Source organism: Anopheles merus, chromosome X, assembly GCF_017562075.2.
Source record: "Anopheles merus strain MAF chromosome X, AmerM5.1, whole genome shotgun sequence".
NCBI lineage: Eukaryota > Metazoa > Arthropoda > Insecta > Diptera > Culicidae > Anopheles > Anopheles merus.
In genome coordinates this window covers 8,532,306-8,648,116 of record NC_054081.1, presented here as the reverse complement: position 1 = coordinate 8,648,116, position 115,811 = coordinate 8,532,306, and the positions used below count along the sequence as shown (strand labels likewise).

Genomic DNA, 115,811 nt, shown 5'->3' with positions numbered 1-115,811 from the left:
CCTACCCCCCCCCCCTCCCCCCCTCGAGCCCTGGGGTGTTTATTTTAGTGCCGTGCGAGCTGAGAGCTCTGCACCCTGCATCGCCACCCCCCCCCCTTTCCCCGTCATCTGCAGTGTGCTCACTAGAAACTAGCGACAAACCAATTATCGAGCGACCAGTTCGAAGGTTGATATTCAATAAAAGGTTGCCTGGGCCGAGCGCGCCACAGCACCACATGAAATCATTTGTTTCCTGCCGCAACCTTGGACACTGCTAGGCGGGGCAATCGAAATCAGAAGCGCGTCCTTGTGCTGGAGCGCTACTAATTTAATTATCTTTCGCCATTCGCTCCAGCTCCAGCAGCTGCGGCGCGCAGTGCTGTCAAACGCCGGTTCGTTCTGGCCGATGCGCAGCAGTGTCCCTTTTGGTTCTTGCACAGCAAACGTAGTTTTGCGAATAAGCACAAAGAATGGTTAGATCATACTGGGAAACAATAAATAATTAGCTTCATTTTCTGATAAGAAAGTCAGGTAACAATAAATAATTTATTTATTTATTACCGCTAAGAAAGACTTGGAAGACTTGGATGCGCTTGGAAGAATTTCTCATCCTATTTTGGTTTGTGTTTCTTTCAAAGCTTGATGTTTCTTTCCAGAAATAAAAAACGAAATGTATATGGTCTACATAAACTTAAATCGTTTCACACTACATTCTAGCAGACAGATTTTTGTTCCAGCCAGCAGAATACTATCATTGGCCTGATGCATTTGTGGGAGCTTTTGCCACTGTTAATGGTAGACTGAATCATTTGAGTAAAATTTGTTCCCATCCTCTTGAGATCTGAGAACAGGAAACAGACGCTGGGAGCTAGGTCTGGAGCAAACACTGGGTGCCAAAGCAAGTCGTAGCCCAAATTCATGTATTTTGAACATTATTTTCACTAATTTGCGACTCAATAACTCGTCGTTTTTTGGTCAAATGTGTGCTCGCGCTGCAGCCTTCTTGGACAGAGCTTTCTCATACCCTAACATTCGTGAATGATAAGTGAACGGTTGTTTTAATTATTTTGTAAATATTTTTTTTATCTTTTCGTCGGTAACCACCGCTTTTGGGCATCCTCTGTGGCAGTGTCTGAAAAATCTTCATCAAACCATTTTTTTTATTTCTGCTATGACTGTATTTTTTCCCTTAAAAAAGCAATGTTTTGGGAGTGGTTGGGAGGCTCGTTTCCGTATGTGCCGGTAAAACTGGCACACACGCATCTGAGAATATGAATGCAGTCTTCATAATAGTAATAATTGGGAAGATATTGTTAGTGCTCGGTTTCTTTGTCATTTGTCTTGATCTATTTCCTGAAAAAAGTGGTCGATTTTTGCATTGGATTGCGTCGGTGCCTGTTATACTTTTTTTCTAAAACAAGCCAGTTTCATAGCATTTGAAAAGCGTAGTAAATATTCTTCAGCACAAATATGGTTAAAAAAGATTTCCATAAAAAAAATCCGCCTGAAAAAACAAGTCAACTTTTATAATTCCATTAAAACTTCCTAAATTGGCGATACAATTGAAATATTTCAAACTATTTGAATTGAATTATTAAATACTGAAATTCACTAGCTTTGGAACACACAGTTTCTTCAAACATAAAGTTAAGCTTTTCAAAAAAAGCGGTTGACTTTCAGGCAAGAAAAATGTTTTAGAGACAAGCATAGATGCGCTAGAGCTAAAATTTAGCGGCAACGATTGTAAAGTGAAGCTTGAGCCAGTGGAAATGTTGTTTGGTACAGATTAATTCTATTTTTTAGCTTGCTTTTAGCTTCCAGTTAAGTCTTGCGCCAGTTGAAACTATAATTTCACGGACTTTTTGTTTCTTACTTGGCCGTAGATGAATTCTGATAAATTTATGTTAGATGTTAGTTACACAGTTTAAACAACACTTAGAGCCGATTTGGTGCAAACAAAATTTGAAAAGTACTGTTTTTGTTTGCATTTGTACGTATTACCATTAAAAAAAAATACCTGTCAACTTGCAAAAGTTCTAGAAACCAGTGCTGCAAAATGTCACTGTTAATGTCATAAAAAAATCTGATTGAAACAAAATCCATATCAGCGTCACGTACTCAATTGTGATACTCAAAACGATTCATGACATTTTTACGACCATCGTTTGGTCAGTCACTATGTCATGACTGTTCTGTGTCATGACTGTGATTAGTTTACATTCTCTGATAGTCATAGTCATGACAATTTCCGGCTGATATAAAACAACGTCAGCATCACTCTGATCATCTGTGATGATCAGATGTGATACTCAAACAGTTGTTGCGACCATCACATGCTCGGTGACATTTTGTGCAACCAACTCTTGGTCAGTCACTTGGTCGTGACATTTTCAGTCGGTGATCAACGCGATAGTTATGGGAGATATGCGGTGCGTGCGAGTGGTTCCAAGAAACAAAATGAGCATGTTTTCTCGCTCTGTTTGACCCGACAAGACAATCAAACCAGACAGAGCGAGAAAACATTATCATTTTGTTGGCTGAGAGCACACGCTAAGTATATTCCAAGAATATCGTGATTATCATAAGGATAAATGTCATGCCCAAGTGAGTGATCAAGAGTTGGGTGCTAAAAACAATGTCACCAAGCATGTGATTGGTCCACCAACTGTTTGAGTATAGTCACTGATCATCTCAGTTGTGTACGTGATCTGATTTTAGCTTCGTTTCAGTCATGAGACTGTTGGTGACTGAAACCAGTGGCATTTGGCAGCACTGTTCACAACCCGAAAAAAGTCATTATTATGCTTGTGACGGCATTAGGCTGAGCTTGTCAGTCAGACTACCGCCTCGATTGAACTCATGACATTTTTTATTCAGGAGGAACGGTCCACGAAGGCGGCATTGCTTAAATCTCATGACATTAATTGATTTAAATTTCATCATAAATTTCATTCAAGAGCTACAAGGCTTCAAAAGTCGCTGAGTACCCTATAGCCCGGTTCTCTTAGAATAGGGGTATTTGCAATAATTGGTTCTAAAAACAGGATTCTTTAATTCAAAAAATTAAAAAAAATAGAGCCAGAACGCTGTCCTTTACCCACATGGTTCTAATTTCAAATCAATCCAGTTCTTAGAATCGGAATCGGACTCGAATCAGAATCGGAAATAGGCAATCAAAATCGAGTTGGCTCCCCCGATGTAGCCCGACCGCCTGGAATGGGGCTAAACAACCTGTGTTTGACACCGCTGCCGCTACGGTGTGCATTTGGCCGTGTGCGCGAATCACCAGCCTCCTCCGCCATCTGACATGTGCTGGTTATAGGAAGGTTTTGGTCGCCTTGTGCTGGCCCGAAACGCCGACAAATCCCCAAATTGCCGCTGATCGAACAGTTTTTTTTTCTGTTATCGCTTCCTGCTTGGTACGCGGGGTCGCTCGCTTTAATCGAGGACGAGGAATGTGACCGCCAACCGGCTCCCCTGCTCTCGGATGATAAGATATCATGAGCCACAAAGCCCTGCCATCTGACCGTGAGGCACGATTTGTGTTTCATGTTTATTTTTTTTGGTTTTGTGGTTAATTGGGTGACAGCTTTTAAGGACGCGTTTTCTCTCCCATTTTGGTTTCTTCTCCTCTTTCTTTTTTTTTTGCACCCTCAATTACCCTAGATGTTGTTCTCGCCTCCTCCCTTTTTTGTTGTTGTTGCTCGAGGCCTGCGATAAGTCACGTCCTTTTGCTGCCGGCTGTGCCCGCGTTGCTAATGAGCTGTGGGCGACCGTTTCGCCGAATATTCATGGCGAAACAATTTGCTTTTGCAATTAACTTTGCTGCCAAAACCACAAACACAGACACACACACACAGCGGCTGGTCTATTATTTAGCAATCAGCAAACCGGGCCCAGGGCAAACGAATCGAGGACAGCGCTGCCCGGCCCTTGGCAGCCATGTGCGGGCAAATATTAGTATTTAAGGGGGACGCCGCCACAGATTAGGCAACATCTTGCAATTTTTCGAGCGTTGTGCAAAATAGTTCCCTCCCTGCCCTCCTATTCCCTCGCTGGATGCCCCAGGGCTATGGTGGGGATAGAGTTCACAGGTTCTGGTGCCGGCTGGGTACCGCCATTTTGGTCGTCGTTTCAGGGCGTCTCTTTCCCCCCCCCCCTTTTTTTGCTGCTTTCTTTAAGGAGGTGCGTGCGGCCTTCCGAAAAAGCTCGTTGCTAAGGGAAGGTTAATTATGGGTCGTAGAATATTATACGGTGACATTTACACGTACGGCATGAGTGGGTGAGTGCGTGAGAGAAGAGAGACAGAGAGAGAGAGAGAAAGGACGACGACGACCTCGCGCGGTCGTGTGATTGATGAATATAAATAATCGAAAATTGACAAACGAGCCCAAGGGTAGCTTTTGCCGCTTGCCGGGATTTACCACCTTGGCCCAGGGACCGTTTCTTGGACGGTCCGGGCTGGGTGGGCGCACTCTATTTGTGGCAAACACTCTATTTTGGAGCACGGCGATATATTTACGTAAGGAATTGTGAAACCATTCATTAGCTGGCAGGCGTGCCACCGTTTTAGTTTTGGTGGAATTGCAAAGCAAATCTTTCAAAATGGCTCCCATCGTTTCGCCAAAAAAACCCGTACACAGAGCATCTCCTTCTTCGATTGCTCTCGATCCTTTTACAGCTCCACCTAACCACTCAGAACTTCCAGCGAATGACAAGGTTAACATACGTGCAAACCTATTTCCCCCGCTTTCCACTGTTGACGAAGGTCCAGAACGCGGTTTGCATGTCACAGCAGAGCCGCATGCACCTGAATGCACCCGCGTGTGTACCGTTTCGGGACAAAGGCTTGCCCGGGGTCCCCACCCAAGCATACTAATCACGTGGAAAAATGGCAACCATTTCCTCGTGCTACCTGCTCCCCGCCGATCTCCATCGTTCAGTTTGTTAATTGGTTTTAATGGGGTTTTGTTCCGAGAGAGAGATGGAATTTACCCGATACGAGCGAGCGAACGTGCTGCAATTGCCATCCATTACTGGATTGCATTAGTGCGGTCCGGTGCTGGAAGTGTGTTTGTACCTCCATTTTGCTAATAATTATAACAAGCAGTCAACCATAATTGGGTGAGGCAGGATTTACGATTTCAATTTGGCTTTCTTCGGGTGACATTATCAAAGCGAAAGTTGTGGCAGCAAAACTGCTTGGTGTCGCTGCAGCGTGTGTTTCAATTTATTTCTACCTCAAGAGCGATGGTTTTCCCAAGTAATGATAAAAAAACTAATAGAGTGTATTTACAATATGTAACAAAAGTATTGTGACTCTTTTGAAGCCTTCAAGATGTCCAGATTCACTATGATTTTGACAGTTTTTGACTTAGTGGCCAATGGATTGCAAACTGTATCAAAACTCAAAATATTCGCAAAATTGAATGCGTGTTGTCGTTGCATGTTGCTTTGCTTTCTATTTGGTTTTCTAGCTTGTTATCTTACAGACAAAAATGACGTTACAGACGAAAATGGATGCCTTAGAGCCAACTTAGAGCATTTAGCAGCAACTACTAGTAATCATTCGCTAATACCCACTGTTGGAAACTGTTATAAGGTTCCAACGGACTGTCAGCCAAGGCGATGTTTTTTGCGCGCGAAAAGAGATAAAAGGCAAGGAAACCACGTAAACAGTGCAATAACAAGAAAATATCCAAAAGTGAATAAGCAATAGAAAGAATAAAAGTACACTAATTTTTTGGTGCACCTGTAGTGCCAACCTAAGAAATTCATTTTGTTCAATTTTTCCGAGTTAGAGCGGCAGTTTCTAACACCCACAGTTGGTGACACTCACAGCACATGAGGAAGGCGTGTTTGCAATTCCTTAATGCTTACAGCTGTAACTCCTCGATGTATTTTGAGCTTTTTGGACCGATCCGACTCCGAAAATTTGTCGGAACCGACTCCGTAAGGCAGTTCCGACCAGCATTATCGGAGATGGAGTCATCCAGAGTCGTCCGAAGATATTCGGAGTAGTTCGGAGTCGTCCGAATTCGGAATCGGAGTTTGTCAAGAGTCGTCTAGAGTCATCCAAAGTCGTCTGGAGACGTCTGGAGTCATCCGGAGACGTCTGGAGTCATTCGAAGCCGGAATCGTCTGGAGTCATCAGGACACTTCCGAAGTCAAGATATTGAAGGATATTGAAGGATACCATCTGAATCTAGAAATACCTGACCACAAACACTTTGCACTGACCGTTTTTGTCTGACACCGGACGACTCCAGAAGACGCCAACTCCGGTACGGACGACTCCAGATAACTCTGGACGACACCGATTTGGGATGACACCGGATAACTCCGGAAATAGTGGTTCCGATTTTGCCGAAGTCAGAATTGGACTAAAAATGGCCGAAGTTGCATTGAAGGCGTGGATGCGCTCCAGAGAGCATTAATCTCCAATATCAATGGACGTCGTCTACATAACCCGAGTTAAGTTCTTGGATATTCATTTCGATGCATTTGTGAATTGTTTGGACCGTTATTGTAATTGATTTTTTACTTATTTAATAATCATTGATTGATTATTCAAGTTATCAATAGAAATTGATGACAAATAGATTCAAATTATTAAATACGGGGTTTTCCACGATTTATTGGTCAGTTCCCATGATTTTTTGGGCGCTTCTCACGATTTATTCATCGTTTTCCACAGATTTTTGGTTCATTCTCATTATTTATTGGTATCGTCCGATTGGATATCAATACAATTGAACCAAAAAAATCTGGAAATCTGCCAAAAAATCGTGAGAACGCACCAAAAAAATATGGGAGCCAACCAACAAATCATGGGAAACTCTGTAAGTGAAGGAAAAAGGACATAAACTCCACGAAGCAAACGGATCCACTTAGGGACTTCGATGGTTTAGTTACGATTGAAAAAAAGTTCAGATTAGGTGTTTATCAGTATTTCAGTTGGCTCTGTGTGGTTCACTTAAATGTTTATACTTCTACAACAGTGGAACAACAATATTTCTAAAGCACCTTTAACATTGTTGTGCTCGAGAAAAAGGTGTTCATAAGAGACATATATTTTCGGTATTTATTCTTGTGTTGGAGAAGAATTCTTTGTGTTGGAGTAGAATAATCTCTTTTTCGTCTAATTGTTCTTCTTAATGTCCCACTTCTTAATGTCTCCGCCAGAAGCAGAATCGAACTACGGTCCTGGCCTCCCCCCGCTTGATTCCCAAAAGCGACAGCGCGCTTCCCATTAGACCGATCAGCTCCCCTTCCTAATGGAGCGTTAAGCGACCTATGCATTATAGCGAGCGAACTCGAAAAAAGTGGGCGGTTCAAAGCAGACAGATAGCTCGGTTCTTCCCCTTGCGCTTTTTTTTTGTTTTGTTTGTTTGTTCGGATATTAGGGAAAACCCCCCCGGAACCGAACCGGAAGACGAACCAACAGGAAGTGCGCGCATCCGTGCGCCTGTCCGTCGTCGTGTCTTTCGCTATCTCGCTCCCGCTCAGGCCGTTTTTGCACCCAATCGGGTGCCGCTTGTTCCCAAACTGTTTCCCCACCCCCCCCTTCCCTCCCCCCCCCAAGTTCGTTTACTTACCGCTACCTCCACCTGGCGATCGGCGGCCGTCAGCAGCTGCACCTTCAGATGGACCGGATCGCCCGGCGGCTTCCGCATCTCGATCACGGACCGGCCGCCGCTCTGCTCCCGCACCCGCACGCCAGCGTCCGGTGTGCGGTGGCGGGACCGCACCACCTGGCGCCGCGCCACCCGCGCCTCGTCCCCGCTCGAAGAGCTGCTGTCGTGGTAGTAGATCATAGCGGGATCATCCGTCGCTCCCCCGCCACCCACTTACGCCACACTGTGGGCACCACAGACACACACACACACACAGAGATACACTGGCAACGGCAGAACCACAGGCGCAACAGTTCGGAGGAAAGAACACAACCGTCCGCCGGCTCGGCCCGCGGCCCATTAAAGGTTTGTGCGCGGCTTGTTTTTGGCGGTGGAGGTCAAGAACGAGCACACACACATACACACAGACAGGACGCAATGCGCTGCGCGACTATCTTACGGCGGGAGGGGGGTGGGGGGTTAGGAGCGATACGCGCCCGAGGTCAGCCCCGGGTGAGTGCGAGACCCCGAATGCTTAAGCAGGTCGCACTAGTTTAGGATGACCACGTACCACCTGCCCCCCCTCCCCCCATCCACCCTCCCCTCATCAGTGGGTGTTTGACCTAGATGCGGCCATGCTTGGATGGGGTGTGGGGCCCGCAAGGAAGAGAACGCACGCGCTGCTCCTTACATTTTTGGCTTTTTTTTTGGGTTTTTTTCTGTGCGTGTGTGTGTGTGCATGCAAAAGGTATGTCGTCCCGCAGTAGAGAGCAATAGTAGGAGCGAAGGGGAGGGTGTTTGGCAGAAATGGCAAACTAGTCGATTGCGTGCGATGCGGCAATCAGCGACAATTCCTCTCTCCTTCTCTCTCTCTCCCTCCCACCGACCACTCGCACAGTGGAAAACACACAAATAGACCCTCCTCGCCTCACCGTCCGTATATTAATTAGATGAATTCATTAAGATTATTAGCACTGCAAGCGGGCTGTGGGAAGGGACCGTAGTTGGGCAATAATCCAGAAGTGGGCCAATCTGTTCGGTGGGGCAGGAAAGAGGGGAGCAGACTACCGGCAGCTCGACACGCCGGTACGCTCGCAGATGAAGTACAGCTCCCTCCAGCAGTTGGCCACCGTCCAGATCCACGAGAAGGGTGGCGGTGGTGCTGCTGCTGCTCCACCCTCGCCCTCCTGCTGCTGCTGCTGCAGCTCCTCGACGACGTCGGCCGAGCGGGCCAGCGACACGCACCGCACCTTGTACGCGTCCTCCGCGTCGGCCGGTTCGCGCCGGTGCCGCTCGTCCGCCCAGTTGCTCCAGCCGAGGGCGACCGGGCGGCCGGTCAGATGCCAGTGGAAGCTGCCGGCGTCGGCCAGATCGTTCGCCCCGCACCAGAAGGACTGATCGCGCGGCTGGTGCGCCCCATCGTCCAGCAGCTGGTCGAGGGTCTGCTGGCGTTGCTCCGTCGCGACCGTTACCAGCGACCGGCCGAGATAGTGGCAGTACTCGACCGCCTTGAACCAGTTTGCCTGGCGAAGAGTGTGAGAGGCATAAGAAGGGTGAGAAATGCACTAGAACCGAACGGAAGGTACCTTAAAGTTGGGCACAATAAACGGTGCATCGGCGGCACATTCCGGCACGGGATGGTACGGGGTGACGATGCTGGCGCCGGGGAGTGGTGCTGTTAGCAGCAGCAGCGCTGACAGCAAACCGACCGATGGGTACTCCATTGGCGAACGTGTCGAATGTGACTGCCCGCGTTTGCGGGTACTCGCATGATGGTGGGTGAGCGCCGAGAGTTGCCGGAAGTACCGCGGATAGCATCAGCCCCGGGCCCACGGTCCGGTGGCTAGATTGTATCGACCGTCCGACATGGTGCTGATTGGCAGGGCGGTAGAATTATACACACACACACCTCCACTTCCAGGTGGAATGGTCTAGACTTGTTTGATCATCTGCCGTTGCAGCTCGGCTGGGTTACGTCATGCGTCTGGATGTGTTCCAATTTGCAGTCACATGGATGTCCACTCAACCCGGTCGATCGAATGGAAGCATGAGCACTTGTTGTATAGAGTATACTGTCTAATCTGGATAATATCTCATGGGAGGACTCAAAACGAGTTTGAAGTCCAAGTGCTGGTTTAGTACGCTTACAAGATATCGTGGATCGTGGATGGCAACATCTTCCAAGGGATGCTCATCGGTAGTGTTGAAAGAGATAGACAACCCTTTGGTGGTGGCAACAAGCATCGTATTAGGATATTCCCAATTCCTCTGCAGCTTGGTAGGAATTCTAAAAAAATCAGAATTCGTCCAGAGACTGGAGTTGCCGGAAGTCTGGCAGTGTCAGGCCGGAGCCAGCATTTCATTTGGTTCAGTTTTTTTTTTTGTTTTTCGCTTAGCACGTGTGTCTCGTAAACAGGCCGACGTTTCTTGAAATGGCGTTTACCGCCGACTCCCGCCTACTTCAGTCGACTCCGATTCCAGACATCTACGACTCCAGCTGACTCCGACTCCGAATGAATCCGCCTCCAGACAGCTCCGACTCTAGACAACACCGACTCTGAATGACTCCGGACGACTCCAGATGATTCCCACTTTGGCTGACTGCGACTCCAGTCGATTCCGACTCTGGACTACTCCCACTCTAGATGACCCCATGATGTCTCCAACTCTGGACTACTCCTACTCCGGATATCGCTGAATGACCCATGATGACTCCGACTTCGGACGACTCCTACTCCGGATATCTCCGAATGGCTCCAGACAATCCCTACTCAGGATGACTCCGAATGACTCCAATTCCAGATGGCCCCGACTCTGGATGACTCCGACTCTGGACGACTAAGGGTCGTCTCCAGATGACTCCGAATGACTCCAATTCCAGATGAACCCGACTCTGGATGACTCCGACCCCGGACGACTCCAGCCAACTCCGATTTCGGGCGACTTTGACGCCAGACCACTCCAACTCCGAAGACGGCTTCAAATAATGCTGAAGTCGGATCGGAGTCTACTCCGGAGTTTTACCAAATTTCGCTAGCCTATTGGATTCAGAAATATATGTACACGTGATACTAGTGTGCCATCTTTATCAAAATTGGCTACGATAACATAACATCGTAGTATCCCTGAATATGTTTCAATCCGCTGTTGCTAGAAGTCGCTGTTAGTGTGATGCCTTATGAGAGAATGATAGTCTTTTATTCTACCGGATCCGTTCTCGATGCTCCAGTTAACCTTGGAGTCTTCGGAGTAGAAAAAAAAAACAAAAAGTTTAACCATATTCTACCACTAGAAAGCCCTTAGCAGACTTAGAAGAGTCGAAACGTGTTGGCAAACGTGTTTTATTTGTATAGAAAAACCAAAAGCCGATTGGTTTCGCAAAAGTTCCTTCACTGTGAACATAAGATAGAAATGAAGATAGAGTGAGAGAGTCCTGTACGAAACAATTGTCAACTCATTGGATGAATTGACTTCACTCACTGCTCTACCTTCTTCCGCTTCTTGGATTTAACCTTTTCCGTCGTCTCCGTACCTTCCTGCGGCACCGTTGGCTCCTCTCCTTCGGTAGTATTCCTTTTCTTGCTCTTTTTGTGCTTTTTTGCTGTTGCTGCTTCTGTGAGTTCTTCTTTCGCCTCCTGCTCTACTAGTTCCTCTACCTCATGCTGCCCATCCTGTTCCTGAAGCTTCTCTTTCTTCTTTCGCTTTTTCTCTGATTTAATTTCAACGTCCAGTTCAACATTTCGCTGCACATGGTATTCTGCTATCTCCCCGTCAGGCTGGCCATTGTCCTCCTTTACCTTCTCTTTCTTTATCCGTTTTTTCTCCACTTTGCCTTCAACTTCCACCGCTACTTCAACATCTTCCTGCTCGTTAGTTTTCTCTTCCTTCTCTTTCTTTGTCCGTTTTTTCTTCGTCTTGGTTCCACAATTCACCTCTGCTTCTACATTTTCCAGCCCATTTTCCTCCTCTACCTTCTCTTTCTTTATCCGTTTTTTCTCCACTTTGCCTTCAACTTCCACCACTACTTCAACATCTTCCTGCTCGTTCGCCTTCTCTTCCTTCTCTTTCTTTATCATTTTCTTCTTCGTCTTCGTTTCACCATACACCTCTACTTCTACATTTTCCAGCCCATTTTCCTCCTCTACCTTCTCTTTCTTTATCCGTTTCTTCTTCGTCTTGCTTTCATCATTCACCTCCGCTTCTACATTTTCCTGCCCATTTTCCTCCTCTTCCTTCTCTTTCTTTGTCCGTTTTTTCTTTGTCTTGCTTTCACCATTCATCTCTGCTTGTACATTTTCCAGCCCATTCGCCTCCTGTACTCCTTCCTCCTGCACGCTCCGCTCTGGAACCTTCAATTTCGTTGTGGATGTTTTGGCAGCGTTATGCTGCACCGCCACCACCCCTGCATTCGCCTCTGCACGCCAGTTAGGTTCTCCATCCCCCCGCTCACTTGCCCAGTACGTGCGCTGGTGTTTGGCCTTTGCCTCGGCGAGCGCCTTTTTCGCCTTGTCGCTGTACCAGTGCATCCGCTCGTAGCTTTCCTTCTGCTTCTCGTGCGCGAGATACACCTCGTTCTGCACCCCCTCCGGGCACCGTTCGAACACGGCGACGAACATGCCGATCGTCAGATCGTCGACCGTCTTCGCGTACAGGCAGCGCTCGCCGACGTCCGGGTAGTCGGGCGAGCCGACGTTCGGCCACGGCTTGCCGAGCTCCTTGCGCGCGTCCAGCAGCCGGAAGTGGCCGTTGTGCCGCAGCACGCCCTGCACCACCCGCTCGTTCTCCTCCTCGTGCAGCGAGCAGGTGGAGTAGACGATGCGGCGCACGCCCGGGAACGCGTTCATCGCGTGCGACACCAGCTTGTACTGCAGGCCGGCGAGCTTGAACAGCCGCTCCTGGTCGACCGGTTCCGGCACGATCTGGCGCTGCAGCATGCCCGACCCGGAGCAGCTCGGATCGACCAGGACGAACTCGACGCCCGGCACCTGGTCGTCGGTCAGGTCGAGACAGTCGCTGTGGATCGTCTTGATCACGCCGAACGCCTTGGCGTACTGGCACAGCGTCTGGTATCGATTCTCGTTGCGCTCCACCGCGTAGATGCGGCCCCGGTTCTTCATCAGGCAGGCGAGATGCGTCGTCTTCAGCCCGGGCGCCGCGCACATGTCCAGCACGACGGACTTTTTGCTCGGCTTGAGCAGGTAGGTCGGCAGCAGACAGGCCTGTTTTGATGTGCAGGAAGCGTGGGAATGAGAACCGGTTACACACTCTCTCTCTCTCTCTCTCTCCGTACGTACCTTGTTCTGCAGCAGGAACTGGTCGTGCAGGTGCGTGGCCCGCGACCAGAACGATTTGGCGCTGTTCGGGAACACCAGCAGATCGGGAAAGTGAAAGTCCTCCATGTACTCCGCGTCGGCGAGCGTTTTGACGCGCTCGATAAACGCAGCGTAGTCGGCGAAGCGCTCCTCCACCAGCATCCACTGCTCCTCGGCCAGCAGGCGCTTCGCGCCCTCCAGGTCCAGCACGTTCGTGTTGATGCGCACGAACCGTGGCTCTGTGTTGCCGCGGGGGAGAAGAAAAAGAAAAAAAGCGGAAAACACATTCTCAGTATTGACGGGTCCGGAGGAGGAAACCAAAAAAAAAAAAGAAAAAAAAACCAACACAACATTTGTTGCAACAAATTTCCCGTACATTGTTGATGTTTGGGTGTGTGTGGGACAGGAATGTGAATCCGGCGAGAGCGGTCGCAAAGCGCCATTAACGGGGTGGTGGGTAGGCGATGGCGGCGGCGACGACGGAAGGGAAGCAGTTGTTCATTTTCCCCTATAATACTGGTCGTCGGTGCACGTGGTAAAAGCGGACGGACGGACGGCTGGAATGGGTGAGCTTATTTCGCCTTCTGCTTCGACCGCTCCCGGTCCTCCTCCTCTACCTCGCGGAAGCCGCGGAACGCGTACAGCATGATGATGACGTTGACCGTCACGACCGCGGCCAGCACCGAGCCGCACGTGTTCGGGAAGCCCTCGATCTGAAACCGGTCCGCCAGCACGTGCCGGGTGCCGTAGAACGCACCGAACGGGAGCGTGAACATGGCGAAGCTGTAGACGAGCAGCCACAGGATGGCGAACGCGGCCTGGCGCGAATGCAGCGGTATCGTGTACGGGTCCACCTCCGCCTCCTCCCGCCCGCTGCTGCCGGTGGCGGCCGGGGCCACTGTCGCCGCCGCCTTCGCTACCGTGTTAGCCGTTTCACCGTCGGACGCATTGGCGCTTTTCTTTCGCCGGCCCATCCTAACGCTGCGCGAGAGACGGGAAGAAAGAGAGAGAGAGAAAAGCGAAACGAAAACCTTAACCCACGGGGGAAGCTGGCAAACCGGTGCGTACCTTTGACGTGGCCCGCGGCAGGCATCTTCTCCAGCAGCTCCTGCAGGGCGCCGTGCAGCTGCTGCTCGTACTGCTGCACGCACTCGACCGGCAGCGAGTTGCCGACCAGCCGGCCGCTCCCGAACAGCAGCTCGCTGATCAGCACCTTCGCCAGCCACGGGTTCAGCTTCGGCTCCTTCGCCGCCAGGTCGAGGCTCGCATAGACGGCCTCGATTTTGGGCCAGTTGCTCAGCGCCCGGCCGACCATTGTGCGGCCCACCCGGAAGTGCCGGTCCTGGTCGAGCAGCTCCTGCACGTTGCGCTGCTCCTCGATCGCCAGCCGGACGTACTTGCTCGCGTTCCGGTAGTTGGTCGGGAGCGGTATCTTCTTCGGCCGGGCAAAGTACCGCGCGCTCGCGTCCTGCTGCTCCACCGCTGCCATCGTCTGGCTGTTTCGGGGGATGGAACTACTAACCTATTTCCGATCCGGGCCGGTGTGGTGAGCAGCGAGCTTGTTTGACTTGGTTAGACAGTTGTTGCCAGTGGGTGGACGGCACGAAGCACTCGACGGGCGTTTCGTACCACGCGGGTTTGCTTTTGAGTTTGTTTTACTCTTTTTCTCTTCCTCTGTGTTGGTTCAACAACAACACGTGAGCTGTCAGCGGGCTGGCTTGACATGCGAGTGTTCACATTGCAGCGGGCGCACACATTTGTTTTGACGTTTTGTACCCATTCTGGTATAGGACTGGTATACAAATTTGAAAATGTCGTTTTTACCGTTTCTACGTTGTTTGCAAACGGCTCGAACGAGTTAGCACACGATCAAAACAAATGGCTGTCAGTTTGTTGTAGTGGTGGGAGCTTGGAATCGGATCTACCCGATTCCGATTCTGTATTCGGAATCAATTCTAGAACCGATTCTGATGCTGAAATCGATTCCGATTCCGATTCCAAAGTCCGGAGTTGACTCCAGAATCGGCTGCGGATTCGATCAGGCGATCGCAATTTGCTCGAAATTCAAAATTCAATTCGAAAAACATTTGCTCCAGTAACCGAACCAGGATTGTCTCCAGAAATTAAATAAGCTCCGGAATGAGAAGCAGATCTTGAATCGAAAGAAGAAGTTTCAGAAGTGAAATCAGATCGAGAACAATGAGATGCTCATGCTCTATGAATCTTGAAGATGTATGAATCGCTAGAGATTCGTGAATCTGTCGATGAAAATGAATCATTTGAAATTCATAAATCCCTCAAATCTGAATCAGATTTACCCAACACCATACAAAACGCGCAGAGCTGTCGGCTTTGCTCTAGCTACAATTGTAATACAGGACACGTTTTTGATGTCTTCTTGGAAGGATTAGAATGGTTTTATGTACTTTAGACTGTCGAAGCAAATGATGAAACGATTAAATGAAATGAACTAAAGCAGAAAATTAAGTACAGTGACCGCACACAATAAAGTGCAGATTGCAAGATGTTGCATTTGTTCCTTTTTATGCAAAAAACTAAGTTAATGTTCATGTTATAGCTAATGCTGAAGTTATTTTTTACATTATTTGCTACTTTATGAATGTACAGTACCGAACGATGGCAAAAAAGAGAAGATTGCTTTCAGAAAAAAATAATTAATCCATATTTGGGCAAAATCACTGTGACGAAGTAATCTCTGGATAAAATCAGTGAAGAACTGGATGCAGAATTGAATAAACCTTTTAAAACAACTAAAAGAAAAATGTGCCAAAAAGCCTGCAACTAGTCCGAAAAGCCAGAAGGATGCTTCTAAATTATAAAATTTATATTATTTTGGTTTTGAAAAAAATATTTCCTTATAGTGATTAATTTATTTATTTTGTGACCAATAATTTTGTCTAATTTAGTTTTTTTTGTTTTGGAGCAAACTTTTCATTCTTATCATGCTTTGGTACTGCTCATGCATAAGCATGTAACAAATAATGTTAAAAAAAAGATAAAGCAGTACGATAACTTCTTTTCAACACGAAAAACTGGATCAAATGTAAAATTGTACGCAGTGGACAGTTTCTTATGCCCGCCACTGTAAAAAGGCGAAATAGCCAAGCTTTATTTTGACTGTGCAAAAGTCTTAAAACCAGCCAGAAAGGCAGAAAGGCAGTGAAGGGCACATTTTTCATATTAATCTTTTTTTATTGTTTTTTTTTTTATTTATTATATTGCATTTTCGCTATAAGAACAACGGTTGGCCCTTTTTCCCCCGTCCATCTATGATTGCCTCGGGGAAAATCCCGAATCAGTTTTGTTCCGTTTCATATCCGACCCGTCCCGATCCGCGTTCTGCGCGTTCGGATGCGCGAGTACGGATGCAGTTTGTAGTGTGTGTGTCCTGTGTGTGTGTGTTGTATATGAATATATAATAATGATTAAAAAAAAACATTTGTTTCTATTTTTCCCTCCCCGTCCTTCACAAGCAACCTAACTAACTAGTTAGACAGATACACACTGCCTCTCTCTCTTTCTTTCTATTCGGCCTCTCTGTGTTGTCGAGAGTTTGCAAACGATTTCACTAACCCTTTTCCCTCTGTGCTTCGGGTATAAAATACCGAGCCTGCACAGCGCGACCGAAATAGTGCGGTGGTGCCCGCTGCTCGGTGTCTTTCTCTCTAAGCACCCTCCTACATACACACACACGCACGCACGCGCGAAACAACGGCACACCCCATGTAGAGTAATCCATCTCCCACAACCCAAGCACCTTACCCCGATCGTTTAATTTGAAAGATAGCCACACAGAGATAGGGCAAACTTAAAGGGAAGAAAGAACGAAAACAATTGAAACTAATCCAACGACGTGTGTGCGTGTTGTGGTATCGGCGTGTTAAGTCGTTTTACAATTACACGATTCTAATGAACTCGATGCGCATTTGAAGGAAAAGGCTTCTCTCTGTGTGCCTTCCTCCCTACACGACACGTGCCGGGTAAGGAGAAACTGCATGCTTTTCCACACAGTTTGGTATGCTGGCTGCAGCAAAGAACGAAACCAAAAAGACACACACACACGCACGCACATGAAGACTTAAAAACAAAACCAAAAAAGCGGATGTTGCCGATTGTTGGCACACTGGCAGAGCGGGCGGCAGGCGGTGGTGGTGTTGTTGCTAAGGGTGATGATGATGCTGACGATCGAGGGGGAGGCGAGGAGCGCAGCGATTAGCTCCACACGTCCGCCGAGTATCGTTTTTGGGCTTCCATCTTTTTGATGTACTGCTGGGCCTCGGTTTCGCTGAGCCCACCCTTCGAGCGGATGACCTTCAGCAGAATGTTTCGCACATCGGTGGCCATATTTTTCGCATCACTGTAAGGAGAGAGGGAGAGAGAGAAAAAAACGACCGATCGGTGAACAAAGGAGGATCCAATCTCTTTAATTCCGCCGAGCAACTTACCCGCAGATGTAAAAGTGTCCCTTGTTCTCGCCGATCACGCTCCATATGAGGTCCGAGTCCTGCTCGAGCAGATGCGTCACGTACACCTTCTTCTCCTGGTCGCGCGAGAACGCAACGCGAAGGTTGATGATGCCGCGCTTGGAGTAGTCTTCCAGTTCCTGCGGAAATGATAGAAAACAACAGTCAACTCAAGCTGCTCCTTGGACCCAATCGCAATGTCCCAGAGTTTTACGTACATCCTCGTAGATGTAGTCCTCGGAGCGCTTGCGGCAGCCAAAGTACAGCGTCGTCTGGCCAATCTCCTTGCCCTCCTGCTTGCAGTGGTCCCGCTCCTGGATGAAGCCGCGGAACGGTGCCAGCCCGGTGCCGGGTCCCACCATGATCACGGGCGTTTCCGGCTTGGGCGGCAACCGGAACTGGCTCTTGCGGATGAAGATTGGTACGCGCGGCGCCGGCTCCCCATCGTTCGGGTGCTTCTCCGCGAGGAAGGTGGTCGCGACGCCCTTGTTCAGCCGGCCCGTCTTCGTCTCGTACTTCACCAGCACCGCCGTCACGTGCACCGTCGTCGGGTGCAGCTTGGACGAGGAGGAGATCGAGTAGTAGCGGGGCTGCAGCCGGGGCAGCAGCTCGCACACGTGATCGATCGGCGGATGGCAGGACGGGATGTCCTCGAGCACGTGCACGATGTTGCGGCAGCTGTCCTGCACCCACTCCTGGTACTTCGCCTTGCCGTCGGGCGCGGTCGACGAGATGAAGCGCAGGAACTCCTTGTCCTTCTCCTCGCCGCAGTACTCGGCCAGCTCCTTCAGGATGTGGGTGCGCGGCAGCGCCGTTATCTCCAGATAGTGCGTCAGCGCGGTCCGGTAGGTGGTGGGGCACGGGAACGGATGCTTCTTGCTGCTGTCCGTGTCGGTGTTGATGAGCGAGAAGACCGTATCGAGCTCGGCATTGCACAGCCGGCCGAGCCGCTCGACAGATCGCGATCGTTCACCGGGTACATCGCGAGATGGTCGCCCGCCTCGTACCGCATCTTCGAGCCCTCGATGTCGAACTCGACGTGCATGCAGGACCGGCCGCCCGCCTTGTGCAGCTCCCGGTTCACCTTGATCGGGGCGAGGAACGGGTTCTTCGCGTCGAACGGGGGCCGCTGCGTCTGGAGCGAATGGAGCCGGGCCACCTCGCCGGTGTAGATGCGGTCCGCGCTCACGTCCGGCTGCTCCAGCAGGCGGTACTGCCGCATCAGCACATCCTCGCCCGTGCTCTCGATGCCGAAGTAGTCGCAAACCGTGGGCCAAAACTTTTCCTTCCACGTGATGAAGTAGTCCTCGATGCTGTGGAAGCGGGGACAAGCGGGACCGGACCGTTAGCATGCAAAAAAGGGGTGGGGGGGGGGGGGGAGCGAATAGAGGATCACTTACTTGGCATCATCGTCACCCAGACCGAGCTCAAACACTCTGTTCGCGCCGAGCTCCTCGAGACGCTTGTCCACGTAGATGCCGACCTTGTTGTAGTGCTCGTACGTTTTGTTGCCAAGGCCAAACACCTACAATAACAAGAAGAAGAAAAGAACCAAAACAAGAGCATTAATGAAACGATCAGCCCAAAGCATCCCAAACTTCAACACCGCTCCGCCCCGTACACTGCCGTTACGTAACAACCGCAGCCGCCTGCATCGAGACGGACAATCACAAGCCGTGCCAGCAACAGTACCTGCAGATATTTCCTCCGAAACTTGCCACGGTGGTCCAGCAGCAGCTGCTGTATGCGGGGCAAACATTGCACTACGATCGGCGCAAGGTACTGCTGGTGAATACTGTTGAGCGCGATTAGCCGCGAGCAGCTGTGTCGCGCACCGCCCGCCAGCACACTCATCTCGCGTGCGGAGGGAGGGGGGGTTGTGTATAAAGTCCACCTTTGCCCCCTCAGCTCCTCCGAGCGAGCAAAACACTACACACCCCGGCACCGCGGCAGCTCTTACTTTGGCAGCAAGCTTAACGTCCTGTTCAATTGCATCTTCCCTGCGATTGACACACAACAAACTGCTGCGGGCCCCGCTGATAGACTGGCTGTTTTTCTTCTCTCACTCTCTGGCCGATTGGCGGAAAAAGGAGAAGCAAAAAAAAACTACACAACACGCGTTTCGCACTGACACTACCAATCCCGCAAGGGCAAAAGCTGTCAAACGCCGCAGCTCGAACTGGGGAGCTGCCCGAATTCGAGCAGTTTCAAACTGTTGCGCAACACACACGATGACGGTGCGTAACCGACCAAAAGGGTTACATAGATGCAAGGTGGAAAGAAACAGAGAAACAGAGAGTGAGAGAAAGAGAGAGAAGGACAGAGCAGAATTGGATCATCAATTCTGGAGCAGCATTGACGAATTGTAAATGCGTAATTATCTTCTTTTTTTTCGTCAATGGAAACGTGAAACAACAATAGAAACTGCAGAAACTGCGTCAACTAAAAAAATCCTTGATTTCATATGCTGTCTCAGATCCGACTTCGATGAGCCTAGAAAAATCTATAAATCGTTTTTTCCCAAATATATGATTTGTTGTTCGTTGATAATTCAAGATCATAGCGAAGAATATAATTTTAAAAGCACTTAACATCGTTGATATTAAACATTGACATTAGACATCATTTCTTTAATGTAAGGATTTTAAAAAGTCTAAAACAAGAGAAAAACAATTGAATTTAGAATAAAATATGTCTACAGCAATTATACGCAGTACGCGATACTCGATATCGGCCAATTCGCAGTACGCGTTTCTTTTAAATTTGACAGCTCGATGTGTTTTTTGAAAATATTTTAATATTTTGAAATATGTTATGCTCTTTTTGAATTTCAATCATCTTCAAAAAGCATGTTGCATCGAATTTGTGCAAAAGATACATGTTTTACAATAAAAATATTTAATTCAAAAACCCTGTTTCGATTTTTTTTACCCTCGAACCAGTATTATAAACTATTTTTCCATTTTTCCGCAATAAGCGAAAACTCGAGATACGCTATTGTGGTCGGTCCCGTACCATAGCGTGTATCGAAAAATAACTGTATTTTTTAAATTAGTTTAAATTCTTCTTCTTCTTCTTCTTCTTCTTCTTTGTCACAACAATCGTTGTCGGTCAAAGCTTGCCTGCCTGTACCACCCACTAGTGGGCTTGGCTGGGTTCTAGTGACTTACTGATTACGCATAGCCAGATAGATAGTCAGTCCGAAGTATGGAGGCACGGTCCATCCGGGGCTTGAACCCATGACGGGCTTGTTGTAAAGTCCTGCGAGTTGATGATTGTACCACCCGACCGGCTCTACTGACCGGCTGGAATTGGTGTAAATAGTAAACGGAATATCTCTGATTGAACAGAAACAGTAATCATCTCATAATAGGATGGTATATCTTCAGAAATTGTTTTAGGCATACAACTTTCAAAAATGACAAAGTCGATAAGCAAGGCCAGTGACGAAAGAGTTCCCAGGAACCAAAGTCTCCAAAGAATTAAACCAGTATGTGAAAATTGTTAAATCAACTGCATGAACCTCCCAACATATCATCGACATTGGACGCACGTCGTCAGCATCTCCAAGGCCAGGGAATATGATGCTCCCCCATTTTTTTTTTTTTTTTTTGCATCACCCGTAACAGGGTCAAACGTGCACCGGGCCCCAACACTTACCGCGTAATTCAAACCGGTCATATCTAGATCGTTGTTTTGAATCCAGTCGTAGAACTCCATGCAGTTGTCCGTCGGGTCGCCCTCGCCGTACGTCGCTAAGCAAAACACGGCCAACGATTTGTCGATGTCCTTCAGCATCAGCAGCTCTTCCTGTAGCAGAAAGGCGAGATTAAGAGAAACACAAAAACAGTGCACGGTGCGGTTAAAAAAGCATCCAAAATGGGCGCAGGAGGTTTTGGCTACTGCCAAGGCACACCACCCTACCATATTGCACTCCTCTGGGTCGGCGACCATGCCCTTCATTTGGTAGCGGATTCCTTCCTTCGCCAGACGACCGGCAAATTCCTCTGCCGTGCCTGTTTGGGAACCGTAAAACACTACCAGCCGGCGGCCCGAGGACTGTAGCTTCTTGATGAACGAGTTCTCCACCATCGTCATCGTGTTCACCGTCGTCGGCCTGTGGGGTAAGGGTAAGAGAGGATAGGGACAAGATAAGACAAGTCCACTTTTTTTTCATTCCCCACCAATGTCGCCCGGTGGAACACTTACTGGATCGAGTAGGATTTGAACTGACTAGCTTGGCTTTCCTTTTTCTTGCCCTTGAGCAGATACCAGGCAGTGCCGGCCAGCAGACTGACGAGCAGGATGATGTCAAGCGGGCCGAGGAACGGCTCGTCGCTCACGCTTCCCGCGGGCACTTCCGTTTCTGTCTGGGCGTCCATGTTTTGCTTTTTTTTTTGCTGTTGTTGAATGGGTCGTTCCTAGCACAGTTCGTTCCCGCCTAGTCCGCGTCTAAGCACACGATGGGATAGCAGACAGCTGTTTGGAGAGGGCAAATAAACAAAACATGGAAATACGGAATGTCGTTAGTACGGAGATGCAACAGAGATATTAAGGTATGAGCTATAATAGTTCCAAGAAGTACATTCGTACAGACTCCATGCTGAGAAACCACAGAGAACGCAGGATTTTTGTTGATAGTGATTTTGGAAAAAAGAAGGATCCATTCTAATAATCTCTCAGACCCCAACATCTTCACTTCTAGAGGTTCTAGAGTACTCTCCTTGGAGATCCATAACTCAGCTATCCACATGCAATGCCTGCGGGACACCTCTACAGAGCACTACACGAAGCATTCAAGTTTGACGAACTCCATCCCCGTCCTTCAATTTCGGAAATGCAACAGAGACTTTGAGGAATGAGCTATAATAGTTTCAAGAAGCACATTCGTCTGGACTCCATGCCGAGAAGCCATAGAGAACGGAAGACCTATGGAGATAGGAATTTTGGAAAAAAAGAAGGATCCATTCTTATAATCCCCCAGTCAATTTCCCCAACATCTTCACTTCTAGAGCTTCTAGAGAACTCTCCTTGGAGATCCATAACTCAGGTATATCACATCCTGCAATGCCTGTGGGACACCTCTACAGAGCACTACACGAAGCGTTCAAGTTTGATGAACTCCATCCCCATCCCTCAATTTCAGCGTGTTTGAACTTCCAGCCTGTCTGAACCGATTTTGTGTGTGCCAGACATTCGATTTCTCTGCCCTCCCGTTAGCAGCAAACAAAACCAGTGCACAAAACATAAAAAAACAACTTGCAGGTTTTGGGTTTCGAAGAGAAGGCCGAGAAGCAACCACACAGCCTTGCTCTTGCAAATATCGCTTGCTCAACCATCGCGACTTGCTCTACACTCTGCACACAAGAGCGGGGACCTGGGGCAGCGGGATGGTAGTTGTTGATGGAGCATAATTGTATTTTGATTGAATGGGGTTTTTTTTCTCTTTTGGTTTTGGTTTTGTGTGTATTCCCCCTGCTTTTTGTGCCACCTTTCCTCCACGTAACACGGTTGAAGAACCGCCGCGGGCAAACCACGCCAGCAAACCAATGCTTTTTTCGGTCGGTCGGTTGCGTACGAGCGGCTCGGTTGATAGTGAGAGTGGAGGGACCCGCGCGTCCATTATTGCCGACGTGTAGCATTTCTTTTCGGCCTATGCTTGTGTTCTGTGTTTTTCTTTTCTTCTTTCTTTCGAGCAGCCCCTCGCCGGATTAGAGCGCTTCAAGAGCGGCGCAACACGTTTGAGTTAGTCTCTCTGCGGAGTCACCATGTGCTGTGATCTCTATCGCTCTATCGCGGGGACAGAGACATTGCTGAGTCTCACAAATTATTTCGACCTTTGCCAAAATTGAATGACTTTTCCACTGAGCACCACAAAAAAAAAAGCACAAAACACACACACACACACAGTCCGAAAGTTGTGCCGAAATTGGAGCGGAGGGGAGAAGTCCGTTTCGCTAGCCTTGTGCCGGGGCGCGACTAGCGAGAACTTCGGGTACTTTTAGGTAACCGCGGAAGGTTCGTCGTTTCCACCATGGATTCACGTCACGAGGGCCTCTGCCCCCTCTCCCCCCAATGTTTGGGGATCCGGAAACGTCACCCTTGGCATGGTGGCGGCGGCCGCTTCTTCACTGAAATTCAAATTACTGCTGTTCCCCACATGTGGCGCAAGAAGCGGCTTCCACAACCACAACGCCAACTTCGTCGTGGTCCTTCGCCTCCAACATCTCGAACCATGGAGAACTTCCCATGCGGACCATTGGGGGAAGGGATGGAGAGGTTCATGCATTGAAGATGTTATAGCGAGTTGGCTATCGTCATCAGTGAAAAGTGCAAATCATCCCCCCTATACTTGACTGTCCAAGCTTAGGTCCCCGCGCTCCTTCCACTCTCCAAGCAACGATTTGCGTGCTCCAAAACCTTTGACACTTGCAAATCGGTGGCCAACGGTTTCGGTGCCAGGCCGTCAGGCAAGTCTGACGTCACACCGGTGCCCCACACACACACACACACATCCCCCTCCCTCCCTTGTTGCCACGATATTAGCGAGCACCGTGCGTGTATCGTGCGTAATTCTGAGGCGCGGGCAAGAGGTCGCGCCCCGCCAGTCCCCGCCTGTCCCTTTGTGTGTGTGTGTGTATACGTGCCCCTTCTCGAGAACAATCTGTTGGGACGGCGTGTCTCTCCTCTTCCCTTCTGTCCCCGACCCGCGGTTGTGCGTTGATCGCCGAAAGTGCGCCGCGGAAGATTACAGATCACATCATCATCACCACTCACACACACACATGCACAGATACAGTCACACACAAACAGTCACACTGAGGAAACAGCAGCCGAGACGCACATGATCACTTTAGATTCGCCTTGTTTACACACAATCATCCTCAGGGATGGGACAGCTCTACCCACCCACCTCCCCAAAACCCCCCTCCCCCCGTGCTTGGATCTTGGGGACGCGATATTCGGTGGTCAATTCGGTGGCTACCTTGCAAAAGCGCGTCGTTTCGGTCACAAAACCACACTGCCTCTGCCTGCGCTCGCCAAGATGACCGGGTTGCTCTCGCTCTTTCTCTCGATCGCCGCTCTACACACACACTCCTTGCGCGCGCGCGTGTGTGTGTGTGCTGCTGCTGTTGCTGCTGCCGTTCGACTGTTTGCGGCGCGTTTGCGCTTGGCGTACACTTTGGCTACACACACAACGGGGGCACCGCGTGTGTCGTCGTCCGCTCCGCGTTGCTGCTGTGGCCGATATCGTTGAACACTCGAAGCGTACTAACCAGCGGGCCGCGTCGCGTCACCATCGGCACCGTTCGGTGCTGGAGAGAGATTCACCCCCTTTCAACCACCTCCATCATCCCCACCTGGTTGCCACCCCTCGGAAAGGGGAGGGGGGGGGAGGGGGTTGTTGTTTCGCTTCGTTTCTGCTTCTAGTGCGTTTCTTGCCTTCTTTCTATGAGGGGGGGGGGAGGAGGCGAGAGGGAGGTTGCACGGGTGCGCGCGCGCCACCACCGGTCGTGCTGCGCTACAATGATTAACATGCGTCCACGCCACACCGCGTGCAATCCGACCGAGCGAGCAGGGTGGAGGGGGGAGCAGTGCCCCAAACCCCCTGCCCTCTTGCTCTCACCCCTCGTTTAAAATCCGCCTATCGAACGTACTAGACATCAGACCGATTTGCACCGAACAAATAATACGCGCGCAGCGATGGGGTGAATGGGGGTGGGGGTCCGCGGGGGAGGGGGGTGCCGCACGCAAAATCAAGTGCGAAACACGATCAGGGGGAAACAAAATGCACGAAAACTCACACACATAAAGGCACATCCCCAAGGTATGCTCTCGCAAAGGGGGTGGCGGGGGGGGGGGGGTTGTGGAGGGTTGAATGTGGGCATTCCCTTGAAGTAGTTGTTGCACGCGTGTGTATGTGTGTGTGCACTTTTTATTTCGCATTTCTAGTGCTGCTTCCAGCTGGATTCTTGACACCCCCTGTTACTTGGTACTTCAGGGGTAGGGGGGGGGGGGTGATTTTTTTTTGGTCTGCTATGTTACTACTGATGCTTCGGTTCTAGCGAGAAGATAATTTTTGAAATGATGAAAACCATGTTTACATTGCACACGACGCGGAAAGGAAACATGCTTCGCGCCGGGTTCGTACGAAACCGTTGATAGGGGCACGAGGAGCTTTACGGACACCCGATATAGGAAAATCCAAAATTTGTTGGGAGAAATTTCAATCACGTTCGTTCGAGTTTTATAGCAACAAACTTGTTTGAAAATACATTTCAAACTTATTTGCTGAATTCAAACAATCAACAAATTTAGCAAAGCGAACAATACATGTCTCTGTTATTTGGACAGGATTTGGAGTTTGACACTTGGAGGCTGAAATCATGTGAACAACACTCCCTACAAAACCCGAATGGATACAACTCGGATACAACACAGTTGTTCCATTGAGAGGGCTGAGTTTTTTCGCTTCCTAGCTTGCAATAGAATGAAGCGGTCCCGTGGCACAATCGTTAACTCGAACGATTACATCAATAATATGCCCGTCATGGGTTCAAGCCTAGAATGGACCATCCCCTCGTTGCAAGGACTTGACTACATCCGGCTGCGTAATGGTATTGAATTAAAGTTTCGAGAGCCAGCTATAGGCCACCATGTCCACGTAGGACGTTTACGTTAAAAAGAAGAAGAAGAAGCTTGCAGTAGAAAAAGGGCCACTTTTTCAGGTTCTTCTCCTTCTCTGTCTTTGTGGAGCAGAAAGTAATATGGTATGCACTAAAGACGAATGTTTTATAGAGGTATATTCAAGCTATACTGCTCTGTTTAGGTTTCCGACTGCTTGAGTCATATACCTCTGCAAGTTGATTTCGTCGTGATGTTGTTGTTGGTGTTTTGACTTTTGTTTGTGGTGTTTATGTCGGTCAATTTAATTCTTATCTTTCGATTTGTTTGCATTTGTTTTTGTGTTGTCTGTTTCAGATTGTTATGTTTGTTTCTTTCATGAATTTGATTATTTCTTTGATTATTTCTTTGAAAATTATTTTCTTTGATGTTTTTGTATTTGTTTCGTGCTTGTTAATTTTTTTTTGCAATAAAAGATTTTGTGTTTTTCTGTCTCAATGGTTTGGCAGATTTCGCAGTTATCTTCATTTTCGATTTTCATAATCTTTCACCAACTTTTTAACTAACAAAGATACATTTTAAAATCGTTTTGTTTTCTAATTTCGTACTTGATTATAGTACTTGTTTTTAACAATTTATATTTATACCATTTAGACCATTTTTGCTCCGTGTACAGCCAGCCTATTAACTGATCTCTATGGGATGCTATTTCATTTGTTTGTGTTTTGATTAATCTATCTTTGCTATGTAACCATTTTGTGCTACAAATAAAACAGTTTTATCCAATTGGTAAACATACCCCCATTTGAGACAATTGTTCAGCATCCTTAACCCAATAAGAAAAAGCGTATTTAAAACGTCAGGCTACACTAAAAACCATTGCATTGGGCATCTGGCCCCACTGTACCCCTTTTGCCATGGTGGAGCCCCTCTTCCCGCCACTAAACGCCGCGTGTAGCCACGTGGAGAGATACTTCAGCAAAATTACTATTTCGGTACCATCAAGAAGGGTGGGGGGAGGGCACCTTCCGGAAGGCACCTGCACCACCAGGGGGGGAATCACCGTCTCACATAATTGTACCGCAAGCACGCGTACGAATTAAATTGATCAACCGAATGGATCATCACACCGACCAAGGCCCTGGCCCTATCCAGCGGCAGGTTTTGCGAGACCACGTGAATCATTGGAGTGTGCCGTCTACCCTCCCCTTCTCTGGTTTTACAGGCTGATATGGGCTGAAATCTTCCACAATGGCCGAACGCAGTGTTGTGTGTTTGTGTGGGCCGACTCCACCGACTCTCAGCCATGACGCAGCACAAGTACGCCCCAACAGTGTGAGGAGCATGGAAGCAGTGGGGGATGGAGAGGAAAGAGGAGGGGGGGGGTGGGAAATAATGAGAAGGTGTGCAAACGGCCGCCCTGACCTTATCATTCGCGAAGCCAGCGATCCGTCAGTGTTTGTTGCCGTTCGCTGATAAGATACCGCGCCGCGTGTGTGTACTATGGCGTACAGCCTGCCGCGAGCTGTAGCACGATAAATTAAGGAAGTCCAACTCATCGCCCCGCGCTCCCCGAACCCTACCCCACCCACCTCCAGAATGATTTGACCGATCAGGCCCGGTGTCAAGGCTGCGCAGGGGGCTGGCTAGCTGTGCACCCCAAACATTTTTGTGCTAGTCATCCTTTCGGAAAGGGAAGCGACAAACTTTGCCGTTCCCATTTATGGCATTGACGTTTGCGATGGAGGAGGAGGACACTCTGGCACCTTTGTTTTAAGATAAACTGGACAAGTGGGGAGTGGTACTGGGTGAGTGGTGAGGGAGGGCGCCAAGTGATGCCAATTGCCGAGTGACTTGTTTCCAAAGACGCACATCGCCTACTGCGGGAGACACTGTGTAAACAATGTTGTCTCGTGTGTCAATAAATTCGACCGTTGCAGCCGAATGCTGAGGAGCTGTACATCCCACGAGCTCATCGCAAACGACAAAGTAGCACCTCCCAAGCGACGAACCCCAAGGTCAGCAGATGTGTATTGATTTTGCGTATTGATTAATTCAATGTTGACGGCCCAGCTGACGTACTGCGCTCAGAGCAGAGTAGTATGTTGCGTAGCTGCCGGGTTGAATGGACATCGGGCAGGGGGCCGAAGATATCCAATGCCGCAAACTTCCAGCTACTGGGCGACGCTGGGTTCTGTGTGGTGGGGAATTTCCAAAGTGCTCAATATCTTCGTGGGTCGTCGCTACTTTGAGTAAAATCAACACGACACAGAGATTATCAGCACCTCTGCTACAGCAGACAGATAAGAGGCATCGAGAAGTATCGTAGCAGTCACCAACACCTTCAATTAATCAAATAATCATCTTCAAGATTCTCCTCAAGCTGCAGCGAGTCTCCTACCGATACCCAATATTTTCTCAATTTTTGCTGACTTTAAGCTAACCAATCAAAACAACATTTACCCAACCCAAGTTCGAAGGCTCTGATCACGCTCGACAGACTAGCAAGGCTAGCTATTTGCGGTATTACACCACACGCAGCAACACAGCGGCCAGCGTTTTGCACCATCATACCCAACACCCCAAAATTAACGATTTAAAGATCTCGGCGTTTCATTGCATTAAGAGTTTGCATGCGAAAAAGAGGAAAAAAAAGAAAGCGCCAGTAATTTTTGTTTTGTTTTTGCACGTTCTCCTTATCTCTACCCAGGGCCCACACTTCCTGCGTGGTGCACTACTGCAACCGGTGTCGCCGAGCCGACCGTGCGGTACACACGCGACGTATTGACAAACACCGCCAACACCTTTCGGGTCAGATCCGTCTAGAAATAGATCTTATCCAAATCCCGCCGGGAGGGTGACATCGGAGGGCAACGCAAGCAATCGGTGCAACCGTTTCGCACGTGCACACGAGAAGCAATTACCGGGATGATGCAGTGCGGCACCCAAACAACGGGCCCAAACACAGTCCGTAGGAGAATGTTTGTAAACCTTCGATTCCCGAGCGCGCGCGACAAGGAAGCAGATAAGAGCCAGGTCGCTTGGTTCGCCTCGACAATTGGGCCGATAATCTGCATCGCACAAAGTCCACCGCCGGTCGCACGGTCGGGGCACACACGACCACTGCGAGGTTCGTTCGCCCCAGGTGGCCGAGCGCGCCCAGGTTGCGCTGCACTTGTTGCTGCGTTGCGGATGGCGAAATTTCACAATATGCGTTCAAATGCCCATCATTCCCCCCCAGCGTTAGCGACGCACGCGTCCTAGAGTGGCTTCCCCGAAGTGGCTGACCAACATCTCGACAACGTCCCTGGCAGTAAACTCCTTGACAGTCGGCTGTGGTGTCGGGTCGGTAAATCCCTCCACTACCCTACTGGACGCTGGCTTTGATGACGTGCGTAGTACCTTCGAGAGTGTAGTTGTGCCTACGCAATAAAACGAAAGATCATTTACGAATGCAGCGCCGCCGCGGGTCCTCGCACCATGGTGACATGTTTACTTCTTCGGGTTTTTTGTTTTTGGTTTTGTATTTAAACACAAATCGTTTAAACCTCTTTCTGAGATTGCGATGGCATCGTTAAGCGTCTCTTACGCCTGCGAATCGTAGCCTTTTTTGCTGTACGCTAATGGTGTTAAACGACGAACCCCCGAAAAAAACAAACATTTCAACAATTTCAACACGCCCGTCGTCCGGCTCGTGACACTTTTGCAAATGGCCATGACAATGGGCCACGTGTTGCTGAAGGCCGAGGTCAATCAGGCAAGTGGCCGTCCGTGCCGACTTCTCGAAGATGCGTGCCGAACGCAACATGTTACGCGCATCAAAGCACACGGATTGCAATCGATTGCACGCGGAACCCGCGGAACCGAACCTACCAGAAGGCATAGATAAACAAACGAACAGACAAAAAAAACCAGCCCAGCTAACCCTAAACCAGCCCACCAACAGCTGATGCGGTAGCGGGCACCAGCAGCGGCGGCTCATCTAGCCCATGGAAACACTGCCGCTGCCGTACGGAAATGGTCGAGGTCAGCGCGCGCGAAACGGAGGTGCATTTTATTGCACTGCAGCACACTACTAGAGCAAAGGGGGGAAGGAGGGAAGGGAAGAGAAGCTTGGCTTGCAGAACAAGTCAGCCGATTGCATATGCAGACCGCTACAACACTGCCGAAAGAGTGGACTACACCGTAGGAAATGGAGCTGCTAAGGATGGAGGGGTGCTACAGTGGAGCAGGAGGGGGTGGGGAAAGGCCTGTACAAATCCAAGCGAAACATACCGGGCCGAGCCGCGTTCGATTGTCCAATTGATTAGCATTCGAGAATTTTCAATTTGCTCAACCCGGCCGACCCCGGTTGTGCGGTCTCTTCAGAGAACCCGTAAAACCAAAAAGCTAACCCTGATTAGCATGCTTCGCGTCCGCACACCAACGGGACGGCTGGAAGGGCTGAACACTTCACGCCAACCGCCAAGCACGCAGCAGGAAAATCGTCCCTCTCGGCTGTGCGTGATTAGGCGGCTGGCTGGTGCTGGATCGCGGCCCGGTTCAGCTTTCGCAAGAGAGTTTCCCCCACACTTCGGGGACGCGGACGGCGATCAGCGGCGTAAAGGTTACGTCACGCACCATCATACTGGACCGCAGTGGCAGCAAACCGTATTCCCTTTGGAGTTTGACGCTCGGGGCAGCAAGTTTTGCAAGCCACCTCCCCCGAAAGCGTTGCTCCCCAAGCTGGTGACGTAAATGTGTTGGGTTGGATATTACTTTGTTTCTTCTTTTTATAAAAAAGTCTGCAGCATTAGAGGATCTCCTCTGGGTTTTTTTTTATGGTGAGAATCAAGAGAGCATCCTTTGCGTCGAATCTGATCCATCAAACATTAGCTGCTTTTTATGTTCGGTTGGACTGCGTACGTCAATGTAGCAAATTTGCTCGTGCGCCATTACCACCCGCACGACACAACTTGGGCAGTGGAGCATGTTTTGAAGTTTAATGCGGAACCGGATCTCTTATCGCCGGCCGGTTCATAAACATGGCTGACAGTAGCGCTTTTTCCATCGGAGCTAGTGATGGGTAAAGTTGGCAAAATTCCGGAGACGACTCCGATCCGACTCCGAAGATTTCGGAACCAACTCCGAAAGGTAAGTCCGTGCGGAGTTGCCCGAAGTCCTTATTAGTCGCTTGGAGTCGTCCGGAGTCATCCAGAGTTGTCCGGAGTTATTTGGAGTCGCCCGCAGTCGTCTGGAGTCATCTGGAGTTCGGAGTCATTCAGAGTCATCTGGAGTCCGGAGATATCCGGAGTCGTCCAGACTCATCTGGAGTCATCTGGAGTCATCCGGAGTCGTCTGGAGTCATCTGGAGTCATCCGGGGTCGTCCAGTGTTGTCCGGAGTCGTCCGGAGTCGTCCGGAGTCGTCCGGAGTCGTCCGGAGTCATCCTGAGTCACTTGGAGTCGTCCAGTGTCGTCCTGAGTCATCCTGAGTCATCCGGAGTCAACCGAAGTCATCCGGAGACATCCGGAATCGTCCGGAGTCGGAGACATCCGGAATTGTCCCAAGTCATCCATATTTGTCCGAAGTCATTTTGTGTCGCTTGGAGTCGTCCGAAGTCATCTTAAGTCGTCCGGAGTTATCTGCAGTCATCCGTTGTCAGAGTCGTCCAGAATCGTTAGGAGTCGTCCGGAGTCATCCAGAGTCGTGCAGCGTCGTCCAGAGTCAGAGTCATCCGGATTCGTCCTGATTCGTCCGAACTCGTCCGAAGTCGCTCGAAGTCATCCTGAATCGTCCGGTGTGTCCCAGAGTCGGAGTCTTCCGAAGACCGCCCCACTCTGGACGACTCTGGACTACTCTGGATGACTCTGGATGACCCTGGCCGACTCATGCCGACTCCGGACGAGTCCAAATGAATCCGACCCCGGACGACACTGGATGACTTCGAACGACTTCGGGCGACTTCAACTTCGGGCGGAGCTAGTGGTTCCGATTTTGCCGATGTCGGATCCGGACTAACAATAGCCGGTGTCGGATCGGAGTCGTTAGTGTACACCACTAATCCCAAACCTACTTGACGCTCCCATGGCGCACACTGCACGTGCACCGCAATGACTGGCCAATTTTTGCACTGACGGGAAATGACACTGCGCAAACACTACCTGCTGGTGCTGCTTCAGGTTGCCCATAGAAGTGCACGGTAAGTGCAATATTGCGACAAAGGCAAATAAAAATCAACACCACGGAGTCCGGAATTTGTCTCCAATAAAACTGCGCGCGCACGCCAAAGGAGGCCCCCCCTTAGCGGTTTCTCCATATCCGGCCCCCCTGAAAACCCCTTTCAGAGAGGCACGATAAGACACCGTACGCTGTTGCAAGGTCCGCGAGGTTGCAGTATTGCACCAGCGCGTTCGAGGTTAGCCCGCGATTTGACCGGGGCGGCTCGTTTCGTTCGCCTTTTCGCTTCGGTGCCCTCCACCCCCGACACGCACCGGCGCGGCAAGGCGCCCAGCAGCAAGGCTAAACTGTTTTAGTACGATCGAAGCACGCGAGGCGCATCATGGGAGATGTGTGTGTGCGTGGAGAGATCTATTTGGCCAGCAGCTTTGGCCCGGAATTGCCCCAGTATCCGATATTCTCTCGCCGGTATTCGCAACTACCACCGCTACTGCTGCTGCTGCTTTCACTTTCATAATCTAATAGACCGGGTGAATGGTGAGGGCAAAGAAGCGGAGGGCAGCTGGCAATAGACACCCGGCCAGAGCTGCAAGATGATGCAAGAAGTGCTCCGCTGTGCTGCTGGCGGGAGGGGAGCTATGTCAGTGAGAGTAAAAAAATAAGAAGATAGAGCGAGGGAGCATGGGCGACTTGTCTCCAAACGTGTCTCCCGAGCGATCGCGCAAGATCGCAACATACCAAAACCACCAGGAAAGAGGGAGGGGAGATCGCTTGCTTGCAGTTCTCGATAGAAATCGCCGCACCACTTACAGGGCAGCAGCAGCTGATGTAATAGCCGTTAATCGCCGTTCCTCGCAAAACAGTGCCGCAACAGTAGTATCTGGTTGCGCGCACCGTATAGAACATGACCGGTTGGCCTAAAAAAGTTCATCAATGAGTCGCCATCGTGCCTTGCGTGGGGTAAGGGCGCTCGTTTGCTCATTAAAACCTGTTGGGCATGTTTCCTTTGGCGTGCAGGAAGAGTGCTGGCGGTTGGGTTTGGGTTGGGACCTTTCCAAACATGCCATCTTGAATCGGGCGACCAAAGACGGCGTCTCCCGCCCAGCCAGCGATAACGATAATTCCGGAAGAGGTGTAGGATGATAAGAATAGCTCTCCAAGAAGTTCAATGCTTTACATTGGCTAAACAATCAGAAACCAGACAGCTAGGGGTATTCCAATACCCGACACTACATACTTCATTAGTTATCAGGCAGCATGCATGCAATGACTAGTGGCATCTCTGTCTCTAACATCCGAGAGATAACGAAAATCTCGGCTAAGAAAGAATTATAGATAAGAATGACCACGTAGTAGTTCCAAGTGGAAGGTCAAAATGCCTCGCATTACCCAGATAATCTTCAAATTGTTTCTAAAATCCTTTTTGAAAGGAATTACCAAGACTACTTTCCTGAATACCCGATATCTTCACTAGTCATCAATATCTGCAGTAAAATAGCACAGCGATTTCAAGCATCTTGGCAGGGCAAGGTCCATTGAGATAAGAATCATCATTGAGAGGCAGCCAAGCTGTACCAATGCCGCACGTTGATCCAAATAATCTTCTCCTTTTCTCTCTACGCTGCTCTCAGAGGATTTCCCTGGACTCTTTCTTGGTGACTCATCGGCTCAGACAATACCATCGAAACAGCATTGACACAATTGCACTTCGAGGTCGTCATCGGCGTTGTCGTCCCCGTGGTTTCGAAGGCTCGGCCCCATGGTCGGCCTAGCCTATCTCTCGTGGTAATTACACCACACGCAGCAACAACGACCACTTTTGCAAGCTCATGCATGTTGCGGTCTAGTGCGAAAACGGAAAGTACCGGTGGGGTGCAAAAATTCCCAAAACCTAACCTAGTGAGGAGCTTGGCTACAAAAACCCGATCCCTGACGTCGTGCGGTGGCGGCCGTGAATGTACAAGAATTGGGTGAATTTAAAGCGCAACACCATCCATGCAGACGGCGCGCTATTGTAGAGGCGCAACTGAACGCTGTCACTTTCATCCTTCATCCACCTGTGTTTTGCTGCGTTGGTATTCTCCTACTTTTCTTTAATTTGCGTTTCCGTTTTTTATGGTTTTATGGTAATGAAAAGTATTTCTATTCTTCAGAATGCAGTCTGAACTAATCTCCAAGGGATGAAAACCATGTAGTAAATTAAAATACATATTGTATGCAGCATTTTAATGGGAATTGGAAAACTAAAAAAATGCTAAAAGGTAAATCAAGAAACCAAAAAAATAACAATAGTCAGACAACACTTTCTTGTTCGTCTGCCAGCGTCTCTGCTGGAAAGGAAAACTCTCGAAAGCTTAACGATGAAAGTGTGCAGATCTGCAGGGCAGTAAAATGTTTAACGGCTTCTGGCAATTGAAAGACACACGCACAAGCACAAAATGATGTAAAAGCCTTGTAATTAAGAAAATTAATACCATCCAAGGTTCTGCTAAAGCGTCCGAAACGTCCAGAGCAAATCGAACCATAAAAAGCCGAAGGATGACGATCGTTCCCAGCGGTTGTGAAATTCAAGGATCGCCCAACCGTTGGCCCCTTGGCGAAGGTGGAGAAGGAGAAGACGATAAAACAGAAAAAAATGGTGAAGGTGTGTGTGTGAATGTGTATATAAGGAAAAGGGCAATAAAAGGTAAGTGTTACTTTAAGCAATTGGCCCACGACGGTCGGCGTTGATTGTAGTTTGACGAAATACTCATGCACACACACACATTCGCACCGCGGGGATCGTAAATCGGGGGCTTTCGGGGTGGTGGGATCATGGAAAGCGATCGAAGATACTGGAAGCAACCCGCCAGCATCAGCATTAATTGATCCCGTTCCATGCACACACTCACACACACAGTCACGCACGCACACATTAACACTCGTATCAATAAGGTATCCACTAGGGACACATAGCGCCACTTCCTGGAGATCCCAGATTTGGGGATGGTTTTTTTTATAAAATGTACGAACAATTCCATACCTTCTGAGCTTTGCGTGTTGTTGACACTCCGCTTGGCACGTACACACACACACACAATCACACCCACACACACAGGCAACGAACACGCGCTTGCACACACCAAAAACTTACCCCCGAAATCTAGCAAACGGCAAACGGCAGCACAGGCACAGGCAGGACGGGCAGGGTCTCTCTCACTCACTTTGCCGCTTGTTTCATGCGCAACATGAAAGCCAGTGACGAGGGCGAGCCGAGGTTTGCCCATATGTTGGCGATGTTGTTATGAAATGGAATTTTATGCTGTGCCGCTTCGTGTTTACGCGTTTACCTTGCCCGGGTGCAGTTCTGGTCGGCCGCGAACAGCGCGAAGGCAGCACCAGAGTGACCAGAAATGCCGATTTATCTGTGTATTCATACCGATTTTCCAAAACATGATGCGCACGTTCAGGCAGCGGTAATCGCTCTTGCGGGCGTGCGTGCGTTTTTTTGAAAATATATGGAATTTTACACCCGCAATCCCCGCTCACCGTTATCCTTCGCCAGAACATCGTACTGTGGACAGAGGGTACAGAGAAAGAAAATGAATGAAGCAGTTTTATATCACTGAGCTGAACTGATCTGCGTGGATTCTTCACTTGTTTGCTCCATAGATGGAGTATTCCCAAGCGCTTAAGATTAAGCTGATTAAGTTTAAACGACTGGAAAATCGAATATCCATATAAAAAAAAAACAAAACAAAAGCTCCATAGCTTCATTGGTTTGCTTAAAAGATGGCATGTTACAACTCATCATTATATTGCTGTCTTTTTCTTGCAATGCGTTTTGACAAGTTTCATCTAATCATGACCTATCTAGCCTTCTAACTTTCCGAGCAAAAATCTATAGGAATGGTCGTGTGGTAAGATTCGTGGGAATCAGCACCACCGACCATGAATCAAATCTCACTTCATTTAGTTCTGGTAGTTCAAATTAGAGTTTAGTATTTTATCAATAGCCACCAAAGTATTTAACAGATGGCTCCACCAGCTTTTTTGCTAGTTTTAGAATGTATGAGTCGTTTACCGTCTGCTAAACAAAGTCTTTTGATATTCTGTTTAGGTTGAAAGCTTGATTCGTTCAGAGCCCTTTTAGAGTTCGTTTAGTGGATTTGTAGCACTTGGAAACTCATCCAAGTAATCGCAATTTCTATCGAAATTGTGCAAGTTTAATTGAATTTGTCTATAGAAATTGTGTATCTAGAATCGATTGAAAGCACGTCTAATAAAATCACATCCGATGGAGCACTGCAACGGCGCTAAGCGGCTGCGCGGAGCGCCGAGAATAGGAACTGAGCATCTCAATCCTTCGTTGGTAAAATCCCTAATACAATTTTCAGATTGACTATATTCGAATGATTAGGTTGCAGATTAGCAACCTCCCCCCCCTCGTCCCGCTCAACACTTCATTATAAATGAGATTCTTAATTCACAACCTAACGAAAACTACCGAAAAAAAATCTAAACTTCCTACCGAAAACTACCGATAAAATGTTGGTGCTCCCACCTAAAACGAACGCCAATATAATCTGGCCACTCTGTCCTTGCGGGAACACCGCGAACTGCTCGACAAATGGAGCGCGCTGTCAGTGCGGTGCTCGCCAATTCGAGCTCTTCCACCCATCTCGCTCGCCCGCACGCTCGCTCGGTCGGTCTCGCTTCGGCGCGTTTGCTTGTAGCGCGCTCCAGGACAATGGTACGGCAAGTTCCGAAAACGAGAACTGTCAATATACACACAGTGGGGGCTGCAGCGGAGGAAGCAAAAGAATAAGAAGAAGCAAAAGAAGGCAACGGAGGAGAACGATTCTGGCGAAATTTTCACGGCATTATTGTGTCCAGAGTGCTGGAGTTATTGTTGTCCCCGCCGCTACCATTTGGCCGCAGTTTTGGCAGGAGGGGAACCTCCCACACCCGCAGAAAAACCCCGTGAAAAACCCGTGTCCCACGATTCGGGCGTGTGAATAATCGCTGCAATCACATCCATCCCCGTGTCCAAACAGCACCAAACAGCACCCAAAACGGGGTGACATCTTTACTTTTTTCGCGGCGGAAACAAAGCCCCAGCGAAGTCCGCGACCAACCAACAAACCCGCTCAAACCGAACCGAAAATCTTCAATCAAAGCGCTCAAAAAGTGTACAATTTGTATCCCTTTTGGCCCTCTGTGCTTGGTTGTTTTCTCCTGTGTGTTTGTGTGTGTGTGTGTGCAGTGTTATGAATGGTGGTGCGGCTGGCCCGGTGGTCCGCGTTGTAATATGAGCTCGGAGGGTACAGTGTGTTGGCGTACCAGTGTCTACTAGAGGACTTTTGTTTGTTCGGTGTGGCCCGAGAAGGGCCCGAGAAGCGACAAGGAGAAGAGACAGCGCACGCAAAATGCACGACCGAAGGGCGGCCATGTGCTACGGGCTGGTGTACATACTGTGCACCCAGGTGCTGTCCACCAACTCACGCACCTCCACCCTGTGGAAGCTAAACACGGAGGAGGGCAAGATTGTGAGCGGGACCGGCGGTAGCAACTGCAAACTACAGGTACCCGTACTGTTTCTGCTGGGGCAGGGTGTTCGCGTGTCTAAGCTTCTCCTACTCTCCACAGAGTTCCGGTGCGGGCGAAAGCAAGATGACCGCAGCTGGCGAGAGCGGTTCCGCCACCACCACCACCACCGGCAGCAGCAGCAGCAGCAACAATAACAACGGGGATGAATCCTTAGTGGACCCGTACCATCCGGAGGAGGACGAGGATTCGACGTTTCAAATCATCACCATCACCGCGGCCAACTATCGAGACAACACGTGGAGGCGGCACGCGCGCGGAAAATTGATTGTGAACCTCCCGAAAGCGTACGGTTTTTTCCGTCCCCTACGGCACGGCGGCTTGGTGTCCTCATTCGCTCTAACTTCTCTCCCTCACACACAGGACGCCGGATAGTGAGGGGGCGGCGGCAAACCACAAGGCAACCGCGAACCACCCGACCACCAGCCCGGAAACGGCGGACGTGCTGGACTGTGGCAAACCGGTCAACTTTACCTACTACGACGATCTGATCGGCGTGGCCCAGCGGTACAGCCATCCGGTCGTGCCCGAGCCGGAGGTCGCCTTCCTCTTTCTCAAGAAGAAGGGCCCGAAGTCGCTGAAAAACTTCGACATCGATGCGCTCGAGCGGCGGCTCCGCAAGGCGAAGGCGGAGAAGCCCCGGTCGGTGCAGCTGTACAACCAGATCGGCAACTTTTGGCGAATAAAGGGCGACGCCCGGCACTCGATCGAGTGCTTTCGCAGCGCGCTCGCGATGGCACCGACCAACGCGGAGGTGCTGCTCAACCTGGCCCGGGTGCTGTTCAACCTGCAGTACCTGGACGATGCGATACATCTTACCAGACGGTAAGTTCATGTGGGTGGGTGGGTGTGCTTTATGGTGAGCGATGGAATGTTTTTCCCGGCGCCGTTGCACTGATCGGCGCTGGATGTCTGTCGCAAGCAATTCGCGTTCCAAAAAATTCCCTTGAAACGGAAACAGGAACGTGCTCGTGCTCAGATCGTCTAAATGCGTCTTGATAGTAGCTATCGATCGTTCAAAACTAATAACGGAAATACAGTAAAGTAGTCTCTCTAAGAAATTCAAGAACCGGGACAAAAATAACATTTTTGTTGTGGTTGTACATGAAAAGCATTAGACCAGCGATGTCAAACTACTTGGATGAAACTGAAAATAGTAGGCCGCAACCTAGCTTTTAAATTATATTACTAGTGAAGGCTCGGTAAAATCTAACGGGTAATCAACCAACATTTGACTTGTTTTCAAACGCTACCCGTACAGCGACAGTAACCATAACTTGAAAGCCTAATTTTTTTATGCATTATACCATTAATGTGTTAACTTTGTGGTTTTCTGGGCAATTTTTACCATTATATCGATGAGGTTACTTTTGTGCTATGCTGGTGCAAAAAAAAAATCTTTTATTTTTATGTTTTGAGAATCGTATTCAAAAATATGGTTATTTTTATACGGACATAAAGTACCAATGCAGATTATTTACTTAAAATTCTAAGCCATCAGCCGTACCGGCGAACTCGTTCGTTCCTGGGAACGTTCGCCGAGACGCTCATTTTTGCCCTTTTGCCCTATCATCATTTCATAGCCCTCTAGATCAAAAATTAGAAAACCGTTTAGATTTTGTAGTGGCCAACCTAGTGGTACAACCCTGTCCGCTCATGAGCGACGAATGTTTCTCGTCGAACGAGTTCGCCGGTACGGCTGAATGACAATGATTTTCAATTTCATAAACATAATTAATCACTATAAGCGAGCTTTGTGGCCTTTCCGATGATGCAGAATACACTGCAGACATCCAGAAGGTCTGACTTACAATTGTTGACATAAATGTATGATTCTTTTATTGGGTTGCTAGAGCATAGCTAAGCAGTAATGTAAGATTCAACTACAAAAATACTTTACAATATTTTTTGTGCCCAAAAATGTAAGTTCCAACTACAAAAATATGATATCACACGTGGTTCAAATCTCATTTATACCCTTTTTTACTTATGTTTCAAACGTTAGGTAATAAGTAATGAGTGCTTAGAACAATTGCAATGCAAATTTTCCCGTTCGCCACTTTCATAAAGCCATTCCCAAAAATCACATTGACATTTTATTTTATCATCCTGAAACTTGTTGCGAAGTGTTAAATGCAATTGGTATTTGTGTTTGAGACAATTCTAATTGTTGCGCCAAACATGCAATTTGAACGCTGAACATATTCCCTCATACAATTACACCAACTGGGTAGTTGAGGTATTCCAATCTTTACTGTTGAAACCCATATGAATGAACCAAATTTGTACACGACTTTATATTCTGGCCGCCCCCCACATCCTTCAGATTTTGCTTCTAATTTGACGTGTCCTTAATTATAGCGTGGTAGTTCTTAGCCAAAACCATAAATAGAACGGTCGCCTGATTACTCTTCATAGATACCGTCAGCATCCTGTCTGCCCTCTTGGGCATAGTTCTGTTGTGGATCATTCTGCAATCGATGCTGATCCTGCTTGAAGTTGGCTCACCTAACGCGCAGTGTGTTGCAGCCATGTCGCACAATGAACTATCGCACCCTTTAGTGCTTTGTTCCTGGGTACAGCATCCCATTTTACAAGATATTCCGCACCACACTTATCTCCCGATGACGGTGTAGTACTCGTGGTGCTTATGCTCCAAAGTTTTTTTTTTTATATTTTCTAGAAAATCTTGATCTGTTGGGTAATTTGCATCTTTAATTATATAAAAATCGTTATATCCAATACCACGTCATTTCAAATCGGTTTGTACAAAAGATCGATGCAACCATTGCCCTCATCACTCGCGGGCGTGCAATGGTGCATGGAGCAATTGCTCTCACTACGCTCTCGCTGAACGTTTATTCTCACGTCATTGTGACGATTTTCAGTTCCTTTCATTTCATTTAGGGATATTTGGTACGTTGGAACAGTAAAAACATTAATGCAAATTTAATTTTATTCCATCTTAGAAATGCATTTCTAAAAGCCGTTTTCAGGGGATAATCTTCATTTGGTTATAGACCTCTGGTTATATTTGGTTGTTTTATTCATAGCTGCTCATTCATGCTGCCTCATGAGAAGGTTTAAATCATTTTTTTGCGATTTTATTCCCGTTAGTAGAACGATTTTGTTAATTTTTCAAGATCTTTTCTTACAGAAATTGCTCTTTTGGTCACCGAGTATACCCTGATTGATTGTTTAAAATTAAAAGAAAAAGCAATGGTCCAAAACCACACATACCATGTGTCAGTTAAGGGGATTATTATGAGATCATACTTCAGGCGCCCGGAGTTGCCTGAAATGTACTGCAGAAGCGGAAATTGCAAAGAAAAAGGTTGACTCTAGCGGTCGCGGGTCACACCGAAAGACTTTGCGGACCAACGTCCTCCTGTTCTGGCTTAGACAGTTGGAATATTGTCATGGTAATGACGTTGCCAACGTACATTAATTTAGAAGTCTGATAGGGAAAATCGATCTGCCGAAATCACAGCAAGCGTCAAATAGTCTGACCAGCTTTCCGGGACTGACTTTACAATAGGCCGACAACATTGGAACGTTACCCAAAGGATGAGCCCATTCCTAACAGATAATGAAATGAAATTATCTATTCTAATCTAATTTCATTGCATGATTTCTTATTGGTATGTTGGTCGATCCAATTTGCTTGTAATGGTTCTTAATTGATTTTCTTTGATTAATTTTAAATCATATTAGTTAATTTGGCCCGTTTACAGGATTATGCAAGATAATTTCTGGGCTATTTGATAACTTTAAGATACGTGCAACGGATTTTTTTAAAGACAACGCAAATTCCATGTGATTTACTCTAATTGTCCATTGGAATTTAGATTTTTTTTAACATTAAGAAAAAACTGAATTAGAATCCATATCGATCCTGGGACTGATTCCGAGCCCATTCTGAAATTTAACAGAATTCATACTGTTACTGGAGCTGATTCCAATCCCAGACAGGTGTTTGAATTAGTCGTGAACCTACTCTGGCTCCGGTCGTGGGATTGATTGTGAACCCATACCGGAACTTCAACTAAACCCATGCTGGTGCTAAAATTGATCCTGATCCCATTGAATATTGTAATAATCTTTTAATCCTACGGCTACTGGAGCTGATTGCACATCAGTCTTTTTAATTCGTCTCCAATTATAGTACCAAAATCTGCCTCAGTCAAGGAGCTATCCAGTCCAGTGGTTTTCCTTTTTGCTTTACTTTTTTTCATTGGCGGGCCCTGCGGGGTACCATCGTCAACTCGGACGACTTAACAACATGTCCTTTGTGAGTTCAAGCCTCGCATGGACCGTCGCCCTAAGCAAGGATTGACTATCCGACTGCGTGGTACTTTAAAAAGTCTCGATAGCCTGTATAGCCCAGCATGATATGTTACCGCTAAAAGAAAATTATTTGTTTGTAGTAACTTTTTTTAATCCCCTTAACTCTGACACATGCAGTAACCGTGCCATTAGTAGGCCCTGATGCCACGGTAAATAAATATTTTCCACCGGTTATTTCGCACCACTGGAGGAATTCTTTGCGGGTTTGCTAAAAACCGACGCCAGGTGTAATTTTCTCAATAATGCTTATTAATCGCGTCCACCTGCATTGAAATACATTGTGGAATTTTCATTGTAGAAGTAGTTATCATTGTGAGAACAGCAGTGTTTTACCAAATTGTGCTCTGAATTTCATTAAAACGCTTCTTTAATACTGTACAGAATGCGAAGCACTCATTTTTTTTTATTAATTCCGGACAACCTAAACCGAAAGTAAATTGTGATTAGTTACATAAAAAAATATGTGTCTAGACAGTGATAATAACAAGAAGAAAGATTCAGTGATAAATCCAACTACTTTTGAAGATAGTTGAGACAAATGCCTTAATGGTCGTCGATTCCCACAACAGTACTTCAATTCATCTACGAATACAAGAGAAAACTTAAAACTCGTTTTCGTTGTCAAAACTGGGTGTCCGGATCTTAAAATAAGCTAAACCAAAGAACAAAAATAAAATACCTACTATTTTATTAATTTCTATGCAAACCTCAAAATCTGTATCAGAGGCATTGTACTTTAATCACACAGTAAGGGGTTCCTTAGATTATATGTACCACTGGAGGAAAATTTATTGATTTTTTAAGAAATTTGACTGCCGACCGCTGCTCAAAGGTAAATCAATGGGCCGCCATTATTGTATAACTATTATTCAAAAATTCAACATCAAACAATTTAGGCAGCCAAAACGCGTACGCAGCTTACACAATATTCGCCTTGGGGAGAGACATTCGAATTTCGACAGGACTAAATATGTACGGTATATGCGGGGGCTGGCGAAATGTTCATCCTAATGAAACAATTAGCGTTGAAAAGACTACATCTTGGAGAGATTTCACAGTATTTCCTAAAGCTCCTTCAAATTGGAAGCTAAATTCCGACTAACACGTTCACGTTTCATTCTCATTCTCTGTTGCCTTTTTGGCCTTTGGCCACTCTTTTGGTCTGGATATTTGTTTTTGATATATGCCTGGTAAAAAAAAGCTTTCTTTCTGTCTTCATCTGTCCTCTCTTATTAACCGCAACCGTTTCATAAGCTTATTAACAAACTCGTTACGCCTTACAGAGTGAGCATGCCTTTAACACACCATCAACGTTCGCAACATCGACAGCGAATCATTGGCTTAACATCTTAAAAATGCCCTAGCCTAACCCTCCCCTAAACATCCATTTGTCCAGTATGCGCACATGCGGCACGGCAAAATTTCTCCTGCGCCACAAAGTAACAAACAAACAAACAAAATCCTTACCGTTTCTGTTTTGTTTTTTTCATTCCCATTCCCACCTGCGTGTGCGTGTGCTTTTTGGTGAACCGTGGGCCAGCTCGCTGGAGGTGCAGCCGAGGGATCGCAGCGCCTGGCGGCAGTACTTTACGCTCGGCGAAATTTTCAAAGCGTACGGCCACTTCCAGGAGTCGGTGAACCATCTGCGCCAGGCGCTGGAACTCTACCCGCAGTACGAACCGATCAAGAAGGCGATCGCCGACGTGGAGAACATTTCCGCCTCCTCGCTACACATCTTTACCGTCATCATCATCATTTTCCTGGTTTGTGTGTTTGCCCTTTTTTCTTTGTTTTTAGTCGTTTTTTTTTTTTGGAGTGGGTGATACAATCTACAAGTCATACAATCTTCCTTGCAACTAATATAACACTTTCTCTCTCTCTCTTGGTGCTGTTTTAGGTGATGTGCGTGCTGTATGTGATCCTTTCGTCGAACGAAAGCAGCCAGAACAACCACGAGCTGGAGCAGAAGGCGGCCCGCCACTTTAACCGTGCGATGGCGATGCGCTCGCTGAAGGGCTTCACGCAGCGTTCGTTTAAAAATAGAAAGTAAAGCTCCCCCTGCTCGAGACGCAAGATCCTAGCACCACCTTCCTGCGGTAACGGAAGGGTGCTGTTCCGCGCGATGTAACGCGGGGCAGAAGAAGATGATAGGTCGCTAGCAAACGCGAGAAGCTAGATGGAGAAAGCTAATCTCTCTGTAGCGCGATGAGCCGCACAGATCTATATACATGTATATGTAGGGGTTTGTGAGTGTGTGTGTGTGTGTGCGCGCGTGTTGTGTGTGGGTGTGTTTGCGAGTGCGTAGATCGCTCTTGGTGGAAATGCGGACAGTCTTGCGGCTAGGATGTTACGCATCAAAACAGTGGTGGCGTGTGCTGCAGCAGGATGGTAGGAGATTTATAGTTTGTAAGCAAAAATTGAGATTCGTGAAAATCTTCCAATATGCCACACCGAATACGCCCGCTCACACACACACACGCGCACAGACACACACACACACGTCCACACACTGTACCGCGTGCAAAGTAGAGGGCAGGAAAAGGGCAGGCAAACAGTGTGACCGCGAGAGAAGGAGCAATTCCAATTGGAATCCAAACTTTCTATCGAGATCGTATAGTAATCGTGCGCGAAGGCAGCAGGAAAAGGAAGCGTAGCAAAGAACAAAAAAGAAACACACACACTCACACAGAAATTGCTAATCTAATTACTATTACACTAACTATTGCAACACCTACTATTGTAAAACGGCTGGTGAGGTGAGGCTGCGGCTGAGATAGGCGCAATAGGCGCCCCAGAATAGAGTTGGTTGGTGTCTGTGTGTGTGTGTTACACAATCGCCGCCCAGTCTCCATCCCATCTTACTAATCCCCGCTCGCCACCCGAAAAAGGAGAACGGCCTGTGTGCCGCCTTGGAAAGGAATGCGCGCGCTCGTTTGCATGATCGTTCGAATTAAGAAGCTTCACTTCTGCGTTGCGGGTAGAGTTTGTGTTGAGATTAGTGCATGTGATCATCATTATTTTTCGGGTTAATTTTTTTTATCCTATTATTTTTACGTATACGCAAGCGTTAACGTTTCTGCTGGCGGACAGACTGCACTGTCCTCCAATATCGTTCACACACACTCACACAAACACACACACACACACACACACACACACACACACACACACACACACACACACACACACACACACACACACAGGCCAAGCCCCCCGGATTCGGTATTAAGCGTTGACGGATACACTTCGCCAGTACAAGTACAACCGAGCAGGAGAGATTCGCTGAAGAAGAAAAAGAGAATGAAATTCCGTACTTTTTTTTTAAAGAAAAAAAAAACCCAAAATAATTATGTGTTTATGTTGCGTTTATTATTTTCATTATTTGTTTGTGTTAAAGAAAGCTTTCGGAGCGTAGGAAGCGGGCCAGCAAGGAATCGGTTGATGGAATGAGGATGCGTAGTGAGGAATTCCCTTTTTCTTTTCCGTTGAAGAATAGAATTGTGATACAACATGCTTTTTTATTATTTACGAATGCATTTATTGTGCTATTTAGGAAGCGCCACCATTATTTAAACGTGGCTCAAACGTGGCTTTTAGCGATTAAGTGCGCATTAGCGGGGTAAGGACGCGCGGATGCTTACCGACATTCGTTTTGTTTTCGGTTGCATTGAATTGGTTGGAATGCCACCGCAAGTGCTTTCCGTGTGCGCTTTCACCTGTCACGTTCGTTCTCGCCGCTGGACGCCGCCAACGTGGCACGCGACAGTCCCATCAGCTATGAGGTGCAGGTTGCAACTGCAAATGCCACGAAAGCATATAAAGCACAACATAATCTGTACTTAGGCCAGGCTGGAAATGGGAAAGGCACCGAAAGCTATCGTTTTCTCTCAGCTCTGTGTGCGTGTGTGTGTGTGTACGTGATGGTCGTGTGTCCGATTAACGGGCAACGCAGATATGGTTGTTCTCAATGTTCGCGTCAGTTTGTCGTGGAAATTTTGGTTTTATTTTTCTTTCCTTTTTTTTGCTTCCGATATGCGATAAAATATCCTACACAGACGGCACACGTTCAGCCCGCACCGACCCCATATAGAGTCCCCATAAAAAAAAATGGAAAATCGGCGCGGAAAAGAAAAGGGTTGATCTTCAGGCGGGGCATATTTCTCCGATTTTCGTTCAACCCAATTACTACAGCCACAGCAAACATTGGAATAGTTTAGTGTTAAATATATACTATCAACAAGCAGCAGCATCTGCGGACTATTAAAAAAAAAAACCCCTCGAACGGCTCTTCTGATCGTAGCTGTGTTTTGTTTTGATTTTATCTTGGATCCGAACATTTGTGAACACATTTTGAAGGATTTATCGACATTTTAAAAAAATAGAACACAGGGATCAAACGGATTAGTTTTCAGCAATTTAGGCTCCCCACATGTTGTGTCGCAAGTGATAGCAGATATAAAATGTTCCAATACAATGTTCTTTTAATTAACTAGCTCATTTGGCTAGGTTACAGGGCTGCGCAACTAAATTTCCAAAATCCAATACCGACCTTGGAATCTATCACGAACTCATACTTGTTCTGGAACCTATCATGAACCCATACAGGCCCTGGAACCTATCACGCATCCGTACTGGTCCTTGATCCTATGATGAAGCCATACTGGTCCTCGAACCTATCATGAGCACATACCTGTCTTGGAATCGATCATGAACCCATTCCGGTTATGGAACCTATCATGAACTTATACCGGTCCTGCAACTACTCATGAATCCACATCAGTCCTGGAATTGAAAGTAAATCCATAAAAGACTTCGAACTGAGACTGATATCATACCGGTCCTGAAACCGATCATGAACCCATTCTGATCCAGAAATAGCCAAGATATTCTTGAATATTTTCAAGAATTGCCCCTGGAGCTGTTCCAAATTCGAATTTGGAACGATACTTGAACGTTTGTTCGAGTATGGAACCGATACAATACCAGTTCCAGACGACAAAACCTAAGCCGGTAGTAAATGTGCAGCGTAGGAATTAGCGTAGAAATTTTAGTAGAATTAGTATAATATCACATTCGGAATAATGAAAAAAAGGCTAGACAAATTACTTCATTTCACTGTCACCGTTTCTTGATGCTGGAAATGGAAAACAATCGCCTAAACCCCTGTTCCCAACAGCACCGCGCGACGAGGAACGAAGCAAAACGGAAACTGCACCCAAAAAAGCAAACTGGACAAATCGCGGAATGGGCAACTAGCCCAAAGTCACTACAATTTTGTGTCGTTTAACAAGTCTTTGCTGGGCATGGCAATTTGTCTGCACATTGGCAATTTCTCGTGTCGCCAACACATGACCACACCAACCCTTTTTCAAAGCCACACGTTGCCTCGATGGCGGTTTGAAATTTCAAAGAATGGGCGGAATAAGTTGGTTTGTCGACAATTCCGTACAATTCGAAGCAACACGGCATGCAGCTCCCTGTAGTTGTTCGTTTTAGTTAAGATTCTTTTGCATGCTAATGGGCGGTTTAGAGTTCTATGTTTCACCTTTATAGCTACATTTGTAGGAAAGATGTTACAACTACACTCTGCATACTAAATGCAACCGACCAACCAATTAGACTAGCCAATTAGACATGTGTACTAAAAAAACAATTGATGAAACTTAACAAAATGTTAATATCCAAATTGGTACATCACTGGCAACGCGTCTCGCAAAATCACACACACACGCAGCATCCATAGCACCGGCCGGATTCGCGACCACGTTGCCATGGTAACGGAGAGCGAAACAGCCGCCGCAGGTAAAAGCGTAGACTCAGTCGGCGGCGCGTGCGTTTCAGTCAATTCGCAGCGTTCGCCGTGCACAGATCAAAAACCCGTATCGGAGAAAACCTTCAGACGCACCGTTCCGGTCGGTTCTAGCAGTCAGGAGCAAAAGGAAATAAGGCAGCCGAGAAAGCGATGGCCGCAGCAGAACTGAACATAGGAATGCTCCACCTCGTGCTGGAGATGTACAAAATGGCCAGCGATCCCGAGAACGAGAGCTTGCAGTGGAGTGCGGACGGCAGCCTGCTAATCGTGAACCTGCCGGCGCTGGCCCTCCATTTGATGTCGCTCGTCGACGAGGAGAATCCGCTCATCTGGTTCCTGCAGCATATGGGCGGGGCCGGCTTCGTGCAGTGTCCGCTGGAGGCGGTCGACGAGGCGGAGTACAACACGCCGCCGGAAGTGACGCGCGTCTTCTGGCATCCTCAGTTCCACCGCCATAATCCCTGGTTCAGCTACTACTGGATCGGCGAGCACTATGCGGACCAGCAGCGTGGTGAGTGGTTGGGCGTGGGGGCGCAGTGTGTGAGAGTTTGTGGAGTTAAAACTGATGTGTGTTTGTGTGTTTTTTTTTCCAATTATTTTCCTCACCAATCATACCAGACGAAGAGTAGCCTCACCGATGATACCGGACAACGTGGAGTAGCGTGGGCGCCGATCCTGCAAGACGCAAGAGCAATCGAACGGTCCGATTCGAACGAACAACAGAAAGACGGAGACCGACGACGCAAGGATTTAGTGATCGGCGCACCGCGCGCAGATGTTGAGAAATTCGGCACTCGACACACTCCAGCAACAGTTACACCGGCTTTGCGATGAGCGTACTGTGTTTTGGTGTAGGCTTAGTTAGTACAGCATAGTTTATTGATGGAAAAGCCCAACTTTTAAGACGACAGAAGAAAAAAAACACAGCGACGGAGAGAAAGAGAGAGGGGGGGGGGGCGAAAACAAGCAGACATAGATTAAGCGAGAGCAAACGCTATCGGAAGCGGACACATTCTGGGTGATGGGACGGATGGAAGGATTCACGTTTCGCAAAGCGATCGCTAGGGGCATGCGCCAGGCCGGATATGCGAGTCGCGATTCGCGCGAATAGCGAAAAAAGGGGGGGAATATAACACCATCAACTTACCTGTAAGCTCATTCAGCAACATTACTTATCAATAAAACGGCTACCGGCTGAAGAATAGCGCGCGATGTATGTATTATTGAAACCCTTTGCGCGTGGAGAGAATTTATCAACAAAATCGATGAGCCTGCACCTTACCTTCCTCCATCTTTTCTGCATGAAATCCTTCGAGAGATATCGGTCATACATCTAGCTCCCTAGATGGAGACGCTGCGCATTGCAGCGACACCTAGGAATCGTTTTTTTCCAACAAACGAGGCATGTGCCCGGTACGGATGATTTTAAGTAATTTTCGGCAACAAGTAGTTGCTTGCTTTCAAGAAAAGGTTTTTAATCGAATATAAGGAAATGTCTTCATTTCAAGAAACCGTTTCCGTTTTGTTTTCCGTTGACTCGTTGAACGCTCTCGAGAGATCGACCATTCCAAACATGGTCAAACATGGAACATTTTAATATCGAAAACATTGTGTTGCTATCGAATTTGCAAAACAAGCAGCGGGTACAAAAATTAGCTAGAACGTCACTAGTGTCGCGTTTTGCAACATCCCATCGCAGCATCCATTGCACGGGCGGCTTTGCCGCGACCACGTTGCCATAGTAACCGGGAGCGAGACAGCCGCCGCAGGTAAAAAGCAAACTCAGTTGGCGGCGCGTGCGTTTCAGTCAGTTTGCAGATTTCGGCGTGGTCATATCAAACCAAGTCAGACGCACCATTCCGCTGATGGTTCTAGAATTCCGGAAGTAAAGCAGACGAGTAAAGCTGAAACCGATGGCTGCAAGTGAACTAAACGTCGCAAGGCTCCACTTTCTGCTGGAAGTGTTCGAAGTAGCCGGCAATCCCGAGAACGATAGCTTGAAGTGGAGTGCGGACGGCAGCCTGCTAATCGTGAACCTGCCGGCGCTGGCCCTGTATTTGCAATCGATCATCAGCGACCCCAATCCGCTCGTCTGGTTTCTGCAGCATCTGTGCGGGGCCGGCTTCGCGCAGTGCCCGCTGGAGGCGGTCGGCGAGGCGGAGTACAACGCACCGCCGGACCATACGGTCCTTTTCTGGCATCCGCACTTCCACCGCAATCATGCCTGGTTCAACTACCAATGGAATAGCGAGCACAGTCCGTCCCCGTGGCACGGTAAGTTGGTGATGAATTTTTGTGAGTGAGATAGAGTAAAGCTGTTGTAACATTTCTTTTCAATCATTTTCTTCGCCAATAGTACCAGACAACGAGGAGTAGAGCCTCACCAATGATATCGGACCAAGTGGAGCAGCCGGTACAGCAGGGCGCCGATCCTGCAAGACGTAAGAGCAACCGAACGCTCCGATTCGAACGAAGCACAGAAACACACAGGATGAAGACGAAAGCATTCGGGACCGGCACGCCGTGCGCGCCGCCGCAAAGAACTTCTGCGCGAGCAAACGCAACGCAAATTCCAGTTTTGTTACAGCAGCATAACATATGATTCGTGTGTAGGCTGTTAATAAAGCATAGTTTATTGATTCCAAAAAACCAACCTTTTAAGACGGCAGGAAACACAGTGTGAGAGAGTCAGAGCGATAAAAAGATATATATATATAGAGAACGTGGTTCCCCATCGTCACGTTCACGTTCAACCGGCACAACGATGTATTATAGCGTGAACAAAATTCTCCTTTTCCTGGCGGCTTGTTTTTGTGTTGTGCCTGTTGTTGCTGTCCCGGCGTTTATAGGCAATAGAAGCGGCAATTTGTCCTTGGATCCCCCTCCCCCGCCCCTCTAACCCAGTATAGTTTGTGTTCGTCCTGATGCGCGCCGACAATACCTAGGCGGTGTTGTGGATATTAAGGCGGAAGATGTCATGCGCACAGAAGAACGACGCTCCGATCGGTTTCAGCACGAACGTCTGGGAGTAGGCGTGCGGTGGATCATCGTCACACTGCGGATGCGGAAGCAGGCAGAAAAGAGATGCCGATTAGCCGAGAAAAAATGGGATTCTGGATGGAGGGGTTCACGTTTCGATCATTGAGGGATATGAAGGGCGCGCGATTCGTCGTGTGTGTGTATCGTCGGTTGCACCACTAGCTTACAGTGTTTTTCAGTGGTTCCCATTAGTGATGGGAATAATGAAGTTTTTGTCGCAATTGATTCCGGATAGTAGCACCAGAATCAGTCTCCGGAATCGCAATCGGCTCCGAGATCAGAATCGGCTTCGAAATCGGAGTCAGTTTCGGCATCTTCATAAGTATAGGCATTTAGGTCCAATGATGCTACGTATTGATAGCCGCCAAGAATCCTTACTTGTAAACGATCCATTCTCGTGGAGATTCCTGGTCGAATTTCGCTTCTGAAGCTTCTTATTTGAATTCTAGAACTGATTCCCACATTCCGAAGCTAATTCCAATTCTGGAGTAAATTCTGATTTCGTTACCGGGACAAATTTCGATTCCGGATCCGATTATGATCGCGGAATCGATTTCAGAGCCGAGTTAACTGTACAATCGGAAGCGGTTCCATAATTGATTCTTAAAACCGAATCGGGATCGGGTAGGTCCTATTCCGAGCTCCCACCTCTAGTTGCCATAGTTGTGGGACACTTTCTTTACTCTTTCTAAAGGGAAATGAACATTATGTGATGCGAAATGGTCTCTATAGCAGATGTTTTAAACAAATCGAGTAAGATTTTCCAATGAGTCCAATTGCCAACATATAAAGTACACTTCCCAATTGGAAAGAGCCAAGGAAGTGTCCCACAACTATGATAACCTCCGAAAAAGGTTGTTTCACATCAGTTTTGTCAGCAACTGCTTACGATTGATCAATGCAAACATATTTGAAGCACGTCCCTTTCCGAATGGTTTAATGGAAAGTCCTCAGAGCAAAGCCAATTCACCATACAGACACACACACACACACGCCACACACCTTCCACAAGCCCGATCGATCGACCGTTCCGCGGGAGCGATCCAACCGGCCGCCCTGCGCCGGTTCGCAGCCACTTACTTGCAATCTGCCGAGAACGTTTATCAGCACGCCGCCGTCGAACATTGGCTGGGAGTCGACCGCCGTCAGCACACGGGTAATGTTTTGAAACGTGAGACTCTAAAAATGGAAACGCAAACGCCATCAGTGTGCGTGCGCGAAAGAAAGCGCTGTGTGGGGCCGACGGGGGGGGGAAGGGGTGGGAGCGATCACTAACCTGCAGCTTTTCGAGAATCTTTGCCGCACCCTGGATCTGTTGCCCTTCAAACGTCATGAAGGATAGTTCCGCCTGTTGGGTGGGAGGACGAGATTTGATAGGAGAGAAGAGGGTCAGCTAAGGTCGAACTAGAACAGCCCCCTCCCGGATGTTCCCTCCCGTCCTTCCTTCCTTTTTCGGGTTTGATGTCACGATGAGGGGGTGAGAGCGAGAGGGAGAGAGAAAAGGAAGGATGGACAGGGTGGGAGCGAGGATGTGACCGATGAGGTTAGGTGTGCTCAGCAGTAGGACATCCGGGAGGGCGTGCAGGCGGGCAAACACTCACATTGTACAGGTTGACCAGGGTTGGCCGTTGCGTTGAGTCATCGAACAGCGCGTAGTACTGGGTGACGAATCCTTTGCCGATCTCCTCGTACTGCGGGTTCAGTGCCATGGCTTAGTAGTGGGTGCGGGTGCTCCGTGCCGGATGCCTGCCAAATCCTAGTGTACGCGTTCGGCCGCCGGCCAGTCTCCAACCATCCAAATATCCTTCCGTGCGCGCCCCACGCCCCGAGACTGGTTGAAGCTCACGCGTGTGCCCTTTGGTGCACGGACAGCAGAACAACAACAAATAGCAAAAATAGAGCGAAAAGCACTCCCACGCAGACGGGCACTCACAATGACGGGGAGGTTGACGGGCAAGTGCCAGGGAAATCCCTCCGGTAGGGGGCGGGAGCCACAGGCCAGGGAACAGAACAGACGGACACCGCGAGCGAGCCGTGCGAAAGAATGCCGAAATCGGACAAACGTCAAAACCACCCGTGAACGGGTTTTTGACAGCGGCCCGCTGAAACGGGGTAATGGTTTATTTTTAGGAGCGGTGACCAACACGGCAGTGCGCCCGGGGGAGTGTGTAAGGGACCGGGCAGGCCAGGCACGGCTGCGGCACGGCTATTCGCAGCTGGAGTACAAGGCGAACTTGGGTGCGTACGTTCTGGAAGATCGTCGGTGTTTTTCTTTTCGAGCTCGCTACCGTTTTCGATCGAGCTGTCATTCGGTGCGGAACGGTTTTGTTTTGACACGGGGCGAATGACCAGTGTGGCCAGATATTTTTGCAATTTTCGGTGGGAGTTTGAGGTGTTTTTGGTAGGTTGTGAAACTCAGTTAAAATTAAATATTGAGCAAGGTGGGGAGGAAAGCTAAAGATCGCTGCTTGAATTCGCCTTTTGCAGTACATAAACAGCATCAAAGTTCCAGGTGGGTCTCTCGAATAGCGCTTAAGCTTTTTTGAAGGGAATAGAATAAAGCTTCCTTATGCTAGGCTGCCGGGGATTATTTTTCTTTGTGTTTTATTTTCAAGCAAGCGTCATCGATGAAATAAACCACACGATATTTATGTACAGATGTTTATTTTTAAATCCTTAATATTCATAAATTAAACAAAATCTCCTACAAAATGCGCACTCCACTGGTTAGGTATCCCACCAACAGATGGCGCCACCAGCGTTTTTTTATTGCTATTTTTAAAATGCATGAGTCATTTGCCGTCTGCTAAACGAAGTATTTTTATAATCCGTTTAGGTTGAGAGCTTGAGTCGTTTTGAAACGCGTTTAGGGATCGCTTAGTGGATTTGTGGCACTTGAGGTGTAAATCCATAGGCGTTTCAAAAATCGGTAAGAGTACAGATAAATCGATAGTTCTGGTCACCCTGGGAATGACAGTGCTTGCTAGATGCTGCGCCCGTTAACAACGACTTTTATTTAAAATGTAAACCCCCAACGGATGAGTGAGTCTAATTCAGGCGTGAAAAATACGACGGCAAGTGCGAAATTTTCTAAAAAAAAACACTCGCCTTTGTAAAACAAAACAAACAAAACAAAACAAAGTTCTTTTTTAAAACTTTCTGCTTCCTGCCAAATGCCCCGCTATAGCCCTAACCTCACCACAAATGCACACAAAACAATCGAGCTGTCAAACGCTTGGGAAGAGAGCAACACCCAAGCAACACGGTGGGAAGGGGAAACAATTCGCGGCTCTCCATAACGGTAGATTGTTTTCATCCCGTTGCTCCCATTCAAACAACAGCTTTCCCAGCAGGCTGTGTGTGCTTCTCCATTCCGTCTCACTGATGTTGGTATTCGCACTTGCCTGTTTGTAGCCACACGCGGCACCCTGGGGACTTCGTAGGGCTGTTCGGGAGCGATGGTTAATAGAACAGAAAAGAAGAATCAACTATCAAATTCCCGGAACTAGCACACGAGAATGAAGGCAACAACAGTGCGCCAGAAGCATGAACCAACGCCACTCAGCTGAAGCATCCTCCTCGAAAGCAAAGCACAATGGAAAAGGTAATCCCCCCAGCTGTGTGAGGGAAACGGTGCGCTGGGCGAATCAGCCGAACTTTCAACCTGGCGCTTCATTTCCTATTTTGTTTTTCCAGACCGGCAGACGGAAAGCATCCCCAGTAAAACCATGAGCAACGGGCCGGGCACCGGCCGGGGGACTATCCCCAACAAACCGTCGGACACGTCCGAGCACGACGCCGTTAACGTCCGGTTCGTCGAGCGGCGGGAGCCGGAGCGAGCGTTCTGTCTTTCCTGCCGGGCCGAGTTTACCTTCTCGCTGCTGAACGACATAATCCAGCACTATCTGGACCGGCGGCACGAACCATGCTGCCGCTGCCTGTACTGCGACGGGCCGATGTACCGGTACCGGGACGGGAAGGGTCAGCTACAGTACTACCACGATTGCCAACGGTGGAGACGCCACCTGGACCGGGCGCCCTGAGGCGTGGTTTTTCGGAAGGATAAGCATTCCAAAATAGGCGTCGGAGATAACTCAGTTTTAAAACGATCCTATGACTTCTGCAATGACGAGAGTGGTTAGCTAAGCCGGGGTAGGGAAATAATGTAATCAGTTGCTTTAAATTATTGTTTTATGTTTTGTACAGATTGAACCTTAAGCTTTCTCAGCTAGTTCTGCAGTTGCGTGAGAGTTAAGCGTAATTGTAAAATATTCAATTCCACATATCAATCGATCTCTACGAGAAATGTAAATTAATAAATCGAACATTGACGAATATCGGGTTTTTACACCTAAACACTAGCACAAATATTGCAAAATAAGAAACGCGAAATAAAATGATTGAGTAAGAAATCACTATACAAATTTTATTGAATTTACTACGCTGTAAATATATTTATGTGTCGGTCCGAATCCAAATCCGGAACGGTTTCAGGTACTTTTCTTAAAATATCAGAAATCAGATCAGTTCATGATAGGTTCCGGTTCAGGTTCAGAACCTATCTTCGGTCATGTGCAGTTCTTGAGCCAGAAAAGTTTATGTATTGGTGGCAAGAACAGTATAGGCCTAGTTTGGGTTTGAGGTCTCTTAAAGGGTCGTCATACATACTTTATTTGATTGGGTTTCGAGATAATGATTTATGGTCTTCTCGTTGGAATAAAGAGGATTTTTGAGATTTATTTGAATGCCCTGTAGCCTGGCTACATAAACTAGTCACTGCAAAACTACGTCGAACCTACGTTGATGTCGATTTGTGAGATGAATAGGGCATAGCTTCTGTTGGTAGTAGCTTGCGCTGCGCCTAACCCGCCCGTATCGATCATCCTGTGTTGTTTATTGATAGTCAATTTCAAAGTAAAATACGACGGGCCAATCGAGCTGCTTTTATGCTGAGGCAATGACGAGTTGCTATGGCTTAGTAAGCCCAACAAAAAGATGTTCCAGTATGCTGTGGAAGATGGGATCCAACAAAGAACATCCCGAACAACTACATGATTGAGCAGAGGAATGAACGACACCTGCATGGATGCAGCATTCCACGGCACGGCCCATGATTTAGATTTGTAGTTATTTAATCTGTAATTTGCAGAAACGAACATAAAATTTTACAGAAAACACATAACACCCTCCGTATTGTTCAACGCTCTTACAATGCTATCATTTATTTTAATGAATTCGTTCGAGCAGTCCGAAAAACCAACATGCGCGTCATGCAGTCACGGGACCTGCGTAAGGTGGTAACATCCGGATACAGGAATGATATAGATGCGTTAGATTAATTTACAAAGCAAAGGGATGAAAGAATGAAGAGAAAAACACTAAACTAAACAAACAAAAACCTGCCTCCGCCGCTTCCGCTTAGGCAGGTTCGTCGTGCTCCTCGGTCCCGTAGCCCGCCAGCGAATGGGCGAGACCACTGTCGTCCTCCTTCCCGGCACCGGCGGCCGTGCCGCTAGTGCCCGGCTTGTCATTCGACTCGCTCTCGTTCAGCATCTCCATCAGCGTGTCCACCAGCGACTTGAGCGAATCGATGACGCTCTGGGCGACGCCCAGCTCCTCCTTCATTGTGCCCACCTCCATGTGCAGCAGGGCGTTCTCGTCCAGCGCCTCCTTCAGCGAGATGCGCCGGCTTTCAGCCAGCTTCTCCCAGTAGTTAATCGAAGGCCGGGCGGCGGTCAGATCCTGCTCCGCCTCGAACGTCGTCTGCGTGGCCTTCGACAGCTGTTCTACCATTTTGCAGCGCTTCGGTTCGCTCGGGTGTTGCTGCTGCTGCTGCTGCTGCTTGACCGGCAGGTCCTTTCCGGGCCCATGGGACGCCGGCTTGAACGGGTGCTGGTTTTCCTTCAGCGCGCTCACGACGTTCTGTACCTCCTTCAGCGTCATCCGGGCAGCTTTGCGAGTTTCCTGCGAAATGGGGGAAGCAAGATGGAGGGAAATGAGCTTGCGTTTGTACTTTTCTGCATGCACGACAAAGCGCTACCAACCTCCTGTTCCGTTACGGTGTCTTCCGAGATGATGATGTTCGCGGCAGACGATGCGCTCATTGCAGGCTGTGCAGACGGTTTGTGTGTTTCGACGAAATTGTGACACCGACACTACATACGCAGAACAAGGGGCCGTTGGTTTCCCTCCAAGTAATGGTTTCCAAACAAAAGCCGACAGTCGGCGCGTCACTTGCAGGGCAGATCGCCAATGTCACGTCAAAGTGACAGCTACGGTCACATTGCGAATTCGCGCCCGGCTTATAGCCTGTTTATAGCAGTGTGATATAGCGTAAACAAGTGCATAAACAAGTTTCTTTCCGCTCGCTGGTGGATAACTTTGAGTTGTTTTGATGCTTTCGAATTTTCATTATTATTTAAAACGATAGAACAACGGATTTCTCGACTCAAGAAAACAAAGCTGCGTTGAAACTTTTCACAAAATTCACCGCTGAAATGTTTCACAAATATTTCACGAATAGAATGTTTTTTATTTCTGGAAAAAAATAATTTCACATGCATAAGTTCTTCTCAAACGCATCCTTATATTTGATTGAAAATATTTGATAACAATTGACACGTAAAAATCGTTTAAAGAACCGTAACCACACGAACTAAAAACTGGTACAACAACGACGCTGTGAAAAATTTGCTTGACAGCAGAAAACACCTGTCAATTTTCTTGCTCATGTTATTGTAGCTTGTATCCGTTGAACCGTTTCGAACCGATTGACAGCTTTCTGTTATTATTTTCTGGCTAACCGGTATCATTTTCTGGTTAACTGTTGCCGGCGCCGGTCGCAATTGAAGTGAACGCTTCTGTCCTTCGTCTTTCTCCCTCTCTGTTTGTGCGTGCGAACGTTTATTTCCGTTATTTTTCGTGAATTTGCCGTAGGGAACGTGGACACGCGAAAAGCAGAACAGCATGTCCGGAATAGCGATACGACGCCTGTACGAGGAACGGAAGGCCTGGCGGAAGGATCATCCCTTCGTAAGTTCGAACGACTGTTGGGGTTTGTCTCTGTATTCGCTCTCTGTCCCGCCATTGCACGAATCCCGCGAATGATCGCGAACGACTTTTGCCGGCGAATGCGAATGCTAACGTCGTTACAAATCCGCTTCATGTTTGTTTGCTGCTCTCTTCTCTATTTTATTGAAATCTGCAGGGATTTGTGGCCAAGCCGGTGAAGAATTCCGATGGCTCGATCGATCTGATGACCTGGGAGTGTGCAGTTCCCGGAAAGAAGGGAGTAAGTATAAAGCATCGGGTGTCTCTTTTCTTTCTTTCTTCAATCATTTTTTTTTTTTGCTAACGCACGCACTTTTTACTTCCGGACCGATCGTTTCGCAACTTAGACCCTTTGGGAGGGCGGCTTGTACAAACTTCGCATGCTGTTCCTGGAAGACTATCCGGCCACCCCGCCCGATTGCCAGTTCGTGCCGCCACTGTTCCACCCGAACGTGTACCCATCCGGCATCATCGCCATGTCACTGCTGGACGAGGACCGGGACTGGCGTCCGGCAATGACGATTAAGCAAATACTGTTGGGCATTCAGGAGCTGCTGAACGAGCCGAACATTTCGGATCTGGCCCAGACCGAAGCGTACACGATTTACAGGTTAGCAAAGGTTACTTACTGTCATCTTTCTCCAGCTGCTGATGTTTGATTGTATTGTTTTCTTTTCTGTTTTATGTGGTCTAAATCTTGTAGCCGCTATCCGTTCGAGTACGAGAAGTTCGTACGTGCCCAGGCCAAAGCACATGCGGTGTATTAAATTATTGTTTCGTTATTTGTTTTTTTGTTTTTAACATCACTTCCCCCCCCTCCCCCATCCCGGGCGAGAGATGGCAGTAAGATAATACGGATTGATAGTTTTTAAGGCAAGAGTAAGATGTGTCTCTCCCTCCGACCAAAGAGCGCGTTGATTAGCAGTTAAGGGACGTTGTAGGTGTTACGCAGTCACATTCGTATCTCATATGTTAAGTTTTCGTATTTTATCTTTTGAGCGGAGCGCGTTCAGTTAAGGGTGAGAATCCGTTTAGGGAGGTCGGAATTATACCGGAACAGCAAAAAAGAGACAGAAGCGATCTTTAGGAAGCAATAGGGATGCACGGGGGGGAATCATACTTCTAGAATTACAGCCAAACAAACTGCCTTTTGAACCGTCGCCGTGTGCGCATGACCTGCGGAGAGAGGAGAGTATTATCAGAAGAGGTTGTTTGATGTTATCGAAGCGCATGGGTGTGTATTGTCGATCTCCCAAGGAAATCGGCGCTGGGGACAAAAACAAAAAAAAGAAATCCCAGCTATCGTCGCGAGCAAAACGACATTATTAGTAATATAAGAAACAATACCGGGGCACAGTCGTCCCGGTTAATGAGCTCCTTACCGTTTTTCGTTTGCGCCAAATCGTTACTATGAGACATTAGATGTACATGCGGAGAGAGGAGAGTATTATCAGAAGAGGTTGTTTGATGTTATCGAAGCGCATAGGTGTGTATTGTCGATCTCCCAAGGAAATCGGCGCTGGGGACAAAAACAAAAAAAAAAGAAATCCCAGCTATCGTCGCGAGCAAAACGACATTATTAGTAATATAAGAAACAATACCGGGGCACAGTCGTCCCGGTTAATGAGCTCCTTACCGTTTTTCGTTTGCGCCAAATCGTTACTATGAGACATTAGATGTACATACGGAAACTGTACAGCGAAGCATTGTTATTCTTCCTATAATATAACAAAAAACGAATCAAAAAATAAAAGCATAAATGATAATTTATAAAAACACGTGCGTGTGCAGTGTGGCTTACGTGTGTATTCCCCTGGTTGTTGGTCTGTTTTTAGGAAAGCGATAGTACGTTTTTTGTTGTTGTTTCGCAGCCGCATTAATGGGACAGGATTGTGCCATCGATTAGTGTGTTACGCACGAGATGCTCCGGGCGGCATCCAGAATTTCCCAGGCTTTGGCCAGAAAATGCAACACCACTCACCCGACCGAACATTCTGCACCACTTTTGATGCTGAAAACATTCTTTTACTCAAAGTTGGATCGATTCAACGCTGAAACCGGGCAGAATTTGAAATGTGTGTGTAAACCACAGCTGTGGAATTTTTTGTGGATATTTTTGAATATAATTAAACTGTTTTTTAGAACTAAGTTTTGCAATACCCGCATTCCAGGCAACCGGGTTTGAAGGCTTATAACTTTTGAATGCTTTATCCAATACCGATGCAATATTGTGCAGAAAATTGATTAAACTAATGCAGTTTCCATAACTGTGCATAGATTGGTTCTACTCGCTACCGTTTTGTAGTTATAGCTTTTCAAAGATGGAAGGTTTTTTTTTTGAAAAAAATTACAAAACGTAAAAAACTTTTTTTCTGTATTTTACAAAAAATTCACAGCAAAATGGCTCTAGTATTTTTGAAAACTGTATATTACACGTCTTGCATAAAATTTGCAGAATTTTGCTGCTAGTAATTAAAAAGATAAAGCAGTTTCCATTTGAATAAAAACCGTTGAATTTGAATTTGAATTTGAAGCGAGCGCCGGAAACGGTTCTACCGCATTTATGGTAAAGAAAAAACATAAAAAAAACATACACACAATGTTTTGTGATTCTTTAGCAGGTTGTTATTTAAGAAGAAACATTGCGTTGTGTTACAATAGTCAATTAAAAATTGGTCCGACACGTTCCTTTCCTCTTGCACACGCGCTCTCTCAATTGCAGCAGGCTCGATTGGCGCGTCGCGCGCCGCGCCTTACCAAACAAACGCCAAATGCGCAATTACAATCTCAGCCGGTATCGTCCTTCGATCTCCTACTCCTCCCCTCCCTCTCTCAGTGGCACGGAATCTCGAAAATGTATTGTGTTCCTTCCGCGGCAGGGCCGGATGTGAGCAAATTGGTTAGTTAAAACGTGTTACACTCTTGGACACTCGGGCGAGTGTTTGTTAGGAGTTGGTGCGCAGCTCGATGACGACACCACCGGCGCTACCACCACCGCCGCCACCGCCGGACATGTCCTGATATTTGAGGTCGCCACCAGGCTCACCCCGGTAGCGGCCAGCCCCCACCACCGCCGGCGGTGGTGCGCTCTTTTTGTAGTAGTGTTTCGCGCGCGGCTGCTGGTGGTGCTGGTCGCCGGCGGCCTGGTACGCGTGCGGGTAGTCGTCGGTGCTGGAGCTGCCCCGGCGCACCAAGCTGGCCGTGTCCTTGTTGAGCGTCACCGGCGACCGGGTGCCGATCGTGCGCTCCTGCTCGCGCGTTATGTACGAGCCGAGATACTCGCGGGACGGCGGTGGTGCGGCGCCCGCCGGCGGCTCGACCCCGTGCAGCGTTCGGTACAGCTCCGGCGCCCGGTTCTGCAGGTTGCGCAGGAACACGTTCTTCTTGTCGAGCGTCGGCCCGTCCGGGCTGGTCCGTCCCGGCGGCAGGTGGTACCCGTCCGTGCCGGCCAGCGTGAGGTCGCGCGTACTGCGGCTGACCAGGTTCACGATCGACGGGCTCTTGAGCTGGAGCGGCGGCGACGGCTGGTCGCCCTTCGCCGGTCCGTACGACGGCGGCGGCGGCTGCTCCAGGTGCGTGTTGGAGCGGTAGAAGGCGGCCCCGGCTGCCGGCCCGCCCCGCCCGCCCAGCTTCTCCAGATAGATCGGGCTCGGATCGTTCGTCCCGTTCAGGCCGTGCACGTTGAACGATTTGCTGCGGTTGAGCGCTTTGTAGGTGCGGGCCGGCTTGACCGGGCCCGTGTTCGCCAGCGGCCGGCCCGCCCCGTTCGTGCTGACCGTGTTCACGATCGACACGTTGATCGTGGACGAGTGCAGCGGCTTCGAGCGCTGCAACCGGTGGTGCTGCTCGTTCCGCGGCAGGGTCTGCGAGCTGACCACACCACCGTACCCACCGCCGCCACCGCCCGGATGGTACTGGACCGGCGGCTCGTGCTCGTAGTGGCCACCGCCCCCGGCCATCGTTGGCAGCCGGTTGGTGCTCTTGCTGAACCGTCCCAGCGTGTGCAGGTTCGTCTGCGGCGGCTGGCTGAACGAGCTGCAGCGGGAATGGGAAGAAAGTTAAAGATATTAGGCGACTGTCTAAAAGCTGCGAAACAGTGCTGAAGGTGGCAAGGTTCTGTCCTTGCTTTGGTCGCGTGAGCCAGCTCCTCTTTGGGCTGTTTCCTCAGTTTCGTAAACAAACAACACTTTGATGCAAACATCCGGTCCCGGATGTAATCTGAAATGGTTCGGCCGCTTGTACTCTTTACCTTAGAAGGAGAATGAGCTACACCAGCAAAGTCTCCCTTTCCAAGATCCAAGAACATCTTCTTTAGTGTATACCATTATAAAGCTATAAAAGCAGTGCGAGATGCTCAGATATTGGAATTGCCGAAAAGTCTATGATTCTCTCTTGAAACCTTTCTCCAAGTTTGCAGGTCCACTCCAAGTCGAGTTTTCGAGGGTAATGGTGTCGTGGAGAAATCTAAGCGGTCAATGTAGGCCTTCCTGAAGTGTCGAGCGAGACGTTGTATGAGGAACTCTAAACTAGAGAATTGAGAATCTAATTTACTTATGAACGGGGGGTGGGTCCCTTTTTCGAGACCTGTCAAGATATCGGGGCTCCACGCGCCCGCTTAATTTGCGTACTGCTTAATAGGCCTGTGGGTCCCATGCAAATCAATTGAAACTTGAATCATTTATAGAAAAAAAAAGACCATTCGTGGATGAATTTGAATGTTCCTGTCCTACAGCAATGACTAGGTTGCAAGTAGTCGAACCAGAAGTTGGCAGTTCCGGATTCTACACAAGCTCAGGAAGTTACAGAACAAGTTGTAGTTCATGATATTTCTTCAGACGAAGAAAACGAAGCTTTCGCGGAATGTTTAGAAGATCCGAGACGAATCAGAATGCCTTCCAGATACGAACCATATATCGTATTCGGGAAATAAGAAGGGAGGAATGTTATATATCATAGTAGCAATTAGATTGGATGTTAGCATCTACCACAATCATAGTACACATTGGGTTGAAACATACCGCCCGAAAAGTCTATGATTCACTTCAAACTTTTCTCTGAGTCGAGTTTTCGATTGATTTGTCTTGGACAAATTGTTGAAGTAATCGGGAAGGTAGAGTACATTGTAGTTTGAGGAAGAATGACACGGAAGGCATACATTGATTCGTTCCCATGTACAGTAGGTGACCGCTAACTGAGAGGTAAACAAGCTCCAGTTAACGAACAATGTTCGCTAACTGGAGTGACGTTTCTATGGATTGATTGTTTTGATTGGCGTTGGCTGGAATAAACACTACCAAACTTTTTTTTCATTTATGTTGATATAAAGTATAGTAATTCGTGTAATAACATAAATTAATAGCAAACGTAGGCAAAAGACCCTAAATTTGTTTGAAAAATGCACATTTGCGACAAATTTCTCTTCATGAAATTCCGGATGTTTCATGTTTTGACGTTTAAGTGTTCGTTAGCTGAGAGTAACTCCAGTTAAAAAGCACTCCAGTTAAAACACATCCAGTTAGCGCTCACCTACTGTAGATCAATTGAAACTTGGATCATATCCACCTTATAATACCTTCTAACATCACCAAAAGAGCCTCTGATGTACTTGGATCAACTATTGAATACCTTCCAACGTCACCAAAAGTGCCTCTGATGTTCTTGGATCAACTGTTGAATACCTTCTAACGTCACCAAAAATGCCTCTGGTGTTCTTAGATCTACCAAATAATTTCATCCAACATCACCAAAAGTGCCTCTGATGTTCTTGGATCAACTATTGAATACCTTCTAACGTCACCAAATGTGCCTCTGATGTGCTTGGATCTACCAAATGATATTTTCCAACATCACCAAAAGAGCCGCTGATGTGCTTTAACTCGCCATAGAATAATTTCCAACATCACCAAAAGTGCATCTGGTGTACTGGGATCAACCATTGAATACCTTCTAACGTCACCAAAAGTGCCTCTGGTGTTTTTGGATCTACCAAATAAAATCTTCCAACATCACCAAGGGGAAAGGATGATTGCGCCTACAGTTTCATGTGCTCTTAGGCGACGTTGACATGCGAAAAGTGTCCCGCCGATCGAACATTTTTCAACTGCCAACTATCCACCACACACTATCCATCGAGTTGATTCATGCCAATGGCTGTTCCAAACGTGTCACTGTTCCAAACCCTACCAGCTTGCCTACTGATCCTTCTGTCCTAACCTGCTATGGGGGTGGGTCCAATCAAACCGGTTCCCAGCACCATTTGGTTTGTTTACATGTCTGCTATACGAGAACTGCCCTACGCAAGACTGCGGAGACTCCCGCCACACCAACGCACAGTCAGCGGGCCAGATATGGCGGTGTGTCCGGCCACCGCTCCATCTTTGGCTCTGCGGACACCAAACAACATCGAAAGCACACACTCACCGTGTATGGGCGGCGTTGTAGACACGTTCCTCGCGCCGATCTCGCCCTGCCGCTGCCGCTGCCGCTGCCGCCGCCGCCGCCGCCGCTGCTGCCGGGTTGTATTTGTTTTCCTTGCCGAAGATGCTGCCACCGTACGGGTTTTCGCCGAGATAGTACTTCTGGCGGGGCGTTGGACCCCCTCCGCCACCACCACCACCACCACCGCTGCCGGTCGTCATGTCGGACAGTACGTCGGAGGAGCCGCGCCGCTCGGTGTAGGGACGGTGTTCGCGCGCCGAATCGCGTCTTGCGCCGGCACCGGTCGGCCTGTGACTGAGCGCGTGCTGCGACTGCGATCGGCCACCGTTCGCGAACCGCTGCTCGTCGCCCCCGTACGGATGGTGGTGGCCGAGCAGGGGCGACCCGCCGCCGCTGCTAATGTGCCCGTCGATTACGTTGTACTGCTGGTAGGTGGTGGTGGTGGTGTTGCTGCCGCCGTTGCCGGACTGTCGCTTGTGCTGGGTGGACGGTGAGGGCGATTGCGATCGTTGCTGCTGCTGCTGCTGCTTCGTGTTTTTGAGCTTGAGCTTGCGCTCCGCACTGGCGGACCGGATCTTGCCCATCAGCTTGCGGATGGAGTTGCCGATGGCGGAACCGACGCGGTTCGCCTTCGGCGGCGTGCTCTGCGCCCGGCTCACTGTGCGTTGCTGCTGCTGCTGCTGCTGGAGCTGCTGTGGGCCGCCGGCGTGACTTAGATCCTGGATGCTGCTGAAGCGCGTCTTCTGGTACGGTTTGCGCAGTGTCGTCACCACGGGCGGTATCTGGATCGGGGAGACGGAGCGACTGCGCGGTGCGTACCCATGATGTACGACCGGTTGTTTGCCGTGGTACTGCTGCTGTTGCTGCTGTTGCTGTTGCTGCTGCTGCAGCTGCTGCTGGACGGCGACCTGGCGCCGTTCGAGCACCTTGCGCCGTTGCGGCACGGTTGGCCGACCGTCGGCCGGTGCCCCGATCTGGCCCACCGAGTGCCGGTCGGGCGACACGGACCGCCCGTACCGGGCGTGGAAGTTGCGCTCCGCCCCGCCACCGTTCGCCGCTTTCGGCCGGGGCGCGGTCAGGTAGGCGGACGCGTACATCGGCCCCCCGGCGGACGGCGGCTGCACCGTGGAGTGCTGGCGCTGGACGGGCCGGCCAGTCGGTTCCTCGCTGCCCGACCGGTACCGCTCCCCGGACCGGTAGCCCGCATCGTGGCTGGAACCGCGCTCCACCAGCAGCAGATCCTCCCGGGAGCCGCCGAGCCCCCGGCGGCCCGTCCACTCGCCCACCGGGCGCACGGTGGTGCTGCCCCGCCGGCCGTCCGGCTCGGCCGGTCCGTCGCCCGACTTGATCGTCACGTTGAAGTAGGTGCGCTTGGTCGGCTCGACCAGCTCGTCCAGGTCTTCGCGCGAGTCGCGCGACGACCGCGACTCGCTGCCGAAGTGCGACTCGAGCCACTTGCTCGTTTCCGCCTTGCGCGTTTCCTCCTCCTTGTCGAAGTCGAGCGGCTTCTTGGTGAGCGCGTCGAGCCGGTCGTTCAGCACGGGGAGCCCGCCCGGCAGCAGGTTGCCGGCCGCCGGCTGGGTGCCGCCGCCCGGCCCGAGCGCCAGCTCCTTCGGATGCCGGCCGAGCCGGCGCGCCTTGCGCAACCGGTCGGAGAGGCTGTCCCAGTCGGCGAGCAGGCCGCCGCCCGGCTCGCCCGCACGTCCCACCCCACCGGCACCACCGCCACCCCCGCCGTCCCTGCTCATCTGGGTCTGCTCTGCTGCGTACCGCATCTCGTGTCCGATCACTTCCCCGCCCGGTCCGATCAGATCGACATGCTGCTCGTCCCGCTGCTTGAAGTACCGCTGGGCGGACGACTGGACCGGGGGAAAAGTCACCAACAATTAGGAGCACGTTCGGGTGCGATTCGCCGGTACTTACCTTCTGGTCGATGATGCGCTCACCGCTGTCCACCTGGTCGTAGCCGCCGTCCGGCTCCGGCAGCGCGTCGTCGACGAGCTCCTCGTGCTGGCGCGTCTGCTCCTTCTCCGTCACGAGCGTACCGTCCGGTTTGGCGAGCTGCCGGATGTCGGTGTCCTCGCTGTCGATGACCTTCCGCGTGCTGACCGACTGCTGCACCAGCTGGGGCCCGGTCGGCTGCTGCAGCTCGGTGCGCGCCTTCTCCGACAGCAGCAGCTCCCGTATGTCGTCGACGCCGCTGTTGATCGCCCGCAGGTACGCCTGCGGGAAGCGGAAGAAGAGGGATTAGTATCCCAACAACAACAACAAAAACAAAAAAACAAACACACAGTAAAGAGCCTTCCATTCCAGCTTTTGCTGTGGTCAAGGCACTGGTCCAGGCGACATCTGCGTTCCTGCGTTGGCTTACGCCCAATAGCGTCGCCATGGTTGTGTTGGCGGTTGTGGCGTGGTAGTGAACAGCCGGTGTGAATGACTGCAGGAATTTATAAAAGTGCAAACAGAGTGCCCTCGCTGCCTGCTCCCCCTGCCTTAGTGCTCTCTCTCTCTCTTTCTCTCGCTACACCCACGCTGAGTGTTGTGTGCGCTCGCAGGCTGCGACTGGCGAAGAACAAAGAGCTGACCTGTCGTCAATCGGCCTGTGTGTGTGTGTGTGTGCACCACACACTTGCCCAGTGTCAACGATGCGAGCGTTAACGAAGCCGTCCTTTGCTGTAAACCCAACAAGAGATAGAGCGTCCGGGAGGGGGGCTTGGAAGCAAATCGACAGCGTTCTATCACTACAGTGCTTGATGATCGAAGTGGGACGCATTGATTTGGCTTTGATTAAAAGTTTCTTTTGCATCACCATGGACAGACATTAGCATTTTCGAAAAAAAAATGTTTCAAATGGAAGAAGAAGAAAATGTGTTCCAAAACGTGGTTTTACAGGGTTTTCCAGGGGTTCTCATAGGAATGAGACACTTTCTTGACTCTTTCTAATGGGAAGTGAAATTCATATATATTCCTATTAGATTTGTCCAACAAGGGTGCTATAGAGTTAAATTCCCTTTACATAGAGTTCATTTCACGTATTAAAGATGCAATAAACTGCCCCACAGCTATGAGAACTCCTGTAAAACCCTGTATCCGCAAAAGAATTGTTCGTCGACATGCAAATATGCACGTTTTCGCAATTCGTCAATTCGCCTGTTTTCGACGTCTTTGAGGTGTTTGATCTGCACATGGCAGGTAGCGAACTTGGAGCAAATGCATTTCATGTTATAACTCACTTACAAACCTTTTCATCAAAAGCCGATTTAAATCTCATAGCCATTTTACACCTATTTCCTCACTTATAAATGAGTTTCAGTGGAAATGAGCGCAACGCATAACCGTTTGAGAAGGGTTTTAAAAACGGTTGAAAAAGAAATGACTTTTTGAGGTATGGGGCTAGGCGGTCATAAGGATGAAATACAAGGATATTTTGGATATTTTGCAATGTTTACTTGTGTGCCACTAGTGTATGTGCTCCAACATACCTTTAGTCACTCTTTTGCCTCAGAAGTTTTTTTTTTAAATTGTATTTTTTGTCTTCTGAATTTTTTTAGCGACCCCACGAAAATATCGCAGTTTTGCGGTAGTATAAACATATTCTCGATTCTTTGTTTCTATGTGTTTTGAGAACTTATTTGATATGGTTTTAAAAAATGTGTTACTTTATTTTGCTACACAACATAAAATTGTTGAAAAAATGTGAAAGTTAAATATTCTATATCAAGTTTGCCACAGTATATCTAGTCATGGGAACAAAACCATCTGCATACTCAGATGGTACTACATTTGTTCATTAAACTTAAGTTTTACTGAGTGCTCGTTAGTACTTTGTCCCAATGGCACTCTTGTCTCAAATTCCGCTACACTAACGAACTCAAAATAACAAACAAAATATTGTAAAAAGAACACAAAATACTGAGCAAACAATGCTCAGAGAGCAACACGCAACGCGCCGAGGTTTGCAACTTCTATTTCTCTGTCGGCGACACTTGGGAGTGCTCCTTGTTCAGCGATCAGGAGCTTTTGTTCTACTAACAACTTTTCATTCTAAACAGCTGAACAGGAAGCCTGTTCGCCACTTCAAAGATAGTAATTGGCAGCTTGGTGGTTAATTAATTCAAACATTTTAATTTGCAGCTAGCGTTTGGCGGCTTGTTTGTTGCGTCGCTAAAATCCATTTGGGCGGACCAGATCACAAACACTTGTCGCGCAGTTTGATGGGGACAAGTTACTCTAAGCAAAACGGTGGAACAAAAATACCCATCCGTAGACCACCGAATAGGGTTTTTGGGTTTTTTTTCCAATAGAAAACTTTCAAATCGTTGCAAAATTGATTGCAAAATAAAAATGGAGCTTAAAAAACGGTCATTTCAATCGCTAAAATATCTTTTTCATATATTTTTCTTGTCTGCAGCAGGTCGGTGACTAAGTTCACATTCATTTGATTGCATCTTGACTTCGCGGTAGCTAGATTATTTGCTCACTTCGTAGTCTCATCCCACAGTCCGAGAATGAACGAAGAGCACCAAGCGGCTGATGGTCGCTGTTATGCAGTGCACCCAATAAAAATTTCCATTTTTCTCTCGGATCATTGAAATTATACCAATAAAGCTTCAAAGATGCTTAAAGGCAAACTTCTATATAGTTGCTTCTTCCTGGGTACTGCACAGAGATCAGAGCCAAGAGCCCAGATCCCTCAGTCTGTGTGTGTGTATTAGCTGGCATGTCGATTGGAGATGGATTAGGTGCAAACCGACTGCGACACGAAAAAAGCGAAAGCCGCAACGTAATTCGTGACGAGCGTCACCAGCACCACCACCTACAACAGCAGCCGGTGGAACTCATTGCCCCAGAGTCTAATGGTTCTTTGTGCGCCGCTCAGGTGTAACTTTGTCTGCTGGGATGTGCCATCAATATTGGCGACCCAACAGCAAGCGGCAGCACTGTTCGGTCTTTCTCTCTCTCTCTCTCTCTCTCCCTCTCTCTCTCTCTCTCTCTCTCTCTCTCTCTCTCTCTCTCTCTCTCTCTCTCTCATCTCTCTGTATGACAGCCTCCGGAGGTCAGCCATCTTTGCTTGCGCTATCGATAACTGTACATAATTTATTTGCACTCGTCCGGGTGTACACAGCGATACTGTTCTCCTTTTCTCTCTCTCTCTCTATCCTTCTCTCTGTCTGCCACTCTTTTGTATCGGGACATGAATGATTGTCAGGATCTGCTGTCCGTTGTCGGTTTTTCTCTTAGAGCAAACCTGTTCTGGAGCTCGCTGCTCGATGGGGAAACCTGCACAACCCTTGCAAAGGTCTCTGCTGTGCGCTTGTAGGTGGCACGATAGCGTCTACTCTGGAGAGGTTGGAGAGGAACGTTAGCTGAACAAATAGCGCAAAGAAGAAGGGTCGAACAATCCCGACCGATCAAGCCGGCCCAGCAAGGCAACGGGGGAAGCTTAATTCGCGGAACGAGTTTCCCCCAAGCGCTACTACGCTACCCACTTCCTGGCGAATTCTGCCAGGCCCAGCGGTCTCGTCACTCGTCTCATCAATCATATTGATTTGCTGACGAGACGAACTGGGAGGATACAGGGAGGAAGTAGCTGTGTAAGTATGGTTGCAGGCCAACGCACACCAGTCAGATAGATGGCGCGTTAGGCTGAATATTCGAATATCCGAAGCTAGTTCGTGGTACGAAGCAGAGTATGTGAGAGCAGAAGGCCTGTCAGTTGGTTGCCGTTGATCCATTTCGATCAATAAAGCTTTTGGAGCTTGCAAGACTCTACAGAGCATCGAATTGGAGATATTGGGAGCATAATATGGAACTCTTTGAAATTTCTTGACTGGTACTACAAACCAAGATATCGAGGAGAGAGGAACCTTTAAATGGGCAGGCTAAAAAAAAAACAATAGGTTGGAATTGATGCCAGTAACCCGAACCTACAATGGATATGCTAATTATGTTTCATCAAGCACACGAATCTAGCCCACATGCGTCTCTCTCTCTCTCTCTCTCTCTCTCTCATCACTCCGCCCGTTTTGGCTATCAATGCCCCAATATCCAACCGCTTAAAGCGAGCGCGATAACGCAAGATCCCCGGCATCATCCTCAAATGCACGACGCAGCCATTGACCCATTTTTGTGCCCTCGCCTAGAGCCGCAATTGGTACAACTGATTCGTGTTGTGGGGCGAGGGGATGGAGAGTCCGACGAAAAGGTCGAAGAAGAAAGATCGATCGATAAACGGTGCACAGTGGCAGCTGAGACGAAACAACGGCCACAACAAAAACGGGTTCCAAGCGTGTTCCCTGACGCGTGTTCCGAGCAGCAACTGTAACCTACGGTTCACCAATCACCCAGTCGTCCTTATCTCTTGGGGCTCGGGACCGTTGCTCAACCGAGCCAAGCTAGCTCACACGTTGCCAGAAGGATGTTGCCAACCATCCAAGGCCTTTAAAATCCCGGAGATCCCGCGCGGTTACACAAAACTTCATTCGTGACTGTTTTGCCAGACTTCGCGTGCCCTGGCCAGGCCGGGGGTGCTCGCGTCTAATGGGACCTGCTGCTTCTTGCAGGCCGCTTCTTCCGAGCAAGATGGGAGATGTTGGCCTTTTGCCCAACGCCGGTGGAACTGGGAGTTTGTTGACGGTTTGTTGTTGTTTCTCTTCTTGCTCTCGCTCTCTGCCCATCATCTGGCAGCGTGTCTCTTGGTGACCCCATCTTCGCCCGGCCGTTACGTAAGCCGAGAGCGCACCCAGAGATCTTCAAACCACCCGTCGATTGTGTCGATTGCATCATCGGACACTCATCCGAATTCTGGCGAACGATCTCTGCCGTGTGAACTGGCCATTTGGAAGGCAGTGTCACGCTCACACCTTTGGAGGACCTACTGCCTACTGCTACTTATGCCGTCGCAGTGTCCAGGCTACACCGCCCCGAAGTATCTCCAGAAATTGGAGCCCCAAGAAGCAGACGGTGCGACCTAACCCTGATGCTGGCTGATGCTTTGCGAATGGAGGAAAGACGGGTGCAGAGCACACGGCTTCGGGCTCCGAAAAGAAAGAAAACCTGTTCTTGACCGTTCGTCTGGAGCCGCTGCAGGCCCCGAGCTGCATGCAGATCTTCGGCGAGCCTTGTTCACTCCCCTCGTTTGCCAAAAAGGTTGCCAACGGTCTTTGCAGTATAAAAAAAATATATATCAGGGAGTTTACCTCACAGCCATCGCCAAATAACCGATCACCGGGGTGTTGGACCCTTCACTTTGCGTTCGCCTTCGATGGCTCGTTTTTTTTTCTTCTGCTACTTCGTGCTGCTAAGGCTTGCAAATACGCCAATGGCCCGTCCGTCCTTGAGCTAGTCCCAGTAGCAGCCCCACGCCCAGTAGGGCCACCCCACACTCACACATACATACGCATCGAGTGGCGAGGTAGGTTCAACTTTCATTACGAAGGGGACCGTACAGACACAAGCAGCGCTCAATAATTTGCGCCTAAAATTAACCAATATTCAGCTAACGAACGCTAGCGGGAGGGACAAGGAGTAGCAAAACAGCAAGAAGATGTGCTCTCTTCCACCGGTTTCTCCAGCCCGTTCTGTTTGGGCCATCTCGTGGAGTTCACCGTTCCGGGGCACTGATTCCTGATGATCCGCAGGCACACATTGGCGTGCATCCTCCGCTCATGGCGGCTCTGGTGAATTTGCAGGATGCTGAGGCAAAGGCCAAACGTGAAGGGTAAAATTGGGAGAACGGGTTCTGGGTCTTCTTCCCCATCCTCAACGCCTCAGCTGAAGGATCGCTCACCTGGGAGGGAAAGCCACCGAACCCGCCGAGCGAAAAGACCCCAAATCTTCCACCGTTCCGCTAGGGCGACGACGGTGACGACCTTTTCGCACTGAACGGGAGCATCTCCTCGAGACGGGAAGGTGTCTCGATGTTGACTTCCTTTTCATTTTCTTGTCTCAGTTTTGTTTGGTTTGGCGCATCCAAAACCCGCCCCTAATCGGTCCCCGTCAAACTTCGGTGCCTGCACCTTCTCCAGCATTAGCGCCACGGTTCGCCGTCACACGCGGCTGGACGGCATTTAGTCGCGCACCGCAAGGTCAAAACCGTGTCACACACTGCGGTACGGGCAGAAGAAAAAAAAACGCGGTCGCTTGCCGTGCTCTCGCGAACGAAGCGAGCCAAAAAAAAGGTTTTCCAAATGCGGAAGTTCGAACTTCCAACCGCCGCAACCCATTAACCTACCCATTATGACGTCCAACGGCTGTACCGCGTTGCCTGTACCGGTATCGAAAACGGTAGCGAGCGTGCGAGGTGGAGAAAGGAGGAAATGTGGTTAAGTCGACCGAGGAAAAGAGGGGGGGGGGGGGAGGGGGGAGTGGAGGAGGCTAGGAGTTGATGATTGCCGCGCTAGATTCCATCCAGTGTCTGTGCGTGTGCTTCGTAGCGTAGTAGCCGAAAACAAAACAAACCCCACCAGGCACTCAAGCTGCAATTCAACGTGCTGTCCCTCTTTTTGCCGGTACGGTTGTGAGCGAGGGAACTGGGCCCGGCCCCAAAAAATCCACCTGTTTGGGCAAATCAACCGGTAACTGATAACGGGAAGAATATCGATAGTTTGCGGCGCCAATTAATGGCGTGAGGGTGCAATTTCCCGATGGTTGGTCTGTGGGAACTTTACTTGGTGTAGCAGAGGGTCTTTCATTCGAGCCAGAGCAGCCTTATGATATGCCAGCATGAGCTTTTTTTCTGCTGGAGTTCCAATAGAAGTTCAACAAGCGCTATTATGACCTTTCCAGCAGAGGTTCCCCAAGAGGATCTCAGGATTCTGAAGGAGGTTTGCTCAAGATGTTCCAGACATACATCCGATACCGATCAGCGTCCGAATTTGCTGGAGCCTGGAGATCTTCACAGATTTTGGAATTCCAACGACCTTCAAAATCTTTGGCAAAACGACCTAGAATTGCCTAGATCTTGATATCTCTACAATAACTTTTTGTTTCCCCCCCTCTGGAACTCACAGGATCACTTGACGACGTTCGGGTTCGGCGTTGCACGCTGCTTCTTGCTCGATGTCACCTTCAGGTTGATTGTTACTAAACGGCTCAAGTCCGACATGGGACGACCCAGCACACACTGCTTGCTGTTTACTTGCCGCCCTCCCGGGGTTGATAGTCAGGACACTGTCACCGTGCCGGTCAACGGCTTTCTTCACACAGCTTTCCAAAACCAACAGAACAAAATAAACACACACACACACAGAAAGCTATCCAGAAAAGGGCATACGCCGGGACATCACTACAATCTTGCAATCAGCTTGTCACCGTACACACAAATTCTTAGACCCAAACACTCACACCGACACTTTGATTGAGCAAATCCCGCCCGCTAGGAACGATACAAAAAAAAGGTTAAAAATAAAGCAACAACCGCAGGACGCCGTAGCAGTCCGTGCGCTGCATTCCGGGCCCGAGCATCAAACAACACTGGCGCGGCTGCACGAAACAAAGCCCAACCGTACCGTGGCGGCCCGTCGAGCCAGAGCCCAACGAGGCGGGGAAACGGAGCGGCGAAGAGAAAGAAATGAGCAGTTGAGCAGCATTAGCAAACAGCAAGAGCAACGGCAAGAAACCCACATGCCAGATGCCTACTCTTCGCCGCTTTAAATGCGAGCCCGGAGGAGGCTTCTCGCGTCTGGTTTGGGTGCGCGCTCGCAGCCAGCCATGGCAGGCAGGTTGTTGAACGGGTTTTTAGGCTCTCACGCGCGGCCACAAAAAAAAAAACTCTAGTTGCGAGCTCCCTGGGTGGCGGGGGATGCAAGGGAGCCGTCTGAGTGGCTCCGGATCGCGAGTCAGGCTCGCAGACGCAAGATTCTCTCGATTGGGGTTATTTATTTCGTGACTTTAGCAATTCGAGCAAAAGCCTTCCCGAAAGTGTCTTGCACTGGGTCTTCTGCAGCTCTCCTCCAGCTAGCTCCTCAGAGTGGTTCAGAGTTGAGCAAGACATAGAGAGAGAGAGAGAGCAAGAGAGAGAGAGAGAGAGAGAGAGAGAGAGAGAAAGAGAGAGAGAGAAGTAATAAAGGGGCACGAGGTGTGTGGAGTCGTACCGACACTCGGGAGACTACATAATAGACATTGCTGCTGCACGCGCAAATAGCGATAAAGACGAGACGAGAGACGAATGTGAATTTGAAGACGGTAGAGACCGCGTCTGTATTTGTGTGTGTGTGTGTTTATATTGATATAGTAGCAGAAGAGAGCGACAGAGAGGGAACCCGGGAAGCAGCAGCTACTTTGCATGACCTCCTCCTCCCCGTAATACGCGGGACACTGCAAGACAGACATTCTTGACGATGCTCGGCACGAACTCGCCACAAAGCAAAAAGGTGGAAAATCGATGGCAGAGCTCCCCCCTCCCCTCCACCCTCTCTGATCTCCTCTCAGAAGTGATGGAGGCAAAACATTGCCGGGAGCGAGTTTTGTTATGTTTGCTGTGCACTGTATGCGTGTGTGTGTGTGTGTGCGCGCACACGTCTTGAGTAATAAAGGCGCAAACATAATGGAAACTGTTCCACCTCAGATCAATCAGACGCTGCGACGAGTCTAAGGCGGCTCAAAGGTAATAAACAGTAACGCTTTCATAAGGGGATGCTTTTTTCTTTTCTTTTTTTATGTCGTTTGTGGGTGTGTGTGTGTGTGTGCAGAGCTTTGGCAGAGCTGTTTTGGGGTGGCCACTGCACAGGCACCTGTGGGCGGTCGGAGGTGGTGGTGGTCTGAGAACGAGGGACAAGCATACCCTCCCGCCCAAAGCCCTTTTGCCTGGATGCCTGGTCGGCCCTTCGTCTTTGTTTTTTTTTTCTTCTTTTATTTTGCAAAACCGGTATGCGCCCTGCTGGAAAACCTGCCAGAAGTGCTCCAATCTAGTAGTGGCCGCCCGAACAATGAAAACGTAGCCGCAGAGAGGGAGAGAGTGAGCGAGAATGTTTGCGCGAGAGCGATAGCGGGCTGCTGCTGCTGCTGCTCGGCGGACAGAGCGAAACCGGGTTCGTCGCCTGCAGTTGACCGGTGACTTTGCAAGGGCATTGAAGTCTTTCGCTTTGTCGCTTGCGGTTCGGATTTGGCTGTTCGGAGCCTGTGGATGACAGGCACGGCAGGCGGCGGGTCAGGGTGCGGCCCGCCTAGCCAGGGAGCTAGATTGATCCCTTCCCCTTCGTCCGCTCTTCTAGGCAAGGAAGCGAGATGGTGAGGGAGCAGCAGCGATCGGTTATGCCTTTTCTATGGAATCGGCTTTGTGCCGAGCTTTGACAGGGGTTTTCTGCCTGAACTCTAAGCTAGGAATTTGAAATAGAAATCGTTTTACAAGCCATCTTTGAACCTTTTAAAGACAAGCAACACCTCGACCTCTCAAAATCATCAACGTAGGTCAAGGAACATTTTAAATTAACATTATTTCATTAGGTCTTCCTGTTTTCATTTGAATGCCTTGTATTACCAAATAAGACTTCATGAAACTTGGTAATGAAGTCATGATATTGTTTGCGAAAGATTGCCAAATTGTTGTCATTTGATAGTTTTCTGCAGAAATCCATGTCAAATAATGTTCACTGTTGAAATACTTCATATTAATTTGAACTACATCAGCATGCCTCAATAATACAAACAACAATGTTTACAAAAAAAACACAGAATTTACGTCAAAAGCTATTGTAGGGTTGTGCCGTAGCAACCATGACATGAAAAGTGGGTTGGAAATTGCCCTTTGCTTCATCTATTTGTCATGTAAACTATGAATTTGTTTGTCAAAATTTCAACATGGGCGACATGGAAACAAAAAGGAATAAAAATGGATTGACAACTATTTTAAACGATTTGTAGTGCAATATATGTGGGGAAGATAGTTTAACCAGTCTTTAAGAAATATTTGTGCAGACTTGAAACTTTTAAGTATATCTACGTACATGTAGTCTTCGAGATGCACAGTACCTGATGTACGCACATTTAGAGATTCGTGGTTTTCTGAGGTTTGATAGGTATTTGAACAAGGTATTATTTTTCTATTTTTTCCTGAATCATATTGAATTATTAATGCTGGGGATAAAATCAACTTCCGCAACCAAAACTACACGCAAAACCATGGTTTTCGAGGAGCTCAGAAATTAGACATACTCGGTATCTCCTGTATAGTCTGTTCTGAGTCCCCTTCATCCAAGACTTGATAAGCAGCCAATAAGATCAGTTGGTCTTGACATCTAAGCCTCAAATCCTAGGACTTAAAACGTACTCCAGAATACAGTCATCAAACCCCCAACAATATTTTAGTTCTACCAGACAATCTTATAAGCGTCTTCAGTACATCTTTACAGGTATTACAACTTTAAAGACTATCTAACATTTTCAAACTATTCAAACTATGTTAGTATATAGCTTAGCTCACTCATAAAAAAACATTCTTTAGGTATATTTCTTGGGACAGCGTGCTAAAAATATGTTGAGGTCTTCAATGTTTGAGCAATTATTTAGGTATTTGTTTGTGAGTGGAGCTGTAAACCCTGCAATCTGGTATGGGTGAGTCTATCCGTGGTGCGTTTATCCATGGAGAGAGACAGAGAAAGCCAGTAGAACATCTATCAATGGGCGGCCGTAGTAAACCGTTGTTCATCAATCAATCAAGCAGCGCCAAAGGTTATAATTAGCCTTTCCTGTCTCGATTCCTTCGCACATTGATACCGATCGACACCTTCCAGACGGACGGCTGCTGTTGCTCTAACTCGATAACGTTCAGTTCTGTATTCAGTATCGGAAACATTGCAGCAGCGTTAAAATATCGGAGCTGCCGAATGTGTTGACTGCCAGCAACGCATGATAAAGCAGTGTACAGAGTGTGATGACATGGTGCAAACATGGTGCGTCACCTTGGACGCCACCGTCGCCGCGCAGCGAATAGTTTCAAACGGCCAGCCAAAACGGGCCACGTTCTAAGCTTGCGCCTGTAGAGCTAGTTGGGCCAATCACTTGCGCCGTTACCCGCATATGGTTTGGGCAATGCTAAGCAGCTGCTTGGTGCCCGGAAGTTAGACGCTAGCCAGTTTTAAAACCCTCCCCAACCTCAAAACGCTCCCAAACCAAACCGGAAGTTGGGGCGGGGCCGCGCATACTCACGTCGTCGCTAAAGTCGCCGAAATGTTTCTGCTCGGTCACCTCGGTCCGCTCCTTGGTTTCCTCCCGGGACACCACCACCTCCTCCTTGATGTTGCGCAGCAAACCGTCGGGAGGGCGCGCTACGCTGATGGCGGTGCCGCCGGTCGTCTTTGGTGCGCTGCTGCTGCTGCTGCCGCCGCTGACTACATTATCGACCGCCGGGGACGCCGGTTGCTGCGGGTGGGGGCCGCCACTCAGCTCCCCGGTACCGGCCAGCCGGTTACCGGACGGCTCGCCCTCGCCCACCTCCGCCGGATCGCCCAGGGTACGGTGCTGCGAAGCAATGGGAAAATAAAATCAAAGAATTGGTAATCCACCCGTTTTCGAGCCCGCGATCGCGTCCTTACCTCGGTTTGTACCGTTTCCTGTTTGTCGGTGTCCTCGGTCGTGTTGGTCGACACGATCGGGCCCGAATCTTCCACCACCTTGCCATCCTCGAACAGTAGCTGCCGCTTGACGCGCGTCTCGATCTGGCGCGTCGTCGTTAGCTCCGTCTTTCGCTTCTTAATGATTTCCTCTGCAGCCGGGTATGGCGCGGAGTGTGGAAGGGAAGGAAGGGGATAGGAGAAAGATAAGGACAAATGGTTTGCGAAGAAAAAGCAAACAAAATTAATAAAAACAAAATTAATTAGGCAAACACTCTTCGGGCAGCGATGCATTGCGCCTAAATGTAGGCACACGCTAATGCCACGACTAGTGATGGGAGCTCGTAATCGGACCTACCCGATTCCGATTCTGTGTACGGAATCAATTCCGGAGCCGATTCCGATTCCAGAGCTGACTACAATTCCAGAATCAACAAAGGAATTAGAAACAGCTCTGGTATCAGAATCGGCTCCTGAATCACAATTTACTCCAAAAACGGAATCAGAATTGACTCCAGAATTGGAATTAGCTCTGGAATGAGAATCTGTTCTTGGATTGAAGCTTCCGAGGTGAAATCATTCCGAGAATCTCCATGTGAAATGGCTCGTTTACAAGTAAATCTGGTTTCTTTGCGGCTATCAATACGCTATCAATCATCATTAGATCCAAACGCCTATTCCTATGGAGATGTCGAAACAAACTTCGATTTCGAAGCAGATTCTGATTCCGGAACCGATTCTGAAGATAACTTCGAATCTGCAATCAGAATCGCCTGCGGAATCGGAATCGATCCTGGGAATCGCAATTTGCTTCGATTCAGAATTAACTCCAAAGTTGGAATTAGCTCTGGAATGAGAATTGATCTCCATGAGAATAGATCGTTTACAAGTAAATTTGAATTCTTTGCGGCTATCAATACGTAGCATCATTGGACCCAAACGTCTATACTTATGGAGATGCCGAAACTGACTCCGATTTCGAAGCCGATTGCAATTCTGTAACCGATTCTAATTCCGAAACTAATTCCGGAGCTGATTCTGGAACCGATTTCGGAGCCGATTCCGATTACCGAACTCATTCCGGAGCCAATTCCGGAACCAATTCCTGAGCCGATTCCGAAGCCGATTCCGAAGCCGATTCCGATTACCGAACTCATTCCGGAGCCAATTCTGGAACTAATTCCGGAGCCGATTCCGAATCCAATTCTGAAGCCAATTCCGATTCCGGGACCAATTCCGGAGCCGATACCGATTCCGAAGCCGATTCCGGAGCTGATTCCGGAGCCGTTTTAGATTTCGGAGTCGATTCCGGTACCAATTTCGGAGCCCATACAGATCCCGGTAACTCATTCCCAACTTACTATCCGGAATCGATTCCAGCAAACTTCGCAGCTAGCCGGCATCGATTCCGACCGAAAACTACAGTTGTCCCATCACCAGTCACGGCTGCGCCCGACTGTATGCAACGCACACGCGGAAACTGCTAGTGCACTCACCTTCACGGTTCACTGCCTCGACCTCGGCCTCGTCCGGCACCGCCGTCTTGACCTCCACCTGCGAAAAGTCGTCGGAAATGATTACTCGTGAGAGGTAGCGCAGCCCGTCCGCCGGACGGTGGTTGTTGTTCGCATCGAGCAGGTGCGGCGACGGTGGCCGCCGCTGGTCGCCATCCTCTTCCGGGCGGACCGTGCGGGCGCTCCGTCTGGTGCCGGGCTTGCGGCGCCCGTGCGCGGCACGGTGCGCCGCCGGGGGCGGCCGGTCCCGCGCCCGCCGCTGGTGGCCCGGCTCAGTCGCTTTGGTTGGTGCCGGTGGTGCCGGCGGTTGCGCCCATGGTTGCGTATGCTGGTGGCATGTTCCTGGCAGCACGATCAGTATTACCACCATTCGCACACTGCAGGGGCCGCCTCCCCCTTTGCTAGGTGTCTAAGTGTTTAATGCGTCAGAGATCACAAACCAACACACACACACACAATTGCTTTGTCTATCACTCGCACTCGTTGGTGTTGCTTTTTTTTGGTATAAAAAACACTCGCTTGCGTCTGTATTGGTGCGTCTAGCCTAACCTGCAACAGTCGTACGGGTAAGGATGAGCACAGGACTCGCCACATTCCATTGTGGCATTCTCTCTTTCTCTCTCTCTCCCTCTCACTCTCTCTCTCTCTTTGTCTTTCTTCTGTTTCACCCAGTTGGTGAGCTGGGCCACAAGGAACGATCGATAAGCACGGACGGGCGTAGATAAACTGACACCGCGCGGGTTCGCAGGCCTTACCAAGGGGAGCGCTGCTACCACGCAGCTCCGGATGCCCCGGAGGTCAACGGTAGGAGGGGGCAGGCACCTCCCCGACCGGAATGGCTCGTAAAATGTCAAGCATACCAATAAAGCGCGAACCGTTCCTATCCCTCCCTTGCTCGCTGTATCGCCCCCGATCACCTCGGCAGACCATTAGCCGAACGGTGATGAACGGGGGTGGCGGTGGTGGCCACACTTTGCGGGCGGGAAAATTACGGCCACCGAAGGTCTCGCAGGTGAGCGGGTGAGAATTGTTTTTTAATGAGCCCACCAACCCCCTTTCCACCCACCCTCCCTTACGTGCGGTGAAGAAGCGATAAATAGTGTGCGTGAAGGGGGCGAGCGGTGGAAGGGAGTGTATTGGGGCAAACGCTAAGGTCACGCGAGTGCGTTATGGATCGCACACGCCGGCTGCACCGGCCCGAGTGAAGACGCTGCCGAGGGGTGGGAAAGTGAGCCACTGGAGCCACGCAGTCCTCCCCTCCGGCTAATGGTTTACGCGCTCACGACGGCCGAGAGTATTTACATTTACATCAACAACAAACGAAACAGCAAAAAAAAACAAAAAAAAACAAACAAAGTGTTGCTGGAGTGTCCCTGTGGCAGGCAATGTGTCACTCTGGCATGTCACACCTGTGACGACATCCCTCCCCCCCCCCCCCAGACGACAAAGGGTTTTTACAATCGGTAAACAAAAAACCTCCGGCACTGCGGACGAGCGAACTGTACACACCAGCGTGTGACCTTTTTTTTTTTGGTTTTCTTCTCCTTCGCCCGTTTTCCCTGCCTGCCGGCAGAAAACATTGTGCAATGCGCACTTCTTCTTCGTGACAATGATAATCGCTAAAATAAACAGAACACTCTCGTGCGCGCGTCTGTGTGTGTGTGTGTGCTATGTATTGCACCATCTCTGCACCGGCAAACCCATTACCGAACCGCGGGCGATTGTGGTGCTGGTGGTGGGCGCGACAGTTGACGCGACGTCTTCAAGCAAACGGACGGTCTTCAAGCCCCTTGGGAGGAGGGGCCTGGATGGTTGGGCTGGACGGTGCACTTGGACGGCACGTTGGCACGAACGCCCTTTTGGACCCTGGACGGCTGGTCGGGGAAGCCGGGCGTACTGCCCTGCACAAACTAATTCGGGGTGTGGTGGCCAACTGTGCTGTTTCTCTCATTCTCTCGGTCGGAGAGCCAATTATGGTGCGCCCCTACAATTCCTGCTGGTCCGGCGTGTGGCCTAGGCTGTGTGTGTCTGTGTCTTTGGGGCGGGTAGCGTCCGACAGGCCTGTCACGCCTGTCGTACGCGATCGATCACGGGGTACGATATGGCACACTCCGAAAAGGATCGTACACGGTTTGGCTTTTGGCTCGGTTTTTGGAGCACTGGTGGTGGAAGATATTGGGGCTGGCCTGGGTACAAAACTACACTCTATGACATTCGTGAAGTTTTCATTGGAGTTCCTGATGATTTCCAATGAATATATAACAAAAACACACACAAAAAAACTCCAATTATTTCCTTTTGGGGGTTATATTCTTCAGCCAAATGCATCCAGTTGCTTTAGTTGCGTATCATACAAACTTCAGGAATATCATCATCTGTCTTTGCTCTTCTTCTATATACAGCGGAATCCCTCATAACAAGTTCTGCGCACAACGAGCAAATCTAAATGCTCAATAAATACCTCCCATAGCGAGTGATATCTATTGTGTCGTTGAAACATTTTGTGGCATCGATGGGAAATCAAGATCACGATCTGTTAACATTGAGCATTTCGATACCAAGTATTGATGAACGCTTGATCTGTTGTATATAGATTTGATGCCAATTAATGCATTCGAGTTAAATTGGAAATCAGATGAACAAAGTTTGCAATTATGATGAAACTGCCTTGTGACAGTTTTAACAGATGAATAACAAATTCTTCCTAGACACAAAACTATAACAGATCGTTTATCATTGTCGTTTTGCAGCAATGCATGTGGTGCCTTGAAATTGTTTCCTTTTATGTCCGGAAGTATCATTCACGTCCATCAAACCACGTGTACGAATCAAATTAATTGGTCAATTTCGGAAACTTTTAAAGAAGATACTAAAACATACGATCACTTATTCCAGAGCGTTGAGGACTGGATCAGGTGAAGCAAGACCTGGACCGGGTGTCAACAGGGATGGTAGGGTGCAGCCAGGGACCGATCATCCTGGGGAATTATTGTTATTATTGAGGAATTGTGAGCGTGGCATTGTTTCGCTGGTTTCAGTATATCAAAATGTCCATGTCTGAGCAACATTACAGGGTGCAGCATAAGGAAGAAAAAGTATGCCAGTAATTACGGGTGGTCGTAGTAGGTCGGGACGAATACCTGAGCTACACATCTTTTTCCGCTAAATCGAAGAACCCGATAAAGATGGCTAAGTCGAAGAGACAGTTGAGACAACTTCTTGATCCGAGCTGCTGCTGATGTACAATAACAATGTTCCTTTAGTACTGTCATCAGCCTGGTGAGGAAATATTTCCTCCCTATATGCGATACTCAAAATGGTCCCAACGTTCTGCAGGAATGTTGTATCCATTCATGTTCTTCTACCTGACATCGGGATATTATAGATTTTCAAGTCTGTAGTCAATATTGGAAGAGGAGCAAGAAAGCCTGGGAATTTTGGGAGGTCGCACTAGTTTTGAAGAACATTCCAAATGCTGTAGCCTAACTCACAAGAACAATAAAATCAGCAGCAGATTGCAAAACTGAAGAGATGGTGAAGCACACTTCTTGTATTGGAGTTCCTGATGATGTCCAATATCATATCCAAACCCCCGTTGGCAATTGGCTAGACAACGTTTACTCCTCCAGGTAGTGGTCCGGATGTCTAATCGCATTATTATTCATCCAAAATTCCACAAGACCACCATATTTATACACATAGACATCCTCTACTACCTTCCTCGATTACTCTTTCCCCCCTAGAACACCACGACTCTGCAAAAAAACTATGCCCGAACCCGGATTATGGTGCGCGCACCGTTTCCGGTGCGGTTCCGGTGTGCGATCATCGCACCAACCACACACAAACACACACACACACACGTACGAAGACACTAACGGGAGTGGAATTCCGTGGTTTTATTTTTCCGCTAGCGACTGTCACACACCGCTCGGCAACGGACCCAAGGTGCCCCGGACTGTCCGTTCACTTTCGGTCAACCTTATTGCCAGCACAGCTCCAACTTCAAACTTCCAACAAGAAGTTCGTTTTGATGGTCGTTTTTTTGGAGGGGCCTGATGTTTGAAGTTCCAATTGCCAAAAAAACAAAGGTTCTTCTTCTGCTGGTTGATGTTGTTTTGCTTGGAGTTTGAAGATGTCCCATCGTTGCACACACACACACACACACACACACACACACACACAAACACACAAAGTTCTGGCGGGACACACACCGGGTCACTGTTGCGCCTGGGCACATATTCTGGCGCGACAAACTTCCCCACCGACCCCAAACGCGGGCGGCCAAGCTGGACGGACGAGCGTTACTGACTGGTCGTGGCTGGCGCACCGCTGGTGGATCAGCTGGAGCTGGCGGCAGCCGTGGCCACGACACACACACGTCTAAGGCCTTCCATCTGCAACACTCCCCCAATTCCTCTTTCCCTCGCAGACCGATCACACACACACACACAGACAGACCGTGTGGAGCGGCGTGCACGCACGAAAAGGAAAATTCTCACATTTCCTCCCTCCATCCCTCCCCCACTCACTACCCCTTGCGGTTCTGTCGCACGTTCGATTCGAGCGGCCAATTACGCCTAGCGCCATCTTGCTCGCGCACCGAAGATTCTCTGTGTCGCGGAGCTGTCTCGCTCTCGCGGCTCGCCTTGTTGTGGTTGTTGTTGTGGGGTGGGAGGTTGTCTATTGGAGAACCTTTCCCCTCCTACCCAACCCATCCTCTTCTGTCCCGTCCAGCACGATGAGGCGTGCACGTTTCTGTGTGTATGTGTGTTTTGTTTTGCGATGTCGTGCGGTTTTTTTTTGTGTGTTGCTGCCGCTACTCCATCCGTGCACCTTCCGTCACGGCTCGTTTTGTCGAGTGGGTGGGTGGGGGGGATGTCAGGGTGGTTAGCAGAGTGGAGGTTAAGAGAAGGGCAAGGTTCACGCGGTGCGCGCACTTGTGCCGTTACTCATTGCCATCTCCATTCCAACACTATTCCCCCAACCTTCACCCTCTGCTCACGCCTTACCATCCCCCCCCTCTACAACAGAAGATGTTAGAAGTTGGAGTGCGCGCGCCAAAACGTGTTGCGTTTTCACTTTCGTTCGAACTTCACACAAACACACAAACACACACACAGTGCACTTTTCTGCCGGTGGGCATGGGAGCGGGGACGGTCTCGGTAGAACTGGAGCATGCGCGGCACAGCGCGTTAGGGCGCAAAACCGGGTGGGCCGAGCCCTTTTCTGTTGTTGTTGCTCGTGGTCTTGGTGTGTTGATTGGCGCCCTGCAACCTGCCCAAGTGGTGCCCGCGTTCAGGTGGGGTCGTGTCCCAATCGGTCGTGTACCCGCGTTCCATCTCCCAGAAGCGAGCAACGCAAACAAAAACGGAAAATGAATGAGTGAGAAATCATCTACCCAAGCCTCGACTCGACAGGCAAAAGAACTCCCACCAGCGCGAACTCCAACCGGCACGCGGTGCACGCCGAAGCGGAACGGACAGCCTGCTGGCTGGCGGCTGGAGTAAGCTGAGCGGCATAGTGGTGTGCTCTCTGGCAGGCATACACAACTCTGATCTGACTTCGATTATTGTTCTTCAGATTTCGACTCCGGCAACATCGGAACCAATAGTTCCGCCCGGAGTCGTCCGGATTCAGAGCCGCCTGGAGTTGTCTGAAGTCGTCCGGAGTTGTCCGGAGTTGTCTGGAGTCCTTTGGAGTCTTCCGGAGTTGTCCGGAGTTGTCCGGAGTTGTTCGGAGCTGTCCGGTGTCGTCTGGAGTCATCGGGAGTCGTATATAGTCGGCATAAGTCACCCGAAGTCGTTCGCAATGTTTTTTTGTCTTTCACTTTGTGCGTACATTTCGTATACAGGCCTTTGTTTCTGTTTCCGACTCTGGCCGACTCCGGACAACTCCACCCGACTTCAGACGACTCCGTCCCTGGGCAGCTCCAGACGACTCCGGACGACTCCGGATAACTTCGGACGACTCCAGACGACTCCGGACGACTTCGGACAACTCCAGACGACTCCGTACGACGCCGAACGACTCTGAATGACACTGGATGACTACGTTTCTGGCCGACCCCGGATGACCTCGGATTTCTGACGTCTCCGGAAGACTCCGGATCACTTCGGACGACTCCAGACGACTCCGGACGACTTTGGACAACGGATGACTCTGAACGACACTGGATGACTACGTTTCTGGCCGACCATGGATGACCTCGGACTTTGGACGTCTCCGGAAGACTCCGGACCACACCGGACGACTTTGCCCGACTCCAGACGACACCGGACGGCTCCATATGATTCCGAACGACTCCGGATAATGCTAGGCGGACCTACCTTCCGAAGTCGGTGACGAAATTGTTGGCGAACTTTACCCATCACTAAGGCTAGATCAAAACAAAAGGCGGGCCTTATGCAACAACTGGAGCTTTCGTCACAAACGTGCGAAGATGCGCTTTACAAAGCGCGGGAAGGAGTAGGCGGCCCCAGATTTGCACATAGAACGCCTGGGGCCAAGTTTTGATTGAGCTGCTTCAACCCGGTCACCCGGTTGCCCGTGTGCCACGTAATTGACTGCTGGGAACGCCGCTTCTGCACGTGCCGCAGACAGTTGAACTGATAAGAGAGAGAGAGCGAGAACGAGAGCGAGCGAGTGTATTGAACCGAAGCCGGACCTGTTGTTTGCCGCTGTCGCACCCGGTTCGCTTTGTTCTGCCGATCGTCTATCCCTAAAGCCGAATAAACGATCACAGCCCCCGGTTGCGCACTCTCTGCTCCGCTGCTGCGATTATCCTGTTCGGACTGTTGTATTGCTCCTTTGCGATAAAAAACACACACACACACACACTTCACATACACACACATGCACGCTTAGTTCAAAGAAACGAGCCACATCGAGCTCATCGAACAAGCACGATGGGGGAGTACGAAGCGACTAAAGGTGGCCCGGTTCGCACAGCCTGATTTTAGTAAACCTGCGGGGAAGCAGCAGGGTGGAGGAGTGTTTGTTTGTGTGTTTACCTTTCGTTACTGCGTTACTACACGCCACACACTCACGCACACACACACATCGTGTGTGAAGCGTTACTCTTGCGCGTTACCCTCGCGCGGTTTTGGTTCGTGCAGCGCCAGTCACGATCACGACGAAAAGGTTCCGCCCCGCTGCACTCCCTTCTCGTGGATGATTGGGGAGGGGGAGGGGGTTTCGATCTCGTTTCAACAATCCGAGGGCCTCCTTGCGTATCCATTCCTTGCGGCGTAAAGCGATCCCACTGCGTTCCGGTTCTGGTGGTTTTTGCAGTCTGCTCCAAACTGCCGGACTACACGTGGCACACACACACACACATACACTGCCATAATCTGTCACGACGCGTCATGGGCGTCGCACGTTCTAGCTCTCACGGTTCCGTTGCTAATCCGCTCGATGTGTGTGCGCGGACGAGCGCGCGTGCGTTATGCAACACTTAGTTGACCCATTGCACAACGCGCAACCATGTAGGTGTGTGTGTGTGCGTGTGACTGTTTGTTTGTTTGCAATTCGATCCGGTGGTAAGTACACTAAGCCAGAGATCTAAGTCACTGATATGAAGCCCCTTGAAGACCCCGGACAGTAATGCGTGTGAGTGTGGTTGTGGAGGGGGGGGGGGGAGGTTGAGGATCGAGCCAAGAATGTTGTGGGGTTCCACCTCCCCCTACCCCCTCAATCGGGACGCTTCTCGTTTTTCTTGAGCCGGACCATTGCGCCTAAATGTATGCTCGGGCTGATCGATGCGTAACAACAACCACGTGGATGGGGCGTTTTTTTCTGTTTATGAAGATGAAGGGAAAAATCGCACACACACTTACCACTGGCTGGGGTGGTGGAGGGGCGGTACCCTCTAGGGCGAGTCCCTCGTACCGCTGCTCGCTGACGATGGCGTTCGGTGGCTCCGCGTCCGGCGCTCCGCCGCCGATGGAGCGCTTCGAGCGGCGGGCTGCTACCGTGTCCGTCTCTCGCTGCACCATTTGCGTCGCTAGACAAGAAGAAGAAGAAGAAGAAGAAGAAGATAATATTCATTCGTAGCCAGCTGCTAGCTCCGTGCGCCACCAGCGTGCGCATTCTCAAGGACACGGACAGTTCGATTGCCCATCATCATCGTCGATGGGTCGTAAAAGCGCGCGACCAACCGTATTGGGGGGTGCAATAGGAAGTCTAATAAATCTTGGTGCCGACCGGCCCAGGTAGTTGGGGGAGGGGGTGTAGTCGGGTCCCTTCTGGTTGGGTGCGCGGCCAGCAAAGCAGTGTCGTTTGGATCGTAAACGGCAGCGATGCATGGCGAGAGAAAGGGACATTAATGTGCAGGTTGATTAGAACCGAAGTAGGAGGTGGGGTCGGGGTTTGCAAGAGTGAAGAGTCAGTAAAAAGCCATTGCAGCAAGCAGGGTATTTAAACGCTCGGCTAAATGGTGTGGCACTGTGAAAGCTGTGCCCGCTCACCGTCCGTGTGGCTGTGCGAACTAACGATGCAGAGGCCACCGGAGGCTGCCAATGTAGTTTAGGGATGTTAACAGGTGTAGGGGAAATGAGAGGAGATTTCAGGATCCAACGAGGTCCTCAAAATATTGAAGATACTCGCAAGAAATTAGAGACGTCGTGGTAGAATCAACAGTGCGCAATTAGAACTAGAATTCGAACTAGAACTCTCACAGAATTTTAAAGGAGGATACAGGTAGACTTTTTTTAAACCTGACAATGTCATTTCACGGTATTTGTTTCATGTCTGAAGAATCTCTGTAGTAAACCCAGGCTTTGCGAACGCGCGACCTAACGATGCAGATGCAACCGGAGACTGCCAGATTATTCAGAAGTTATGGATGTAGGGGAATGAGGGGAGATTTCTCGATGTCCTCAAAATGTTGAAGATGGTCGCAGTATATTAGAGATGTCGTGGTAGAATCTACACTGCTCATCTAGAACTAAAATTCAAACTAGAACTCTTCGAGAACTTTAAAGTATTTTTTCCTAAACTTGGAAAAAAATCATATCACGGCTAATCCACAAGTTCTCAACAATTTCTGGAGTATCCCAGTTAGTATGCATTCCTGTCCATGCTTCTTCTTTTTCTTTGACACAACAACTGTTGTTATACCTCAGTTGAACAGATGGTGATGTTTAAAAAACCGTTGAATAAAGCGGTAAAATGTATCTAAGTCCTGTTTGTCCGGGGAAATTCTTTAAACGTGCATTTCTGATTTTTGTCTCAATCAAATTCCAGTACAAAAACTATCTAATTTTTTGTGTTATTTTGTTAAAAGTGGTAGCTATGATTACCATGTTATACCTATTTAAATGAAGTTTAAAACTCGACCAAAAGGGATTTTATTTTACATTTAACAATTGATGTGTCAAATCAGTGCAGAAGACAGCGTGTCTCATAACCCACATCTAAGTGAAATCGCCTCTTTTGGGGACTACATGTACTTAGCGCTAAGCGCCTAAAGGTGTGCAATGTAATAAATAGGTACCCTTTTATCGGTATAAGTAAATGTTTGCTTTCTTGTTCTCTTATAAACGCCGGAAGGTATGTAATATGCTGCTTTATGGCATTTTTAACCAATATTGCTCCTTCTATACTTTAAGCCTGGAATCTGAAACTGCAGTCCGTGAGTGGAACAAAATTCATCATCCGGGTTGTATCCATTTCACCACTTGTGTCAAAACAGTGTTGATAATAGATTTAAAAATATCTTATCATTTCTTAACAAAATATTTAGGCTTCAGCAAAAAAAATGGATTCATGAGGTCGAAGCAGCGGCGGTTTGGCTGGAAATCTGATGCAAGCGAATTCGGCGTGTGGTTTTGTATTGATTGTTCGTTTGATTTCAACCGCCTTCTGTCAAACTTCATTTAAAAAATAGTGGCAATAACCAAAAAAAAAACACATTTCTATAGATGGACTTACAAAGAAAAGAGAGGACAGCATCAGAAAACGCTTTAACACGTGAAGACTCGACTAATGATAGTTGTCCGTAACAATCACAAATAAGCAATAGCAACACATGTAAACTTCACGGCTAAAATAGGTTATTAGCTCCCTCAACAAACGCAAACAAAGCTATTGGTAGGTACTTCTATTGGCTGCCATTTGATTTGCTGAATCATTGCTGAATGATACGGCATTTCAAGATTGAATCAATAGTACAAAAAATGCGTATATATATATATTATACACACTGTATTATAGGGCAGAAAAACACTAGCTCCCCCACAAAGCAGAAAAGATAAATACAGACCACACAGCTACGCGGCTACGGCAGTAACAAGCATACGGAATCTGAATGCGCTAACCTACACTTTATTGCTCAAGGTGTCAGCACCTCGTGAAACACTTCATTGGCGCTAAGTGTACTTTATGGCACATTCCGTTTTATAGCGATTTTCTCTCTCTCTATCTATTTCTCGCTCTCTCCCTATCGTAAATTACCGCTCGGATCTCTCAATAAAGCCGTGCTCAATGTCACACGCTTGCGTCGTCGTGCTCGTCCCTCGGGACCGCCCCACCACGAACCGATCGGCCGGCCGACCGACTGCCGACAAATCATCAATCCAGACAAACGGCAGCAGCACAGAACGGTGCCGCTTCCGAGGCAGCCTAATTACATGCATCGGGTCAACCCCGATCGTGCAAACCTGCAAACACCCACAGATGTCAACTGTGCGCGTGTATCTAATGCCTGTCTCGGTACGCCATCTTACAACAAAAAAAAAATAAATAAATAAACCGCAAACGCACGCAACAAAAAAAGAGCGTCACACAACTGCGCTACTGCCGTTGCGACCTTTAGCGACGCATCGCGCGCGCAAACGAATTTGAATAACGCTCTCGCATATGCAATGGACCCGCGCGCATATATGGGACGATGATGCGGTTGGCCGCGGCCTGACATTCTTCGTACCATCCCACATCCGCGCACAAGCACATACACACACAGCCACAGCATGCCATTCCCATACTGGTTGATCGCTCCGGTTGATCCGGTGCGCAAATTTTAAATGCGTCCAGCCGCGATAAGTGCACCCGCAACAAGGTTGACCTTCGGGGGTTTGGCTGCATCGTGGAGCAGCGTGGAGGGTTGAACAAAATGCGCAAAAAAAAGACTTAAGCGACGAACCCGGGAATGTGGTGCGGCGGTGGCATGCGGGAAATGTGACACACACACACACACACACACACACAGTGTCAATCGATGTCCGCGGCGATTGATCGACGAGATCGCGGTACGGCTTTACGGTCCGAATGGTTAATGCATGAGCGGACTGGACGGTTCGCGGGTGGAATGTTGATTGCCCGCACCGCACGATGGGAAGGGGCCCGTGGTGATACGTTGGTGTATCGCCTTTCGTAATAGGGACGCACGTAGGATGAGATTGCGCATTCTATTGGCAGGGGGGTAGGGGGGGTGTATCCGGGGAGGACGTACTGTCAAACGTGACCATTTCAAACGTAACCGTTTTAGTTCTAGAAGTACTTTTGTTTGGGAAGATCTTTCCAATTTTTTACATATAACTCTCTAAACCTCCCGAAATTCTTCTCTCTCTCTCTCTCTGTGATGTTTCAAATTACCTCATCAAAACATCGCCAACAGGCACACCCTGTTACCGGACGGATGACACACCAGTGCAATCGGGGCATCGATGAACGAGGAAACGAGCGTGACTCATCGCGTCCGCGAGCGCACCAGAACCACGTAACCGTAACAGCTAGTGTTTGTGTATTTAAGCCTCTGTACCGTGTGCCTCAAATTATGCAAGCCGCTCGTCCGGGGGTAGTCTTTGGTTCGCGACGCAACCTTCTGCCAAACATATTAGGTCTGCCTAGTTGTAGGGTGAAGGACAGCGTAAGGATACAGCGAACAGCGGCACAGACGCGCACGAGATGATCTTCAAGCCGCGAAGATACTTGGTGACCTTCCGCTCGGTCCGAATGACCCATGGGCGGTGGTCAGACGCTTCCGATTCGCGCGATGTATGTCATGGCAATGGGGCCATTTGGCGCGACAACTTCCCTCAAAAGTTGTTCGACTGACGAACAGTGAGCGAGTGGGACAAAAACCAGTTTTTAGCCAGTTGTCATTCCTGAAGCTCAAGTTGAATCACCTCTTTGGTCCGTGGGTTGTTGTTGTTTTTTTTTTATGGAGGGAGTTGGTTTGTGCGTTTCAATTTGCGTTTTATGTGATCCCGGATCAAGAAAAAGTACCAAAGAATTAATCCTAGGACATTGGAAAATGGAGTTCCTGAGGAGGTAGTTCAGCACTACAGAGATAGACCAAAACGTTTTCAATTTGCGTTTTATGTGATCCTGGACTAAGAAAAAGTACTCAAGAATTAATCCTAGGACATTGGGAAATGGAGTTCCTGAGGAGGTCGTTCAGCACTACAGAGATTGACCAAAACGTTTTCAATTTGCGTTTTATGTGATCCTGGACTAAGAAAAAGTACTCAAGAATTAATCCTAGGACATTGGGAAATGGAGTTCCTGATAAGGTCGTTCAGCACTACAGAGATAGGCCAAAACTCGGACATCAGTCTTTGCCCTCTTGTACTATCCAATGGTTACAGGCTCATCCTTAAACACGTTCCCTGCATGAGGTCCAAACATCTTACCTTTACTGGTGCCTTTTTTCCGGTTCCTCCCTGACGGGCGGGATGTGTTTCGATTCGCAGCCTTGGCGTCACCCAGGACGTGGTTGATTGAGGCGAGCCGATCTGTGGAATGGAAGCAGCCCGTCAGTCCGTAAGCTGTGGCCAGCGCCAGTCCCTTGAACCCTGCCCCCTTGATCTCTTACCCAGTCGCGCTCGAGTTGATCGGTTCTCGCCGAGGCGATCTGCCGCACAGATCGCAGGTTGATGGGGACACGGGCGCGCGGTTCGATCTTGTTCTGTTTCGGCTACACCCCGAAGCAAACAGACTGGCCACTGACTGCGTGTTTCTTCACGTGTTGTTCTTTCGCGCACCTTTGTCCTTTTAACTACAACTACAACTACAACGAATGTTTCGCGCTAAACAACTTCCGTTTCGTCCTAACCGACCCCGGGCGGGCGGGTAGAAGAGTGTCTGCGTTTTTTTTTGCTGCACCTTTAAAATTCGTTTTCGTAACGCGCACAGAGTGTTTTTGTTTACCTGTCAGGTTAATGGCGGGTGCAAAGCAAATTACTAAACCACAACTCCCAGCCCAGCTGATGACAAACGCGCCGACGCACCCGGAAGAATGGCCCCGAGCGCAAAGCACACACGCACGCACACGCACGCACCCGTCCACCGCCCTCGAAACTGCGCACGGCACTGCGCTGCTCGGTGTGAGGCAAACCCGATAACGGGCGGCAATCACGCGGCGAGCTGATCGGGTTCGTGCCTTCGCGCGCGCGCGCGCACCCGTTATGGAAATCGTCGTGCTTGGCGCGGATCGAAGTCCGAAGCCCGACAGTGCGCAGAGGTGAACAAATATGGTCATATTAGCGGCGGTGTTTGCCTCTGCTAGCGGAGGCTGTTTTTGCTGGTACGACGACCGTGCGTGGTGCCGTATGTGGCCGGTTTAGGTTTTTTTTTTTTGGGAGGGTTGTTGTTGAGCGTGTTTGCATGTTATTTAGCGTGGGAGCGATCCTTCCCGCAACCAAATCGTTGAGTTCCAGGGGCAAACATCTGCCTTCGGTTTTAAAAGTGACACTCCGTGCGTCACACCGCATACACAACGTGACACGTGAGTGATGATGAGCAGATGGGGGTACAGTTGGGGATCGTCACAACAGAGGAGGAGGCCTTCGGTACTCTCGGGATATCAAACTCGGGTGGTTTAGTGCCCTCAACGCAGGGCTGGTGTTCAAAGTCGTTGCGATGGGCTCAAAGAGGATCACGCAAAGACGATGTTCCTAGAATTCATCGTAGGACAGTGAGAAATGACCACAGAGTTCCTGACAAAGTTGTACAGCACTACAGAGCTAGTGCCTTGGAGACGATGGAGCATCGTCTGCTAGAGAGTCTTTGCATACGTTTGGAACAAACTCACAGCGATGACGTGCATTAAAACAAAGTTGTCTAGAATTCATCATAGGCAGCAAAAAATGTCATCAGTTGTCCTACAGATCAAGTTTGGAGCATTGCTCCAGAGCATCTTAACAAAAAAATGCTCAAAATTCTGTTTAGTTAACCAAGCTAACTAAGCTTCCTGTGGAGCTGTCGGAGTAAGTCGTCCGAAACTCAGACATCTCAACTGGGATAGTTACTGCTCTCAACTTAAGGGCCCAAAATACCAGAGTTCCTGAGTAGTGTTTTTGAAGCTCAATATAATATCCCATAGCTTCTCAAAGCTCAAGCTCCAACCTATGAAGCATCATGTTTTCGTGACGTCATCGTGACCCTTTACCGCACCAACTCTTGATTGAAGTGTTTTCGATCATCAAAGCTAATGTCCAGAATTCATCTGGAGCATCAATACGCAACACACCTACTACACACCACCTTGAGATGGATTCCGGCACCTACCTACACGCGCCCGAGTATTCAATTACCATCATTATCGGGCCGAACCACCGTATGCGTGGAGCCTGATCGCCTCCCGCCGTCGCAGCACGGCAACCTTGGCGCAGGCAGACTCCGTAGCGGCTCCGGACACGGCCGACATACTGTGTGGGCTGTCGCGCATACCGGACACCCGAACGCGCAGTGTCCCACGCGCCGACGAGTTGAACCCGCCTTCTCGAGATGGAAATCGAACCAAGCGCCTGCTAACCTGCTGCTCGGGCCGCCGCCGAATCGCACAGCACACACCGCTTCCGGAGCGGCGGACAGCTGCCCTGTCCACCGCCGAAGCGGGCTGATGCGATGATTGGCACACGGCCATCTTCGGACAAACGCCGTCCACCAGCCAGCCCGCCAGCGAGCGCGGCTCGGTCGTTGTCCACTTATATGGCGCGAAAACCGGTGCGTCGCAAGGAGAACCGGTGTGTCGGCTGTGCGAGAGCTTGCGCAACAGATGGAACCTGCGCAGTTTCGGAATTGGAATTGGACGACGCCTGCCGTCCCTGGCCGGCAGTGGGCCCAACATCTCCAAGGGCTCTATTGCAACAACAATCGATGATGAAGAGAGCGAGAGAGAGAGAGAAGGAGAGTGACCTCAACAGCGAAAAACCTTGAATCCTTCGGAATATCTCCGAGCTCTCTGGGAGCACTGGGAACTCTGGGGAGTGACACGCACAGCTTTCACAACTTCCATTGCGCAAACCCAAAATCTCTCGTAGTTATCAACGTCACTCGAACCCCCGTTTGCTGTCCCTTGCTCGCAGGTGGCAGATGGCGCGGATTGAGTCATCAGCTGGGCTTTCCGGTTTGTTTACCGACGACACTACACACACACACACACACACACACACACACACACACACACACAAACACTTCGACACAGAATCAGCCGTGCTTCACCGAGGGACCTCGTGGCTGCTTTTTTTTATTGGTTGTGCGTCTTGGGACTCACTCACTCACGGTGCGGTTGAGCAGTGGTTGATCGGGAGAGGATGGGGCTGGACGGCCGCACGCTGGTTCCACCGGTTCCCTGGCAGTGGTGCTGTACACCTGACACGCTTCCCGCACATGTTAATCACGTCAGTGCCGCGGCGCAACTGGCGGCCGCATGCGCGCTCGGGCTCGCTCCGAACGCCCATCGCACGTGTTCCATCGGTGCGCCAAGAAGGGGCACAGCAGAGCAAGACGGATAGAGCGAGAGAGCGTGTGTGAAGCACACACACACACACACACAGATCAAGCGTGCCGAGTGTTTACGCAAAAGCAAAACAAACCACTTGGCGCGCTCGCGCACACACATGGTGCGCCTGTCAGTGCGCCGTCAAAGCCCAATGCCCAGCATGTTCCCAGGCTCGTTTCCTCGTTCGAGGCGGGGCAGTATTACGCGGCCGAGCCGCGTGTAACGTTGCGCTGCGTCCTGGGCACCGCGTCTTCCGGCTGGTTTGGTGCGCGAGCCACCCGCGACCACGCTGTCGTAACGGCGATTACCCCAGCCCAGCGATAAGACCCAGGAAACGGTACGTTACTCGATCGCAATGCTAATGCACCTTTGTCGATTATCGGATGTGCTGGTAACGCAAAGAATGACACGGTCGTGCTTGGAGATCCAAACCGGCTTATTTTATGTGAAGGTTTATATAAATATGTCTATATCAAAAAAATCAAAAAATAAAATAAAATAAAACAAAGAAGCATAAACGTTACAAACAATGCGTCTCTCGGAACTCGGTATGATAGATAAATAATGGGTTTGATGGTTTGGTTGTTACTTTGCTGGAAAGCTGATATCTTGGCGCGGGTGGATGGGGGGAGAAAGAATTGAATTAAACGCAAAATATCGAAGCTGTGCGTGCGCCCTGCGGAGCCCGTTACAGCTCCATGCCCTTCTCGGCGTCGGCCTGCATTCTCTCCCGCAGCTGGCTCACGCTGTCCTCGATTCGAACGATCAGTCGAATTTTCTGTTGTTTCGAAAAACAAAACCAAGTGGTAAACAAATTAAAAACAATTCCTCGAGCTGCAGAACGCGTCGACACTTACGTTAGCGCGATCGCCGGGGTGTTTCTCCACAGCCAGATCATGTAGCCCGGGATGCACAGCATGGACGACAGGGCGGTGAACCAGCCGAACGCGTGGGCCCACAGCGGGTACGAGTAGCCGAGGTACTTGATCGGTGTCCACTGCACGATGTTGAAGATGAACACGCCCTGTGGAGAACGAGCAGTAAACGCGTGCCAGCAAGCAAGAGAAAGGTAGCAAAGAAAGGTAGAAAGTGGTTAGCGGGAGCTACTGGAAGCTCGTTACTTCGCCTCACTGTAACGCCATCAAAGTAACGCTCACACACATTCTCTCAGTCACACGCCCACACACACACACAGACACACAGATACACTGTTAAGAGCATTCTTCCGGGGACGGGGGCACATCTGCGAGTTGTAGTTCTGGAAGAAAAGAACAGAGTTTCAAAGAAAGAACACAAGAACTGTACTCACACAACTCACACAGCGATGTCCAGCGCTCCAAATGGTGTCGCACTGCCCGGCAAAGCCGCTTTTGTGATGCGTTTTGCATGGTTTTAGGCGCTGCTTGGCTCAGCTCCTCATTTTAAAGTATGCAATCGGTGCAAAACTGGGTCCTAAAGCTAGTTGGCGCTATTTGAAAGACATTAGTAGATTAATTAAGCGGTAAACAGCATTGTTTTCGCTTCGACGATCCTGCTCAGTGCCTAAAGGTAGGTAGTATGAAAAATTATTATCAATTCTAGTTGTTTACTACACGTTTGTCCTTAATTTGATTTTTAAATCACAATATACGACAATAAATTTTGAACAATTAAACCTAACGCAGAAAAAAATGGAAATGACGGCTATTCCACAAAAAAAAACAACTTGTACCCAAACTATAATTGAATCTTCAATCTTCAACTGTACCCTACATTTTTTTCAAATTTTCCTTTTTTTAAGTTGCGATAAATCTCTGCCCGTCATCTCTGTATGGATCGTGTATGTTGTAATTAAATAAAACTAGACTCCAGGGCGGTTCTGTACGATGAAGCTGGTTCCGTTTCCGTTTGTTAGCAAAAAAATAAAGCTCTGTCAATCATTATTACAATGCGCCAGCTACAAATTCGAGCATGTGCTTGCAAAAAAACCACGTAGAATACAACCGATACATCATCCCATTGTACCGACAAGTATTTTCAATGTCATCTAACGACTTCCAAACAATGCTTGCAGCTTTTAAAATGGGTCATTCCTGTCGTACCATTTCCCCCCCCCCCCCCAGAACACCCGAAGGCTTCGTTAGTGCACGCAGCCAGTAGATAACGAGCGGCAATTGCGTCCGACCTTGGGCCACTCTGCTTCAAATTCCGCAGGCCCTTTCGCAGAAGATTCGCAATAGCAACAACAAAAAAACGACTTCCTTAACGAGGTGGCGGAGGCGTCTGCAGAGAGCTTTGTTTGTTTTGCTTCGTGTTTTGTTCTGCTCTAATTTGAATTCGATTGCTTTGCGCGGGATGCAATTCGTTGAAGAATGGGATTTTCCGATTTGATTGTTTGCTTGGTGTGTGTGTTTTTGCTCCCGCATTCGATTGGTGCTTAAATGGTACTCTTTAAATATGCGTTGGAAAGACGTTCTTTGCGCTGTGCGATGCAAGGGTAGAATTTTGAATGCGTGCGTTGCCAGCACCTTCCCTCGCTGGTCAAATGGTCCTCACAAAACTCCCCACTATTATGTGCACTACTCCATTACAAAGCATCTGATACAGAGTGCAGCACGGTAGCACGGTGGAAATAGAACGCCGGAAGCGATTACAATCCATCAAGAGCAATTGCCGCACTATTAAACCCGCTCGTTGCCGGGGCGTTACCGACGACGAATCATGCGACAGCTACGCGAATGACGCACTGCACATTCGGTTTGCGGACATTCCGGCGGTGGCGGTGCTGATAATTATCGATCATTAAAGTTCGAGCGGCTTGTTGATTGATTGTAACGTTCGTTGCAGCTGCCAGAATCAAGCACAGATCACAGATTCTGCGGTACCAGCGATCACTTTCACTTCAGCTGCTGTTCCGCGGTGAGGTGATGCACGATCTGGCACGCAGGCCTTGCCAGATTACAATGTGTGGTTTGATGTACCCTCTAGGACCAGGACCAACCTTCGTGACACAGTCCCTGAACGACTCCAAAGTCCCCCGAACGACTGCGGACATCCTAACCGCTCGGCTCGTGCACAACAACTGACCGGAACGGTGCAAAGCTCGAGCTCGGCCGAAAATGGTACAGCTAAACCAGTAATCCCTTGCCTCCGGGTCTGTCCAATAGTCAAATTCCCCGCGCATAGAATTGCTCCTCCCCGAATCGTGGAATTGCTATTTGATGCGCTACTTCCCGCTGCTAATAGGGCTGTAGGTGATGGCGTTTGACAACCGCTCCGACGCGACAGGAAGTTAGTTGACGCTGTCACAATACGGTGCAGAGCCGGGCCACAGCACATAAATCATCACACCAACACCGGATGCTGCGCTGCAGCTATGTTCGGGGCAGTTGCTTCCAGCATTCCAGCACATCCCACCAAGAATCGTATGGAACTCGGAGAGTTTAAAATTTAAATTACCGTGTGGTTGGTGCATACGCACACACACAGAAAAAAAAACTCATCCATCAAAGGCCGCTGGAGTGTGTGTGTGTGCTTGTAGGGTACTGTCGCACTGTACGAAAATGGCCAATTGGACGCTTCCTGCTTAGCGTCGGGGTTTTATCCCCTTCGATCTTTCTCTATCTCTCGCTATCGCTCTCTGTTTTTCATTGCTAAATACGATGCCGCTATAATGTAGCCAAAGAACTCATTATCTTCTACCAGGCACCAGGTGAGGATGATTGCTTGCTGGAGTTTCATAACCCCAAACTACTCTATGCAAATCAACTTTTCCCGACCCGACAAGTGACTCACTTTTTTTAAAAGATTCTATTCAATCCCGAGCGAGACGCGTGTCACTCACTCGCTTGTCGTCTTATAAAGTGCCCCCAATGTACTTGCAAGCACCAAAGGATACATCTCTTCTTAGGAATGTTTAAGCATTTTGACTGTTGTAGTGTCAAGTTGTCTAGAGTAAATCATCCTGCTGGATTACTATTCAGACAACAATAGAGCACTATATTAGCTAAAGCCAGCAGCAGTATATCAAACTTTCGAGTTGGGATTTGGGATCTCATTTTGGTTTCTGTGCAGCACAGTGTACTTTGCAGAGCGTAAGTCAATGTGTGCTGACTCCAATGTCGAGTTCAAACCCATGTGCTTTTTAGAACCATTAGACAAAGAAAATGCAATCGTACACACTCACATACACACACACTGTCCCTAAGTAGGAAGTGTCCAATTGGTGATGTTCGCGCATTATTCATGCGTAGCTCAGGGGGGAGAGTACATTTAACGACTACATTTAAGAGTACAGCGTAACGATTGATGTACAGATGTACAGACCGCAGAAGGAAAACCATTCCATTCCAAAAGACCCAAACATTCGATAGAAGTATGCTTCTGCAGCAAACCCCAAATGCTTTGCCTCAGTAAGGCATTAGGGTAGATCTACATCTACAAAAAAAAAAATGAAACCAGATTCTGTGAGCTAACCTACATACGCACTGGCACCCAGCGTGCCAATTGTGCCGTGACTGTCGAGGAAGAGGCAGCATATATGTGTTAGTGGGGTTAACAGTTTTGCGTACCAGCGGTAAGTGGCCAGCGCAAGTGATGCGTCCCCGTTTTACGCGCCCCCCCTTTCTGCCAGGCCTTACCACCAGTGTACCTAACAGTGGACCGTCAGATCAACCAGAAGGAGCATTAGGAGGTGGCAGTGTGTTTGTGTGTGCATCACTTTACAGCAACAGTGTCACTTGGTAGGGTCGGGGCTAGAGTTCAAGAGGTGTGTCATAAAAACGTACTGCAGCGTGCACGGTATGGACACTGTAAAATGTGTACGTTTGCTGAAATCGCAACCAGCCAGCCGGACACCCAATTCAGTCGCTTCGCGTGCATCCAGCTGGTCAGATCGGGTCGTGTAGCAATGGGTTTGGTGCAAAATTTGAAGTGTTCTTATGATGGAGAAAGTTTTTTGTACGCAATGCTGAAAGGTGTTCTAGGTGTATCAAACCGGTGCGCAAACAAGACTGATTTTGCAACAATCAACAGTGTCGAGAATGGGAATGGGCGGCGTCATCCATCAATTCTTTCCACCAACGCCAACTGTGCTGTGTCCCGAGGACGTAAGAGAGATGCGTGCTGGAACATCATTTGAATGTCTTGTTTAGTCTCAAGTTGGCATGCAAGCTAGACCCAACAATGTACTACCTAACGCGAGCGTCATATAATTGCAACGGAGATTCTAGGATCTCTATCGAGAGCTCCAAGGTGCATGTAAGTGAACGGTTGGAATTAGAGTTAGAGTATTTCAGATTTGTTGGATGACTCTATTGGAGCTCTGGCATTGCTATCATAGACCAGAAGCATCACAAACTCCGGCAACCCCACTTGATTCCCACCCTAGCAGTACGCCGGGCTTAAATCGTTATTTCCGCTGCGAACCGTTTGCTAGTGGCGCCCCTCGTTTATTCTGATGCTGGGAAGTAATCGTTTCCGGCATCGTCTCCTACAGTCACGACATTCGCGATTGAACGCTTCAGTGGTAAGCCCCTCCCCACCATCGTGAGAGATATCCCTGCTCTAATTTAGGCAACGTTTGCGTCCAATCAATCCAACTTTCAATGATCATCACAGCTAGGTGTGACGGAAGTACGCTGAAACTGGTCACATCCGGTGGTAGGGTGACACAATAAACTTAATGCGCTGATATTAAATAGTCAATCAAGCTAGGCGTTAAATTAACCAAAAAATGGATGACCTTGATTGTACCGTATCACTATTATTCCGAGCTCCCCCAATGCTACTCGGTATATGTTATGAAGCGCACGCTGATAAATACCCTTTCGTTGCTACAAAACGACAGCTTTGTCTATGTAATGCACGCCTCCGTATTTATGTGCCGGAATTGTAAGTGGGTTTGTTTTTTTTTTTCTTCAGAAGAAATACATCTCGCATTTCTGCATCCCGGAACGGATTGCAGTTTGTTTTGTTTTGGTTTTTGCATCTCTCCGTCCACTAAACATCTCCTCTCTTTGTTTCGATCGTGAACCGCATGGCACAGACGGGGATGCAACTCGGCTTCAACATGCTGGCCTGTAGTCTGGGCGGGAGTTAACAAACGCACTGGTACGATAGTGCAGCCACATTTCCTAATCAGCCGTCGAAGGGACTGGTGCTCTAGTGTTTGGGAAGCGGCGGTTGAACATTGGAGTTAAAGTGATTTTGTTCAACAACAAAACAAAGCTGTACTTCTAGCCTGAGGTAGCTTTGCAGGCAGTGAACATGTGTCTACTGTTTTTAATACTGCTGATGGTTGTGTACTATTCTGTGTCCGGTAATTTGGAGGATTTGCACACGGTGCCGCAAACCATCACCGTGCGAAAGCGTGCGAAACCAAACCAAGAGAAAAAATCGTAAGCCTTGCAAGAAGTTTTTTTAATTTCCTTTTCGCTTTCAGTGTGATGTTTAGCAGACGTTTTTAACGTCAGTGATCGCAAGTTTTTGTGTGTTTCTGTGCGTTCGTCAGGCTCTTTTATTGAAGTGTTGTTGCTGTTATATGCTGAATATTCATCGATGATATTCTCAGATGACGATAGCGGAAGGTAGAGCATGTCTTGAGTCATATGACAGGTTTTATGAACTTTCTATTAGGAAGATACGTTTTACAGGATAGTTTGAGATATTCGGAACATCGATGCGCAGCTTCGCTATTTATTTTAATGTCATCGTGAATCTTCCCAACAACCTAAAATCCAGCAAGCCAAACATCAAGACAATATAAGATCAAACCCCATATCAACTATCTGCAATCAAATAAATAGATCTTAGCGGGTTTGATGCAGAGGAAAGCACTATAGACCCCCAGACAATCATTTGTTTTTTTTTTTATCTAGCTCATAAGCGCATTTCAAATGCCCAGCAGTCGGAGTTGATTCTCGCGCTCGAAGGATTGATGCCTTTTCTGACCGTTTTATGGCACTAAAGTTATTCCCTTTTAAAACTTTAAGTGCGTTGCCTAAAACCGATTTGAGCACATTTGAACCTTTAAGGTCTTCTTGGTTAAGATCTTCGCGGGAAAACCCTGTCTGTGGGCTACAAACTGCTCCAAAATCACGTCCTACCAGCCTATATATACTCAGTCGGCAACGTTGAAACGTACATCAGTGCCTTAGCGGATGCTTTGGCGTAGATTTTGACCATAAAGAAGAAAGTAAGTTTATTTGCATCACTACTTGAAAACGAAACAAATTCCAACACAGTGCTCCACATGATCCTGGAGTCGTCGGCGTCTTAAAATTGAGGCTACAAACAAAGAAAAACGAAAGTTCAAACTATGCCCTTGTTTTTCAAGCGAACATAAACGAAACATAAAATCCCAATCAAATCGAAGCAAACAACATCAAGATTTATAAAGAAAAAATAAGTCTAATGCATCTTGCTCCAAGACGAAGGGCAAGATTAAGGATGTTGTTATTTTTTGTAGTTGCTTTCCTAATATGTTCGCTTGCATAATAGGCAATACTGAGAGAGAGAGAGAGTGGCTCAAGGTCAGGCTCAAGTGTTTGCTTTCGAAGCTAACTGGCAAAACTTCACAGATTAACGATGCCTTCGGGGGAGTTGGAAGCGATTTCTAGCAATTGCACAGGGCCGGAACGCGTGTATGCAGGACATTGCAATGTTCTGCCTAGGAAGTACGCCTTTTGTCACTCTCTCTCTCTTTATTATGGTAATTCTGATTGACAGTGAATTTTTGACTGTAGCCGTTCGATACTAAAGCGAATTCAAATCAAACATCGATGTCGTCTAGTTAACTCAATTAGGTTGGTTTGTGATTTACGCTCGAGATGGCTGTTTGACGTCTATGTACCATGTGTGAAATTAAGTTTTTTTTGTGATGGTACTTCGGTACAAGAATGCATTGATAAATAGATACAAAACTGAATCGATTCATATTCGTCCCACATAATCTACAGCCGTTTTTAAGCGCCCTTGTAATGAAGGACACCACTGTATCGCCGCCTGCATCGGTCAGCAATACACACTTCCACCAGTACCATCATCCATAGCCACCCTTTAGCGTACGGCTCTGGATGGAGCAGAGGATGAAACACTTTACCAGTCGTTGCTTGGGTTGCTTCACCTGGCAGGAGCGGCAGGACCCCGGCTCGGCCCCGAACGAGCCCGTTTACATTCCACTGCTCGTCCCACTGCCGCTACACACCCTGCAGCGCGTCCAGCTGCCGGCCGGACCCCCGGACGACGGCCAGTCCGCCAGCGATCGGAAGCGCTGGTGGACGTTCAGCCAGTTTGTGACGCACGAGCAGAACTATCTGGACGCGCTGCACAAACTGCAATACGTAGGTGGTGCTTTTTTTTGCATTTCCGAAATGAGCGTTGCCTCCCCCTTACTACTGTCTGTATCGCTCCCCCGCCACCAGGAACTGTACAACCCGCTGCTGGTGGACGATGCCATCGTCGATCGGAACGTTTCGTACGCCATCTTCGGCACCCATCGGCAGATCTGCCGGCTGCACCAGTTTCTGCAGCCGCTGTTGGAGCGATGCGTGCACCAGTGGGACGAGCGGAATCGCTCGATTGGCTGGCTGGTGTGGGCAATCGTTGGCCAGCCGGCCCTGCTGCCCCTTTATCGATCCTTCGCCAACGGCTACCCGGACGCGGTCGGACGCTTCGCGCACGAAATGACGCGCAACTTCCTCTTCTCCTGGTTTGTCACCGGCCGGCTGCGCGGGCTGGGCGAGCGGCTCAGCTTCAGCGATTACTTCATCGCGCCGGTGCAGCGGCTGCCCCAGCTCGTGCTGGAACTGCGCGAGCTGTGCGAGGCCACGCCCGCGTCCGACCCGGACCGGGCGGTTCTGGAGCGGTGCGTCCAGCGGGCGGTCTACCTTGCCGAGCAGCTGAACGTGGCGCGCGAACGGGCCGACCTGATTCAGCGGGTGGCGGCTGGCGATGGGCGCAGGTGCCAGTTCCTGCACAGCGAGCTGCTGGAGGAGACTGACGTCGATGGCCGGCCTTCCTTCACCCGGTGGCGGCTGGTCGTGCTGCTCAGCGATCGGTTAGTGGGTGTCGATCCGGCGCAAGGCGATTTGGAGTGGGCAATACCGCTGCAGGAGCTGCAGGTGGACAGTCGACCGACGGACGGGTCCGTTTGCTCGCACGACACTTTCGGGTATGTACGCGACTTCCAAACCGTAACGCAGATGCGGGAGCTGGTGTGCACGTTCTACCATCAGCAGCCGACGCTCGGCGAGGGAGTTCTTGCCGAGATACTGGATACGATCTGGTCCGTCGTGCTGGTAAGTCTTTTGTTTTGTTTGCCCCATCTTCGTCACGATTTTCGAATTTAAACCTAATTGTATTGTCCTTGAATTGTTCATTCGTTTTATACAGTGCGTGCAGTAACTTTAAGGTCAATCGTTTTTGGTTTTACTACTTCACGTACAAGCCTTAAATAAGAGATCACAACAATGTTTGTTTGATTTTCGTGGCATATGAGTAATGCCAATTGGTTCATAATGTTTATTAAAAGTTCAAACTCTAAAAAAGGGTTCTTTTAAAAGGGTTCTTTTTCGTTGTTTTGTCAAGCATTTTTCACTACTTTTTATTATAGTCAGGGTCAATTCCCGATGACTCTGGACGACTGCGTGCGATTCCAGACGACTCCAGATGACTTTGGACAACTCCAGATGACTTTGGACGACTCCAGATGACTCCAGACGACTCCAGATGACTCCAGACGACTCCGACAACTCCAGACGACTCCGGATGACTCCGACTTCAGACGACTCCAGCTGACTCTGGATGACTTTTGACGATTCAGGATGACTGTGAACGGCTCCAAACGCCTCTGGATGATTTCGGATGACTTTAGACAACTCCATGCGACTCTGAATGACTCTGGATGACTTCAGATGACTCCAGACGGCTCCGGATGGCTCCGACTCCAGACGACTCCAGATGACTCCAGATGACTCCAGACGACTCGAGATGACTTTGGACGACTCCAGATGACTTTGGACGACTCCAGATGACTACAGACGACTCCAGATGACTACAGACGACTCCAGACGACTCCGGATGACTCCGACTTCGGACGACTCTAGCTGACTCTGGTTGTCTTTGAACGACTCCGGATGACTTCGGACAGCTCCATGCGACTCTAAATGACTCTGGATGACTCCGGATGACTCCAGACGGCTACGGATGACTCCGACTCCAGACGACTCCAGCTGACTCCGGACGATTCCGAACGGCTTCAGTCGGTTCCAAATGGCTCCGGATAATCCTGGGCGGTCCTACCCTGCGGAATCGATTCCGAAATTTTGTGGAGTCGAATCAGAGTCGACTTTGAATGTTTACCAACTTTACTTATCACTAGTTTACTGTTCTGTTCTAGTCGATGCTGAATGTTCTCGCTGACCAGAACCAGCACGATTACATCAACATATGTATCGATGCAGGCGGATAGCGGCCAAGGTCATCCTAAGCCGACTGGAGTTGGCTGGAGTGATATGGAGTCGTCTGGAGTCATCCGGAGTCATCCGAAGCCGTCTGGAGTCATCCGGAGTCATACAGACCCACCGAAGTCGGCCAGAGTCGGTCGGAGACGAGTGGTGCAGTGTTTTTGTGGTCAGGTATTTCATCTCAATCCGCTATTCTTAGAAATAAGTGCACTTCCTAGCAAGCACAAAGATAAGATGAAAATAAAACACCACAAAATGAAATGCCTCCAGCGGAATCCGACATCGGTTGACTCCGGACGACTCCGGGCGACTTCGACTCCAATCTTTAATAAGTCATCAATAAGATAATCAATACCAAGCCAAACCCATCAGTGGTACAGCAAAGAAGAAGAAGAAAAAACAAAGAGATGCAACTGAAATCATTGAAATATTGTTTTTATCTACTTCTATAGCATTTTAGATAAATCGTAACAAAACCGCAGTTACGGGGCGCACTGTAGAAGGGACAAATTTCCTTTGTTTCGATTCACAGAAAAGCGTAATAATCTAACAATTTCCGATTCGTGTGCTTTAGTTCTGGTTAAAAGACACATGAACCACCGCAAAAACCCCCCAAAACTCTTCAATATAATAATATTCTCTACTCACTTGCCATCTACACAGCCGGCCAAGCAAACGGACCGGGAAGCGACCTCACTGCAGGTGCGAGGAGCGTCCGGCAAACGGCACAACCTGAAGACGGGCGATGCCGCCAGGAAACAGGAATGGCTCGACTGGATACGGCTGGCCCGGCTGGCACTTCATCCCATCAACGCCCCTGCCTGGTGGGCCGGCGCCGCACACCTCCCGCAGGAGGCACCGCTCGAGCGACCCCTCCTTGTGCGCACGTTCCGGGCCGGCGACGGTCGCGGTGTCTGGAGCGTGAGTGGCACACGACACGCACGTTGCACATCGACAAACATCCACCTCTCCCCCCTTTCCCTGGTATCCGCAGGTATCGGGCGGCTGCTGTTACGTGCCGCGCACCGACTCGCCCGCCTACACGAACGAGCTGTACCGCGCGTGGTCCACCGGGAAGCACATCCTGTGGATCGGCAGCAGCCGAGCGGCTGACGGGGTCGGAGATGGCAGCAGCCGCATCTCGCTGTACACGCACGACCGCACGACGCACGCGGTGGACGAGCGGGCGTGCTTCACGCTGCCGCACGCGCAGGTCACCTGCCTCGAGCACGTGCCCGCCGGCTCGGTGGGCGACGTGCCGCCCGATACGGTGTGGATCGGCACGCGCCGCAAGCTGCTCATCTACTCGGCCACGCTGCCGCTGGTGGGCGCCCGGTTGGGCCAGCTGCGCGTCAAGGGCACGCCCAACCGGCTGCTGTACAGTGCGCGCCGGCTGCTGCTCGGTACCGGCACCGGGCGGCTCCTGATCTTCTCCATCCGGCCGGACGGCGTTTGGGACCTGCGCACACCGCAACAGCTTTGCCTGCACGGTGGCTCGGTCGAGGCGATGGTTCCACATCGATCGCTCGTCTATCTGGCGGCCGGTACGCGGCTGCACGTGTTCGACAGCGTCGCTGGGCTGGTGGTGCAATCGGTCCGCTCGCCCGCCACGACTCCGGCCGACCGGCAAGCGATCGTGCTGCTCCGGTGCACCATCCACGGCCTGTGGATTGTGCGGCATCGGTCGAGCGCGATCTCGCTGTACCATGCGCGCTGCTTCAAGCATCTTCTGGACGTGGACGTGCGGGAGCTTGCCGGGCCGGTTCTTGCCAACTTCCAGCTGTCGGTCACATCGCTCGCGATTGCGGACGATCGGCTGCTGTGGATGGGCACGAACGCCGGTGTGGTGCTGTCGATGCAACTGCCCGCCCATGCCAGCGTGCCCATCAGACCCGACCTGCACGGAGTAGCCCGCCATGGACATCTGCGCGATGTGAGCCTGATCCTGCCGATGCCCTCGCTACGGATGCGGTCAGCCGAACGGGTTGACACGGTCCTGGATCCCGCACTGATAGACCTCCTGTATGGGGGCACCAGAAACGGCGCTCGCGACTTCGTCGTGCGCAGTGTGGGCGTTCAGGTCGAGCAGATTGGCTACATTGACACAGGCAGCGAAGGGAGTCGTTGCGATCAAAGCCCAGCCTCGGGGGAAGAGGAGGAGTCGTGGAGTCGGGAAGAGCGCGAAGCGACCTGGGCTCCCAACTCCACGCTGATCGTTACTGGCGGGCAAGGATACGGGCGATGGTACCCCAAGACGACGGATACGTCAGGCCTCGGCGCGTCTACTGACTGGAGGAGAGAACCGATCGATGAGCAAGAGAATCTAATTCTGTGGGAGATGCGACTGACTTAAGGGGCGCATTCCAATGTTGAGCGCATGCTCGCTGTTGCTTGATGTCACTGTAGGCTTTAATCCTTTTCACTGACTAACTCATCCAACTCCATAGCTGTGATTAGGCACAACTGCTACTAAGCCTGTGTGCCATTTTCATATCCCCAACTGCTGAATGTCTAATGATGGGAACAGATGACGATTTCTGGAATTGATTCCGGATAGCATGTTCGGAATCAGCGTCTGGAATTGGTTGCGGAATCGGCTTCAAAATCAGATCCGGAATCGGAGTCGATTTCGGCATCTCCATGAGTGTAGGCGTTTGGGTCCTATGCTGCTACGATTGTATTGATAGCCGCAAAGAAGCCAAATTTGCTCGTAAACGATCCATTCTGATGGAGATTCCGAAACTGATATTACTTCTGAAACATCTGAATTCAATTCCAGAACTGAATTCTGAATCTGATTCCTGAGTTAATTCTGATGCCAGAATCGGAGTCGACTCCGGAATCAGCTACGGAATAATGCCCGAAATCAGCTTCGCAATTAACCCCGGAATAGGCTCCGGAATCGATTCCAGAATTGGAATCGGCTCGGGAATTGATTCCGTACGCGGAGTTCCGATAGTGACCTCCCACCATTAGTCGGAATGAGTAGTGGCAAGATCTCCAATGGTTGGCTAGATAGTAGTAAATACATGTTTAACATAGAGCATATATAATTCAGAATGCTTAATATGATGCACTATTTGTACGACAAACTTCAGTAACTTGGCATATCGCAATAAGGGTCTACTTGTAGAAGCCTACGTTGTACCTAATAACAAGATGTAACACACTACTAATGTCTATGCAATGCCATTTCTATACTCCACTGGTAATGATTGATGTGACTAATAAAACCATCCATGTAGTGTTAGCGGATCTAACACCTGTTTGTAGAGTTGATAACACTACCACGATCTAACCTTCAGGAAAGCGACGAACCCGATTGGATTTAAATAATGTTTTTGGCAAGTTTTCTTCTTTGCAGAGCCCGAGGACGCGCAGGAAGAATTTGGTGATGGAAATAATCCCCCCAGTTGGAAGTCTTTCATCTCCAGCAGTTCCTTTCTGTGTCTGTGTGTGTGATTGCGTCTGTGTGTCTGTGTGTGTGCTCGTGTTTTTTAGAAGTTGCTTTCCCCGTCGGGGCGTGTAAACTGCGACAGCAAACTTTTTTCTTTACCAGAGTTCACACCGTAATCACCTGTTCCTTTTTCCATCTCGACAGGGCGTATTCATCTTCAACATCGTGCAGTGGACACCGATCAAGTACCTCGGCTACTCGTACCCGCTGTGGGCCCACGCGTTCGGCTGGTTCACCGCCCTGTCGTCCATGCTGTGCATCCCGGGCTACATGATCTGGCTGTGGAGAAACACCCCCGGCGATCGCGCTAACGTAAGTGTCGACGCGTTCTGCAGCTCGAGGAATTGTTTTTAATTTGTTTACCACTTGGTTTTGTTTTTCGAAACAACAGAAAATTCGACTGATCGTTCGAATCGAGGACAGCGTGAGCCAGCTGCGGGAGAGAATGCAGGCCGACGCCGAGAAGGGCATGGAGCTGTAAAGATGCAATCCCCTCCTCCCCTACTTCCCACACCCCTCCCCAACGCAGGCCATCGCTGGACAAACGGGGCTACCCTACTGCTAAAGCGACGAACAAATGCTAATTATAATAATCATGCAGCACTCTCACTATCACAGCACCCCCAAACAGTATGGTCACATTAAAATCCCTTTACCAAAGTAAACCCATTTAGTAGTAACGTTAAGTTGCGCATTGCGCCCTATTCCCTAGTGCTTCTGAGACCCTTGTGCGTTGGAGTTGGGGCACAACTACCACTACCGCCTACCGCAAGATTCAAGACAGCAACACTAACTAGTATGAAGTAAAACCAGAGAGCGAGAGAAAAGAATTGACAAACCTGTCGCATTCTCTCTCTGTCTTTTGTGCACTAAGGTTAGGGTTAGTGAAGGTCGTTAATATATTGTAGTACAGTTGGCTCCGCACGCTTACGAACGCTTACCGCTACCAACGACGGGCGTGGCTGAAGACCATTGAGCAGTATACTCTCATCCACCATTGAGACAATAGACACTACAGTGTAGGGAATTCCGACCTGAATTGATCCATACAACGCATAAAACTTTCTCCATTGTTGAATAGGCATGAAACTGTTATACAGCAGTATCAGCTGTTATATCTTCCCCAACTACTAAGCGCCACAACCACAACAAAAACAAGGACAACAAAAAATAAATAATAAACTGCAGCAAACGACACACTAAGTTTACGAAACAACATACTGTTGGTTTATTTTGTTCCTTTCTGTACTTGCTATGTTACACAACTGCATAGTCCGCGTTTTCCGGCGGATTACTTCCTTTTTTTTTGTTTATTAGCAGGCTTAGTCCTGTAAGTCCTGACCCTCGCTTACACTAAACCGTTTAACGTGCGATTTTAACCGGATGGCACGAAACATTTACTCCTCTATTGCACTAGCTCTCTGTCCCGTTATTGCACTTCGTTCAAGTATGTATAAGGTAAGCCGTTACACACGGGCAAAACAAGAAAAGAGGGGGGGGGGGGGGATGGGAAATTAAACAAATTTTTTTTTTGGTTTTAACAGCAACATTGCCTTTTACCCGTTTTCATACCTACTTCGCAACGAACGAAGCAACCAATGGAGAGTGTTCAACAAAGATACGGGCAGTAATCCTAACATGGAGGGAGAGACGGGTGTGCTTGGTTAAAGCTTCCGTTCCATACTCTGTGCCATGCTTTTTTCTTCACTTGATAACGGTGTGCCTACGACCTCCTCTTCCTATATGTTGACGGCCACTACGGCACCATCGGAGCTCGGGCGGTCCTTATAAATGTATCTCTTTATGTACTTAAAACCTATAGGTACTCTCAGCTGTCTTATGAATCATTTGGAATATCTTACGATGTGGCGCACTCATTCTTTCTATCTCTCTCTCACACACACACACACACGCGCTTAAACACACACACTCTTCTCGGACATTTCAGCTCAAGCGCGCTCTAACTCTTACTATACACACTACCTCTTACACCGCAATCAAGTGCGATCGCACAGTCGCTTCCAATATATTACACAGCAAAGCGTGCTCACTCTGTCTTCAAGGCCAATAAATGCGTTTCGGTAGTGCTGCGGCACGACCGTATCCTTCCATATCTGGTTTGGTTTTATCTTACAACAGGGAAATGTACGGAACGGCAGCTCGGAGGCAATTCGATTAGTTGGGCGATCGTCTGCCTTACGGGCTGTGATGATGCCCTACATCATTTCCAAGCACTCATCCAAGCTTCTTTTTGTTTTTGGTTTCTTCTATATCACACACGAAGGAAATTCCTTAACCGACTAGATGCAGTCGGGGCCGCTAAATGTTGAGCTCTTAGGCCGGTAGATGCCCATAGTGCTCCCATCGTGTTACGATAACGTCGGACGACGAATCGCAAAGATTTGAAATCCCCGAAACAACAAAAAAAAAAATCCCGATAAAATGCAAACAGTGATGTTTTTCCCCCGTTCTAACGTACCTTTTGTTTCACTGTAACTTGACAGTGTGTTGACTTTAGTATGCTTTTGAGTAAGACATTGAGACTTACACTGTTAATGATCAACGAGGCAACGACATTTGGCGGCAACGACTGCAAATAGCCAGGCTTTTCCCCCCGCCCACCACATATGCCACACGTCCGGCGGCTTTTACTAGAGCAGCTCTTTTTATTCGCAAGTGTTAACACCAACACACCCCACCATCCCTGCGCTGGTTGAAATAAAACGCTCAATTTGTTACGCAGCGACCCCCACCAATGCGAGCGATCAGTCACTAATGTCTAAAAGTAGAGAGTAGGCATGTTTAATCCTGCCCTACTGTGGTCACGCGGTCACCGACAGCCTCACAGGTGCATGTGCGACATCCCTTCCATCATCGAATCGATCCCTGCTGTTGCCGGTACGCGCACTTCGCCCAGCTTGAGCGGCAGTACCATTTCGCAGCCCGAATGAACCTGCTTAATCAGCCGGGCACGCGTATCGTGCGTCGGTTCCGCTGCCCCTTGCGACTGCGCCTGCATCAATAAAGCCAGCGGAAACAGCCTGTTTTGGAGAGAGAGAGAGAGAGAGTGAACAAACAAACATATCAATGCGACTTATCACGCGTGGTGCGGCGTGCCATGGGACACCAAACTTACCCGGCTAGGCTGCCCAGATCAACAGCCAAGCTTACCGACAGGGACATGTCTGGGAGCAGCACCGTCTTTAGGGACGCGAGGATGGTTTGCTTCTGCCTGTTAGTGGTGGCAGAAAAGAAGCGTGTTAAGAATACTTGATAAAGGATAAATGATTGCTAGAAAGGTGGGACGGATAGCGCTGCTCCCTGTAGTATTAACTCACCCTTCCCCGATGAACGACTGACATGCCTCGTTAACAGTTTTATCGAACACCGTGTGCAACTGTGGCATTAAAAAAAAAAAAAAAAAAAAAAAAAAAAAAACAAAAAAAAAAAAAAAACAAAAGTAAGATTGTTGTATGAAATAAAACAAATCGCCTGTAGGTTGCCGCCGGGTTGCTGTGCTGGGCACGCGACACGAATCCTTACCCCAAATTCCAAAGTATCGGCCACCCGTTGCTGGGCTAAGTTGCTCGGGTCAAAGCTACGCATCACAAAAACGGAAAGGAAATATTAATGTTTTGTTAACGTTAATTGCTGATGATTGTAGAGCGTTTTTTTGTGTCAACTATTCCTGCCACTATTCAGATGTTTACATTCGGGTTTAAAGCGCGCAAACCTCGAGGTAAATGAAGCGAGAAAAGTTGATACCAAATTTCCCAATGTTTTCGTTCTTAAAGGATTCATTATTCCTCAAATTTGTAACAACACGTTACAAAGCAAATGTAAAGCAAAAGTTATCTGGCACAAAATCGGTAGAAAAAAAAGAAGAACCGCTTCAAAAATGGGACTTTGCTGTTAAGCATATGGAATTTCATACGCTGGGCTACTGCGGTATACGGTTTTTTTCTTTATAGCATTGATCTCCAAACTACGGTTGGAGAGCCTATAACGCGGCCAGCGACGAACTTGTAAAGGTTAAAATTAATGAATGATTATTTTTATTATTTAAATCATAATTCTAATGCTGGCTTTTAAAGACAAAAATCAAGCTTCAATAATTCAATGCTTGAGAAATTTAATTCAATTTGACAAATTTTCTCATCAAATCTAAATTGAAGTTTTCACCCATTAGCAAAAACTCACATATTAATATCCAGAGAATAAAAAAATGCAAAAACGATATTGAACACTCTTGGCAAAAAACATGGCCAAAATATAATTATCTAACAAGTTACGTTCCATCAAATTGACCTTCAAACCATGGCCAAATCTCCATAATAATAAATATCAACGAGTAATATCAAGACTGCGAATTGGTCATACGAAACTAACTGACAGTCACATGATTTCGAAAGAATCCCCAGCACTCTGCAAATACTGCGGAACACACATCTTAGTCCGACATACACTAACAGAGTGCAACAGATACAAACAGTTCGTTAGGGGAATCCTGTAATATGATTGATATTGATGAAATTCTACCCGAGAACCACAAAGAATTTAAAAAAACTAATAACCTTTTTGTTAAAAATTCATTTATCCAACCTAATTTAACAATTATACGAAACAAAAGAATAAGATGATCAAGTTATAGTTTCGACTATTTTAGAATAGTCTGACACATCATGATAAAAAAGGGCCGAGTTACCTCACAACTCACTCACAGGGCAGATTTGTCCTAATCTAAATTTCTGCAGCTTTCTTTTATTGAATCTTGATTTTCGTCTTTCAGAAGTAAAAAAATAAATTTTGTGTAATTTAGTTAGAAAAGAAGGCTATTTAATTTAACCTTTACCCAGTCATCGCGGGCCTTATTACAGGGTTTTCCGGGGGTTCTCATAGTTGGCGAACACTTCCTTGGCTCTTTCTTCTGGGAAGTGAACTTCAAATGATGGTAATTGAACTCTATGGTACCCTTTTTGGACAGGCTCCTTGCATATTCCTATTGGATTTGTCCAACAAGGGTGCAATAGAGTCAAATTCCCATTACATTAAGTTCATTTCACGTCAGAAAGACTCAATAAAGTGTCCCACAGCTATGAGAACTCCTGGAAAACCCTAAAAGCTAAAGTAAAAGCTAAAAGTAAAGGCTCTTAAGGGAGAGACCCAAGAGGACCAAAACCTCTTTAAATATTAAAACAACAACAACAACAGCTAAAAGTAATATTTAAATGGCCCTCAAACTCACTACAAACTGCGAAATGTGAATAATTTCAATTATTTTACATTATTTTTGATTATTTTGCAATCAAAACATTGCAAAAACTCATGAAAGTGTAACAATATATTGGTTGATATTACAGGCAGTGTCTCGGGCTCATGTTTCAAGTTACGGACGAAATTCTAATTTTCATTCGAATTGCGGAATTGCCTCAAAATTCCCCCAATAATCTTCAAATTCAAGCACAAACACACACATAAAGTACTTTTTTAAGTTTTTAACTTCTTTTAAGGTCCGGAGTGTCTGCATCCCGTTGGACTGACAGGACGACGGAGTTTAAGTCCTGGTTTGGTCTCTTGTACTTTTAGATGTATAGAACCGAAGTACTGCTACGCAAATTGACAATCTTCTCCGTACGACCATCAAGGCACTGGTCACCATCGATCTTCAAAAATCTTCGTTTTCCTGTTATCACTGTCTAAAACTATATTTTTACGCAACTAATCACAATTTTCCTCGGCTGTCCAGAAATTAAAACTATTAATTCTGTACAGAATGAAATAAGTGTTTTGATGAAAATCAGAGCATATCATGGTAAAACACTCTTGTTTGCACGATGAAAACTACCTTTACAATCGATTCTGATGTACCTCAACGCATCTAAACCAGTTTGATAGGAATAAGCGACGAAATTAATTTGATGTCGATTTGAAAAAAAAACTGCCAAGAATGCCTCCGGTGATTAACTGACCGACATCAAATGTTTATTTATAGTGATATCACTACCTACTAGGATACCCTAGGATTTCAGGGCCTACTAGGCTCAAATGCCTCCAACAACAAAATAAGCTTGGCAAGGAATTAAGAAGGAATTCAATGAAAATATGCTGAATATTCAGAGTTTGAAGCTGTCCGTAATTTGAATCAAACCCCGTTTTGGCACAAACCTAAGTGTTCATTTGGATTTGGAAGTTTTTACACAATAATGCACTACTGCCTACATTGGCAAGAACTTGCAAGTTGCAAGTTGTCTCCCGTTCTCTGAAGAATTTATGCCGACCACTTACCCAATGAAAGTTTTCATATCCCCCGTTAGCACTAACATCAGCTCGGCCCCCGGTGTCGGCTCATACACCTCCACCGGCACAAACATGTGCTTTGTAATTGGGGCAAACCCGTTGCGGGAAAAGCTGTTCGTAATCAACATTTCCGCAGTACACCGGCAGTGAAATGCTATCTGGCTGTTGCTGCGGGGAGCGGAATATAAATATTGGAAATTAGTCTCGCATAGTGTGAGGTATGAAGAGGGCGGCTTGCAGCAGCCACTTACCCGAGCAACCACATCAAATTGAATTTGGCCTGGAACAATAACTCCTTGGGTGCACAAAACGATACATTCAGCGTTCCTTCCATCGTTTCGTGTCGCTGTAAGTTGTGCCGCAGCATGTGTGTGT

At 48.7% G+C, this 115,811-nt stretch overlaps 14 protein-coding genes and 1 pseudogene across 25 annotated transcripts in view; 6 read left to right on the top strand and 9 right to left on the bottom strand.

Moving 5' to 3' along the window:
• Positions 1-8,533: 8,533 nt before the first annotated feature.
• Positions 8,534-9,322, bottom strand: LOC121596404. The gene is made up of 2 exons (XM_041921312.1): positions 9,182-9,322; positions 8,534-9,118 (listed from the first exon to the last, which is right to left on the bottom strand). The coding sequence occupies exons 1-2, from the start codon at positions 9,317-9,319 to the stop codon at positions 8,660-8,662; spliced, it is 597 nt and encodes a 198-aa protein (XP_041777246.1). The 5' UTR covers positions 9,320-9,322; the 3' UTR covers positions 8,534-8,659.
• A 1,598-nt stretch (positions 9,323-10,920) lies between these two features.
• Positions 10,921-14,430, bottom strand: LOC121593449 (28S rRNA (cytosine-C(5))-methyltransferase). 2 transcript variants are annotated; one of them, XM_041915795.1, is made up of 4 exons: positions 13,976-14,430; positions 12,890-13,146; positions 11,567-12,814; positions 10,921-11,392 (listed from the first exon to the last, which is right to left on the bottom strand). In XM_041915795.1, the coding sequence occupies exons 1-4, from the start codon at positions 14,394-14,396 to the stop codon at positions 11,072-11,074; spliced, it is 2,247 nt and encodes a 748-aa protein (XP_041771729.1). In that variant the 5' UTR covers positions 14,397-14,430; the 3' UTR covers positions 10,921-11,071. The 2 variants fall into 2 exon arrangements, with proteins under 2 accessions (XP_041771729.1, XP_041771721.1); XM_041915787.1 differs by having other exon boundaries at positions 10,921-12,814.
• Positions 13,284-14,518, bottom strand: LOC121593467. The gene is made up of 2 exons (XM_041915805.1): positions 14,430-14,518; positions 13,284-13,888 (listed from the first exon to the last, which is right to left on the bottom strand). Exon 2 carries the CDS (start codon positions 13,879-13,881, stop codon positions 13,480-13,482), a length of 402 nt encoding a protein of 133 aa, XP_041771739.1. The 5' UTR covers positions 13,882-13,888; positions 14,430-14,518; the 3' UTR covers positions 13,284-13,479.
• Positions 14,519-16,099: 1,581 nt separating this feature from the next.
• Positions 16,100-24,676, bottom strand: LOC121588435 (NADPH--cytochrome P450 reductase). Its single transcript, XM_041906375.1, is given in 9 exon segments — positions 16,100-17,285; positions 17,374-17,531; positions 17,610-18,349; positions 18,352-18,704; positions 18,792-18,916; positions 21,052-21,201; positions 21,316-21,508; positions 21,601-21,870; positions 24,377-24,676. Coding segments are annotated over 8 exon segments (2,037 nt in total). The 5' UTR covers positions 21,774-21,870; positions 24,377-24,676; the 3' UTR covers positions 16,100-17,140.
• Positions 24,677-36,852: 12,176 nt separating this feature from the next.
• On the top strand, positions 36,853-46,402 carry LOC121592339. The gene is made up of 5 exons (XM_041913742.1): positions 36,853-37,738; positions 37,803-38,047; positions 38,124-38,585; positions 43,648-43,870; positions 44,005-46,402. The coding sequence occupies exons 1-5, from the start codon at positions 37,583-37,585 to the stop codon at positions 44,155-44,157; spliced, it is 1,239 nt and encodes a 412-aa protein (XP_041769676.1). The 5' UTR covers positions 36,853-37,582; the 3' UTR covers positions 44,158-46,402.
• Positions 46,403-47,961: 1,559 nt separating this feature from the next.
• LOC121594282 lies at positions 47,962-49,117 on the top strand. The gene is made up of 2 exons (XM_041917383.1): positions 47,962-48,430; positions 48,538-49,117. The coding sequence occupies exons 1-2, from the start codon at positions 48,070-48,072 to the stop codon at positions 48,546-48,548; spliced, it is 372 nt and encodes a 123-aa protein (XP_041773317.1). The 5' UTR covers positions 47,962-48,069; the 3' UTR covers positions 48,549-49,117.
• Positions 49,118-49,718: 601 nt separating this feature from the next.
• Positions 49,719-50,616, top strand: LOC121596371. The gene is made up of 2 exons (XM_041921254.1): positions 49,719-50,193; positions 50,276-50,616. The coding sequence occupies exons 1-2, from the start codon at positions 49,833-49,835 to the stop codon at positions 50,293-50,295; spliced, it is 381 nt and encodes a 126-aa protein (XP_041777188.1). The 5' UTR covers positions 49,719-49,832; the 3' UTR covers positions 50,296-50,616.
• Positions 50,530-53,243, bottom strand: LOC121596359 (probable nuclear transport factor 2). 2 transcript variants are annotated; one of them, XM_041921241.1, is made up of 5 exons: positions 52,892-53,243; positions 52,560-52,813; positions 52,235-52,306; positions 52,039-52,137; positions 50,530-50,974 (listed from the first exon to the last, which is right to left on the bottom strand). In XM_041921241.1, the coding sequence occupies exons 2-5, from the start codon at positions 52,665-52,667 to the stop codon at positions 50,861-50,863; spliced, it is 393 nt and encodes a 130-aa protein (XP_041777175.1). In that variant the 5' UTR covers positions 52,668-52,813; positions 52,892-53,243; the 3' UTR covers positions 50,530-50,860. The 2 variants fall into 2 exon arrangements, with proteins under 2 accessions (XP_041777175.1, XP_041777165.1); XM_041921231.1 differs by having other exon boundaries at positions 52,560-53,243.
• Positions 53,244-54,009: 766 nt separating this feature from the next.
• Positions 54,010-55,368, top strand: LOC121591608. 2 transcript variants are annotated; one of them, XM_041912337.1, is made up of 3 exons: positions 54,010-54,259; positions 54,373-54,562; positions 54,655-55,368. In XM_041912337.1, exons 2-3 carry the CDS (start codon positions 54,505-54,507, stop codon positions 54,999-55,001), a joined length of 405 nt encoding a protein of 134 aa, XP_041768271.1. In that variant the 5' UTR covers positions 54,010-54,259; positions 54,373-54,504; the 3' UTR covers positions 55,002-55,368. The 2 variants fall into 2 exon arrangements, with proteins under 2 accessions (XP_041768271.1, XP_041768261.1); XM_041912327.1 differs by having other exon boundaries at positions 54,010-54,562.
• A 781-nt stretch (positions 55,369-56,149) lies between these two features.
• On the bottom strand, positions 56,150-57,183 carry LOC121590470. Its single transcript, XM_041910193.1, has 2 exons — positions 57,003-57,183; positions 56,150-56,922 (listed from the first exon to the last, which is right to left on the bottom strand). Exons 1-2 carry the CDS (start codon positions 57,060-57,062, stop codon positions 56,377-56,379), a joined length of 606 nt encoding a protein of 201 aa, XP_041766127.1. The 5' UTR covers positions 57,063-57,183; the 3' UTR covers positions 56,150-56,376.
• A 396-nt stretch (positions 57,184-57,579) lies between these two features.
• Positions 57,580-59,593, top strand: LOC121588458 (SUMO-conjugating enzyme UBC9-like). Its single transcript, XM_041906430.1, has 4 exons — positions 57,580-57,990; positions 58,166-58,249; positions 58,356-58,618; positions 58,712-59,593. The coding sequence occupies exons 1-4, from the start codon at positions 57,925-57,927 to the stop codon at positions 58,773-58,775; spliced, it is 477 nt and encodes a 158-aa protein (XP_041762364.1). The 5' UTR covers positions 57,580-57,924; the 3' UTR covers positions 58,776-59,593.
• Positions 59,594-60,610: 1,017 nt separating this feature from the next.
• On the bottom strand, positions 60,611-95,170 carry LOC121588445. Of its 4 annotated transcripts, none has more exons than XM_041906396.1 (10): positions 95,010-95,170; positions 92,328-92,662; positions 92,146-92,247; positions 87,349-87,515; positions 79,493-79,550; positions 77,979-78,148; positions 77,593-77,904; positions 66,370-66,669; positions 64,429-66,305; positions 60,611-62,043 (listed from the first exon to the last, which is right to left on the bottom strand). In XM_041906396.1, exons 4-10 carry the CDS (start codon positions 87,505-87,507, stop codon positions 60,954-60,956), a joined length of 3,966 nt encoding a protein of 1,321 aa, XP_041762330.1. In that variant the 5' UTR covers positions 87,508-87,515; positions 92,146-92,247; positions 92,328-92,662; positions 95,010-95,170; the 3' UTR covers positions 60,611-60,953. The 4 variants fall into 4 exon arrangements, with proteins under 4 accessions (XP_041762330.1, XP_041762340.1, XP_041762350.1 ...); XM_041906406.1 differs by having other exon boundaries at positions 95,014-95,170; XM_041906416.1 differs by having other exon boundaries at positions 95,018-95,170.
• Positions 95,171-95,655: 485 nt separating this feature from the next.
• Positions 95,656-96,645, bottom strand: LOC121596426 (annotated as a pseudogene).
• Positions 96,646-99,827: 3,182 nt separating this feature from the next.
• LOC121588160 (rho guanine nucleotide exchange factor 10-like) lies at positions 99,828-110,357 on the top strand. 6 transcript variants are annotated; one of them, XM_041905835.1, is made up of 7 exons: positions 99,828-100,324; positions 103,009-103,021; positions 103,175-103,558; positions 103,640-104,515; positions 106,346-106,603; positions 106,677-109,451; positions 109,531-110,357. In XM_041905835.1, the coding sequence occupies exons 3-6, from the start codon at positions 103,292-103,294 to the stop codon at positions 108,033-108,035; spliced, it is 2,760 nt and encodes a 919-aa protein (XP_041761769.1). In that variant the 5' UTR covers positions 99,828-100,324; positions 103,009-103,021; positions 103,175-103,291; the 3' UTR covers positions 108,036-109,451; positions 109,531-110,357. The 6 variants fall into 6 exon arrangements, with proteins under 6 accessions (XP_041761769.1, XP_041761751.1, XP_041761788.1 ...); XM_041905817.1 differs by lacking the exon at positions 103,009-103,021 and adding an exon at positions 101,659-101,803; XM_041905854.1 differs by lacking the exon at positions 103,009-103,021 and having other exon boundaries at positions 99,828-100,214.
• Positions 110,358-111,981: 1,624 nt separating this feature from the next.
• The window catches only part of LOC121589662 (dual specificity protein phosphatase CDC14A), a 13,805-nt gene continuing 9,975 nt past the window's right edge, over positions 111,982-115,811 (bottom strand). The window contains exons 10-15 of the mRNA XM_041908744.1: positions 115,688-115,782; positions 115,425-115,604; positions 112,683-112,737; positions 112,478-112,536; positions 112,276-112,371; positions 111,982-112,180 (exon numbers count right to left, since the gene is read on the bottom strand). Of these exons, the coding sequence (XP_041764678.1) occupies positions 111,982-112,180; positions 112,276-112,371; positions 112,478-112,536; positions 112,683-112,737; positions 115,425-115,604; positions 115,688-115,782 (684 nt within the window). The remainder of the gene's footprint in view (positions 112,181-112,275; positions 112,372-112,477; positions 112,537-112,682; positions 112,738-115,424; positions 115,605-115,687; positions 115,783-115,811) is intronic.

Bases quoted from the DNA above. Each gene is read 5' to 3' on its own strand.
- LOC121596404 (XM_041921312.1), bottom strand. From the start codon at position 9,319: ATGGAGTACCCATCGGTCGGTTTGCTGTCAGCGCTGCTGCTGCTAACA. The intron at 9,119-9,181 runs GTACCTTCCGTT...ACTCTTCGCCAG, and splicing joins TTATTGTGCCCAACTTTAAG to GCAAACTGGTTCAAGGCGGT.
- LOC121593467 (XM_041915805.1), bottom strand. From the start codon at position 13,881: ATGGGCCGGCGAAAGAAAAGCGCCAATGCGTCCGACGGTGAAACGGCT.
- LOC121593449 (XM_041915787.1), bottom strand. From the start codon at position 14,396: ATGGCAGCGGTGGAGCAGCAGGACGCGAGCGCGCGGTACTTTGCCCGG. The intron at 13,147-13,975 runs GTACGCACCGGT...GCGGCAACACAG, and splicing joins TGCCGCGGGCCACGTCAAAG to AGCCACGGTTCGTGCGCATC. The intron at 12,815-12,889 runs GTACGTACGGAG...ACATCAAAACAG, and splicing joins AGTTCCTGCTGCAGAACAAG to GCCTGTCTGCTGCCGACCTA.
- LOC121592339 (XM_041913742.1), top strand. From the start codon at position 37,583: ATGCACGACCGAAGGGCGGCCATGTGCTACGGGCTGGTGTACATACTG. The intron at 37,739-37,802 runs GTACCCGTACTG...TACTCTCCACAG, and splicing joins GTAGCAACTGCAAACTACAG to AGTTCCGGTGCGGGCGAAAG. The intron at 43,871-44,004 runs GTTTGTGTGTTT...GTGCTGTTTTAG, and splicing joins TCATCATCATCATTTTCCTG to GTGATGTGCGTGCTGTATGT.
- LOC121594282 (XM_041917383.1), top strand. From the start codon at position 48,070: ATGGCCGCAGCAGAACTGAACATAGGAATGCTCCACCTCGTGCTGGAG.
- LOC121596371 (XM_041921254.1), top strand. From the start codon at position 49,833: ATGGCTGCAAGTGAACTAAACGTCGCAAGGCTCCACTTTCTGCTGGAA. The intron at 50,194-50,275 runs GTAAGTTGGTGA...CTTCGCCAATAG, and splicing joins CAGTCCGTCCCCGTGGCACG to TACCAGACAACGAGGAGTAG.
- LOC121596359 (XM_041921231.1), bottom strand. From the start codon at position 52,667: ATGGCACTGAACCCGCAGTACGAGGAGATCGGCAAAGGATTCGTCACC. The intron at 52,307-52,559 runs GTGAGTGTTTGC...CCCACCCAACAG, and splicing joins CCCTGGTCAACCTGTACAAT to GCGGAACTATCCTTCATGAC. The intron at 50,975-52,038 runs GTAAGTGGCTGC...CCGCATCCGCAG, and splicing joins ACGTTCTCGGCAGATTGCAA to TGTGACGATGATCCACCGCA.
- LOC121591608 (XM_041912337.1), top strand. From the start codon at position 54,505: ATGAACCAACGCCACTCAGCTGAAGCATCCTCCTCGAAAGCAAAGCAC. The intron at 54,563-54,654 runs GTAATCCCCCCA...TTGTTTTTCCAG, and splicing joins AGCAAAGCACAATGGAAAAG to ACCGGCAGACGGAAAGCATC.
- LOC121590470 (XM_041910193.1), bottom strand. From the start codon at position 57,062: ATGAGCGCATCGTCTGCCGCGAACATCATCATCTCGGAAGACACCGTA. The intron at 56,923-57,002 runs GTTGGTAGCGCT...CCCATTTCGCAG, and splicing joins ACACCGTAACGGAACAGGAG to GAAACTCGCAAAGCTGCCCG.
- LOC121588458 (XM_041906430.1), top strand. From the start codon at position 57,925: ATGTCCGGAATAGCGATACGACGCCTGTACGAGGAACGGAAGGCCTGG. The intron at 58,250-58,355 runs GTAAGTATAAAG...TTCGCAACTTAG, and splicing joins CAGTTCCCGGAAAGAAGGGA to ACCCTTTGGGAGGGCGGCTT. The intron at 58,619-58,711 runs GTTAGCAAAGGT...TAAATCTTGTAG, and splicing joins GAAGCGTACACGATTTACAG to CCGCTATCCGTTCGAGTACG.
- LOC121588445 (XM_041906396.1), bottom strand. From the start codon at position 87,507: ATGGTGCAGCGAGAGACGGACACGGTAGCAGCCCGCCGCTCGAAGCGC. The intron at 77,905-77,978 runs GTAAGGACGCGA...ATTGCTTCGCAG, and splicing joins AGGAAACGGTACAAACCGAG to CACCGTACCCTGGGCGATCC. The intron at 62,044-64,428 runs GTGAGTGTGTGC...TTCCCGCTGCAG, and splicing joins TACAACGCCGCCCATACACG to CTCGTTCAGCCAGCCGCCGC.
- LOC121588160 (XM_041905854.1), top strand. From the start codon at position 103,292: ATGGAGCAGAGGATGAAACACTTTACCAGTCGTTGCTTGGGTTGCTTC. The intron at 104,516-106,345 runs GTAAGTCTTTTG...CCATCTACACAG, and splicing joins CGATCTGGTCCGTCGTGCTG to CCGGCCAAGCAAACGGACCG. The intron at 106,604-106,676 runs GTGAGTGGCACA...TGGTATCCGCAG, and splicing joins ACGGTCGCGGTGTCTGGAGC to GTATCGGGCGGCTGCTGTTA.